The 136,433-nt window shown below is 43.5% G+C and overlaps 5 protein-coding genes and 1 long non-coding RNA gene across 9 annotated transcripts in view; 3 read left to right on the top strand and 3 right to left on the bottom strand.

Moving 5' to 3' along the window:
* Window positions 1-9,603, top strand: part of tyw1 (tRNA-yW synthesizing protein 1 homolog) — a 21,670-nt gene extending 12,067 nt beyond the window's left edge. Inside the window, exons 11-13 of the mRNA XM_079353162.1 lie at window positions 459-568; window positions 1,223-1,391; window positions 8,235-9,603. Coding sequence (XP_079209288.1) covers window positions 459-568; window positions 1,223-1,391; window positions 8,235-8,456 — 501 coding nt within the window. The 3' untranslated portion in view covers window positions 8,457-9,603. The remainder of the gene's footprint in view (window positions 1-458; window positions 569-1,222; window positions 1,392-8,234) is intronic.
* Window positions 9,604-22,480: 12,877 nt separating this feature from the next.
* Window positions 22,481-73,554, top strand: caln1 (calneuron 1). 2 transcript variants are annotated; one of them, XM_079353666.1, is made up of 6 exons: window positions 22,481-22,954; window positions 31,547-31,668; window positions 39,669-39,812; window positions 44,473-44,585; window positions 63,889-64,045; window positions 70,412-73,554. In XM_079353666.1, exons 2-6 carry the CDS (start codon window positions 31,554-31,556, stop codon window positions 70,537-70,539), a joined length of 657 nt encoding a protein of 218 aa, XP_079209792.1. In that variant the 5' UTR covers window positions 22,481-22,954; window positions 31,547-31,553; the 3' UTR covers window positions 70,540-73,554. The 2 variants fall into 2 exon arrangements, with proteins under 2 accessions (XP_079209792.1, XP_079209791.1); XM_079353665.1 differs by lacking the exon at window positions 22,481-22,954 and adding an exon at window positions 23,988-24,569.
* A 1,949-nt stretch (window positions 73,555-75,503) lies between these two features.
* On the bottom strand, window positions 75,504-89,274 carry galnt17 (polypeptide N-acetylgalactosaminyltransferase 17). Its single transcript, XM_079354149.1, has 12 exons — window positions 88,686-89,274; window positions 87,736-88,103; window positions 86,639-86,822; window positions 84,442-84,608; window positions 82,150-82,324; window positions 81,022-81,219; window positions 79,953-80,070; window positions 79,406-79,591; window positions 78,783-78,920; window positions 78,535-78,630; window positions 77,101-77,262; window positions 75,504-76,751 (listed from the first exon to the last, which is right to left on the bottom strand). Exons 2-12 carry the CDS (start codon window positions 87,974-87,976, stop codon window positions 76,617-76,619), a joined length of 1,800 nt encoding a protein of 599 aa, XP_079210275.1. The 5' UTR covers window positions 87,977-88,103; window positions 88,686-89,274; the 3' UTR covers window positions 75,504-76,616.
* A 5,600-nt stretch (window positions 89,275-94,874) lies between these two features.
* On the bottom strand, window positions 94,875-96,580 carry LOC306830852. The gene is made up of 3 exons (XR_013780024.1): window positions 96,550-96,580; window positions 95,595-95,756; window positions 94,875-95,081 (listed from the first exon to the last, which is right to left on the bottom strand). It is a non-coding gene; the product is annotated as an uncharacterized lncRNA (long non-coding RNA).
* Window positions 96,581-98,231: 1,651 nt separating this feature from the next.
* Window positions 98,232-103,141, bottom strand: rhbdd1 (rhomboid domain containing 1). Of its 2 annotated transcripts, none has more exons than XM_079354471.1 (8): window positions 103,099-103,141; window positions 101,259-101,572; window positions 100,859-101,138; window positions 100,348-100,480; window positions 99,986-100,074; window positions 99,592-99,657; window positions 98,800-98,946; window positions 98,232-98,704 (listed from the first exon to the last, which is right to left on the bottom strand). In XM_079354471.1, exons 2-8 carry the CDS (start codon window positions 101,409-101,411, stop codon window positions 98,598-98,600), a joined length of 975 nt encoding a protein of 324 aa, XP_079210597.1. In that variant the 5' UTR covers window positions 101,412-101,572; window positions 103,099-103,141; the 3' UTR covers window positions 98,232-98,597. The 2 variants fall into 2 exon arrangements, with proteins under 2 accessions (XP_079210597.1, XP_079210596.1); XM_079354470.1 differs by lacking the exon at window positions 103,099-103,141 and adding an exon at window positions 101,953-102,285.
* Window positions 103,142-103,595: 454 nt separating this feature from the next.
* Window positions 103,596-127,176, top strand: eml2 (EMAP like 2). 2 transcript variants are annotated; one of them, XM_079354173.1, is made up of 22 exons: window positions 103,596-103,882; window positions 113,333-113,563; window positions 113,676-113,793; window positions 114,267-114,368; window positions 120,850-120,878; window positions 121,109-121,238; window positions 121,447-121,596; window positions 121,896-121,965; window positions 122,163-122,273; window positions 122,367-122,462; window positions 122,545-122,679; window positions 122,782-122,881; window positions 123,000-123,154; window positions 123,319-123,444; window positions 123,538-123,669; window positions 123,778-123,845; window positions 124,050-124,138; window positions 124,231-124,328; window positions 124,601-124,688; window positions 124,773-124,868; window positions 124,984-125,114; window positions 125,571-127,176. In XM_079354173.1, exons 1-22 carry the CDS (start codon window positions 103,759-103,761, stop codon window positions 125,694-125,696), a joined length of 2,505 nt encoding a protein of 834 aa, XP_079210299.1. In that variant the 5' UTR covers window positions 103,596-103,758; the 3' UTR covers window positions 125,697-127,176. The 2 variants fall into 2 exon arrangements, with proteins under 2 accessions (XP_079210299.1, XP_079210300.1); XM_079354174.1 differs by lacking the exons at window positions 103,596-103,882; window positions 113,333-113,563; window positions 113,676-113,793; window positions 114,267-114,368 and adding an exon at window positions 116,260-116,603.
* The last annotated feature ends 9,257 nt before the right edge of the window (window positions 127,177-136,433 follow it).

Raw genomic sequence — 136,433 nt, 5'->3', positions numbered from 1 at the left:
TGTTGTTTCTTGTGGAGTTTGGCAGCTGGGGAAGAGGAGTGTGTGCTGTGTTTGTTTGATGGGGAAAACACTCTGCCTCAGGCGGCTGATTGTTTGGCTCCTGTGAAACGCCAAAGTTTGATATTTTATCTGCTCTCTGCACGCACCTCAACGTTCAAAGTCTGGAGTTTTGTTTTAGCCTGAGTACTTCTTAGGAATCCAAAGGAACTGAAATCATGAATAAAAATGGGATTCAAAATGTGGAACTGCCTGGTGCCTGTTTTTATCCGTCTGGTAGACAACAATGACTTTTATATATTCAAGTACATCAGATAAATCTGCTTTAGATGTGGAGCTAATGGCGCCAAATTCAAGGGACTTGAGTTTTGACCACGCCCTCTCTGGAAGGGCTCGGAAGCACCTGAAACCTCGCGGATCCGAATCCTCTTGAATCGATGTGAAAGCTCTGCCACAAACAGACTTTACTGGAGGGTAGTGGTGTGGAGCTGCGAACGCGATGGGGGACCAGAGAGGCGTTCCTTTCATCGCTGTTCTTCCTCCTCTCTGCGCTCCTCCGTCCTCAGCTCCTGTGACCTCAGCACAGATTTGCCACTATTGATCAAAACACACTCCGCTTCCCAGCCGGCGCTTCTGATTGATTTTCTTGGGCCAAGGCCCGAGTGTGTTTCCCCTCCTCTGCTTCGTTTTCTCTGTGGCAGCTGCGTGGGAAATCAGCAGGCCTATAAAGTCTATATAGATTGTTTTGTCAATAATACACTCCTGACTACATGCGCTCATTTTTTTTACAACAAATTTGTCATCCATCGGTTGCTGAAGCCATTTTAGAAATGTTGTCAACACCCCCTCATAAAGCTCAAATCAGAAAGAAAGACCCCTCATTGTTCTGAGAAGGGAAAGAAAGAGGATAGATGGATTTGTGAGGCAGTCTGGGATTTATATCAACAACCTATTTGTCAGGAAAACTATCGTCTGACGTCCCAGCTCTGCATTCCCGTAAATCAAAACAGCAGGACACGCTGTCACTCGACAGCTCTGAAGATTTCACCCAGTTTGGATTGATGCTCTGTGAAAAGCACACAGCCTGGGATCATCTGTGACCACGGCTGGATTTTACTACTGGGATGTTTTTATTATTTGTATGTTTATAGGATTTTTGCTCTTTCATACGATGTGTTTTTTTTTCCCTCCCTCGTTCCTGACCGTGTGTCTTCTCTCCGTGCAGGGATGTGACGTACTGCGGAGACAGCTCTGCCAGCACTCTGACCATGGCTAACGTCCCCTGGCATCAGGAAGTGGTCGCCTTCGTCCAGCAGCTGACGGACATGTTGCCTCAGTATGAGATTGCCTGCGAACACGAGCACTCCAACTGTTTGCTCATCGCACACACAAAGGTAAGAAGAAATGAGACGGTCAATCACGGCTCCACCCGGGACGTGACAGAAAAGTCCAACTTGAACATTCATCGTGTCCTGACAGCAGAAGGCCTTCTTGGCAGCCAGTGTGAGCTTATTAAATTAGCATTAATCTTCGGTGCCTCACATTAAACAGCAACGCAAAAAGTAGAAGACTGAATAATGAAGAATTAATCAACCACTTCCTGCCAACTTTGATTCTTAATTATTCCGTTTTTTTTAAATGAAGTAGTGTAAGAGACACCGATGAATCACTCTGCAGCACAGAATCAAACTGCACTGTACTCCACATTTTATTGTTGTTTATCTTTACGTTCATGTGGAGCAACAATGTCCTGTGTCAGCCCGAAGGCTTCTGCTGTGTTTGCATGTAAGAAATCTAATCATCGAATCAGTGGACCCAGAAAGAGGACGCTGCATTAGCATTCACGCATAATCATGAATAATGAGTACCTGCTGATCCTCAGTGCGTCTCTGATTCTGTACAAGGTCTTTAAGACACACACACACACACACACACACACACACACACACACACACCCTTTATCCACATTTCTTTTCAAAGTAGCTTCCCACACAGCCCAGAAACAAAGTCCAAGTTGCTGGTCCTGAAGCTGGTCTTGATCTTGATCTTTAATCTTGTTTCATTATTTATTAACAGCGGTCTCCTTGTCTGCCTTTTATTCAAAGCAGGAAACCATCAGAGTGGTTTCTTCTGTTTCTCCCACAAAGGATCCGTCGGCCAAGCGTCCCTCAATAAGTAATGAATGAAGATTAATTACTGTGTTGCCTCTATCTGACCAAGTTAAAGTTAAGAATGGCAGCTTGGCACCCACACCGCTCCTTCACACACACACACACACACACACACACACACACACACACACACACACACACACACACACACACACACACACACACACACACACACACACACACACACACAGAGTGACTCATAGCTGGGTATGTTTACTATTCAAGATGAAGGACTGTTCAAACAGAATGTGTGCTGCATGTAAAGCTGCAGGTGTCTTGTGATGACAAAAATCAAGATCTGAAATGTTTAAGGTTTATTTTTAGTCAGAGATTGGACAGTGGATTGAGTCAATTTCAAAGCAAGTTAATACATGTAGACACTTACTGTAAACACTTACTGTAAACATGTAAACACTTACTGTAAACATGTAAACACTTACTGTAAACATGTACACATGTAGACACTTACTGTAAACATGTAAACACTTACTGTAAACATGTAAACACTTACTGTAAACATGTACACATGTAGACACTTACTGTAAACATGTAGACACTTACTGTAGATATGTAAACACTTACTGTAAACATGTAGACACTTGCTGTAAACATGTACACATGTAGACACTTACTGTAAACATGTAAACACTTACTGTAAACATGTACACATGTAGACACTTACTGTAAACATGTAGACACTTACTGTAAACATGTACACATGTAGACACTTACTGTAAACATGTAAACACTTACTGTAGATATGTAAACACTTACTGTAAACATGTAGACACTTGCTGTAAACATGTAAACACTTACTGTAAACATGTAAACACTTACTGTAAACATGTAGACACTTACTGTAAACACTTACTGTAAACATGTAGACACTTACTGTAAACATGTAAACACTTACTGTAAACACTTACTGTAAACATGTAGACACTTACTGTAAACATGTAAACACTTACTGTAAACACTTACTGTAAACATGTAGACACTTACTGTAAACATGTAAACACTTACTGTAAACATGTAAACACTTACTGTAAACATGTAGACACTTACTGTAAACATGTAGACACTTACTGTAAACATGTAAACACTTACTGTAAACATGTAGACACTTACTGTAAACATGTAAACACTTACTGTAAACACGTAGACACTTACTGTAAACATGTTAACACTTACTGTAAACATGTAAACACTTACTGTAAACATGTAGACACTTGCTGTAAACATGTAAACACTTACTGTAAACATGTAAACACTTACTGTAAACATGTAGACACTTACTGTAAACACTTACTGTAAACACTTACTGTAAACATGTAGACACTTACTGTAAACATGTAAACACTTACTGTAAACACTTACTGTAAACATGTAGACACTTACTGTAAACATGTAGACACTTACTGTAAACATGTAAACACTTACTGTAAACATGTAGACACTTACTGTAAACACGTAGACACTTACTGTAAACATGTTAACACTTACTGTAAACATGTAAACACTTACTGTAAACATGTAGACACTTACTGTAAACATGTAAACACTTACTGTAAACATGTAGACACTTACTGTAAACATGTAAACACTGTAAACATGTAGACACTTACTGTAAACATGTAAACACTGTAAACATGTAGACACTTACTGTAAACATGTAGACACTTACTGTAAACATGTAAACACTTACTGTAAACATGTAGACACTTACTGTAAACATGTAAACACTTACTGTAAACATGTAGACACTTACTGTAAACATGTAAACACTTACTGTAAACACTTACTGTAAACATGTAAACACTTACTGTAAACACTTACTGTAAACATGCAGACACTTACTGTAAACATGTAGACACTTACTGTAAACATGTAAACACTTACTAAACATGTTAGCATGCTAACCTGAATGTGAACCTCACAGAGCTGCTGGCTCTTCAGGCTTCTTATTCTGAAAAGGTTTCTGTGATATTTTTTAGTCTGAATATAAATGTAAGTCTGTCTCTGGTCTCTGAAGACAGACATAAATATTGTCGCCTCTGTCGGAGCGTTCTCAGTGAAGATGCCTGAAACAAAAAGGTGCTAAAAGCAAGCTGTTCTCTTCATGCCTTCCTTTTTCTCTCCCACCAGGACTCGATCAATATTTTACTGCATTGATTTCCTCCGTCCTCCGTCCTCTGTCCTTCCCTCCATCTCTGGCTCCTTGTCCTCTTCCGCCTCTTTTAATGTCTGACATTTTCTCCATCTCTATGCAGAACTTAAGTCGCTGCCCATTTGTGCAACAGATTTAACCAGCTTTATTAATTTTCACCTCCTCATCTCCGACTGTCAGAACTTCTTAAACAGTCACTTCACCTCTGTGCTGCTGTATCAGCGCTTGATGCTCCGAGGCAGCGTCTATCTGCCTGTTCGCTGATAACGCTGACTGAGCCACCGTGTGGAACCACATTTTACACACAGTGCATCTGATGAGGCTTCAGGAGAAAACAAAGGAAAGGCCTGTCAGTTTGGAAGACGCACACTGTCTATGTGATTATGCATTTGTGCACAGCGTGTGTTGTTTTATCTGTAAATATCTTTAGTAACGTCTCAGTGGAGCTGCTTTTTGAATCTGTTGCTTTGGTCTGAATGTAGTCGTGTTGTCATTTTGCGCTGAGTGTGACAAAGGTGTCTGAAACTGGAAGAAAACCTCAAGAGATTTGAACACGGGAGAGAAATCTGCATAATCTGCCAAAATAGAAAAAAAAGGTGACCTCAGCTTTTTGTTCATCCTGAATGTCTTACTCTTGATTTTGTGCACTCATCAATAATCGAGCAGCGTTTGGGAAGCGGAGGCTTTTTTCGGTTCCCCCTGTGAGCGGAGAGTGTGATGTTTTTCTGCTTAAGTGTCCTCTGCGTTCTGAACGTCTCCGTGCAGCGCGGCAGGAAGAAGGCTCCAGAATGTGACGTCGTCCACGTCTAAATGTGAAGTTACATAACGGCAGAGTTTGAAAGCATCAGGCTCATTGTGTGCGTGCCTCTCAGATGTTCTGCTTCCACTTGGATGAGAACTCTGTTTGATGTGTTTAAAAGACATCAGAGCTGTGTGTGTGTGTGTGTGTGTGTGTGTGTGTGTGTGTTTGTGTAGCAGCGGGTAGCGATAGATGCTCCCTGCTTTGACATATCATCATCATTAGCTCCTTTTCCAGCCCTGGGATCTTCCCATTGATGGACATGTCTCTCTTCTTCTGCATCTCTGTTGCACCTTGTTCTTCGGTCTCTGCCAGCTTCCTCTCGTTCTCACTTCCTGTCTCTCTTTTTTTTTCACTCTTATTCTCCATTTCATCCAGATCAGCCTTTTCTTGTAGAGCAGATGAACTCCTGAGAGATGTGTTGATTTACAAATGAGTGCTCTCATTAAACTCACTTTTTGTGTTTCAAGTCAAAGGGATGTCTTCTGTTGTTCTAAGAGATTCCTCCTCAGACGGGGCTGCTGTACGTGGTAGACCGAGAGCTTCCAGATATCATGTTGAACAAATCTTCACCCAACGAGCTGCCAGACGACCTGTGGTTAGGATCTGCTCTTCAGCTGCACAACAAACAAACAAACAAACAAACAATAAATCATATCAACAAGTGAAAGGTGACACACAGGGCAGCCTGAAGAGGAAAGTGTCAGCAGCTTTCATTTTTCATGATGGGTTTCAAACCTGGGACTTCTGAGGCTGAGAAGCTTCTCTCCTGTCCGTCATGTGGGAGAGACTGAAGCTGTCGTCTCCTCCTCTCAGCTCCAGGACGTACAGTGAGAGAGGAAGCCTTTCACGCCTGGTCGTCTTTCTGCTCAGCGTGGCACAAATACTTTCCTTTAGAGACGAGTTGTCTTTAAGTATTATTGGGTTGTGATGTTTAGTCTGAATGTATTTTAAATGGAGATAGCGTGCACAGGCTGGTGAGGCGTTATTAACTACAAACAGGCGATATAGTTTATAAAATGCCACCTGTCGACTCGGGTTCGAGCTTCTTTTTAAACTTGTTCTTCTCACTCGTGCACTTTTCTGATGTGGAGAGTGTAGTGGATACACAGATATGAGATATGATGGTCTTTAGCGCTCTTTGAATGTGAGACTGCACATGACATCCCTCCTGTGGCGCTCAGGGACGAAGCTGTCCTCCGTGATCTACAGCGAAGACGCGCTTCCAAAAAAACAACAGGCCGTCTCGTCCTCGCTGCAGACGGCTCCGCTCGGCTTCGTTGCTTGGAGACTGAAATTGTTTGCAGAGATGCTGGCCGAGCAAATGTCTTCCCTTCTCATTACCAGAAACATTAACTCCCAATAGGCGCTGCTTTCATATCCCCCCCCCCTCCTCCTCCTCCTCCTCCTCCTTTCTCAGGCCTCATTAGCAATGCAGCGGGCAGCTCTCCTCTAATGGCTGAGGCAGGCACAAAGCATTTAAAGGCTCAAGTGCTTAATGCTGCTGCTCCCTCACTGGGACGTCACATCCAGCAGCAGAGTCTTTAACTTGGCAAATAAATGTTAGTCCATCTCAGCCCATTTTGAGTTGCTGTTCTTTTCTGACTAAGTCTGTGAAGTAGTTTTAACTCTCTGGCCTCCCTTTGTGGGGCCAACAGATGTAGACGCAGTCTGCTTCAGTTTTGTGAGTTTAAGAAAAGTCGGCCTGAGTGGACACATGGGGGTTCTGGTCAAAGTGGTCCTTAACCTCAAACAGCTTTTAAATACGAAATGCTGAGAGCGAAAGCTCCACTGTGGTCCCCACTGATGATGTAGCACAATTTTACATCCAGTAAAAGCTTATCAAAAAACCTCCATGCAAAAGCCAGACATGAGTCCAAGTCATCAGGGAGCGTTTGAAAGATCAAACTTTGCTGCCACAAACAGCTCGAACCTGCATGTGTCCACTCTGCTTCGTCCTGTTCTTTCAGACAACACGGGAGACAGCTGGAAGTGCACTGTTGCATGCTGGGAAAGCAAAAGGTCACAGTCCTCACCTCCTGAGCTGGATGGGGGGGGGAAAAGGAACAGGATTAGAGATGCTGTTCTCCCTCTCTCCAAGGGTTCGATTTCCTCTCTCACGCGGAAACACAAACTCCCCCTCCAGCTCCTCGCTCCCCTTCTGTCCATTTCTACCCCTCTTTTTTTTTTTCTTCTCTCTTTTGTAAGATGGATGGTGAATAGCATGAAGGAGTCAGAGGCAGTGATTGATAAAAGAAGAAATGTAAGGAGAAAGGAGTGGGGTAGAGCATCCACAAGACGAGGCAGACGTGGAGCAAAAGGCTCCATGATCAGTGTGAGTGTGATGCCTCGGCGCGTGTCGTCTTAAATCATCGTCATCACAGGTTCAAGATTACACCAGATCCCTCATGTGACATTAAGGATGAGCCGACACAGGCTGCTCCTGCAGTGGGCTGTGACTGGTTTGTGTGCTGCAGCGGTTCCAGTCTTTATGAGGAAGGTCTCGTGTAGGATTCACTTCAGTCTGATTCATAACCACCTGAACTCTCCTCACAGGGACCTTTAATGACTTTACACAAAGGAGTGTTGCTGAGACTGGATTTGCTTATCCGGGTTACAAATGAAGCTTGAAAAGCCGTGCAGGTGTTCCCCCCCGCTCTCTGTTGTAGTTGATGTATTTGGTATTCTGTAAAAAGTAGGAGCTTATTTGTAAGATGCTCTGAACATTGTTCCGAGTCGTCCCAACAGGTCGGAGCTGGAGACGTTATGGATGAGAATAAATTAGAAAGTGTTTTTGGCTGACTCGGATGTTCAGCAGTGTTTAATCAGGCATGCAGTGGAGCGGTGCCGAGACGTGGGCTGGTTATAGATCCTGGATTCTCACGGTACAGCTGGTCCTGGTTGTGGAACAGGTTGCTTTTGGAGGCGACTCAGCTTCCTGGCTCTACACACCAGGATGATGCTTAATTCGATGTCTCAAAGTAAACGCCTTTCAGAGGCCGGAGGGTTTCTCACATCTGAACCCATGAAGGCGTTGTGACGTCTGCTGTCTCACACTCCCCTCTGTGACTCCTCCCCCTTTCCTTGTGTGTGCTCTCAGTTCAAGGTGGACGGCGAGTGGTGGACATGGATCGACTACGAGCGCTTCCAGGAGCTGGTCCGGGTCCACGAGGAGAGCGAAGGCCAGGAGAGCTTCTCGGCGTTGGACTACATCGCTAAGACTCCCAGCTGGGCTCTTTTTGGAGCCCGTGAGCAAGGTTTCGACCCGGCAGACACACGCTTCCAACGACGCAACAAAACCAAAGACATCTCCGGCTGCTGATAGACGAGAGAGAGAGAGAAGAGGAGGGAGGATGAACTGAGTGATCTCTTTAGCAGAAACACATGTAAGGGAATTAGAGTGTAGTTTTCTTTATTATCGCCATGATTTTCAAATCTACTGTCCACGTCCTCATCTGAACTCTGTCCCGCTCTTTTTTTTAATTTCTCTCCAAAATCAGATCTTACTTTTTGTTGGCTTGACCCCAGAGATCGTCCAAATCACTTCCTTCACTTTAATATTCAAAACATTCCCCCTAACATTGACTTCATGTTTTTTACTTCCTAATCCACACGCACATAGATCATAAATACTGTTCTTCCCTTTCTTCTTTTTTTTTTCGAAGGGGGTTATTATTGAAAATGTCTTTCTGATCTTTCTGCCGCCTGTCAGCTCTTGTGGAGATTCACACTGAAGCTGTCTGACCTGGCTGTGATGTCATGTTTATAATCCGTGCCCAGGTCATGGTCAGTATGTAAGAAGTCTTGAAGAATAGACACCGCTGCTCTTCCTCCCTCGTCTTCAGACAGACGGTGTATTTACACATGGACAGAGATCGGAGCAGGGAGAGAAGGGCGTCAAGGCTGCGTCTCCACCAGGGAGGATCAAGCTTTTTGTTTTGTTTATTTTTCAATCCAAAGTCCGTCTGTAAAATAGCAGTGACTTGTTTGAGTGAGCTGACGCTGAAGGCGTCGTCTCTGAGTCTCTGGGGAAAGAAAAAGCAGCAGCAGTAGTAAACAACCTAAAGCATTGCAGCTTAACTGTAACGGAAAAAAAAAAGTGCAATCTCCAATCTCAGACCGTATCAAGTCTCTGACCACTTTAATTCCCCTCACCGCTCTGCACAAACTGCTGATGTCCATCACTGAGAGGCTGCACCTGAATGCACCGGACTGAGCACGAAGAAGAGAAACAGCACAGGTGGTGATTTCCCCCGTTGTTTTAGATCAGTCGAGCCCGAGTGAGCCTCCTTAAGCATCACGGCATGAAGCCTAAGTTACTGATCTTTTTTATTACGTTGTGATCCATTTTAAGTTCTTTTTATTTGAATGTAAATTCAGGTGATTGTTTAAGTCCTTTTTGATTGGTTCTGTGAGGTCTAAATGGATGTTTAAATGCAGCAGAATAATAAATGTATTTGGGATATTCAGCTTTGGCTTTTGTGCATTTTATTTGTAGCACACACACACACACACACACACACACACACACACACACACACACACTAACTGAAGCATTACAGCTTTTTGTTTTACTGTTACACACTATTGTTTTTTTTACTCCTAACAAAGTGGGGAGCTGACATTTTAAGACTACAATAATTGTGGTGAAAGCTTCCCAGGATGCACTTAGAGGGCAACAGAAGAGCTGAAGTTGGCTCCCACTTTTCCCTTCTCCATGTCTTCACAAATGAACAGTGAAGCCGTTCTGAAAAGGTTCACTTCCATATGTAACAAGATGCACGGCTTAATAAAGGGAACCATGCGGTGAAACAAAGAAACCCCCCTAACTCTGTATGGGACTTCATACAGGTCTGTCTGCTCTTTTATTTCTCTCTCCATGTGTTGTTTTGATTGTCTGACTTTGCAGTGATCATTTAGTTTGTTCATCCTCCAGCTCTCGTCTGTCTTCACCAAAGAGACGAGTCGTTCATAATGGAGAGTGAGGGACAAAATGACTCTGTGAATGTCGTTGAAGAGAGCGAGCGCACATGCTTTGTCTGAGGGCTGAGCGAGGATCAGATAGAGGAAGACATCTGAATGTTGTTTTCATTCTGCTCAAACAAGTCCGTATGACACACACACACACACACACACACACACACACACACACACACACACACACACACACACACACACACACACACACACAATGCTTCAGGCTGTTTTTATAGATATGTTTAAAATGACCTCATCGCAGGAGCTGGATCCCAAACCCTCTTTCTAGGCACTCAGCTAAGCATATGTGAAGCTGACACACACACACACACACACACACACACACACACACACACACACACACACACACACACACACACACACACACACACACACACACACACACACACACACACACACACGGACTTGGCTGTGCCCAAACATCAACAGATGGACACTTAAATGGCCTCGGTTTATCCATAAAGCTTTGTACTGTTGTTCCTGGGCTTGGTGAGGTGCATTGTAAAAAGCCATTTGTAAGCAGGCAGACAATACAAAGGAGAATTATTTTGGCAAGGAGTGGAAGTTTTTATTTGGAAGTGTTTTTCAGTGAAGTCTGGAGTCCAATGTCCATCTCTGGAGACCAACAAATGAAAGCAAAATAAACCCCCTCGTTTTTCATTCTGACAAGATATTCATTAAAAGTTTGCCAACAAAGTAAAGCTTCTTCTTCTTCTCTCAGGTTGATGTTTGCAGAGTGCAGGTCAGCCTGCTGAACTGTTGTTTAAAACAGCCACGCTCACTAACAGTCACCAGTCCCTGGAGACTCGGGTGAAGAATAGCCGCTTCCTCCTTCAGTCCCAGAGGTTCTCATCCATTCTGACAGGGCCGGCTGTGTGTTCAAACTCGGAGTCAGCCTGTCATGTCCAGACTGTAAACAGTTAGTGTGCAGGTCCATGTTTCATGCTGCTTGTCATCATCCACTCAGCACTCCAACTCACAGATAGTATCTGCAGCAGTGAAGACTTAAAATATAACAAGAACGTTCACAACAGCCTTCTTCAGGCTCCTCAACACTCAAGTGTGGGCAGTTGTTTTGGCGCCCCCTGTGGACAAAGCTCTACCTTTATCTCTTACACGGTTTTTTTTTTCATTTTTTTTATCCAAAACTTCTTTGAAAAGTCAAATTAAAGTAAAAAATGAACAAGAAGCTGTTTAACCTGACACCTACCCTGCTGCAGAAAGTTTTCATTTGTTGAATGATAACAACACTACAGTCATCATTCACTTAGTATTGAATCCACAGCTTTAAAAACCAGCTGTGGAAAGTAAGGAATTACTTTACTCACATTAACTAGAATTGAGTTGTTTGGTCTTCTTTTTACTTTATTGAGTGGATTATAAAACCAGTAATTAAACTTTGACTTTAGCATGTTTGGGGGGAACGATTGATTAAAAAGGGGATTCAAGCTTTCTTTTAACTACGTCAACTAAACTGAACTCTGTCAACTAAATCCGCAGCCATGCAGGGTGGGACACGTGTTATCATCCCTGCTGACGTTGCTTCTGCATAGTTATTGACATCAAAAGCATTTAGAGTTCACTTGTGAGGGGCCAGAATATGAACAGTCTTAGTTGGCAGGTCTTCAAAGGACTCAGACATACAGCTTAGGACTGTCAATCAAAACCTTACCTGTCTTGTCAATGCAATTGTTTAAAACAAAACTTAATGACCCTTTACTGCTATACAAATGAGACTCTGACTTATTCATGCTTCAGTGTCTTGAAGATGAGAAACAACAGAAGACAGTTTCCAGGGTCTTCATGTAAATGAATGTTGAATAGCCATTATATGTTTTCACGGCAGCTAGTTTCTCAAGAGGTTTGTTCGCTGTTGATAATGTGCTAAAATGACTGAAAGTGATAATGTATCTTGCAGATGGCGGGTAGATGTGTCGTCTGAGTGGGAACCTGTGAGAGATGGGGGTGAAAAAGTCTAAACGCCTCAGTGAAGAGAGTTCAGACTGTTCTGCATCAGTCATTGTCCCGTCTTCCCCTCAGCCTCTGTGTGTGTGTGTGTGTGTGTGTGTGTGTGTGTGTGTGTGTGTGTGTGTGTGTGTGTGTGTGTGTGTGTGTGTGTGTGTGTGTGTGTGTGTGTGTGTGTGTGTGTGTGTGTGTGTGTGTGTGTGTGTGTGTGTGTGTGTGTGTGTGTGTGTGTGTGTGTGTGTGTGTGTGTGTGTGTGTGTGTGTGTGTGTGTGTGTGTGCGTGCACTGTTTCTAACTGTATTTGTGTGTGTCCTGTTAGGGACAGATGTTGAGAACATCTGGACTCAAATGAGCCGTCCATTCCTCAGCTCATCCTGTGTAACTCAGCAGCCCAACAGTGTTCTGTGATGTCTCCATAACCTGCTGCTGCTGCTGCACATGATAAGCCATATCTTTATAGGGTGTGCACATGACTGGCTGCTATTTATCACTGAAATCAAATTGAACATCTACAGTACGGTCCATGAGATGTGATTGTGACAAATGCACTACGATACTGTCTGTATAGTAGATATAGTATATCTGCTTCAGGGGACTTTCTGTCAGAGAACATATTCACATGTTCAGCCTACTGTAGCATATGTGAGTGTGTTTGTGTTCATGTCCGTCCATGCAGTTTGATCTGCACTGAACTCTGGTGAATTCATCTCCGCACACGTGTTCAGAACGCTGCATGAGTATTTTTATCTGTCGGCTAAAAGGCCTAAAAAGAGGGACTTATGGAGTCCATGTGCTGGCCGCTCCCCTGTGCATTCATCTCTGTTTCTGTACGTTCAGATCCCTGTGTGCTGCTTTGTCTCTATCTGTCTCTGCATGGATGCATTCAGACGTGCAGGCCGAGCTGGTCGGCTCTCTGACAAACATACAGATTTGAGCCGAGTGAGCCAAATGTTGAGCTGTCTTGTGCAAAAGAGGAAAAGCTTTGAAACCCCAAAACAAACCAGAGAACATCATTCTTCTTTGTTTACCGCTACATACGTTGATTCAAATCCCAATAATATATAAACATTTAAATAAACTGATGTATTAAACGCATCATTGAGTGGCAGAATTTCTCATTCCGACAATGTGTCGGTGATGATCTGAGTTTTTGTGATTCCTGGACGACGTCTCTCCTCACACGTTGTTTAAAGTGGAGCTCAGCTTTGATACGAACCAGAAATGTGAATGTTCTCACAACAGGAAAAAACCCACCTGACCTCCTGGGCTGTTCTAGTTCACCTTCAATTTGACTCACTCATTGTTTCGCTTGAGTTCATTACTGAAAACACATCCGCCTCTAAGCTGACATTTGCCCTTCAAGTGTTTGTCTGCGGCGTCATTTTCTTCCTGTGTGAGAGACAGGTGCTGTGGGGAGCGACCTTGATTAGCTCACATGCTAATCCCCTCTTTAAACAAAGTGACTTAATTAACCAAATGACCGTCTAACGAAGGCATCGCCTTGCATACTGATGCTTTATTTTTGAAGGAGGATTTGCATGCTAATGGCGTAATGAATTTTCGCCTGACAACTGACTGCTGGTAAATCGCGGAGCGATGCAATGAATCATAGAAAATCTGTCCCAATAATGAGTGTTAAAATGCGTTTGGTGCAAAGCGATTAGAGGAGATATGTGCTAATTGCCTGCTGTGTGTCCTGCAGGATTCTGTCCTCAGGCTCGGCTGAGACATCATCTGTTTCACAACTTAAACAATGAAGGACAAAAGCAATTACAAAATCTTTAAGGTTAAAGTTTTAAACGACCAGTTCTGTCGGGATGATCACCTTCTCCATGTCGTTTTGAACATGACCTTAAAGCAGTTTATCCATTTGACTGCAGAAAAACCATCCTGACAATAACAACCTGTGACCATGTTACATTTCCTCAGTGAGTTCATTGTCACCTTTTTTTTGACATGATGTCAAAAAATGAATAAAACTTGACGACAATTCAGTTTTATTCATCTGAGGCTTAAAAGATGGCCGTCCTTATCAGTGCTCCATCCAATCAAAATGAACACATCTCTTTGCTGATCTTGCCCTTTATGTTCATAGGTCATGTTTTTGACTAAGAAGGTTGTTTGTGTGTTTTTTTTTTGTCATCTGCTCCCCTGAAAATGTTAAGTACATTTCAGGAGGACTGCTCCTGACATCCTTCCTGTCTGACAGCATGAGACTTCAGGAGGGGGGCGGGACTTCAGGAGGGGGGCGGGACTTCAGGAGGGGGGCGGGTTCCTCCTGAGGGAACAGCTAACATGAATAAAAATGAAGCGGACGAAGCAACAGGGTCCTCTCTACGACACTACAAGTCAAATATGTGCCTTCCTATCACTGCTGTGTGTAGTTTAATAGAATCACAATATTCACAAATGAGTGTAAAAACGTACTGAGCAGAAAATAATGCAGCTGTTTCATTACATGCACGGAGATCGTAGCGGTCTTGTGGCCCCCCCTCAGCTGCTCATTATCATTTGCAATCTAGAAATAATTACTCTATAGTCTTGTTGCCATTTGTAGGTCATAAAGAGGGATCAGTATTCATTTTCATATCCTATAAAGGTCCTTAAAGGAAGCGTACATCGGATTTACCAGGATCTTTATTGGTATATAAACTATGAAACTGAAAATGAAAAAGAAATATAAACCTTGAGGATGACACCGAGAAACCAACAAGAAAAAAAAAAACAGATGAAAAACTTCTCAGCGCTCGTCACCTCTTAAATCTAAAGAAGTCACACACACACAGAGAGAGTGTGTGTGTGTGTGTGTGTGTGTGTGTGTGTGTGTGTGTCGTACATCATTGCTGTGTATCAGGTGAAGCATACTTTGATGAAACCTTTGGTCTGCTCTGTGCTTGTTGAGCCCTCAGAGTGTGAGTGATGAATGAACTCCAGACAGCAGGTTAGCAGGCGAGGAGCCCGCTCGCTCTGTGAGCTGAATCACACTGAGCTGATTATTGTCCTCCACACAGACGCACCACGAGACAGACCTGTGACACCTGAACGAGTCCTTTTATTGACTCTGAAACTGAAAGCTGTTGATGCCACTTGTCTTTTGAAAAGGTTTGGCGTTCTCTGCACTTCACCTCTTGTGTAAAGTGCAACTCGAGTGTGTGCAGAGTGTATGCATGCACATGCTGCAGGAAACGGTTTGTTCTGTACATTTTATTCACACATCAGAGAATAATCAGGTCCTATTTTGATCTCCACTCAACAGGAAGCATGACAGGGGGCGTTTGGCGTGAAAAACCCTCCGAGTGTTTTTATATTACAACTGGTTCCCTGAGTCCTCACATTTTCATCAAGACCCCACCTTTTCATATTTTGTATCAAACACTAACTTTAAGCACAATGCCCGATGGAGTTACTGACGTCTGAAACTATCTGGAAGACGAGATGGAACACTTCTCTGCTTTTTTTTTTCTCTGGAAATGTTTCAGAGCTAAATATAGAAAAGTACGAGTACATGTTGGACCTTCTATCAGCACGAACACAAACACACACATATTCCAAACATGTAAGCTTGTTTAGAGAAACATGCGTCACATAACAGCAGCTGCCTTCATGGGATGAATTCAGATGATTATGTTTCCTGCTGCAGTCTCTGATAAAAGCACAATTCTTATAGTTTTCTGTCTGTCTGGTTCACTTTGAAGTGCGTCAAGCCCATGTTATGAATTCAGGAAAATCTTCCTCTTGTTTTCCCAGTGACATCGTCCAGCTCCTCGTGAGGATCCCATCGAGGTCACATATATGTAGACTAATTCAGTAAGTTCTGTGTCTTTGGTCTCCTTACACTTAAATGATTCCCCAAATACATCGAGCTTCGTTTTTACAAGAGGCAGACATTTGAGCCAAAGTTTAATTACCCGCAACATTTACTTCAGTCGCTGCCTGCTGTTTGGCTCCCACTCTGCTATACGTGATTGAACATATAGATTTCAGGCAGGATGCCAAGAGAAAAATATGAGCTGAATCACACACGACTGATAAATTACACAAAATAACAAAACAAGGACATATTCCCTGTCTAATTAACTCTGCGCTGATTAAGATCCATACATTTCATGACAATTTATTCTAATTTGATAAATGTATCTTGATGTCATAAAGGAGGAAATGAGCATCAGGTCTCTTTTATTAGAATTACAACCTTTTCTGAAGTGCATGCTGCACTGTGCTTGTTTGTGCACATTAAAGATGTGGATGGAAAACTGATAAGAGCTGCTGCACATGGGGATCACTTGTGCTCTTGCTCACCTTTTCCTGAACTCGCTGAGAGGCTGCAGAGCTGTATGTGCATCACTGTAAAGATCAACATCAGCCCTCAGGGTTACATTCAGGTTTAAAGTATCTTCACAGCTCCTGCTCAGGACCAAAACAAGCCTAGCTTTTAAAAGAACAAAGACAGAAACAAATATGGATGAACTGAAACGTTGTGTGTGTTATAAAAAGGGAAAGAAATGGCATACTGTAAAACATCTCGATTTAAAGGATGAGTTCCTTTTAGCAGCTTGGTGTTGCCAGATGTTTGGACATGTAAAGGCATGAATGCATGTAGTGTGGAAATAGTCTGTGGATCAAAAAATAAGGAGAAAAAGCAGCAAGACACACAAGATGAACGACAACGCGTGTCAAAGGGAAACAAAATATTTCTATGTGAACAGGACATGAAGCCGGTGGTCATGATGCTTTAGATCAGATCTGTTTTTATATCCTAATACATTCATTTCCTTCTGTAGTAAGTGTACACATTCACAGTGGTTACCATCTTCACAGTGTGCACGAGTTTTGTTTGAAAATGATTAAAAGCTCAGCTCGTAAACTTAATAAAAGCTCGAGCTCCTAAAAGAAGTGCAATGCCAACTTTTATAAAAGACAGAAGCTGTACACGTTTTACTTTGACCTGTAAGTTTTAGGCTATTTCACAGAGTCGACAAAACAGTTGAATGTGCATGATAAGCAAACTTCACTTCCATTCAAATCCACAGCCAGAAATCATTTGGAATCTGCAGAAATCCCAGTGACAGCAAAATGACTGTTTAATTCAGTCGAGTTAGAGCGAAGTGATAGCAAAATGAATCTGACACGACTAATCCTCTTTGCACGCTGCTATCAGCATCCTCTTCCTTTGGGATCGTCATCGCTCTGTTCTGAATGTGTGGCGCTGTTGCCGTTGCAGGATTTTGTTGTTGTTGTTTTTCCGTTGGCCTGGCAACAACGCGTCCTTTAACTGCTCTCATGTGTGAAACAGGAGTGACGCTGTTGGTTTAAGAGACGTCGGGGTTTGATGATCCGTGTCATTGTGAAGCTCCCCTCTCTGCACATGTACAGTGTGTGAAACACATGAGCGGTCACAGAGCACTGATGCTGCACATTTAGCTGCAGCTGGAGAAACTGTGCGTACTCTGTGCACGTCTGTGGGCCTGTCAGGAATACCACTGAGCAGAAATAGGTGCAGCATGATTGTGTGATTGGGATTCACCAGGTGTGGGAAAAAAGTTAAAGCAAACGTCAATCAAAAAGGCTCCTGATGGTGCCATCCCATTATCCTCAGAAATATTTCAGCCCGGGTGGGGATTGTTGCAGCATACAGATTCAGTCCCAGGTGGATGGAAGAAAAACATCACTTCTGTGAGCAGTGCAAGTCAACCTAAAGAAAGTAATCACACAAAATGTAAAGCAGAGCTCCTTTGTGAAGTGACTGATGGTCAGAGATAAAAATCCCATTCTGTTTTCTGCTCTTTGTGCATCTCAGTGTGTTTCTCACTCAGTGAGCCCTGGAACTCAGCCCGAGAGGATCGGTTTTGATTTTGTGTACATGCAAAATGCTTTGAGTTTTATTATCTGAAATGTAATGAACTAGGTGAATAAATCGGCTGTGAGTTGAATCTAAGCGAGTAAGGGTGTGTGTGTGTGTGTGTGTGTGTGTGTGTGTGTGAGAGTGTGTGTTTGGAAGAAAATGAATCTCCCAGTAAAGGTAAAAAAAAAAAAAGAAAGGGGCATGAAAATGATGAAGCTGTCTTTGCATTTCTGGATCTCCTGTACTGTGTCTTTGTGGTTATGTGGAAGAATCAGACTGTGAACACAAGAGGTGCTGCATCAGTCAAAGCTAAATATTTAGTTGGGCAGGTTTAGGAGAACTTTCTTTTCATTGCCTCGGGCCACTGAGCCAGCAGGAGCAGCTGCACTGATGTTTGACTGCCTGAGGAAACCTTGTCATTCCTGAAGGTGCTGCAGAGCTGAAAACATCATATCTATCAACTTCTGCAGTTTCTGCAGTTCATTTGAAACATTCAATTGAAGCTCATCTTCATCTCAAACCTGTGGAGTTTTCCTCCCATGTCTTCACTTTCATGTTATCTTCCTGATGTGTGCATAACAGGAACTGAATCATCACGCTTTAATGGAAATGTCAAGTGCTTCCTTTGGTGACCTTTGTGCATAATCCTTCATCGACTTACAATGTAACACACACACACACACACACACACACACACACACACACACACACACACACACTAACGTTTAAGTAGCTATGAAGGTCGGACTTTAAGACATTCAACAAATTAATTTTAGAGCTAAAGATAGAGTGCAAACAGTGTGTGTACTTTCCTAACAAGAATGAGGAGAAAACATTCCAGCAGTCAAACCCAGGTTGAAAGAGATGCAGTTAATGTAAAACACAAGTTACATAACGTTAACGTGTTTGCTTTGGGTGCTTTTTAGTCTGGTCTCACTGATATGCTAAAAGCCAGAACTCTCTTCTGAATGCATGCATTACGTAACAAACAATGTGAACGCTAACACGCGTCATTTTCTCCTCTTCCAGTCATCTTGTAATCCTGGTTTATTTGTCCTCCATGACTCTCTGCAGCAGGAAGATTGTTTGCACATTCCCGGATGATCTGCTCTGACTTAACGGCTTTGAAATGAATCAGCAGTCGTTCTCCTGGGTAAGGGTGTCGGTTGAATGCCTGCAGAATTTGTGTCATTCTTTGAATCTAATTTCCCCGTATCACAGACGAATTTCTCCCAAAGGAGACAAATAAAGAAACTGGATGTGTTCTGACTCTTGTTCTGACTTGAGTACATAAAAATGTGTCTGTCCTCTGGTTTATATTTAGATCTTTGTGTTGTGTGTCGAGCGTGTGAGAAACTGACGGCGAGCACTCTGAAGTGTTAAGAGTGGTGTGACTGTCGCTGGTCATGTGTGTTCGGTGCTTTCACCAGTGCATGCTGGGAAAGGTGCATGACCTCGGCCGGGGTTGAGCTGCTGATGGGTTGAATAATATAACTGTCCCTAAAGCTGAATCTATTAACAGACTGGATTGTACTTATGCAGCATAATCACGGCCGTGGTTCTATTCTGACAGATACACCGAGACGTTGTGCAGGCTGAGGAATAGACAACTTTATTAGTCGTTGCAGAGCCCTTATATACTGTTCAACAGATGTCACAAATTCCTTCCCACTTTAGATACTTCTGTACATGGTATGAAGAAACACATGACCTTTACTCTTCACATGTCAGACCTATATTTGAGGAACAGTTCATCCTCTCTTCCCATATGGTCATAGCTTCTCCAAATAGATCATAGGTCTGCTAACAGCAAAGTCACCTCTACAAAGTGTATCCAAACTGAACGTATTCACAGAAATTCGTACTATCAGCTGCTTTATGAAATATTCAGACTGTTGATCGAAAACCAGATTTTTCTTCATCATGTTCTCAGATTCTCTTTTTTTCTTTGAGAAATCTTACATGATGTTGTCGACACACGTGGTCACTCGAGAATTTATAAGCATGCGAAGTGAGAAATGTCCCAGTGTGACAGCTTTGACTCTACTCGTGTGTGTGTGTGTGTTTGTATCACAGTAGTGTTAAAAGCAGATCCCTCTATTTGTCCCTGACATGGATGATTTTCAGCAGCCAGAAGCTCTGAGCTCCTCAGCAGCTGTCGGCAGGATCAGTGAGGACTTCAGCAAATCCACGACAGACGCATTGACTCATTAGAGTCTCTTTTGAAAAACTTCGATGGAGCCACAGCAGGAACACAGAACCTGTGACTCATTCCACCAAGAACACACAACCACACACACACACAGAGACACACATTGAGTCAAACATGCAGTCACACTTACATGTACACACACACAAACACACAAACACACACACACAAACACACAGCATGGTGATGAGCGTTCAAAGGCTGAACTTGGGAAGAAACTGAGCACAGATTGGATATGTGATACATAGTGTGAACTGCATGTGTGTGTGTGTGTGTGTGTGTGTGTGTAGAATTCTGTTTGAGAAGGAATAATCCGAGGCACAAATTAAACCCAAACTTCACAAAAGTGCAAAGACTGCAATTACTTTGAAGTTCTTTCTCTGAATCGCTGCAGTAAAGATCTTCTAGATTCACTTGTTTACTTATTGCGAGGTTCGTCCTCGGTGCTGTCTCCTTAACAGCCTCATGGACTGTACATTTTTTATTACCTTATTCTAATGGTGTTGCTGCAACAGCGGCAATTATGAGCACTAACTCTCTCTCTCTCTGTCTCTTGCGTATATTTTAGTGCATTTAAGCTTCAAACTGTGTACTTAGAGTCATACGCTGTGTCTATGAAAAGATGTGCTATATGCTAACATGAGGGTAACGAGGCCAAGTCAACAAGTACGCTTACAGATTAAAGTGACTGGAGTCACAATCAGAGGAATCAGAGGATTTTTTCCTCTTGACTTGCGCAAAATATGATGTTAAAGTTGGAACTAACTAACATGAAATCATGAATATTTCCTTTTTTCTGTGTGTTGTGTCACCCAGACTTTGTGGGGTGGAAACTGTTCAGGCTGTGGATGCTGTTTGGTGTAAGACATCACATGATCTATACAGTTTAAGAATAGAGAAACTCATAGCAGTGGATTCATGAGACGAGCCCTTCTGTCGATGGCTGTAAGGTATTATTGGAGCTGATTCTTCTAGAACATCTTACAGATACTGCACATCACAAAGTGGAGCAGAATCTGGTCTGGAATCAGCTGTCATGTCGTTTGAATTCTTTTATTATTTTGTGTTTGTCAGTAGTGTTCGTATATTTGTATTGTGTTTGTTGAAAATGAGAAAAAACCCCAATAAATATATTGTTTAAAAAAGACCTTAACTCTGTCCTGCTGTTGCTAAAATAAACCTCCTTGAACCATTAGCACACATGCTGAGCCCTGTTTACAAACTGCTTTCACTGCACAGGCAGTCTGAGACTGAACAATGACTGAAAGGTCTTAACTACATACGAGATGTCTGACTCACTCAGTCTCACCGTGCAAGGTCCTTCTGACCTCTAAAGTGTGAAAAATAATTGTGACTACCATGATGGAAAAAAGGTGGGTGGCATTTTTTGGCAGAGCCTTTTTCATCCTCTGGCAGACCCTGAATCTAGATTGCATCAGTTAAAGTCTCAATACTGTACCCTATTAGACACAGGCATTTTTTTTATTATAACACAGGAAGGAGAATATAGAGAGCGAGAGAGTGCAGACAGTGCTCTGCTGTCAGGAGAAATCCATCTCTGGCATTTCACTGAAAATCCGTCACAGATCCTTCTTCACGGCCTTTTTTTTTTGAAAAACATCGTCATTACTTTCTATTTCTTCTATTTCTACACGCCGAGTTTATGCAGTCATGCTTGTGTGTGGATGCATTGACTTGTAATAATGGTGTAAAAGTGGATTGTATTTGGTGAAAAGTTAACTTTATGTTGCTATAATCAAAACATTTTATCAAAACAGCTCTGCCAAACTTTGAGTCTAAGAAAAATTTCCCCAAGCGGTCAATTAGGTGTATTTAATTCAGCAAATAAACTGTTAAAAAAAAAAAAAAGTTTGCACACAAAAAGGAGTCTTTGGAACTATTTCTTTTTATGTTAATGTCAATCGTTACTCTCTGAATGTTTCGTGGAACCGAAATGTTAGAAAATGAAGAACAAATCAAATCTGACAAAAACCATACACCACAAAGGAAGTGAAACAATCCTTTTTAAAGTCATAATAGCAGCCTATTAATTGTATTTTTCTTTGTGGCGGGAATAGAGGCATTATTTCTGAAAGTTGTTGCCGGAAAATACATCCACGCTTTGTCTTGTTTGACACATGTTCACTTTGAAAACGTAAATAGCTGGAGGAGAAGTGGACTGATTGACTCGTGTAAGTGTTTTTTCGGTAAAAATAAGTTTTCACATTTGAAGTAGATTCTCCAATTGAACAAGACCAAATTAACCCATTAAGTCAATCAGGAGGTAAATCAGCCAATCGCTGCCTCGCTGCTCTGTTGCGTATCGATTTGGGTTGGAGCGTCTACTTTGGACACGGGCTTGCTCTCATCAATCTTCCCAGCGCTCGGCACCTGTGTGTGGATCTTCAGTCCAGGGGATTTTTGAATCAACCGGACCTGCACAGAGAAAAAGCGTTTTTGCATCTTCGTGTATTGAAAAGAAAAGGTGCAATGAGAGATGAAGATGTAAAAACATTGATGAGAGTTTTCGAATAAGTGGCAACTGGAACGTGCGCTGCTGCTGCTGCTGCTGCCTGACTTCAGAAGCGAAAACTGGTGTAACATGACATGGGTTTTACGATGGGAGGAGATGACTGCGCTGCATCCACCTAATAAAGGAATAATTCATTGATAAGACGTCAGACAAAGCGGATCGATCAGAGAGGGCTGATTGAGGAGTCTACCTCAAGTCTCTAAACTGGATCCTACTGCGGGCATCGATTACCGGATTTGACTGATCACCCTCAGACACTTTACACCCTTAAAGGTGAGTTGGCTAAATTAGACAATAAATTATCTCCGGATGGTAATGAATAGGCTCGAGCTTATTATTAAAGCTCATTGATGTGTTTTCCCTGTCCACATTGAATCCCACAAGTCCTCCACCCAGGCCAACACCTGTTGTTAGGATGTCCATTCTGGAGGCTGTGTTCATATCAGCTGCACGGTTCATGCTGTTATTCTAGTCGGGCAATGATGCGGAGAACGCGAGAGGAAAATGCATAGAGGACATTTCATTTAGAGTGACGAGAATCACCAAAAGACTGCAGCAAAACATTCGACGGATCTGTGTTTCATAAAGTTTTGAATAAATCATTGAGCGTTGACCTGCTTACGTGGATCTTCATTCCCGTATATCTTTAACAACAACAAACCGCTCCCCAGAGAGAAACCCAAAGTTGTCTTTATCTCAAACAACAACAATCGTTCACGAGAGATGTCTTATTATAAGGACAGAAATGCCTGTTTGTGATTATTGAGCTGATGCATGGATGGATGTGTGTCACACTGATGACGAGCAGCTCACAGGACGTGTTTCACTCGATGTGCTGTATACTGTATCCGTGAAGAAGCTCAGCGAATTCACACTATAGACCCCCCGTCGGGACCCCTGCCGCCCCCCCACCCACACACCACTCCCTCCAGCATCGTCCAGATGCGCAGCGTCCCACGCGCGCCCTTGATCCACACGGTGGCGCACGCTGTTGCGCACGGCTCGCGCTGCGTGTGATGTGTGTTCACAGCATCCACCTGCAAAGCGCACTGTGAGCCTAATCCAGTGGGATGTAAAAAAAAAAAAAAAAAAACTGTCTGCACACTTGTATTCTTCTTGCACACACAGTCAAACATACAGCAACAGTCTGCTTGTGTTCCCTCACATCATCTGCCTATCGAGCTTTCATTTTCCTTCCTGTTTGTCATTCCTTATTTGTCCATCTGTCTACCTCCCACCTCTCTCTCTCTTTCTGTCTCAGAGTCTCTGGCTGTCTCTCTTCATTGTGCCCCTGTTTCCCTCCCTCCCTCTCCATCTCCTCTCCCTGTGTATTTTGTGAGCACAGCCGCAGGCAGGCAGGGCTGAGTCTGTCATTGGGACTCACTAATGAGCCCTCCACTCCGTCTCCTCGTGTGGAGGAATGTTTGGGGCTGGAGAGTAAGTGAGAGAGCAAAAAGAGGAGAGAGGGAGTCACAGAAAGGGAGGGAGTGAGGAGCCAAGGAGTGGAGCATGAGAGGAGCTGTTGTACCTGCTGCTCTCACTGCTCAAATATTAACTACGGGGTTTGTGGGAGCTGATGCCGCTGCTCTGGGACAAGCCCAAACTGTGGAGGCAGCCGGGCTCAGTGGTCTGTGGACAGGCAGTCTGCCGCTGCTGCTGGAGGCACCGCTGCATCTAAGACTGTGATGGAGGAGGAGGTCACAGAGCCTGATCCTCGGATGGTGGAGCCCACTGGCATCCAGCCGCCGGGGATGCACTTTGAGGTAAATGGAGATTTGCCCGGGAACCCTTGCCTGAGGGACGGGACGGAGGAGGTGATGGAGAGTCCGACGAGGGAGCCTGATGTGCTGCAGTATCCTGCCGAGTACAGCCAGAGCTCCCAGTACGGGTAAGAATCAGTATAGGAGAGGATGAGAGAAACAGTCTGTTGCTGCAGGAAGGTGTCACTTCAGTGGGACTCTCCTGTCCGTCTGACTCCTGTTTTGGGCGGATGGTTTGATGGATTGCATTTCCAGCTGGTTGGCAGCATTTTCAAGCCTCCACTGCAAAGTCCACCGAGGGGCTTTAGCCATTTAGAGCTCGATCAGGGTTCAGCCATGATTTATTGATTCACAGCAATATTCTTCACTTTATTATTTCTAATGCAGAGACAGATCTTCACACACCTTCGTTTGTTGTCAGGATTGTGTAACTTAGTTTTTTTTTTTTACTCACCTGAAGAACAGAGACGTAGTACAAATGAGTAATCCATCTTTAGCCTGAACTGCTCAGTTTTTAAACAGCTGTTCTTTAGCATGTTTGCTGCTGCATTGTCCAGTTTTGTCCAGAGCTCGATGTTTACTCAGATCCACGAGCGGACTCACGAGTCATCCTGGCACCAAGCTGCCTCCTACGTAGAAACACCGGTGAGAGTGTCAATAAAAAAAAACGTGCTTGACCAGAACAGCCTAACTTGATATAAAGTGAACAGATTCAGCTACTATCACTTTAATATTAGATCCTGAAGAGAAACAGATGTTTGTTTACATGTGCTGGATCCAGGATTTGACCGCTTGATGTCTGTCTTTCCTGTGTGCCGGGTTTTTATTTGGATTTAATGCTGGTGTACTGTGCTGGTCAGAAGTCTGTCTCATAGAGATTTGAATCTTCATGGACTTCCTGGTTTAATAAACGTTTGCCTAGAAATAAAACTTTTACAGAGATGGAAAATAGTCAATCATGTCTAAACCGGCTATTGTTCCCCTCTGTGGATGGAAACCATTTACCATTCTGCTCACGTGGTCACACCTCAAACTGTGTTGTCTTATCAGACGTTCTTCCTTTGCTGTCACGTCTCTTTTAAAGAGGCGATCAAATCAGATTGTTAAAGCAGCGGAGAGCGGAGCAGAAAGCACGGACCCGCACTTTGTGATAGAGTGTGGATTTACCCTCAAAGCAAAGCTCACCTTTCTTTTCACTTTTACAGTTCATCAGTTTTCCTTTTGAAGGGAAGGAATTGCAATTTGTCTGTGTAATGGAAATATTGACTTTGATGCCCTGCGAGAGGATGACACACTGCCGATAACTTCCTTGATTCAGACAAAGACGGCTGTCTTGCTCAACGGATTTGTCCTAAACTTACTCATAAAGATGCCACTGTGCTCATCATTAAACATTGGATTTTTGTGTCTGGAGGGTCTGCTGCCAGTACACAGTGTTCTGCATGTGTCCGCCTCACTGTTTGTCCGTTGTGGTTGTTGGCTGCTGTGCTGCAGGGTGTGATGTGGGAAAAACTGCCATCTGGCCTCCTTGTCATGCAGAAAGCTTTGAATAATTCTGATCTCTTTTCATCAGGTTGCTCTCTCTCGCTCTCCAGAGTCTCAGGTCTGCTTTGCTGTTCCAGTGTGTCTTTGTCCTTAACCACACCTCAGGTGTGACGCTCATCACTGGTGGCTGAACACAACAGGCATGCACAGAGAAAGCCGTCCCTGCAGCTCAGCAGCTTCGTGCTTCTTCTATGAGTCCTGTCGTCAGTGTCTTCTCCTTTAAGCGTCAGTACAAGAGCTGCTTTACCTGCACAGCTTTAGTGGAGCTGGTTTTATTGATGTCTCTGCTGTAATTGAGTTCAGTTCTGTCATGACCCAGTCTTAACAACACGGCGCTCACGTTCGGTCTGCTGTCATTATTGTAGGTGACTAGAAAGACACTTTAAAAGGACAACATGATGAGAAGGTGTTTTATTATCTCAGGGTTCCATTTTCTTACACAAATGTTCACTTGTGAAGGTGGTTCATGCATTTTCTCTTTTCTGTCAGATTTGTCCACATAATAAGAAATTAGTTTGTCATTAAATCCCGCCTTTAATTATTGTCATTGAAACAACAAATAGAGATGATTCTCTGCAGAAGTTACAATGTTTTTTTCATCAGGTGCATTCAAGTCTGATAAGTGTGCATACTGTATAAATACTGCAGGGTGTGTCTCGCACCATGTACGGCGGCTTAAGTCCTCATCGGTTCATTTTTGATCTCGGCTCCTTGGCTGCACGTCAGCCCCCAATTTCTCCCCCCAAACATTTCCAGCTCAACATTTCCTGTTCAGCTGTCTTATTCAATAAAGGCAAAAATGTCTTTTGATTTAAAAAAAAAGAAAAAAAGAGTAGAGACTACATTCCTGCACCACTGGCGACAGGTTTGACGTCTGATCCTGACGTCCTCCGCTCTCTCTCCCCACACTTCCTGTCACTATAAAGCTGTTGTGTCAGGTAAAGACATACACGCCCCCTCCAAAAGAAAGACGCTGTTCGATAGGATGGTGAAATGGAGAGCCTTTAATTAGTCCACCGGTTACTTTTCTGTGCAACTCAATGTGTTATATTTATAACAATAAGATCCAGATTTAAAGTAAAGGTAAGTTTTATGATATGAGGAGACGCCCGTCACTCTGTAGAGTTGTATACAGTTTGAGTGTCTCTGTGATTAAATGCCACAGGTCCAATCACAGCGAGTACAGCCATCAACAACAGTCCTTCCTGTCAGCGCCTCGTGTCCTTGAGCCAGACACACTGGACCCCCCCCCGGCTTCTCGCTCACCCAACGCTCCTTTTTTTTATAACAGCATTAGCTAATGGCCCAAACGTCGTGTGGCGTTTGAGACGAGAGCAGGTTAGTTCTTTTAGCGTCACGATCATGAGTTTGGATTTCACAAATGTTGTTTTCGTCAGATTTAACACAACAGCTCGACTGAACCGAATTACCCTCCAAATTTCACAGAACATCAAATCTTTGCAGACTATTTAGAGGAAATGCTCGAACAGCGAGTGAAAAGTAATAAAAGTAAAGTGGCGTTTGGACCATTGGTCAGAAAACACTTCAGATCACTTGTGTTAAGATATTTAACAGAATTTGTGGATCAAAAATCGAATTAAAAGTGAAGCGGCTCTTTTGTTGCAGCTGTGTTTAACAGTATAAAAGCATGTTTGTATCCTCAAATAGTTTGAGAATCCCATCAAAGCGGCTCGCTCACTCCGAGGTACAATCCAGTGATTTTATCTCAAAGTCATTTCTGAAGCTCATTTTTATCAGCCGGTCGATCTAACTATTAAATCCCAGAATCCTCGGCTCTCTTTCTCTTGAGCTGATGTATCACATTCTCGGGGAATTGAGAACAGATTTGCCGGGGTCTTTTTTTGAGTCTGTGGTGATTACTTCCTGATAAAAGTGATTACTATATGTTGCTCCGCTCCTGAAGGGCAAATTAGCTCGTTCTGCTGGGACCTTGATCAATTTAATCAAGTGTAATGAAGCAGAAGGCTGTGAACAGCTCTGCTCAACGCCGTCTTCTAAAGGAGCTGAGATCAAGTGGTTTTCAGCAAATTATTATCTCCTGGCTCAAATGTATTCATACTCTTAATGCACTTCAGATTAATACTGAGGTCTACAGTTAAAATGTTGTAAAGTCCCCGTCTTTGTTTACCAGTCATGTCTTATCTTCTGGTTGCAGGAAATGTTATCGGCATTGCTCTCGGATACCGACGGTGTGTTTTTAAGGCAGCAAATCATCAGATACACGTTTGGGGAAAGTGCACTTCTTCTCTCTGCAGAATCATCGCTGCTGCCTGAGGCCACTCAGGAGAGACTTAAATCCCACTTTATGAATGCACATAAACATAAATCTGAGTTAAATCAACAAAACACTGAAATACTTCACGAGAAGGATGAGGTTGTTGGAGTGTGGGAAGCTGCAGGAGTGTCGTAAAAGAGTGATAGGTGCCGGGATGCCTGGATGTAATCACACACACGCACACACACGCACGCACACACACAAACAGATGATGACGATCATCCAGTACAAGTGTGACTTCAGGGCTTTAGGCAAACAAACCATCTTTTTAACATCGTGCATTATTGTCTGAACAGCAGTGAACACATATAAATGTAAATGTTTTATCTGTTTGGGAGGCAGAAACAGAACATTTGGTAAAACGTCAGACAGACTGGTGGAAAGAATGCTGATAAAGTCTGTTGATTTCTTAACGTCCCCTCAGACTTTAATTAGACGCAGCAGCTGATAATGGACCCTGAGATTGTTTTCTCAACTTCTCAGATGATTAAAAAAAATCCTGCTCATTACTTTTCTGTCCATTGAAAGACTAATTATCAATTCATTGCATTCCTTTCGGCAGCGTTCTGAATGTTTGAGTTTACGCTCGCTGATCAGCGTCGGAGATCTCGGTGTTGTCGACTTTGGTTGCTAATCTGTAACTGCAGGTGTGTTTGTGGACCTCGCTCTGTTTGTCTGCATCAAAACATCCACATAATGAATTTTTTATTTTTTTTTGCAATTGTTTTTAAAGTTTCAGCATTTCTTGTTATGCGTCTTGTCTTTGTTTTCTTTGACCATGGCCAACATTAACGTAGCACACAGTGAGCAGAACGCCACACCGAAGACCCTCTCCAGTGAGATGACCAACGCTCACTAAAGGGGGTCGTGATGCGCCGATCAAGATGCCGTCTGTAATTTATTGATCCTCCTTGTAAAATTCCCCTGAAATATCAAATGTTTCCCTTCTTTAAAAAGCCACAGCCCTTAGACGTTTAACTTATTGTGTGAACCGCTTCATGAGGAGGATACTGACTTTTATAGTTTTAAATAAACTTTAAAAACGTGCATGTTGAAGTGTCTGTAACGTCCGCTCGCCTGACCTGAGTCCAGCCTTTCTTACTCGCTCTGCTCCATCTTTGACTTGTCTCTCCATCACTCGACTCGGTGTAGGTTAGTGCGCCGAGTCGAGTGATAGGAATACAAAGTCAAAGTGTCAGAGACGTGAGAGCACTTCCAATGGAAGCCACAGTTTCCCCTCCACGTTCAGAGTATGCAAAACCTCCGTATCACACACACTGCCTGACCTTTGCCACCGTGAAGCAAAAGGGCAAACCTCTGCATAACACAACCCCCCCCCCCCCCCCAGACGAAAGAGTAATTTAACGTTTGTTCTGAAGCCCGCTCTGGAAAAATGACAAAAATCAAAATGCAGCCTCAAACATTTGATCTATATTTTGTCACAGTGGCTAAAAACAGTAAACGGAGAGTTCCACACCTGCAGCAAACAACTGACTTCAATTTAGCCTCTAATGATAATATAGCAAGAAAAGGAGGAGAGGGATGATTTTAATATTCATAATGACAGCAGAGAGATGACTGAATAATTGATGAATTAGGAAATGAAAATCCCCACATTAGGTGCGATGAAAGCGAGTCATATAGGGGAAAAAGCCGTGGGCACAGTTGCAGTCGTCCTGATGCGTGCTTATTAACCTGACAAACAAGAAAGATGCAGGGGCCAGTTTTTCAATTTGGGAGGTAATGGATGGCTGGCTGCTCCAAACACTGAGATGGGAGCCACTTGTGGGTTCTGGACGTCTGGATAAAATACCTCCGAAGAAGGAATAGTCTCCCATTAAAAGAGCTTCTCGGGGTCCTTTTTAAAATTCATGAGTTTATACACGTCACGTTTATCGGCTTTATTCTTTATTCATGATTTCATGATGAACGCACGATGAATTAGTAATCAGCCTTTCTGAATCAGTTTAATGGTGTTTGTTTATTGTTAATTACTGACGTTACTGGAAGTCAAACTCCCCTCTGGGTTTGTTGTTTACAGCTCTGTGTTAACACATCATCATCAGCAGCACACTCAGACTTATGAAAGGACACTAAAGACACAAAAGGACACTAATGATCTTGGGTCTGATGTCAGGAGGGCGTTTTGTCTCGGTCTGAGAGACGTGAAAAATGTATTTTAAACCTGTGAGTCTGTGTAACTTTCATTTTTTTTTATAACAGAACAAAAAACATCACAAGAAACACTTTTTCTTTGTAAGATTTCAGTAGGTGTAAAAACACGATACAGAACCTGCTGGCTTCACGTTTGACTCTAAATTGTGTTTTCTGACAATAAACCAGTTGGATCATTGTTAAATAAAGTTTTTTTTTCCACTTTTGCAAAAGAAAAGCGATTTGCGATGCTGGAGATGTGCTCCACTCTGGAGGACAGAGACCTCTAAATGACAAATCATTAGGAACATGAATTAAACATTCGTCACATCTTGACGTAATCAATGAGAGTCTGCCTCTTTGTGAGGGGATGATCCACGCTTTTATTATTTAACAGGCGATTGTGACGATTTCTTGATCGAAAGTTGAGCTGACTAAAGATCAGAAACGCACACTGATAAGCCAGAGGACTCAAAGCGGTTAAGTGTTTGAACTCAGATTCTGTGTCAGTCGCCTCACGGTGCTCGTTGAGACCAAATCCAATTAGAGAGGAAGGAAGTAGTCGCCCAAATCTCTCTGCTCTATGTGCTCTTATTTTCCTCCTGTGCCCTTGGGCTTCGATTTATTGAATAATTAATTGCCTGACTCACATTGGCACATACAGTACACACACACACACACACACACACACACACTACAGTTACCTCTCGTTGTATGAGACTCCCTCACTGTGTGACTTTCCATTTAGCCAATGAGTTCTGCTTCGTTAATGCCTCTCGTTTGTTCCGCGGCACTTTGACTGTAATTTGTTTCAGCTTCATCACGAGTGAAAATGGACCGGCCGGCTCTCTCCACCTCAACTGAGAGCACTTTACTTTTACTCGACGACATTTGATTTGTTTGTTTTTTTTACAGCTCTATTCTCGGATGTTAGCTGAATTACTGCCAGTCTGATTGAACTTCCCTCCTCGTGAACATCTATAAAAACACATTTGATGTGTTGAGCTTTCTTTTTGTTTTGAGAATGAATGCATAAAAAGAGAGCGCTTCTTTGGCTCCGCCCTCTTTTTTTCCACTGCTGTCTAAACATGTCCGTCTGTGTCCTCTCAGGGAGAAGATGCCGTTCCACCATGTGACGGCAGGCCTGCTCTACAAGGGGAACTACCTGAGCCGCTCGCTGTCTGACAGTGACAGCGATGTGCTGGCCAGCATCTCCGTGGAGGAGCTCGATGGTAAGACTTCACTGTGAACTGTCTGACAGATGTTTGGCCTCATGCTTAAAGTCTCCTTAAAGGGATTTAGCTTCACTGCAGCGCTGAATAATCATCGTCAACTATGTAAGCACAAATGAAGATGATCAGGTTTTTCTACAAGCGTCCACTTTAGTTGTCACCACATCCTGTATTACACACCTGATGAGTTTGTTTGCAGATTTAAGTCGAAGTCATAATGTGAACATGGTTTGTCTTCTGTGGAAAAAAAAAAAATGCTGTGTTTGGTGTTTACCGCAGGAAGACATGCAGCTGTTACCTTTATGCACTTGATCCACGACAGCCATGTTTTCAACACGCGTGCATCTCCTTTGTTTACTTTGCAGCACGGAGCATCGAGGTTCATAAAACATCTTGAAGCTCTGACAAGTGATCGTTCTCTGTGTGCGTTTGCTGGTCTGCATTGACCACTCAAACACTAAATTCTTTGCACATCTGTATTTGTAAAGCAACACTTTCTCTCCTCATAGTCATGTCGTTTTATTCATTTGAAGTTACAGTGCTCGTGCTGCATTGTGTCTGAGGGAGCTGCTCTCCTTACTGTGCATCTTTTTAATGGTAGACTGACGGTGTGTGAGGAGGAAGCGTCAGGTTGTAGCTGCTTGGATTAATGACTCTCTGATCTGTGAAGCAGGATGTGTCCGCCTGTGTGCAGTAACTTTTTAGACATGTGTTGTATGTCTTTAATTTCTTAACCTCATTGAGGCTTTTCTGGTTACATAAACGTTAAAGTTGGAAAGTGGAGCTGCGTACAAATGGTTCAAACTCGCTGCAGCTCGGTTTCGTTCCGCTTCATGCCAGCTTTAAGAGGATGCAGAGCCAAAACACTGAAGCAGTTCTTTAAAGTTAAAGAACATCTGGCTGCAATGGAAACAAAACATAGGATTTAGCAATTTCGAATATGTCTGTCTATTGCATGAAATAAAGTGTAAACAAACATATTGCGCCAGCTTGAAGCTCATCCAGTGTGGCGACTTTTGGGCGGATCAGCCGGTCACACTGTGGGAGCCGCTGCGTTAAAACGACTATTTTGGGAAACAAGCCTGTACACACTGCGGATCCCCAAACACATATGGAGCTCTGATTTCAGCAGCACTAAAAGAACAGATCCACACATGATGCACAGCGCCAATATAATGAGGGAAGGTACTGATCAATGCAATCCTGTCTGTTTTATAGTAAGCTTTGAAGGACAATATGATGCAGCAATGCACCGTAATGCATCATTCATCGCATAGCTTATCTCACCGGGAGCATTCACGTCCGCTGGCTGCTCGCTGTGGCTTCTTGTGCCTGCTGTAACTGAGGCTGTGTTCATGAACCCTTTGTTTTGCAGTCTGTCTGAGAGTAATCACCCGGGCCTGTACAACACAAACCTGATCAATTGCAGTCTGCCCGACTCAGCAGAGGCAGCCTCACAGGCAGCAAACAAACAGGACTCCTCCACACCTCCAAAATATCAATCCAGAGATGCAACATTAAGCGGGCGGCCGGGCAAATTGCACAGCAAGCTAATATCTAGAAAGTCTGCCGGGGTGGAGTTTTATTATGCATGGAGCCTCTGCAGCAAATGAATAAATCCCTCCTTCCTGTTGATTGCGAGGTCATTTAGTTGGGTGAATAAGAAACAAGTTGTTTGTGTAGGTTCATCCCGAGGTGAAGTAAACACTGGAAAACTGGAGCCTATCAGCATCGTCGTTACGGTTTCCTTCAGTGGCGTTGGTAACACACTAACATGTTGACATGTATTTAATGGTCCAGTTTAGAACAGAGGCGCTATGAGTGTTGTTGTCACAGCGTGCTCGAGGGTTCTGGCGTTCTGAAATTTAGATGAGACGAATAATTTTGACATGATAACAGTAAAAACGTTTTCAGCTTCGAGAGGCATTTAAATCATAAAAAAATCCCCTTTTTTTTCAGTGTCAAAAAACCTCAAATTATACTAATTTTCTGTTACAGCCGCAGATTTCTGTGTTCAGTTTTTGATGGTGAATTCAACTGAATGATAAATGATGGAGAATTAAATGTAAGAATCTTGCTTAGTGTTTGCACACATATAGATAGTCTTATATGTGTGCAAACTGCATGCATAGCTACTCTGAAACCTGATGAAGTCTGAACCAACACACAACGGGAAACAACGTCGTGTCACATGGTCAGTTCAGTCAGGCCACTGAGCCGCGCTCTCCTACCAGAGTTTGGGTCGGCTGATCTCGCCCGAGCCTCATCAGCTGATCTGCTGAAAGCTTCCTATTGGTCAAATAGTTCTTACGCTGCCTTCTTTGAACTGCTCCAGCCTGCCAATGCTTCTCTGCACGACGCATTTGAAAACACATTTGCATCCCTGCTCGTCCTTTTACTGCCTCGATCAACGTCTTGTCATTTCGTTCGTTGGATTCTCTGCTTATCTCCCTGCCTTATAGCTTTCCTTTTTTGGACGTGAAGGGCAGGAATGTGAGCTGGTCCAAAATATCACCAAAATATCAATAATCATGCCAAAGTATCCATTTTGACTGAACACGCAGCCTCACCTGTCTCTCGTCTTTTTCAAACATCATTTAAAGTCTCCAGACGTCTCCATTTCCTATACGCAGCTTCCTACACATTTTCATTCAACGCTTCTGCTTCACATCATTTAAAGAAGCAATTTACTGTGTTTGTCCCGGTCATTCAGAAGCTAGCAGCACCTGGAGCATCTCTCACACAGCTGGAAGTGTACAATCACTCATCTGGAGAGCTACTGTATGCATTTATTTATTTTAAAACAAATGTCTCCTCTTTAACGAGACGCTGCTCCGCAGAGATTTAGAAAGAGTCCATCAAGTGACTGTAAATATAAAGCCTTAACATTGGACACCAACACAAGTCAGGGATTCAGCGGTGGCGAGCTGTTTCACACTCGGCGGTCATTCTCAGCAGGCTGTTATTCTCCAGCGACTTCAGGAGCAAAACTGACCCTGATTTTCCTTTTTGTGGAGGCTGAAATTATAGTCAAGGTAATAAGATTGACGGCTGAGTACACTAAAGACAAAAACACCTGACCTGTATGTCGTTGTGCTGACCGGAGCCGTGAATAGGTAATTACAGGGACAAACAAAGGAGAGTAAAGTTTACATGAAACAGGATTTTTAAATGTCACCTGAAGGCTTTGTTGATATTTAATCATTTGAATTCAGAAGATGTCCCACAGCTTGTCAGTCAATGTGTGGATATTTTATTTTATTTATTTAAAGGTTTATTTGAATAGGGACAGATATGAACACGGTAGATGTTGACCCCGTCAGAGGTCTCCACCAGGAGTCCTGCTGTCAATCAACTCAAGACTTTGAAGGCGTTTTTTAAATAAGGATTTAGATTTACATCCAGAAGCTAGTTTTCTTTCTTTTGACTCATCAATTATTACTCATCCAAAAATACACACAAGCACAACAGGTCACGACTTTAATGTCACATCTGTCATCGATGCTTTTTGCCTTTTTTTTACTCCCTCTATTGTTTTGCTCCAGCTGTGCACTCACTTACATTTGCTGCACGACGTGAGAGCATCCTTTATGCCCTCTGAGAGCAATTTGTACATTTCTTGCACTTCAGTTGTTAATTTCAGAGCACACAATTTGTGTCCCAATTCATTACCATATTTTATGCAAATTGACTTACAGCCCGGTGCAGCCAAGGTGTGCAAAACGAGAGAGCAGCAGACTCACCGGCTCCTGGATGAATGTGAGCACAAACTAAACGTTTTTTACTGAAGTCTAACGGGACTTTTTTTTAATCTACCACAACAACTAAGCCTCCACCTATGAATCACTTTTGAGAAAGAGAATCACACGCTGCCATGTTGTTCCTGAGAGAGGCTGAACTGCAGGCCAAGAGCTGCTTCATGCCAGATATCTTTGGTTACCATGTTGCACTCAGGGACACAAAGTTTGTTTGAGTTTTATGCAAATTAAATGTTAAATACATTTTCTATGACCTCGGGCTTCCTTCAGTAGACTCACAGAATGTAAATGAATTAAACATCCAGAACAGAAGGGTATGAATGCATATTTAGGAGCTGTGCTGGACTTTTCTCCACCATGTTTATGAACTTTAATGAAGATGCTCAACATGAATGAATGAAAGTTCTTTCCAGACCATGGACTGACTGCACAGCACGCTCGGATGGCTATTCACTGGATAGTGTTTGTTCCAGTCTAGCACAAGCAGCTGCACGCAGCAGTCAGAGGAATATTTGACATCATGGAGGAGCATTGACTCCACTGCATCACATCTGTATCCAAATTGGTAGTTTAGAGGATGTTCTGGTAGATTAAAAAAAGAAGTGAAAAAAGAATGGTCCTGGAGGCGAGCTTTCCCGCTTCGACTAAAATAGGCTTTTTTATTAAAGGTTTAGTGAAAGGGCAGCAGAAGAAATCCTCCGAGTCGGCACTCAGGCTCTTCTTTCACCAAACAAGCTGAGCTGAAGCAGACGTCAGTAGGCCTGTGGGGAGGTTTGTGCCTGCTCAGCCCACCAGCAGAGATCTCCTTTTAGCAGAGAGGGAGGAGGAGGAGGAGGAGGAGGGAGGCTGATGGGTGGCTGCATTAAAAAAACTTCTTTCTAACTCCATGGGTGAATAAAAAGCAGTTCCTTTCCTGGCAGGTTTGAGCCTCCATTCTCACCACTGTCGTCTCCAAAGTTAGCAGGTGTCTGAGAAACTTTGCTTTACTACCAGAGTGGTACAGCATGGTGCACGGAAAACCAGATGTCCTGAATGTGCAGCTCACTGCCCTTAGAGCTCACGTACAGTAAACAGAAAAGATTTGTTCGATGCTGTCCGAGGTGCTGATTTTGTCGCCCCGCTTTAAAACCCCCTGGGACCTTAAACACATGAAGTTGAATTAGTTCCAGGATCTTTTTGAGCTGAGCTCAAAGACAAGTTAAAGTGTTTACGAATTAATCAACAGATAGATAATTTGAAACTGTTTTGAGAACCAGTTATTGTTTTTTCAGGTTTCAGTTGCTCTCGTTAAGAATTTTTTTCCTGGGACGTCTTTGTAAAAATGTACGTTTTGTGATCTGCTTTAACTTGGTCATTACGTTTTGTCTGAACTTGCCAGAGGCCGGAGAGGTGCAGAAGACTGCGTTGTTGCTCTTTGCACAGAGCTTCATGCTCGGACTACTGATGATGTACAATCAGCCATACATTGTGTCTCAAGGTCAAGTCGACTTTGAGCTAAGTGAGCACAGAGGTGACTTCCTGCAGAGAATCACTAAGCTGTCATCTCCCCCTGCTCGTCTTCCTCTTACTGCTGATTTAACTTAGAGAATGTGTCAACAGATTGGGGTAAAGAACAAAGTGAGATTGCAGAGATTCCCACCTGTCTTGATTAATGTGGATGAAACAGACTTATTGAGTGTAAAAAGCCCTGTCTCCATGTTGTGTTTCAAAAAGCTCCAGACACAATCAAGTATTCCACACGGGCCTGAGTCACTGTCACATTAATTCATGACACGCTTATGTTTATACAGAGAAAATTATTTCTCTACCTTTTGATGTTTGCAGCAGTCGTGTGTGTGTGTGTGTGTGTGTGTGTGTGTGTGTGTGTGTGTGTGTGTGTGTGTGTGTGCACATCCAGGAAAATATCCTCATAACAATGCAAAGCTAAAAGAAAAGCAGTTTAGCTGTGTGACAAACAATGATGGTGCTTGATGAGCTCAGGAGCAGCTGTTCGGAGAAGCAGTAACATGTTGTTTTGATTCAGGTCAGAGACGGCGTCCTCTTGTTTCTACTGTAGATGCTCAGCACAGTCAAAACACATTGATGAAGCAATTTATAATTTACGCTCCATCTACCTTTTGTTGTTCCAAATCATTTGCCGGGAGACTGCTTCACCGTGCAGGCGATAATTACATGATTGATGAGCTAATTTCTTAATGTCTGGTTTTTGGTTTCAGTGAGTAAACTGAAAATGCAGTTTGAGTATTCGTTCACTGGAAAATATTGAATTGAGATGGTCAATAGCAATAACATCCCACTCAGTTCAAATGGATTATTTTTCCTTTTGCACCAAAACTCTTTGATATCATCTCATCTAACTTTGTGCTGCAACGATTTTATCTATTTATGAAAGCACAAAAACAAACTATTGTGGCTGTCTAAGATTTAAAAATTGCATACAACATCTACACATACACACACCTGCAGAAAATGCAGTTTTCTACTTCTACAATATGTTTCCTAAAACACTTTTTTTTAATGCTTTCCAGAGAGGAAAGGGTTAAACCATCTATTCCACTTTCCAGTCTCAAATTATTCAGCGCTCAACAGTGTGCTCATGCAGTCATGGTGTTCTTTAAGGAGGTGACGTTCCAGCTCTATTTAAAGGCACCAGATGCCTGTCAGTCTCTCTCTCCTGTTCCTGCCGTACACCGTCTCCTGTCTGCAGCCACATTTATGAAACATGCCTTCACTGACGCACAGTGGAGCCTGCCGCCTGATTCCTTCCACTGACGACTAGATTGCATGTCGAGCAGCCAGCGAACGAGCTGCTGACTCAACCGGGCACAAGTCGAGTGTTTTTGTCTGTGCTGTGAGCCTGCGTCACCTGCCTGCACATCTGTGCACGGGTGTCCTCGTGCACAGGCAGACGGAGCCGCTCGTAGGAACACAACTCCCTCGTCTTAAAATAACCTCAGCATTGTTCTGCTGTCTCCTGCTGAGTATATTTGAGTCATGTTTTTTCTGAGTCTGCACATAAACACGCTGTCACTGTGTGTTCGTGTTTGAGATCTTTTTTCCTGAAGTCTGACTCTGTGTGAGAATGAACGTGACAGGAAATGTGAAAAAGATAATTGACAGTTTTCTGTTCTTCAATGCTGGAGCATGGATCACCAGCACCACAGAGACAAATACAATATTTTATGTTGCCATGGGGACCAAACCGAAACGAAATGTAAAACTCGCTCGAGAACACGATACATAGATAAAGAGTCAGAGTTGTGAAGAAGCTCCATATAACAGGTTTGTTTTGAAGAATTAGCATTTTATGCAAGTTTGTAACACTTGCAGAATTTCTCTGAAAAAAAAAAAAAAAAGACAACTTTGAAGAATCACATAACAGGAGAGCTCAGACATTGTATGTTAAAATATTCTTCCTACACACGTCTGAAAGTAAAAAGTAACGTGTGTGTGAGACCTGCTCCCTCTGCCTTGCAAATAAACAAATCTGTTTTAAAAGATGTCTCATCCCACACTGAAACCTCCAGCTGAACCTTACGATGATGAATTAAGCTGCCGTTAAATTGACTCTGTGATGACTAAACCGGTGTTCAGACATGATGCACCTGTTAGCAGAGCTGGAGGGGGGTTGTGCACGTTACGCACAGCAGCATTACAGATATTCTGCGAACACTCTAGAGATTCAAGGACGTTGTCGTCTGAAGGTCAAAGTTTTCATTCTGGCTCCGAGGCAACCCCACATGCTCCTTAAATGATACTCGGATGATTAAGAAAATGGAATATAGTTATTCAACTGTCACATCAAATATTAAAGAAAAGACAAAGAGAATAAAGGGAAATGTGTTAAAGCTGCATTTGTGGGGAAAAAAAGAAGACAGCAGCTGTGACAGTAGGTGAGGAAAATGAATCAATGGGTGGGTTTGATCTTGTTATCTTGAGGCAGTGGTGCAAGACCAATTGGCTAACGGGCAGGCTGAAGCTGGGTCACACAGGGAGGGAGAGGGAGAGAAAGGTGTTAAAACGATGAAGAGCAAGGGGGGACAAGTTAGATCATAGCTGTGAGCGGCGGATTGCTGCTAGCACTAAAGGAATGCCAAAACATGTGCAAGAAAGTGTGCAGGAATAAGACTAACTAATACGGTTCAAATAATCATGCATGAGTGTTTCTGTTTTCTGCAACAAGCAGGAGGAGTACGTGTTGTCAGCAGAGGCTCAGTGTGTTTTCCTTTTTGTCTTTGGCAGAGATCCGGGAGGCCTTTAAGGTCCTGGATCGGGACGGGAACGGGTTCATTTCCAAACAGGAGCTGGGTATGGCCATGCGCTCGCTGGGTTACATGCCCAGTGAGGTGGAGCTGGCCATCATCATGCAGAGACTGGACATGGATGGTGGGTTACATGTACACACACACACACACACACACACACACACACACACACTGATTTAACAGGTGTAAACATTTACTGTGTGAGACAGAATGTCTTCTTGGCCTCTCGTGTTGCATCATGACAACACAACAAAGGTCTCATCGACACGTGACTTTGCAAACCTCTGCATACGTTGACACTTTTCTTCTGTGCTGTCTTGGCTTCGTCAATGCACAGATTACACATCCCACTATGTCAGTCATAAAACATTCATTCCCGCAGGCCTCAGAGTGCACTTCAAACCGAAACACCTTTTGACACATGAGAACCAAAGTGAAACTGATGCTGGGAGCGAACGACATAAGTTATTAAAGATGTTAGATTGAAAAAAAAAAGACGTGCTATTTTAGACTCACCGACATTTTAACAACGGTTATCAAAGAAGGTCAATGCATTGCTGCACTAGTTGAGTCTTTTGGGACACGCATCACATTCACATAACGGCTGTAGAACAATCATCACCATCGGTGACCTTTTGTCCTTGAAGAAAAAAAAAAAAAGCATCCCCTCCTTTTGCATCTTGCAGGCAGCGTTTGTGCAGAGCCAGGTTTGAGGCGAAGCCGGCTGAATTAACTGTGATTGACATTTTATAAAAGGAAGACGCTTAAAATTGCATAAGGCAGGGATTGAAAAATGCAATATGCAAATGTCACATCACTGGGAAAATATTCAAATTCTTCATGCTGCTATCTCAGCCTTTGATAAGTGCTTTCAGTTCCACTGTGCGGAGAGAAACACTGTAAATGTTCAAGGCTGAATATTAAACTTTAAGAAGTTAGACTGCCTTTATTCCTTTTCTGACTCATCGGCTCCACCGTCTCAGGAGACCGTCGCTGCTGTGTGCCTCCGGGCCGGATCTTGTTGCATCGTCTGCTGCCACTTGAAGACGCAGGCGAGGCTGATGAAGGTCACTGCAGCGTTAGTCGTAGGAAGTCTGCAAAGTGTCAGGCTGTTTACTTATTTATCCCCTCGCTTCTTATTGTTGTTTCTGCCTCGGCATATTGGATCGACATTTGTTGGTGTTGTTGTTTGGAAAAGCTCTTTCCCCATGAAGTGACCCGGGTCAACTTGTTTGTATCGATTGATGTCATAAGCGAAATGCTGTGGATTTACTCCATTTAGGCATTATTCAATTTGAGGACTGGCTCGGATTCAACTCTGCTGAATTAGAGTTTGGCACATTAACAAACCGGAGAGCCGTGTCTTTGTGTTTGTTAACGCGCCAAAATCCAATTCAATAAAAACAACTCTGTCAGATCCAGACTTCTGTATCTCTCAAAGGCTGTCGGGTGCAAAGATTTGTCATTTCACTTAAAAGGGAATAAAAAGAGACAAAAGTACATGAAGGTAACTTAAAGAGCCCGACTGTGCTGATTTCCAGCTCTGGCAGCTTTAAAAAGGTTTATGGTGTGAACTCGTCTCTCTTCTTTGCTCACAGAAACATGACTGTAAAAACACACAGCTCCTACTCATTAAAAGAAAATGTGTTTGAGAACATTGTGAGATCAGGTCTTCCTGATGTTCTGTTAAATCCACAGATAGATAGACGTGTCAAACATCCTGCCTGTTGTCTGTTTTTGTTTTTTTTTACAGTAGGCTACAGATTGTGAAATGATCTGATGTGCATGCACGCTGATGCAGTCACGCTGCACACAGGAGAGGACGAGCAGGTGAATAAGAATGGATGCTAATGATTGTATCTCGGCCAAGTGGGCAGCTGTGAGGAGAAAATCCTCTGTCACACGCATCGATTGGCGTCCAGCAGCCAGTCCACCTGATACCCAGAAGATACTGACAGGTTATCTGCTCTGCTCATCTCTGCCAATCCTTGAGATTGTTATTGAGCTGTGCATGTCCTTCACCGGGGAGCTGTGACTACACTTCTTTGTTCCAGATCACAGCACTGCACCAGCCTTGGTTTTTAACGGTGGACGTCCTCCTTCTCTTGGTGCTTACGTCCTTGATGTCGTATTTTCAACACACGACAACTTTATCTTTACCCTTCTATCTTTGCATGTCTCATACTTCCAGAGATAAACATTCAGTTGTTGTCCTCTTCTGACTTCTTCGTAAAGGCAGCAGGATTTTTTTTCCATCCTTCTTAAATAATTCATCATTTCAAGCTGAGACCGTGACGGGAAGAGACCGGTCAAAAAAACGGTCAGGTGGCTCGGACTCTGACAGACACAGAAAGTGACTCAGTGATTTTATGCATCGAGTCGATCTGTCAAAAAACTGCAGAGACATCAAGCGCTGACATGCAGTCATGATGAGCGAAAACAGCCAAATGCAGCTCGATGAGGAAGGTTGTTTCTGTTTGAGACTTCAGTCTGGGTCACCATGCATAACAAAACATTTAGTTGGTCAGTTTGCAGAGTAGATACGACATGAGATTTAGCTGGCATGTTTTCAGACTAATCAGCAAACCAGTTGAGTTCTTTCAGCCTGCATCATTGATTTCTGTTTTTATTTGTACTCCTCTTCTCTGGGAACTTCAAGGAAACACAAAGCAATGACCTGATTTAAACACCAAGTAGCTGCGGATAGAAACCACCAAACAGTCTGTGAATTTAAAATACAGTTCGTAAAGGAAGTTTTTTTAAGGCTTATAAAATGATTGGATGACGAAGTTCACCTGTTTCTAGTGAAGTGTTTTGACCTTTCGAGGAAATCACTGCCCACACATCCAGCAGACAAAAGAGCACACAGCTGCAGTTTTCTGTTTCGGGTCACCTGAAGTTCATTATTTCAGCTTTTTTTAAATCTCTGGTTTTGTCTTCACAAAATTATCTGATGTTTAAAAAAAATTCTTTAAATTTAAAATAAAAATAAATAAAAAAAGTTGGTGTTGCACATTTGGACATAAAACAGGGACTCTAGGCTGGCATGGATCTTTATAATCAGCTCTCAGCTGAGCATGGCTGCATGTTCGTGCAGCCCTCGTTTTACTGAACAACACATGTGCCTTATAGTTCACTCTACATGATTCAATAAATGTCAGGTTACCATATAATTCTCTCTCCCACAGACTGTAATCTGCACACTTGCTCGGTTAATATAAAAGCAGGCTATAGTTCATAGCAGGTGCTGTGCTTCAAGGATGATGAAGTAACTTCAACATATCTTACAGAACCTGACTGATCAGAGCCGATCAGATTACTGAACGCTCAACCATTTTATCTTTTACTCTTTTATTTGATGTATCATCCTTGTGTTTCGTATTCAGTCTAACCAGCAGATCTTCGGGAGAGGATCAGTCTAACATCAGCGTCTCCTTCAGCTCTTATCTATGCTTTAACTCCGTACGTAATCTGTTGCTTGTACTTCAGTTTGTACGAGTTTGTTTCTCGTGTGTACGGGCTGATTCACACCAGTCGCCTCATGAGGGATTAATAAAGTTGTTTGAAATTGAATGTTAGCAGGAAAACGTTGCTCCTAACAGCTGCCTGCTGCGGGAATCAGTGTCAAAGTGACCATCAGGGCTGAAAAAAAAATCTCATGCACACACATGCACTTGTTGAAGCTTTAAATACTCACACTGTGACACCTGCTGTTTCACCTTGAGCCCTTTAGACCACCTTTATCCCGCCCTGTCAACCAGCCATCCAGCTGTCCGGGCATCCTCTGATCTCAGTGCTCCTCCATCTGGCTCATAGCAATGCATCTGCTCTGCTGAATATGCAAGAGCTGTCAGTGACATTAAGCATTACAGTGGCAGCATGCCCCTGAGTCTCCACAGTGGCAACAGGAGAGGGGCTGCAGGATGGGGCAGATTGTGAAGTCCTGCATCACTAAAATCACACTTCTTTTTTTTTTCTCATCTCTTTTCTATAATTGTCTCAGCTGATGCCGAACAGTCGGAGCTGTCGTTGTCGATTTGATTCACCCAAAGTTAGTCCATAAAAGCAGACACACTCTGCAGGGGGAGACAAAGAAACCTCACAGGGATTGTGAAAACTTTCATCTCCAAAAGAGAGATTCCCCGTGAAGCCTTGATCTGCTGCTTCGAACGTGTTGTTGTCTGCAGAGTTTTGATGATTTGTTTTGGCAGCAGCTCCAACGACTCGCAGGCTCCCCGGATCAGCAGAGTTGGAATAAAAACAGCAGGAAGTCCATGTTGTGAGCGATTCAGGAAACTTTGATCTGCTTCACATCCAGTATTGTAGAGCTTGTTTTAACTATCTGTTGTCTCAGTTGCAAATTGAACAGTTTGATTTGAGCGTGCTGTTATCACTCACAGGGTTTAAGTTCCTGCACAAACTGCAGAGACAAAAACATGCACTAGCATTTTTTTTGGCCCCTCCTCTTCGCCTCAGCTCTCCTTTAATGCAGTTACACACAATAAGCTGCGGGCTGTTTGTGCTCAGAGGCACATCGGCTGTCGTTCATTCACCCTCCCTCTCCTCTCACGGGGAACCAGCAGCGTGTGTTCATCTTGTCAGAATCATTTCCCATCTTACTGGGTGGTGTCAAGGCTACAAAGTGAGAGCTGGACTGACGCTCAAATCCAACACAAACAAGGCGACAGGACGGAGGCGACCTGTCCTGTATCGGACTGTCAGCTGGATCTGATGTGTTAATTACAGGCTGTCTCTAATCCCACTTTTTAAACTGCTTTCAGGTGATGGACAGGTGGATTTCAACGAGTTCATGACGATCCTCGGACCCAAGCTGCTGTCGTCTGAAACCAGAGAAGGATTCCTGGGCAGCACAATCGATACCATCTTCTGGCAGGTAAAACTCGTCTGTTAACTTTGCTCAGATCGGGAAATCAAAAAAACCAGAAACTGTATTTCTCGTTTAGATTTATCAACAAAAAAGATAAGAACCACTTCATCAACTTCTATTCTTTATCGCAGACATCAGTCGTGTCTGGCTGGTTACCATGATGCATTGTATTAGAGAAGCAGTGTTAATGCTCCGCCGTCAGTGTGTACCTCATTTCACCTTTTCAATTTCCAACTCTAATTACGAAGCAAACATGAAGAAGCAGCAGGCGCTGTTCGCCAGAAAACAGGAATTAATAAATGACAGCCAATGAAACACTGTCTTCATAATGTTCCAGCTTAAATCTACTTTCATGAATGAAACATGAGCTGCTTTTGTATCAACATGTTTTTTTTGGTCTCATATAAGTCGTCCACTTCGTCCTCTATCTGTGCGCAATGGAAATAAAACAATGTTCTCTGCTTGTCATCTGTTGCTGAGCACTTCAGTGATGTTGTTGAAGCTGGAGTTGAGACTCGAGTAGGTATTCAAAGAAGGATAAAGAGTGACACTTTTATCTTGTCTAATGTCTCTGTGCTCTTTGAGGTCCAGTGCAAAGAAACGTCTAACATGCAGGATCGAGTCTCAACGTGACTGATGAGGGTAATACGCGACTCTGACGGGTGTGTCTTTGGACAGCCTTGAAGGACCAGGAGAGACTCCATGGAAAAGATGCACGTGAGAGTATGTCAGCGTGGCGGGGAAACACGGGTGACTTTGTGACCGGAGAGTGATGGATGTGCAGACAGCAGGAAGAGTGAGAGAGCACGGGTGGGAATGATGACAAATGGAGCAGGTGGGAGGAAAAGAACAGGACATTTTGGCGCTGATAGTAACACTTGGCGAGCCCGTCCTCTTTGATATAATCATGGTGTGACCCGGGCTCTTTCTCTGGGCCGGGAGCTTGTGGTTTTCACCGTGAGGACACAAGTCTTTGGAGGTATAAGAGTCTGGGCGAATGTCCTGCCAGCCCCATTTGGCTGCTTCAGTGACCTTGGCGTGTTCTCGGAGGCTCTTAGCTGGGAGAGTTTCTTTTTATACCTGTCCAAGTCAGATTGGTGGTTGTGGGCTGAGGTTTGCTACGTTTACACCTACCTTCCCCATGTTTCTTTTCTGATAAATTCAAACCTCGACGCTCGGATATCTGAACACCTCATCTGATGTGTGCAGCATCTTCAGAGGAGAGAAACGTAGCAGAACTTGATTTATCATGATTACTTCTCCTCATGCCTCGGGAGGAGTAGCTACTTGAAGGATTTCTGTTTTTGTTAATTGTGAAATGCATGACTCAGCATCTGTGTGTTGTCTTTAATTTGTCACTTGAACTGTTAAAATATTTACTTTAATCTGTTTTTAGCCTGCTGGAATACACGTCGCGTTTGTGTTTCCCCGCTCGTATGAAAAAGAAGCTCAACAATCTTCTTCACAGAGACGAGGTTGATAAAATGTGACGTGTGCGTGTTGCAGAACTGAACATGCAATCAAGCTTTTGTCACACAAGAAGGATGGAAATTCTCTCTGCCGTGCACACACATAACTGTACACGAGGAAAAAAATAACGCTATCTGCTAAAAAGCCCACCAAGCGCTCAGCAAACACTGAATAAAGCATCAGCCTGGACACCTCATGCTGATGCCTCATTATGTCTCCTATTCTGGACACAGCTTCGATGCTTTTATCTTCCCTTTGTGATATACAGAAGAACATAGATTTTCTTTTTGTTTTAACCATTAAAAGACATGAAATTCAGTCTGAGATTTACATATATACAAATTCTGTTTCTGATGTGTTAGCTTATATGAAGCAAAAACAGAGGGGGGCTCGAGAGGATGTCATGTCGAGCTCTTTGTCTGTCGAATAGGATGATCAGTAGTGTTAAAAGACTTCTTAAAAACCTTCTTGGATATTTTGTGAGCTTCATTCATACAGAACATAAATTAAGCTCATCTAATTTTAATCATCCGTCTTCAACAATGAAATCCCAATAAACTTTTTCAAAAGTGACTCAGCAGAACATCGTTGTTTCATTGGGATTCAAAGCAGGCGAAAATTGTTGTTTTAAATCACTTTTTAGAAGCCCTAACAGAAAAAGCCAAGAAGACACAGAGGACTCGTAAAATACTTTTCAGCTATTTAATCGAGTAAAATCCTCCTCAGCTTTACTCTGATCACCCGTCTGCAGAGAGTTTGAATATTCAGCTTTCTCTATAAAACGTAAAATCATGACGAGCATGCGACACCATGCGACGCTGGAAACATTCAGCTGGAAGCTTTTTGTGTTACCTGATTAAAATCCACACATTTCAAAGTGTTTCGCTGATTACATTTTCTTCCATCTGGCATTTTGTGCGATTTCTTACAATCAAGGAATTTAATTTCCCCCCGCCGTGGTTGTCAAGAATTGTCTGAATCAGGATCCAGACTCCCAACACGCTGCAGCTCACTCGCATGATCCTCGTTTTGTGTCTTTCGTCGACCGTGCATGAGAGCGTTTTTGAGTTTGCATTTGCGGCTCAGAGTTTCTCGTTCGTCTAACGTCAGGCTCAAAGTGTCACATCCTCACCAACTGGAGTGATGGGAGATGATTCACTCGCTGTCACTTCAATCACCTTCCTACTCACTCCTATCTGCCTCTGAAAGCTTTGTCAGTGCGTCTAATTATCCGGACCGACCATTTAATCTCACTAATGCAAACATTTTATTTTCCTCTGTGTTGCTATTAGCGGCATCGTTAGCACCGAGACGGCTTCATAAATATTAAACACGTGTGAATAACTTTTGTGATAATCATCTCAGGAGGGATAAATATTACAAATATTTGTTGTAAATAGGTATTATATGTGCAGCGTTAGTGGAGATGGGTGGAGATGAAGGCTCGTCGGAGTTTTTAATGACAGGTCGAAGCCTCTTTGGTTGTACTAATTAAACCCCGAGCAGGATTATGACTCACCCCTCAGATGGTGATTCATGCGAGCTGACCCGAGTGCAGCGAGGTGCACAGAAGCTCTGAATGACACCAGAGGAAACACAGATTAAAGGAGCGCTTAAACGCCTTTTGCTTTTCAGAAGTCATCATTCATAACTCGTCAAACACGGCGCCATTTTTGGTCCGCTCGAGATTCATCACACGGATTCACAGCGTGGAGAACAGACTGAGCTGCTGCTGCTGCTTGTGTCATTATCCCAGATACACACTCTCTCTCTCTTTTTTCTTACTCACACTTTCATGATTATTTCCTGTTTATTTTTGTTCTCGCTAAAAGTTGAAATTAAATGGGATTGTGTCCAACACAAAACCAACTTCAGGAGTTTCTCTGAAACAAATTGTTCCAAAATCAATACTGTGATTTCATCCAATAAAACTCACTGCAGTGTATTTTTTTCTTTTTCCAACCAATCGACCCAGTGAAGTGGATTAAATTATGATTACCAAATTAGTTCATCTACATGTTTTAATCTTGACCAGTTCAGTTATGGACATTAATATGATCTTACATTGTTCAGTGTGATGGATGTTGTTTCTTTCAGATTCACAGCGATATTTACCGTTTGATTTCGTCTCTGTCAGCGACCTTGTGCTAAATCGAAGTTAACAAACCTTTGAGTTAAGCTCGTGATGAGGAGGGGGCTGCAGAGTTTGCGACACATAAACCGACACTGACTGGCACCACTTGAGTCGATGAGCAGAATCTCGGCTGCTCCCTCTGGAGCTAAAAATGGCTTTTAACAAAAGGCTTCCTTTAAACAGATGCAGGTTCTCCTCAAGACCTGAACACAGACTTTGATGTGTAAAATCACTGAAGCTCCCTGACGAATTCAAACTGAATCTGAGCACCTAAATTATCCACTGTTCCTGATAAACTCTTTTGATTTGCTGAATAGAGCCTTTTTTCTGTCAGGCCGCTTTTATGTTTTCCTTACAAGTTGTAAAGATCTAAGAAAATCAAAGCTGGCTCCTCGTCCTCTCTCAGTCTGAAGAAGACTTAAAGGGGCACGGGGTGACTCCATGTGTGTTATGTCTGCTTTCTCTTTTATGCTGCTCCTCTCTCATATCTCTCCCCCTCCTCACTTTGTCTCTGGAAACATAAAAAACACAGAAGCAGCAGCTTGTCTCTGCAGGCTCATGGTTTGAATGGTCTGCTGTGAAACTCTACAGGATTTGAGCTCAGCGTGCAAATTGTAGCCGTAAGTCGTCTAAGACAAATGCAACGTGATGAAATATATTACATTGTACTTTTGTTTTTTTGTCTGAGGTTGTTGGTTGTTTGTGATCAGAGATCTTCACGATGAATCTTAATTCACATTTCTGTCGGTGTGGCAGCAGACGACTGATGAATCTCTCTCGTTTGTTTCAGAGAAATGTTGTTTATCTCGTTCTCTCACAATAACAATGCTGTTTGTTGTTTTTTCTTCCTGTGATCAAGAGTCCAGTACAAGTTATGTCACTATCACAGGACACCAGCCGTGTTAGGTGAACGAGGTGAACGAGGTGAGATCTCAGGGAAACAATGAGTCAAATCAACATGAATAGATGTTTGTCTGCTCCGGGCTTCCGTACTTTGAGTTCATTGTTTCAGCAGTTTTTATTTTTTAAGACTCTCCTCACATCGACCATTCAAGTGTCGTCCTTGTTTGTTTGAAGTGTTTGTCTCATTATGGATTTACATTATTATATAAAGCTGAGTGTGTCTCTGTCTTCGTTTTGAGACAAAGAAAAAAAAAAAAGGATTTAGTGCTGGTGTTTAATTCAGTCGTAAGCCTTCAGTATGAGTCAGCTCTCTCTCTCTCTCTCTCTCTCTCTCTGTATTAAATTGACCTCGCAGCGGGGTAAAGAATAATGTCTTATACTTCCTCTCTCATATTCAAACCTCTGCTCATCACTTATTCATGAAGTTTGGAGTTTACCAAATGTTGACAAACGCTGAAATATTCAACACGGCCCAAACCAGACGTTTCTTTATTCAACCCTCAAAATCAAAAGCATGTTTAGAGTTTGTGATACATATTGGAGTTTTAAGTTCGGGATGACGTGGTGGAACACTCGTCTTGTTTGCTCTTTTACGAGCGTTTGAAAAATGGATTTCAAATGTGCATTGTTCTGCAGAGTCTCTCTCTCTCTCTCTCTCTCTCTCTCTCTCTCTCTCTCTCTCTCTCTCTCTGCTGAGTCTTGTTTATTATTGACTGGAGGTTTTAAGACTTTGAAATGATCGACGCTCGTAAAAGAAGATGGAGCACCATGGGGAGCGCGTTGGAATAAAGTTAGTTATCACCTCGAGGACTGTCGTCTGCTTGTTGTAATAAAAATCGTAGGAGATCGATGTTGCTGCACGGTTTCCGGGTGTGTCGACGTCGTGTTTGTGGGATCTGTAACATGAGAACCAAGGGGCCTCTGTATAATAATAAACAGAAGAATCCATCACTTTTATCTGAACTGATAGGATCCTGACTGAAACACGACCCAAAGGAGATTTTAACAACCTGCTTTGTTAAGCTGCTTTTAACTTTGGTTTTCCTGTCTCAGAATCACAAGAACCTGATGGGTTTTTTTTCCGTCCCTCCTATATTCAGTCATTTTGGTGCATATTTAAATAGCCCATAAGTTAGTACTTTATACCTGCCCATTTTCATTCACCTTGCCGTGTGACTGTACGCGAGCAGACAGGAACCACCGTGTGATATGAGATGTTTGTTTGAGCGAAGAGGAGGGGGGGGGCGAAACAACCTGCGGAGAGCCGAATGTTTACCAGCAAATATCCCCGAGGCGACCAAAACAAAAACATATTGTATCGTACTCCACCGAGTTATAACAATATTCCAACTCTACTTAAATAAAAATCGATACTCTCCCGTCTCTGCGGCCCAGCCTCGGCTGTTTTCTTATCTCTCATATTTCTCTAATAAAGAGCACTAAATGCATTTAAATCTGTTGTGAAATCAATGTCTCCTCAGCCGGAGGATGAACAACATTTAAGGAGCGAGCTGCAGCTGTTTCAGAGTTTGTTCCTTTTGTTACCTTGTAGTAACAGTAAGTACAGGGATCCATGTTTTTAAGATGTCTGTGACGTTAGATTGTGTTTATCGATCACTCTGCTCTGAGACGTGTCAGATTGACCACAGGATCACAGATGGCTGCTTTTATCAACAAGCTTTTAGAAAAACATGGCGTCAGCTGATAACCCCCTCAGCTCAGCAGGAGCCTTCAGCGTTGTGAAGCCAGTTTCACCTCCTCTCTCACCCAGAACCAACGATTCGAAGGTGTCTTCAGCTCAGACAATGAGAAGAACGTTTCCCCCAAACCGTCTAATAATTCTCTTTTTTGTGTTTGTCCCTGAAGTGTGACTGCGAAGGAGTGAGCTTGTTGTTGTGTTTACCTTGCACTCGTGTGTCCTGCAGGTAAACCGCAGCCAGGAGAAACGACTGATTACAGGTCACGTAACTTTCTGACACAACAGCATGAGTGAGTTTATTTTAGAGCAGCACTGTAATCAGCTCTCGTACTGAACGCCCACGCTGACTGAGATGTGTTATTGCAGCCCTCAGGAGGAATATTTATGGAAAAATAAATTCCTTCATGCAACAACCGAGTGGAATTGTTCATGTCTGATTTTCTTGATGCATCTGCAGGTATTTATTTAACACTTTAGTTTTGGCACAGAGTAACGTTCCCGTGAAGGGAAGTTATTGCTCGGATTAAACTTTTGTTTTGAGGAGGAGACTGTACATCATGATCGTATAACTTACCCATCAAACATCGACATGCCGACTGATTAAACAAGAACTGTAACCAACATTTAATACACTTTCATTATCGTTGTTGTAAATGCAAAGAGTCTAAATGAAGGATTTAGCATTAATACACTGAATGTTAAAGTTTATCTTCACTCAGATTCTGACCTGCTCTAAAATCTTTGTACGTTTCTTAAGGTTTCTGGATTCACAGAGTCGTTAAAATAATTCGCACAGAAATGTCAAGAAATGTCAGGAAACACTTCTTTTTTTTTTTTTTATTTTAAGCTAATGAGGAGAACTGGGAGATTCGTGTGATGTGGAGCTTAGAGTGGAGGTTAGATTTCAGGGAAAAAGGGACACAAGAAGGAGCGAGGATTTAATGAACAGATATCACGACGACTTCTCCAAACAAACACGACGGGTGACACGTCTGTGTTTGTTTAATACGTCGTCGTGTCAGAATAAAAGATTCCTTTTTAAAATCGTTTGTTTGCTATAAGAGGGAAGCCTGTTTTAAGGACATCACACACGTCAGATGTGTTTTTTAATGTGGTTTAAAGCTTTGTATCATCACTCCTGACAGTCAGACACATGGCTGTTTGACTTCTTTGGGTTTTTTTTATTCATTGTAGGTCTTCGCCCTAAATCAGGTCCATTCATCTTCCCCTCGTCTGTCCTTTGTGCAGGGCACAGTGTGGCATCCGTAATGAGTTTCAAACAAGTGTTCAGTGATGAATAATACATGCTCACTTTGTGGAGAGAGGTGAGTTCATATTTGAGTCGGCCAGTCTAATGTTAGCCTGACACTCCGGAGGTAATTTAAATAAATCTGTAATGATGTGTGCTGGGGATCTTTAGGACAAACAGATCAAGGATCTGATGAGTCCCGGTGATATCGACACCTGAAGCTTTAGATTATCGAAGGTGTCCAAGCTGTGTTTGCTAACGGAGCCGTTCTCGGTCAGCTGACTCGTCAGGAGGGATGATGGGAGATGGAGGGGTTTCCTCACTGAGTGCTTTTCATCAGGATAAAAGTCTCTTGAGTTTATTTCCCTCATATATATTTCTTACAGATATATTTAAAATATTTATATCTGATTGGAATAAAGACATTTCTACTGTTCATCTTTTATCCCTTCGTGTATCACAGCCTTTCGTCTTCAAACTGAAGATTTGTGTTTTACAGTCACGCATGCGAGGGTTTGGTAACAAGGCTGAAAAAAAAAACACACATTACAGAAGCGCTCTACGCTTCTTCAGCATTTTGTATTTCAGCCTCAATGATTTGATTATTTGCTTTGTTTGTTTCGACCTCACAAAGATTTTGTGATTTCTTTTTCTTGTCCAAAAAAAAAAAAACGATTGTTATGCTTTAGATTAAAGTGTTTGTTTTAAACTTCCCCCGTCATACTCGTCTTACAATGTTTGGATATTTTTCCCGTAACCATTTGGCAGCACACGGTAGATAATCCTTTATTGATCCCTGAAGGGAGGAGTTGCAGCTACACGAACACAAGAAGCGAGTAGATCAGAACAGATACAGAATAAAAATGATGAGATGCTAGTTTTAAATAACAGAGTGAAGTGATCAATACAGGATCATTAAAACGATCTGTGACATGTTCTGATTCAAAGTCTAACTTTGTTATTGATATAAGGTGAATTAAATACTATTTACATAAAATCTGCCTTCAGAGGGCTCTCAATCAAAACAATAACTAAAGATGGCGTTAGCTGGTGGGGAATCATGGGAGTTCTCTCTGCTACTCTCGGCTTACACTGTTTAAAAATAAAAAACTTGAAGGATGAGTTTAAAACGTTGATTCAGAACTGTAATTGTCTCATTTTTTGTTGTAATTTATAAAAGGTATGTCAATGTGTGGACGTGGTCTGATTATAATGATTTGGCTTTATTGAATCCAAATGTCCTTGAACACATTCAGACTTCAGAGTCTCTCTCTCTCTCTCTCTCTCTCTCGCTCGCTCTCTCTCTCTCTCTCTCTCGCTCGCTCTCTCTCTCTCTCTCTCTCTCTCTCTCTCTCTCTCGCTCCATGGCTGAGTGAAAGCTTTCAGTGACTTTATGTTTGTCACTCAATGACGCCTGTGATTTGAACTGCCACAATAATCATCTTTTTACAACCTCATTGGTCACACAGATGATGGAATAATTCAAATCTCCCCCCAAAAAAAACTGAAACTGCAGAAATATCCTTTTATGGAACTGCTGACGAGTGTAGTAGTGATGCTCGGAGCGGGTTGCGTGAGGAGGGTCGTACGTTTCTGACAAGCGGGTGCTCGGTGTCTGATGGATTTGAGGCGTCCGTTCGGGAGGAAAACACACTGTACTCGCACTCACATGCCTGCTGGAAGAAAAATCTTATTCCCTTTGCCAAGCCTGGTCTTGAATAGCAATGAGGGTGGCACAGAGATGTGGCACCAGGCAAACTTAATAAACACCCACACACATGCACACGTCCTCCCTTCACTGCCATCACGTAGTCTGATATACTTTGAGTATCGGCCCTGTAATGTCCTCAGATTCTAGCGCGGAGGACGGGCGGTGAATTATGGAGGATGATCAAAGTGAAATGAATCCATTTGTCTCCATCCTGAGCGACCTTAAAGTGCGATCACGCCAGTTTTTCCCCCCTCTGAGGTCTTCACTCTTTATGATGACCTCCGCGTGAGTTTACTGTCCAGACCAGACAGCATCATCTCTGGGTTTTAATCTCTTCATTGTCATTTGAAGTCAGTGAGGGGTTTGAGATTTTTAAAAAAAACATCAAGTGCTTCCTTTAGATTTTGTTTCACTTCTAGCTTCAGAGGAATTTGCATCATCGTGAGCATATCTGGCAGCAGTTTGCTTCTGTGTGTTTTCTTTCTTTCTTTCTTTCTTTTTCTGTGTGGAGCTGAGGCAGTTTTGCTTTGTACTTGGATTAAAGATTTATCTGTTCAGATTTGGGGCAGACTTGCTCATTTCCGTTGAACTTTTCACCACACTCGTGTTGACTGCTTGAACGGTCACGAGAGGCTCAAACCTGAGAAAGCTGCCGCGGTTGTGTTTGAGCGACTTTGAGATCGCTGCTTGGTTAGAAACGCGTGGTGCGGTTCTTTCTGTTCGTTTTAGCACGCTGACTTGTTCAGAAGTTCAATGGAGCTCTGCATGGGTGTTTTTAAAAAAAAAAAAAAAAAACGTTTTAAAAATCATTGAGAAGAAAGTGTCCCTCCGGTGCTCTTCAGTGCGGTGAAGCTGTTAAAGAGGTCGGAGGCACTCGGAGGGGTTTTATGCATAAAAAGCCTTTCATTCATCACAGATTCAAATGTTGCATTCATGTGCTGCTGGGCTCCAAGAGTCCCAGTTTGGAAGTCATTCTTCCGACTTCAGCGTGCACGTGATTTCAGTTTGGAAAGTCGTCAAATATTTGAGCAAAACGTTAATGTGCAATCTGTGAATGAATACGAACGTTTGTTAACATTTACACAACATGTTTTGCCCCCTATTTGATGCCGATCATGTCAGAAGGTCGGGCAACATTATTCTTTTCCAAGTTTCCAAGTTGTTGCTACGACGTCGGCTGGTGTTCATGTGCATCTTTACAACTGGGAAACTCGTTTTTTGCCGATGTGTCCGACACAACATGAATGAAACAACAAGTTTCAGGCCTTTATCAGAGCAGGTGCAAAAAGGCCACCAAGCTACTTCCTTTGAAGATTTATAGCCAGTCACATGAGGAAGTGAATTGGTTACACATTTAAAAAAAAAAAAGTGAATCATCTAAATGTATATATGACACCAAGGCGGATGGAAATGACAGTAAATATATAACTGGCTAAATGACAGTAAATGACTCCTTCAGCATCTCTGAAAACCAAAAGTAAGACACGTGGAGGAGACGGGGAGGTGGATGAAACATCAGCATGAACTAAAGGCAGAGAAAAACTCATATTTCGCAGAACGATGATAGGCTTAAAAATGAGAAAAAGAACGACCACCAAATAGCTGATTACTCGATGACAGCGGGAACATAAGTGAGCGTGCAGAAAGAGGTGCGGTACAATGACCTGATGGTGAAGACAGTCTTATAGTCTTCCTGATTGAACTCATGCCAGAGCTTCATTTCAAACATCGTCATGACGATGAGGGTTGGAAAGCATAACAAACAACGCTGCATATATTCATTTTAAACCTATTTTATTGACTAATTGTCTAATTGTTCTGCCTGTGACGGATTACATGAGCCACTGGATACTTGAATTTCCCCAAAGGGATGAATAACTATGTATGAAGTGCAAGTTAAAAGGCTGATAGTCCTCAACATGTTGTTTATGATAATGAACTTATTATAAACAATAATAATGAACTTATTATAAACAATAATAATGAACTTATTATAAACAAGCGTCTCCTGTCAGCTCTAAAGAAACGTGGACCAGAGGAGAAATAAAGAGCTGACCTGTTTCCTCTTCTTCTGCCTCTCAGTCATCGTATGTGTGATTTATCAGACATTAAATACAATAGATGTTCGGACCCCCGCTCATTGTGCCCCATGTCACTTATTTATATCTATGTCAGTTTGAACGACCTCCATGATTCACTGCATCACAGCTGTGTCTCAGTCAAACCTCACACACACACACACAGCTGGATCACTCAGTGCCCAGATCTTTAATGATGAATCTGTCAATCAAAGTAAGGACCCTTGACTTCATTATAGTGACACGCTGGGTTTCCAGTCGGGGAGCTTCTTCATTTATATCTACTAAGTAATCAGAGAGCAGACTCCTCGTCAGATGAATGGAGATCATCTGTCAGCTAAATGCATCTGAAAAGACACGCCGGTTTCTTTCAGTTGATCGTCTCCCGTGTGTGTGTGTGTGTGTGTGTGTGTGTGTGTGGGTGCTTCTCTTAAGTTTCATTGGCTCTGCAGAAATGAGTGCTGTGTGTGGATGTTTTGGCCTTCTGCTCATAATGCATCATTAAACATTTACTTTCTTTTTAAATTTCCTGAGTTGTTTTCCCCCCCTATAAGCTGAGCTCTGTTTTTACTGCATGGATTAACACTTCCCCCTGGATTTGACCTCCAGGTGATACAGTCCTCCAATCATACTAATGTGGCGTTTCACTGAAGATCATGTTGATTTCAGATATGTGTGAAAACAAAGCCCTGTTCTTCCCCCTGAGCCTCATGATAGATTTTTGTTTTGTTTTGTTTGTTTTTCGCTCCTAAATTCAAAGAAAGCACGAAGAAGGCGAAAGAAACACATTCTGTCTTCCTCCGTTGTCAGACGAAGAGTTTTAGAAGAGTGTAAATCGTGTTCTGCAAACCAAATGGACGCGGTGCACGGACTTTGGATTTGGCTTTGATTAGAAGTTGGTCAAATTAATAAACATGCAAGTATATGCAAATATGGCAAACAGTTGCTACCAGACTTCGCTTTGTAGCCCAAAGAGAAAAGGTTTCTGCTCCCCTCTGGACTTAATTAAACAACATTTTGAATAATTCCACATTTTAAATGAGCCTCAGTGAAAATTTAAACTTTAAATTGTGCCCAGAATTAATTTAGTTTCCCTCTGTCCCACCTCGACGGCCCCTCATCTCGTTACCCTTTCCCCTCCTCTCCCGCCTTCTGTCTCTTCTGTTCCTCGTCTTTCTCCAGTTAAGGCAATGATTTACACCAGGCAGGACAAATAGATCCACTGCTCTCTGCTAATGAGGTCATGTGACCCTCAGGATGCTCCTCAGGCCTGCTTCACTTCAGGACACCCTGGCCTTCATTTCTACCTGATGAACTATCGACAGCTTCCTTTCTTTCTTTCTTTTTCACTCTCTGCCTCCGAGTTCGACTGTCTGCTGTCCTTTTGATTTGCTTGCCGGCTCTGGCGTTTTGTCATTGTGCTCTCAGTAAATGAAAAGTGAATATCATATAATATGATTGAAGCTCCTGCAGGCGCGGAGTTTTGCCCTCTGTGCTGAGAGAAGATTTCCCTGGAGGTTGCACAGTTGTTAAATGTGATCTAAGTGTTTATCTGGGACGCGACGATGAGAGCGTTCTTTCGTCCGCTCGTGTCCGAAGAAGCCACGACATGTTTGATGTGTTGCTGCTGTCATACGTGCATGAAGGCAACATGGGGTTAAAACCTGACTGCGGGGTCTGCCTGTTTCGCCCTCCCGTCAAGTGTGAAGAGTTGCTCCCGAAGAATCATGTCCATTTCCGTCAGTGTCCCACGAGGCCGATGTTTCTGTCACTCCCACTCTGACGCGCTCCAGTTATGAGCCTCCATTCATTTCTCTGCCTGTTGTGACTCTCGCGGCGCGTGTTAAATTTCCCCCTTTTCTCAATTAATCTTGTGCCCTCTGACGGCCGGGTCATGTTGCAATAATGGAGACATATATTTCTCCTGATGCTTCAGGGCCTTAAAGTAGGACTGAGATCAATAAAGATGCTGAGTATTAATTTAAACAAGGGAAAGAAAGTGACGAGAGGTCGTGATTAATACTCGATGTGGAGTCTGACCTGTGCCTCATGAGTGTCGTGATGCTTTCATTGATTCCTTGTTCACGTACAGATTCAGGTTATTGCAGGTGAATCAATGAATCTTTTTAAAGTCTGCTTCAAAGGGGTGTGGACTGTACTGTACTGGACTTCTTGGGGTCCAGTCTCAAGTGGACCCTCGAAGAACTGCGTTTTTTTGTTTTTTTTTCCTTCTGCATTGGCGTCATTTTTCATCATCTCAGGCTGCCTCTTGTTGTATCAAACTGGGTCACGGAAACTTGGAGGGAAGAGCGGGGGGAAATTAAATAACTTTAAATAATGCCATGTTTTATGATGATAAAATAACACCCATCCCTCCAGCCAATCAGAATTAAGCAGCTGCTGCGAGATAAACTGAAGAAAGACTGAAGGATTATTAAAAAGATCAAAGAAAAGAGTTTACTGTTTCTGTTGATTATTGAGAGAAAGGATTTTTTGTTGTTACAAAAATGATGATAAATGTATATATTTAATTATTATTAACATTATTAATAACATATTAAGTAGTTGTGTGATTATTGTTTAGGGGGTCTCGGGTAAGGTGGTCCTTGGTTTAAACTAGTTGTTTATTTGCATTTTAATTTCATCTGTGATTTTGATCTCTTTCATTTCTTGGTGTTTAAAGACATCCAGTGTCGGCTGTTTTATTTCCTGAAGCACAGATTGTTCATCACCGGCGGTACGAGTAGCCCCCCCCCCTCCCCCCCCCCCGTTAAACCTTTGATTTGTTTCTTCACTTTGATTTGCTGCAGAGGATGCTTCTGGAAATAAGTTTTCTGATCACACAAAGATTACAGGATCAAAATGTTCTTTCTGTCTCGACTGATCCAAGAGATAAAAACACTTCCATCTGTTGAAACAGTTTTGTTTGTCTCTCTCTCTCTCTCTCACCCTGAAATCATTCATCAGGCTTTATCTGACCTGACCTGTCCCATGTTGACTCTCATTGGACAGCCTTCACTCAACCTGAAACAGATTGCTCTCACGCTCTTGCGTTGTGTCACGAGCTTGAATATAATTAGTGTTTCTGAGGCGTTGAATCAAACTTTTAGAGTGCCAGCTGCAGGCCGAATAAAACCCTCAGATAAATGAATCTGAGTTGGAGCACATGTCCATAGTTCAGACTGAGACTTGTTGTCATGGGAACACATTGTAGCTGATTCAGATAGTGTAGAGTAAATAATGCAGGAGGGTGTATAAACTGCTTGGTAAATAATAAATGTGTCTGCTGCGATAAATATTACCAGCTGTAGGCAGGTTTGAAAGAGGGCGGTTTTTAAAGTGATACCTCGGCGAAGGATTGTTCGCCGAGGATTCAGATGATGATGAGTCGCTTATTTTAGGACTTCACGAAGACCAGCAGCTGATTGGGTCAGTGCTCACCGCTGTCAAATCTTCATCTTGTTAACTTCCATCATTCCTGTCAGTGATGAGGAGATAACCTCCTCATTAGCTTCATGGACCAGTTTGCCATTCGTGGATTGAATCCCCCCCCCCACACACACACACACACACACACACACACACACACACACACACACACACACACACACACACACACACACACACACACACACTCCTGATTCAGACTGGACGGCGGTGCAAGCGAAGTCTGCACAAATCCAAATTCAGTTGACAGCTGCAGCTTCCAAAAATGCAAGAGGATGCAATTTTGTTCAGCGGGAACAGAAGTGTCGTCCTCTCCTCTTCCTTTTCTTTAACTGCAGTTTTGCACTATTTCTGAAAATGTCATAAAAGGTAAAGGTTGTGATCACATTTGAAACTCGGGTAAAAACTCCCTCACATCCTCACACGACATATCTCTCCAGGTTTTATTTTCACTGTAGCTGTACAGGTTTGTGTTGATTAATTACAACCCTTTTATTTAGTATGTCGAAATCGTACCGCGGAGCTCGTTGGATTCAAACACATCTACAGTGATCCATCTGTGTTGCTGTCAAGCCTCCTGTGATTTAGTTCACACTGACGGAGAAATACGTGTCATCAGATCCAGGCAGGTCACCTCCTTCGCTGCTTTTCAAAACCAATCTAAGAAACGTAGTAATTGAGGAGAGGGCGTATTTCAAAGAGAGTTTGAGGGACTTGTTGAAAAGAGCTTGTTGGTTTTGTTCAGTCCACCGTCTTAATAGAACGAGCTTGTCCCCTGCTGCAACACATTTCAAATGCACTAATATGTCTGTCATTATAAAAACAAAATACTTGCCAGTCCGTCGCGCAGAAATGTAGATTAGCAAATGCATATAATTGGATTCTACGTTGTGCAGAGCATTATCCGCCGCTGAATAATTTGGCTGTACTGCAAATGGCTGAACTCAGCAGATGGATGGATGCTGGCTCTTGGCACCTTCTCACCGCCTGTGTGTGCGAGCAGCTGAGCATGCTTCATTTACGATTGCACAACGCTCTCTTTAAGGATGGCTCCTCTTCCTAATCTTCAATCCCAAATCCACTTTTCAGTGTGAAAGACGATGCACGCAGTCAATGGAGCGAAATCACAGACGGCCAATGTTAAATCCAAGGGCAGTGTTCGTGCAAGGAGGAGAAAATCACCCGACACGCGCCCCCCTTTTTCAGATTAATCTTGGTCACTGTTTGTGTTTTGATGGTTTTATTGAATGTGATGACATCAAGTCACGATATGTTTTAAAGTAAAAATTATATTTCTGTCATCTCCTCTCATTGAATTAATCTCAATCACACCCAAACATAATGTTTCATACAGTAAACCGTGGACATTTAAAATACATGTGCAGATGGTAAACAGTCCATCTGTCGATGCATCTGTCTTCTTGTTGCACTGATGCGTGTTATTTTAAAAAGCTCTGTTCGACTTTTGTTCTGTTAAACCCAAAATTGAATCAAACAACGAGCGGTAGCAAACGCGTCCCAGTCTCGATATATTCAGAGAAAAGAGTGAGCCAATCGTCACCTCTGCCAGCGCTCACTGAACGAATCTCTGCAGATGGATCTCACAGACCCACCCAAAACGTGTTTTCCCTTCTGATCAGAATATGAATCTAAATCGTCTCACTCTTCATGGCAGAGCGAGACGCCATGAGACAGTCTGTCATTCAAAGGAAGAACTGATTCTGAAAGTTTGTTTAGATATTCGATTAACTCTGCGTCTCATAGTCAAGTCTTTGTATCTTGTTGATGTGGATTAGTGATGAAGTCACTCTTGATTCGTTCTGGCTAAAATCCCTCTTGTCTGGTTTCTGCTTCATTTCCGCTCTTTGGAGTTCAGACCTCAGCAGCTTTTAACAGTGTGTGACATTTCCAACTTTTTCCAAAGTCTCCACTCTCGCGCCCCAAGCATGTGATTACACTTCAGACTGAACCTGTGTGAAGGTGGTGTGACTGCGGTCTGTGCTCGGGGTCAGGTTTGAAACTGCAGCTTTATTTCCTGTGAGAGTCGCTTCAGATCTGCAGGCGTCCATCTTGTCCAGTCCCCTTTTTTTCCCACCACATTCTTCTGCAAAGGTCACTCCAGGACTGAATGTGAATATCAGTCTGAGCAGTCAGTGGGACCTGGGAAGACACAATCAAATTGATTTTTTTCTTATCTGACACCGTTTTGCTCGGTGAATAAATCTTTCCTCTGGCTCGTCCATTTTCTCCCCGTCAAATGAAGCTCCGGCACTCTGCTCATGTCCGCCAGGAACGGCGTCGTTAGAAGCAGGAAGGTGGTGCGAAGGTCGAGTAAATACAATTAGGAGGCCGACAGAAGAGTTAGCTGTTACTTCAAGTGGCAGATGCTGCAGGGAGGCTTGAGGTGGATCCGACTGTTTAGGATCTGTCAGAGTTTCATTCTGTTCCCCAAAGGGACCCGAGACGGAAATAAAAAACAGCTCTGTCGTCTGGAGGACTGCGCTACTGTCTCTCTTTCTGTTGCTTAAAACCGGTGACACGAAGTGGATTTTGAGGACATGATGCACGGTGACGATGTGCTGCGGCTCGTTAGCATCACAGCACATAAAAAGTGCTGCTTCTGCTTAATCTGTGTTTATACTGTGTGCCTGTCAATCAAAATGAAAAATAGTTCATGGATTCTTTGGATGTTTTTGGGGATGATGTTATCAGTGGAGTCAGCAAAGCAAGGCTTTTTAATATCAAGGTCCGTTAATTATTTGTAGCAGCTGTTCGTTACCTCTCTCACACAGTGCTGCATGTTTATCTCTTCAAACATTTACTGACGACACAGGCTTTAAGGCCCTGACACACTAGGGGGGGGGGGAGTCGTCGAGCAATCGTTCCTGCCTCTCGGCGCTCGTCTGCCTTTTTTCCCATCCAACTAGCGTGGTTGATAATAGAGGAATCACTCTGATTGGCTGTGCAGATTCATGAAGCCTGTTGAGCCTACCGCTGTAGTATCCATGCTTCTCCTTGTATGTCACCTCCGCCTCTTCTTTTCTTTTTCCACTAAAGTGCCATGTTCAACTTTTTGTCAGACGTTTTTCTCAATTAGAAATACTTCTAATACGGTTACTGACGGAAGGTGTGATTTATGTTCGAGTGTGATGCAGGGCGAGACAGAAGGTCCAGAGAAAGTTTTTCTGTCTCTCCTCGATGATGTGCACCGTTCTTCTTCTGCAGTATAGATGAGTAGTCGTGTTTGATTTGCACATCGTGATCAAACATGTGGTCAAAGCTGGGTTTTTGACTGACCTCACAGACTCTGCTGCAAAGTTTCTATAAAACTTTGTTCGATGGCGGTTACTTCACTGGACACAGGATTGCTTGGCTGTGTCATCACGACCTGACGAGTGTCCTGAAAATTGGTTTCAGGTTCTGAGAGAGATTTAAGTTTCAGTTTAAAGGGTCAGCAGCATGTAGCTGGGACTGTACATTTTACAATTCACCATCTTTAAGGTCACCCTCAATGTTGTGTGTGTATACAGTATATGTGTCCTGTATTCATGCCCACAATGGGGAATCCAATCAATAGGAAGAAAAGGTACAAATCAGTCCTGGGTTGCATGGATCACCCATCTTATTATTGTTCGATCTTCACTGCCACTCAGACGCTTCGATCACGGAGGTCCGCAGACAAACGAAAGCATCGTACATAAGTGGTCCTTGTTTTTCTTTTCAAAGCCCATTAGACCGTTTCTGAGTCACAAAACTGTGTTATCGCTGAAGCTCTTTATTTCTCCTAAAGGTTTTTAGAGCAGCAGGACTCTCTTCTTTCCTAACTCTGTCATTTGACTGTGTCATTGTAATAAAGTCATTCCCAGTCTGGTCTGCCTCCCCTTCACTCATCCCCTGCCATGGATACCTTTTTACCTCTGCTTGTCTAAATTGTATTGCCGTCGTGTACAGAGGAAATGAAACCCCTTCTTTCATTAGCGCTCTGAAGTGTGAGATAAAGATAAAGTGCCGTTTTCAAACAAGCTCCTCACCGAGTCGATCTTAAAGCCGTTAGACTCTCTGAACTTGTGAAACAGAAACTTTGCACTTTGTCTTTTTGTCTCAGTGAGACCTTCAAACCTCGCTTTAACAAGTCAGGCTGTGTGCGCCTTGTTATGTGTGTGATCGCCTTCTTTTGGATGAGTTGTGCAAGTTGTGTGTAAGGGAACAATAAATCAACACCTTCACGCTGTAACTCCGGCTCTTTCCATTTAATCAACTTTGTGCAACACTGTGATTAAAGTGAATGCATTAAGGTGACATCTGTAAGAGGAAGTGGGACGTGCTTTGTAAAGATTTACAGGAACATGCACGTCATGATTTATACATGTGAGCTTATTCCTGTGTTCTTGTAATGCACATTATTTATTGTATCTTTTTTAGCACTAAAACGTTGTGCTGCACAGCTTTAGGTGATGAATTTGTTGCTGGCACACTTGTTCCAAAAATGTGTACGACTTGTGTGCAATTAGTAAACACAAGTCTGCCCTTGTTAGCTGAAAGGCTTTGCTGCCAAACATGCTGCAGATTATTTACATGAGCCTGAAACAGGTGCTTCCTTATTCCTCTGCTCCTGCAGTTCGACATGCAGAGGATCGAGCTGGAGGAGCTCAAACACATCCTCTTCTACGCCTTCCGTGATCACCTCACCATGAAGGACATCGAGAACATCATCATCAACGAGGAAGAGAGCCTGAAAGAAAACTCTGGGAACTGTCAGACAGAGTTCGAAGGAGGTGAGTAAGAGTCCTCGAGCGAACATGCACAAACATGCACGTGTGTGTGTGTGTGTGTGTGTGTGTGTGTGTGTGTGTGTGTGTGTGTGATCAAAATGCACTATGTTGTTTTTGTGAGTCGTGAGAGACAAAGAAATCCATGCTGTCAGGAGGAATTTAAACTTCCCTCGTCAAGCTCTGCAGGCATGCGAGTCACAGCACACCTGCTGGTTTATTGATTGAGGGGTCGGTGAGGACTGGAGTCAGCTGGTAGCGAGTTCAGAAGTGATGCAGATGAAATATTCAAGACCTCCCTCTGAAAAACTATCATCCAAGATTTATGGAGAGCAGCAAAGGGTAATCTGGGGCATTTTCACTCTCCTCCTCCTCCTCAAGTGAACAATGAGATTGTTAGATGTGTTTTTATGTGCCTGGCTTATATCCAGACTCAGCGTGGACTTGTCATGAATCTTTTGTGATTTTATAAACCAGAAAGAAACCGGTAGAGACTTCATAGAGACTTGATGTCACGAACATTTATATTGGGGATATTTTAGTGTTAAATGATTATGAACACACCTCGCCTCACACGGGGCACCATAATATGTAGGGGATATTTTAGTGTTAAATGATTATTAACACACCTCGTAAGATTTACATATTTAAAGTTTCTCAGAGTTTCATAGCAGCTTGCAATGTTAAGCTTTTTTTGTGCACATGGACTGATGAACGTTTCTAGAAATGTTGTGGTTGGTCGTACATGTCCCTCACAATCCCATTGGGAAAGGAAGGGAGGGGTCTCAGGAGGAAAAATAAGGGCGTAAATAAATGATGACGAATGCCGTAAGAAGCGACGCTCTAAGATGTTTTTCCTTTAGATCAAGGCCATGTGGAGTTAAACTCTCATTATCAGCAGGAGAGCGGAGAGGACAGGAAACATAATGAAGCAGTTTCAACACGTGTGCAGAGATTGCACCGGTTGCGTGCACAGTTTTTGAGTGTGCACCGATGTGCAGATCAGTTTACAGTGAGCTTCACTTGTTGGGTTCTCATCTCAGTTGCTCACCTCGACTTCACAAACAGTGTCACTGAGGCGCTGACATGTAAAAGTTCCTGTTTATTTCGTTCACACATGCAGCTTCGCCTGAACACTTGAGGGACTTTTTCAGGAGTTTTGTGCAGGTGTGGAAGCACTGTGAGGCATTGGTTCTCAACCTAGGGTTCCTGGGGATGGGGGGGTCTTGCCTGAGGTACCTGTAGATTTGCACAGAATAACTGAAATGATTATAAAGCTGTGTAAAAACACTTTTAATTCAGGTAATAAACCACTTTAAATGTATGTTATTGTTTGACAGAAATGTATCTTTTTTTTTTCTTTTTTTTTGGGGGGGGGGGCATTCAGGTAAGGAGGGGCTCCCAGGAAATGGTTGGGAACTACTGGTCTAAGGTACCCTGCCTGAAGAGGTCTGGATTCTGGTAGTGGTAGCTGAGGATGCAGGATGTGAAGAGGAGAGCTCAGTGCAGACGCTGGTGAACTGACAGCTGACAGCTGCAGGGAGGAGAACAGAAAAAAATCCGTTTGGTTGAACTGAATATGGCACACTCCCGTGATCAGCTGATTAAATGAGAGGGAGAGAGAAAGTGAGTAAATGAGGCGTAAAGATAATCTTCCTGCCTGAACTCATGCTGAACTTTAGCTGAATTTAAATCAAACATTTACAGTTTGAGTAAAGGGAACTTTCCGAGTGCTCAGTATGCAGATCAGATGGGTCTTTTATTACCAACATTATGTGAAGGGCACCGTGATAACAAGCATCTGTTTCGGAGCAGACGCTTGTTCTTGTTAAACATCCGTTTTCCATTGAAATACACACTTTTTATTGAGTGGATTTACCTCTCAGCCTCCTCTTTACATGTCGAGACACGTCCGTCTTTTCCCCCTCACACACATGTTCGTGTTTTGTGCCTTCTCGGTGAAAAGGTGTGTTTGCTATGCAGAGTCACAACAGATTGATGATTATATAGATTAGTCTGGAGGGAGACAAAGGCGTGAGTGTAAACAGTCGTCATTCCTGCGAGTCAGCCGGCTGATTGATCGGTGATCTGTCCCTGTTGTCCTCGGCGTCTCACACCGACGTCAGCTCGGCAAGCCAAACAGTTCAGCGAATGATTGGACGACTTTTCAAACTTACTATTTGGAGTACCGTAAATTCCGGACTATAAGCCGCTACTTTTTTCTCACACTTCGAGCACTGCGGCTTCTACTCCGGTGCGGCTAATGCATGGATTTTTTATGGGGGACAATGAGCTTCTGCCGCAAAAACATTTGACTTCGTCACGTCGGATCTTAATATCAGTCATTTTGCGCTTCATGCACGCACCCTCATGATGGAAAACACACGGAGAAATACATATGCTGCAGCTTTCAAGTTAAAGGCGATCGACCTGGCTGTCAAAGAAGCTAACAGAGCTGCTGCACGTTAAGATGACACTGACAGCGACAACAGAGACTGAGGAAGTGAGTAATGAAGTCATTCTGAGGCAGTGAATGGATGGACTTTTTCTTGTGAAATATACTACGGTCATCTTTTTCATCAGCCGTGTTACAGACACCGTCGGCTAGGCTTCGTATTGTAACGGTTCATGTTGTAAAGTCAGTAGTTGATAATGTGTTCATAATTCCGATTATGTGGAGAGTCAGTGAATGCACCAGCGAGAACGTGTTGAGTGGCTGTATGAGAGAACGCTGGGGGAGAGAGTTGGATTGTTACGGCAAGTTATGTGTTGCTCTCTGCTGTAAACGGCGTGGTCACGGCCGACAGTGATCGGGTTATTAAAAGTTATTATTTGAACGCTCTCGTCGTCCTTTAACGTCCGGACGGACGCTACAGTATTTGCGGATGTTACCGGTAGCCTACGTCTGTGTAAATAGCTCTTGTTATAGCGTGGACACCTGCGGCTTATAATCAAGTGCGGCTTATATATGTACAAATACATTTATTTACTTATTTTTAGCCGGTGCGGCTTATATCCAGGTGCGCTCAATAGTACGGAATTTACGGTATTAATCTTGAACATTCATCGCCACCACAGTCCAGAGGAGAAAATGACCCCACAGCTCAGTCGATTGATGTAGATCAAATAGACTATAAAGTGTAATATGCACCAATGCATGCTTACCTGCAATTATTCGTCTCTTCCTTCATGGTCTTGTTTTATTCTTCTGTGGTCTAAAATTCTCTCTCTTGACGTCTCTCTTTATCAAACCTGCTCGTTAATGGAGCCTGACCTTGAGTGGATGTGCTCAGCCAGTCCTGCTGTCACTGAGGACGGCACAGCTGCTTTAAACTGGTGTGAGGTGATGCCAGCATGACGTCCCTGCTGGCTTTATGATGAACGCCTGACCGCCGCAGCATCGCCAAAATCTGTTGGCCTGAAGGTCCCCGAGTACGAGCCGCCACAGCGGGACAGCAAAATGTGCTCAGTCATGGTGAAATCAATACTTAGTGTCACAGTGAGAGTACAATTCATCACGCTCCTCTGGTACTTATTTCTTATTTCTCTCTCTGATATATGAGGCAGCATTAAGAGGCGCCTGATTTCCCTCTCGCACTCTGGGATCAAAACTGTTTGGAGCTGAAAAACAATAGAGTAAAAAACGAGTCTCAGCAGAGCGCTCTGATACACGCCGGAGTCACGGCTGTCCAGAGTGACACGAGGGCCAGACGCAAAGTGTGAATATCAACTCTGATGTGTGGATGTCACAGCGGCTGTGCAGATGTAGCGTTTTAAGATTCTCTGCATCGTTTTAGTTTAGAAATTCATCACTTTGTATAAACAAGAATTCACAGACGCTCTTCTTCTTCATGAAACTACGTCATTCCTTTGGTGACTAAACACCTCAGAGTCAAAGCTCTTTGCTGAGATTACGATAAGTCAAGCTGAGCTTCATCAGGATGTATTTTTATCAAACACCTTCACGATAATGTTCAATTACTCGACCTGTAAGTCGACTCATTTGAACGCTGAAGTGAAGCGTAAATCAGTGTGGACCGGCGCACACTTCATTACCTTCATGACCACAGTGGAGCTCTGCAGAAAGTCCCGTGTGGATGTTTGGCTCGGTGTTTTATGAGGCTCAGGCGACTGGACCAAGAACTGATGTCTGCACCACAACCCTCCGCCCAGCTTCACCCTCCAGCCAGCTGCTTCACACATGGACTTTCCATTGACACCTTCTTTAATTCATCCATACTTATATGCACGTATCATCCCTGGGGCACGACAGCAATGAAAATAAATACGACCCAGATATGATCCAGTTTCTAACTGAGCCTCAAACGTTTTGTAATTCAACGATGATTTCACATTTCAACAGAGTGGTGCCCTGTGTTTGCCAAATCTTTAAAGAGAATTGTACGTTGTGCACTTCACTGGGAGGTACAGAGGAGTCTCTTCTTCGCTCTATGATATTATTGAAACACTTTGAAGCGATCTGAAAAACCTCAGATTGTCTGTTTTTGAAGTTTCTCAGTCCGTCAGGTCGGAAGAGGCCTTTTGGATGAAGTGCTACAACCAAGTCCATGTGCCTTTTAGATTCAGCTGTGAACTGTGACACAACCAGCACAGTTTGACCTTTGATAATCCCTTTTTTTTTTCGTGGTTCGACTCGGCTGAAATCATCAAAAACAGATCAAACGTTTCAGTCGAAGAATACTCCGGTGTTGTGTTTCAGAAATGTTGGAAAGCGCCAAACTCAAAGAGTGACCTGGAAATCATCACTTTTAACCCCCAGTTAGCAGAATGTTTTTTTATTTTTTTTAATTTCCGTGCCAGATTGTGAGTGTGATCAAGTCGTTGCTGGTTCAATCAAAGTTTGAAAAAGCAAACTTAAGTTCTTTTCAGATACGTATAGAAGCACGAACGAGGTGAAGAAAGTTCAGCGTTGACTTACGTAAACTCAGTATTTGGCTAAAAGCTCATTCTTAGATAATCCACTTGGCTGAAACTCGCATCACATCATGTTTAATATGATGTAGCCCAGCTAAACGTCTGGAATAGCAGTTTTCAACTAATAACACCGACTCACAGCTGAAGCCAAGAAAGAGTTTAAATTTCTGCCCTACTTTCCGCTGTTCGTACTTTTTTTTTTTTTTTTTTTTTTTAACAAGCAGTCAAGAGGCGTTTTTGATGACTTCGGTGCTTCTCGTGTTGAGAGTTAAAAATAGAGCAGGAGTGAGCGAGTGAGAGCTGTGCGGCTGTGGGTCATTGGCCCGGCTCCCCTAATTACCGCGGCTGTGTGAAATCATCTCAGCGGCTCGCGGTCCGCCTCCCCACCGCAGGGAGGAAACGCCGCTGAGTTACCTGTGAACCGCCGGAGGTTGATTGAACCAGAAAATTAACTCATAGAGAAAAGCCGGACTGCCGCTGCATGATTATGTGTGTCAGCTCCTATTTCTGCGTAACCCCCTTTCTCTTCAACATGCTGTCTTTCCCTCACTTTCCCACGTCTTAAACCCTTGAAAGGCGTATTAGGGAAAGAAAGGAAGGTCTGTGTGAGGGTGGATTGTGCTGTCAGGTGTGTAAGTGCTGTGCAGGAAGCATGAAGCTAATACTCCTCACTGCTTCAACACTGTTTATAGACATAGACACCTTCCTGATTTAAAGTCTGAACTCACCGACGTACGAGACGGACAAGCCATTAAAAACCTTCACTATTCAATTCTACTGCACCCCGAACTGCCCCCTTAAAAAGACTGAAACAATGAGTGAAGCCTTCTGTGAAACAGCTTCATAAAACCACACATTAAAATGTTTTATGACGGCCGGATTCATCGCAGGAAAGTTGCATGAAAATGAAGTCTAAACTTGAGCTTAATGTTCCTCTGTAATTGAACCACTGAGTCACAATGCATTGATTTAAGCATATTATATACTGTTATATTACAGGGTATACAGTTGTTTTATTTCTGCAGGTGGGTACTCACTGGTTAAGGATTCATTCTTGACTTTCACAGCCATGAGTGAAGGCGTAATGTGTCCCGTCTGTATAAAGTCCATACAATAAGTTAATTAGTCTCTATGAGAGTAAATATCTAAACTACTATACACACACATGTATACACACTAAGACTTCAGGTCTGGTTTTCAAAGGCTTGTCCTCAGTTTGTTTTGTTATGGCCGATTTTCAATCATCGGATTTAAATGTCGATTTAAAAAAACAAAACTTTTCTACTCTTGTTTTCATTCTGCAACCAATAATCTCAGTGAATAATTGTAGGATGTTGTTGTCTGTTCAGCTTCTTCTTTCTGTGTGCAGAAAGATACAAAGAGCGTCTTTTAAACTGGCTCTGTACTGATCTTCGTCTTCCTGTTTTTGTCTTTCAGTTCACCCTTCAAAGAAGAACCGACAGACGTGTGTGAGGAAGAGCCTCATCTGCGCCTTTGCCATGGCATTTATCATCAGCGTCATGCTCATCGCAGCCAATCAGATGCTGAGGAACGGCATGGAGTAGCTGCTCCGACTGTGAGCGGGGAGCCAGCCAGCCTGCATGTGCATGCCAGTGGGTGAGGTCATATCCCTGCTGATAGGACTACAAGGAATTACACTCCAAATAATCAGAGACCTAATCCATTTTTGAAATTGTTTTCTTTTTTTTTTAACGAGTGGCACCTCTCCACCTGACGTCCAATGAAACCGTGAAGCCAGCACGAGGAGTCATGCTGTATTCCTCCCCCTTTATTCTGACAGGGACACTTAAGGGCTGACATTACACAGAATAATTTGTCCTGTCTGTTTCCCTGATGCAATAAAACAAAGTTTTATGAAACACTTAGTTCAGTGTAGGAGATCAGAGCTGCTCGTGGGATGTGATGCGTTTGTCTGCAGATTTGTCACCCGCCATAAGTCTGACGAGCTACCAGAGCCTCAGTCATGGGAGGCAATGAGAGGAAGGGAACAATCCCCCCCTTGTTGTAGTTCTTGGAAGGACAATGCTCCGCCGAGCTCGGCAGAAGGATGAGTACGTGTCGGGCCACAGCTCCTGGAGCTCTCATGGTGCTACGATATTTGAGCTCCCCAATTAGATGTCTGTGGGCTGCTATGAGGTGCCGGTATGAGTTCGTCAGCCTTACAACGCAAGCAGACAAGTGAGGGGAATATTAGAAGGTAACTGAGTGATATTCATAAAGGAAGCCTGGAGAATCTTCTTCTTCTTCTGGGCACTGCTGGGTGAACGCTGTTCAAAGTGCAGAGAGAGAGTTTCTGTGTCATGTGGAAAAAAATTCACCCTTTCAATGCTCGCTCGCTCGCTCGCTCCTATTATCTATAATCACTGACACTTCACATATCAAGGATATTTTACATCCAAAATCGAAGAAAAAGAAAATACCACTCAAACTCAGCATCAGTGAAAAATACTGAATATGTGATGCTGAGTCTAAGTTTCCAGGTTTTAACACTTTTTTGTCCTTTAAAACGCAACATATCAAGATTTTAACTTACAACGTTGTGCTCCATACATTTGAATCTCTCCAGCTTCATGTCTGTTATTCATAAAATTCAAGTTGCTTTTTGGGGCTTAACGTATTGACTTTCATATAAAGGGGCGTGTCCAGAGGGAGGACCAGGAGTAATATGGGACCCTCCCTTTAAATCTGTCCGTGGGTTGGCCAAACACATTTCCTGTTAGATTTCATCCTGAGCCCTTGACCCTGGTTTATTTGACTGTTTTTACTTTTCAATTCAAATGTTATTAATGTAGAAGAAATATGCACTTATGCATCCACAGTGCGTCAGTAATATCCCTGCAGAGGTTCCACTCGTACCTCTTATTGGTTGACGGTAAAAGAGTTCTTCAAATATCCACAGAACATGTGACTCACATTAAATATCTTTGAAGCAGAAATGCCCACATCAAAGTGTCGGCCATGACACTACACGTGACTACATGTTTACACTGTTCATGTTGTGTGGGCTGACACAAGTTATTTTGTAACCACTGATAAAGAAATGACATTTGAATAATTTGGATGATGTGCTCTTTTGAAAGGCGGGGGTTTGAGCGCTGACACATCTGAACATCTTCGGTTCTGAACTCCTGCACTGACTCTCATCTAAACGTGTAACCCCAGCCAGGGGCCAGACACGCTCGTACGTATATCATGTGCATGCGATCAAGTCAGTGTCTGCTGTAAATAATGTAACCCAAGTCTGAGTACGTGTTTCACATGTGTGTGTTGGGGGGTGTACAGTAATCCTCTCTGTATGTGCATGAGTGTCGGTGCTCTCTGCTCACTCGGGTGCAGAGGTGCAGGGAGGGAGTTCAGCAGCTTTAGAGGCGGCTGCTTCATCACAAACAGCAGCAGGCGGTGAAGACCCTTTCTGCGTCCTCTGAACCCCCCCTGCCAAAGCCATAAACTCTGCAGAGGTGAACCACCCGACGCCGTATTAAAGCGTTTCTCTGTCCTCACGTTAAAACGGGATCAAAGCAGCGTTTCTGGGCAGAAATGTGATTTGGTCTGTTTTGTCAATGCTTTGCACTGCGCCTGTTGTCCTGTCCAATAAAATGACACGGAGGGCTGAAGGAATGTGCAAGAGCGCCCTCTGGAGGTGAACATCAGATCATGCCGTTCTCCATGTTGTTTGTGTTTTTCTCTCACTCTGTATGCACTGCTGAACGCGCAGTGAAATGTCCAATAAATGTTGATAATTAATGTTTAACATCTGATTATTTTTTATGTATAAATTAGAGGTTGACTTCGCTCTACCGTCTGCAGGTAGAGCAGCACTTGTATGTTAACACATATTTAAACACAGTGTATTTATAGGAATAGATTTCTTGCCTGTGGCAGAAAAAGTCTGAACCTGTAAAAGGTTTTAAACGCAGAAGATTTACTTTACAACACCATGTAGGTCACACTGGGTTTGTCTTATTCTGTAAAAGTCAAACTGATTAAAATTTGATTGTTTTATTTTTTAAACCTTCTTGCTGTATCAAAGACAATTCACCACCAAACTGCGAGGTAGTCACTGCTGCCATGTAAAGTGCTCGACTGGAAACCTGTTTTTATTTTATTTTTTTTATCTGCTCCCTCGAGGAGAACTTTCTCCCTCACTTTTTATTTCACTTTGTGTTTTGGGGGGATTTTTGAGTGTTTACGTTACAGTTGCTATGGTTACAGTTTTCCTGCAATCAAACTGTCGCAGCCTGCCTCTGCAGAAGGGTTGCATGTCTACACTGCACTGGGTTTTTGGAGGGGAAGTGCACAGTGTTTCAGTAGCATGGTGACCCATGGTGGAACCCACCTGTTTTTGTTATGTCACTTTGTACATAGGTAAGAAGATATCATATCTACTAGACAAGCACACACGATACATGCATGTGCAATATTCAATCATGTAGATTAGAGACAGATTTTAAGTTGTGATATTTATTAGAGGTGTGATTATTATGAAATTGTAAATAAGAAAACTTGTACAACGGTGAAAGGATTAAGCTTTGAGGCAATAAAACTGTGTTTTTAAATGATGCTTTTTGTTTGACTGGATTTATGCTCATAAACACACGTATACCTTCTTGAGCAGCACACACCAACACCGGGAGCTGTCATGTTTCACTTGCAGAAAACCTTATTGAAACTACACTGAGCTCTGATTATAGATTTCTCGAGTAAACCTTTTCATTATAATGTAAGTGACAAAGAACCAGACAATTATTGACAAATTACTACTCAGTGAGGAAAGCAACACAAGATCTGCACACCAAGAAGCTCTCGTTTGAAGGATTTATTAAGTGACACTTCGAGCAAACGAAAGAGACGTTTCAGCGTCACGAAATCAACTCTTCAAACGAGAGCTGCAGGTCTTGTTGTGCTTTCCTTACCTTTCGTGTTTTTCGGATCTAGCGCGCACTGAGGGATGTGATTTTACACTGCTCCTCAGTTTCAACCTTAAAAAATGATGTAGTAGCTTTAAAGGGTTTATAAATCTTTGCAACTTGTGACAGCTTTTCTGTCATGTGAGCAGAAGAAGAGGCAGCTTGTCAGTAAAGACGAACATGGAGCCACATTGATGTGCTATGATTCATTTTATAAATAATTGATATTTCACATCAAAGCCATGTGAAAGGTGGTTTGAACGTTACTTATAGTATTAACATAAAGAGAGACGGACTATTCATATGACGCAGCACAGTACGTCTCAACAGTTCACTGTGATTGTTGAGACTTTTAAAGAAACGTGCTGACTGTGTTGTTGTACAGGATTGCATTTATTGTGTCTAATTCACACAATAAAGTGAGTTACCATTATCCGCCTGTTACCACCCCAGTAAGACCACAAGAGGGGAGTGTTGAGCCCGAGAGCGTGAGGCTGCAGAGAAACAAGAACACCCTGAAAATGCCTAAATCTAAATCAGACATTTATTTTTTAACTAAAATCACACAAAAAAAACCTTGCTAAAACTCTTCTAGAAAACACGAATATGCTGCTGATCAATCAGTCACAACAGTCAGTCATAGCATATCCAGCTTGATAGTTTTCTGTTACTCTTCAAAATCACATAAAAGATTAGTAAATGATTCTAATTATTGAAAATGATCAGGTGTTTTATGTTCTCGGGCTTTAGCTTTAGAATCAGTCATTCAGAAAGTCCGTGTTTATTTACATTCACTAATGCCAGGTATTAAGCCGGATTTAACAACAGATTTTAATCCTGTTTCATGCCATGAGCAGATGTGCAACGTGTCATTAAACAGCATTCAGTGATGTGTTAGCATGCAGGCTCTGTCCTAGAGAGCATCACCACCCTGCTCCAGCTCTTTGCTAGAAGCAGGCCCTTGTGCTCCCAGCGGACTCCTCCTGTTTCATTTACATCTTAAGCGTTTAGCTGATGCCTCATCCAGAGTAGTTTAGAGAGAGGAAGCAGCAGCAGCACGAGCTCAAGGACACCTTTCTCAGGACACTCTGCAGGATTGAATCCATAACTTTCCATATATATCACCGCCACCTCTTTGACGTGGGGTCACGCGGCTGCCTCGCGGGATGCTGTGTGATATTTTAAAGCAACACTTTTATGCGATTAAACTATTCATATAGGCCGAGCTGCTGTTCACAGATACACCAGATGCCATATTGCTGGCGCTGAGGGTGAAATCTGTTTAGAAGTGGTATATTTTTGGAGATGATACATGGGGCTAATCTCACAGTACAAGAAATCAGTTTGATGAAGGCCATGCAAATGGACGGAGCAGCTGAAGATCCGGGAATCAGTATTGTGGCGCCCACTTTGCAAAGTCAAGAGTTACTTTCATCAACAAACAATACTATGATATAGAGTGGTATTAACAAATTGTATTTTTTCAGAATGACAATATAGGTTCTGCAAACTGATAATTTGACAATTTAAAGTGCATTCAGAAAACTAAATAAACTGCTACTTTGTCCTTAAAAAAACATTCAAACAACAGGAAACAGGAAACCAGTTGTTTATTGGAAGACAATCTTGGACGCAAAAATCCAACTGATAATATTGAATTGAAAACTTGACATCATATACATCTCATCACATGAAGTATACGGACCTTGAAGGCCTCCAGCATTCCCACAATCCATACTCTTGTGCATGTTTCACCTTCCTGACTCAGAGTTTGTCTTTCTGTCTCACTGTGTAAGAAAGTGTTTCAGACACTTTCAGAGTTTTGGCACTCAGCATTGAAACAGACCGGCTCAGCTCAACTTTGCCCCCATGTGTGCGTACAGTACTTACAATCATGCTACAAGATGTACAGCTTCCAGTGTTAGCAAACACTGTGAAACAAAAAGAAATAGCATTTAAAGAGACACATGTTTCCACCACATATTAAAATCATGATGAAGTCCGGTAGCCCTCGACGGAGTGATATCTGAGATGATTTACAGTAACAGACAGGGTTCAATTCACCTTTCAAAACAGGTATGATTCATTCTTGATGCCTTTTCTTCAAGTTAAACATATTTACAGGCTGTTTGCTTCTGTAGGACAAATTTAAAAACATTTTGGGGCGTAAAATATTTCACTTCATTAAATCTGTCATGAGTCGACAGTCCTTCACTTTTCTGAAATCTTAAACTAAAATGATGAAGCTGGATGAAAACTACAGATGTTTTCTGATAAGTGCAAATACTGAAAATGTAATTCTATGTATTTCATTATTTTAATCGGCATAAGAGAATTAATGATGAAGCACAAAGTCAGACTGAAACAAACCTTCATCTCCCAGACTTAACGAACTTCCAACCTTCAACATAAAAACATGGCAGGGGATTGGCACACACAGGAATCATGTCAACATGATTCAGCTCATATATTCTGAGAAACAGTCCTTCTGTTTAAACTTGAATCATTTTGATTTCCCCGTCTGTAAAAAATCAGCCATTTCACACAGAACTTGTGCCGCTGAGATGTCCACAGATCATGACGTCTTTTGAGATACCTCCATCGCTTCTTGTGGCTTCTGCCTCTCACGCCGCTCCTCAGCCGAGCTGATGTCAGGAGCTGCACTGTAAACTGGCCTCTGGTATCATTGGTACCCTGTGAAATTGGCCAATCAGCTATTGCTTCATGGTGTTCTTGATGGCCCACCGCTGCCCAGAGCAAGGCTGCAAGACCAGCAGGTGGCCGAAGTAAACGTTAGCCGGCACCACCTCCAGACAGCGTCCTGTGGCTCGATTTATGATGGATTCATTCTGCGGGATGTGACATGAAAGTAGCACCAGGGTGAATTGTGTTTATAGTGTTTTCATCTTATGTGGTGCGATTTTTTTTGTTTTAATTTGTAGAAATTGAAAAGAAAAAGGGTGTCAATGCAAAATGACCTTGAGCTGGTCATGTTGCTTGTGTGTGAGGGGCGTGTCCAGGGGGTCAGCCAAGCGTCCCCCCCAAAATCCTAAACTAACTATTTGACTGTTTTTGTTTTTAACTAAGAGTATTTAAAATGGTATTTAATTTTGTTTGATCACAGCCTCTACTGTTACTAATCACAAATGAACACTTGTTTAATTGATTGAAATCCCTACTGATTGGTCCTTTTCTCACCTGATTAAAATGCCACGTCTTCTGCTTCACGTTGGTCACTTTGTCACAGTTCAGAAGCTGAGGGTAGCTGCTCATCTGATCGTCGACCACACAGCGCGTGTCATCCCCCGTGCTGCCCAGAGGGCCCAAGAACAGCTGGCCATCTTTGGTGTAGCGTCCCAACTGAAGGAAAAACACAAATACAACACAAGTATAACAGTCTGAGGAAGAACACAAACCCATTTATAGAAATTCACCAAAAGTTGATCCAAATGGTTTTCAAAAATATTGTACCTTAAAGCAATGACAAATAAAAAACACATCTCCTCCCCCGCCCCTCCCTCAGTGTTTCGACCGAGTGCAGTCATTGGTGGGATTGATCTCCGTTCTGATTTGCAGATTGTTTAATAATCAGATTGTTTCTGCTGTTTCTGTTTCTTCTTCAGTTGTTCTCTTACAACAACACTTTGTCTTTGAGTGGGAGGGCTGTTTTTCTCCACTGGGGGGACAAGCTAACGGTTGGACAGGGAGCGGTTCATGAAACATGTTTGAGCCTCTGAGCGACACACAAACACGCTGTCTCAGTCAAACCCAGACAGCGTCTGACTTCACTCTTTTCAGTAAAGTCATTACTTCAGATTTAAGTTGGTTATTTATGTGTTTATGAAGGAAACTGATGATAAACAGCATACAAAGAAAGTAAAACTACAAAACTAGCTTGTACTGACTCCCGTTCACTCACCTCTGTGTGTGTTAGCTTTTCCTTCACTTCCCTATATCATTAGTCTGCTTTAGTCTGACACTCTGTTTTTTTTTAATAAATAACATAAGACAATTCAGTAATTTCTAAAACGTAGTAAATTTAATACAATTGGAACACCTTATAATGTCCGCACAGATATAACAAGTATTTCGCTGTGATCAGGCATTTACAGGTTTCCAAAGGCAGATGTGATCTTACATGTGTGCACTTAAATTATGAATACAAACATGAGCTGCACACCGTGTTCAGACAGAATGACAGCTCTGAATAATTCCTCGGTGTGAAAGTCCAGTGTGAGGAGATGTTGCCTGCATTGGTCCCATGAGGAGTGTGTTGATGTAAAGGTTCTGTTGCTGCACTAACGACCCAGAACTCAGGTTATTTTTAGCTCTGCTGGCTTATGACTACTTGAGCCAAGCCCTGTGCTCCCTGCAGCGCATGTTTACCCCTGTGAGATAAGAGGAGACCCCCTGCAGGCTGAAGGGTGAGGAACTGACACTGGCTGACTCAGGACCTCAGCAGAAAAAAAAGTGCATCCCAGAAACATTTCGAGCCCGACAGCAGAAGTCTCAGCTAAGAGGATTACAGCTGAGCCTGTGTGGGAAACAGCTGTAAATCAGAGTGACACTAATGAGCAGTGTGTGTTTTAGAGAGAGCCACGAGAAATGCATTTCCTTCAGCATCTGTTGTACCTGAGGACCCCATCCATGGCAGGGGTGCAGGGTGGCTGTGTGGTTCTCCTTCACACCTTGATCCATACACAGGTGGCTTATTTTAGAGTTTCGGATCTAAAAGGAAAAAGCAACCCTGATAAGTTTAATCGGTTTTAAACGGGCACAATAGAGTATTTAGGTAAGAAATCTTCCTTCACAATGTTTTGTAACAAGATGTGTAAGATTTATCTTCTGAATGACCCACCCCACTCGAGATGCTGACTCACCTCTCCATAGAACAACGTGTTGTTGTACTTTCTCATCTCTGGGTAAACGTTGTCGAGGTACCACTCGAAGCTTTTACACTGCAGAGTCTTCCTCAGTGCAACCCTCTGAGAGACGTCTCCGTAATCAATACCGTGATTCTGCATGAGCAAAAGGAGGTCATGATGAGAACTCATAGTTGTACCTGCATACTGCATGTGCAACCTCCGGAAAAATGTAAGTACAAGTCGGAACGATTGCCTCTGCTTGTTTAGCAGAGTTAGCATCGTATTTCCAGCATTCACAACTTTTCCGGTATCGCCGGTATTTTTTGAAATTTTGCAGAAGGAAGGACACGACCAGCCCGTTTAATCATGTGCTGCTCAATATTGATCAGCTCTAACTCCAATATAATACGCTTGGTTTCAGTCGCCATGATTTCCTATGTATAAACAAGAAGGGAACAGGGCAGAAACAAAAACTGGCGATATAACAAGTATAGAAATCGGACCACACAACGCACAAGCATGCAGTGCTCACAGCCCTGTAGGTCACCACGCTTTAGAGAATAGAAATGAGATAGATCAGCCCTTTAGAAACATTCTTACTGCAGGACTTGTTGCCATAGTAACAGCCCTCCTCTCACCTCCATGGGGATGTTCCAGGCCAGGTAGACATTGGATTTGTACTGGTCCATCCAGACCTCGGCCACACGCAGAGCATTACGCCGTGTGTGAAACGCGATGTTGCTGTGGTAGGGTTTCTTCATCCGAGCGATGTGAGCCACCCTGGAACAGGGCAGGACCTCCATACTGCCCCCGCACAGCCACACCTGCAGGGAGAAGGCACAGCAGAGCTTTACAATTCAACTTACAAAAATGTGTCCCGGTCTATTTTGCTTTTTTTTAATACGAATCACAAAAAGCAAACTCTGTTGTCTTTGTTCCTGCATAGAGTCATGATCTAAACGGAGGTTTAAAAGTCCCAAACTTCAACATAATCAGCACAATATCCATGCGGAGAACCAACAGTCTTTATAAGCTCTATATGACCTATTTTATCTCCACTGCCCTGCTGTGAGCTGTACAGGGCCGGTCCTCTAGGACTCCTAATGGGGCCTCATTTATCAGCAGTGCCATGCTACTGTGGCCACTGCTCCACTTTCTGCAACTGAAACTGGGTGACACACAAACCCTGATGCCCAGTTCGATGTTCTCCCCTCCGTAGACGTCCATGCCTGAGTCCAAAAGGCCAAGTTCGCCGAAGTAGTCACGGTTGGCAACAAAAGAGCAGCCGATCATGGCTGGAGTCCTGCAGTGAGGAAAACACGAAAATTTAAAAAATCATTTGTATGTGTAGTGGCTTAAAGAGAACATTTCCCTGTGGTCTAAATTAAACATCTGTGTTTCTGAGCTTTGGTCCAAATATAACATGAATCAAGCAGCAGAGGAGGTTTGTGACCCTGTAGAAACCAGCTCTCTCAGAACGCTCCGTTTTGGTGTGTGTGTCTCTTTAAATGTAATGACCCCGCCCCCTTGAGTTTTCCCAGCAGACGTCACTCCTCTGTAGCAAGAATAAAAAATGGCGGACTTGAGCAAAAGTCTTTCTCTAGGCTGGCGGTGGCGTCAATTGGGGGGTGGAGATACCAGGAGAGGGGAGGGGATTTTTTTTCTCCACAGAATCCCACTGTGACATCACAGGGAGAGCAAATTAAAAACAGAGCATTTTTCACTGTGTTGTAAGACTTATGCAGACCACAAACAAAGAACTGGATGGATTTATTTCACATTTTGGGGATCAATAGACGCTCAGGTTACCCAAATATAGCTTCAAAAACACTGTACAAGACATATTATGAATTTTTCACAATATGTCCCCTTTAAGAACAGTCGATCGGTGAGTCTGTCTGTTTAGCATGTATGGTTTGTAAAGTCGTATCTACAACATCTCTAGATAAACGATCAGTGATACTTTATATAATATTTACTATTCTCAATCCTTTATCAGCACTAACTTTGGAGTCTAAAAAGAGGACATTTGGATTTTAAAAAACAAACACACATACACCGACATACAGACACAGACAAACTGCTGAAGATGACACAGATAAGTCTGTGTGCTTGCATGCGCCAATGCAGACATCACTCTACTGATTCTATAATTACACTTTTGAGCCCCTCTGCTGTATTTAGGTTATCACCATTCTGTTGTTTGTGAACAGCTTCAACAAAGTTCCCGTTCATAGGACTGGAGTTTTCTTGCCTGATGGGAGCTGATACGTCGCCCTCGTCCCACCACTGTTTCGGCGGGTTGATGTACATGCACCACAGCTCCCAGTTGTATCCATGGCCTGAGTTCTCGTAGCGCTCCACCTCGAACGTGTCATGTTTGATGTTGTCGATGGAGGGCAGAATGATCCTCTTGTGGTCTTCTTTTATTCGGGCCAGAACCGGTTCGGCCCTGAGAGGAGCGTAAACACAGAAACACACATGACAGACCCCAAGCTAACTCCCAATCAGCAGAAAACGGCTCCTTTGATTTCGGCTCTCTCGCCCACTTCTGTCAGATAAGTCCCTCAAGTTGTTCCCACTTTGTTTCTCATTCTGTTTGATTGAGCTCAGTGCAGCTCCGGGGGGGGGGGGGGGGCTGTGTGTCTGTTTACACCGAGTGAGCTGTGGTGTGTTCACTCTCTGGAAAAGCAACACTAGACCTAAAAAACTGTCAGTGAACTATGACTAAGTCTCAGTAAAATCAGTCTTATCTTTCAAATTAATCCTTCAAACGTTCCAAGATTCAAGATGGCGTCTGCCAAGTTCCCCAAGTATCGTTTCTATTATTGCATCTTGTTTTAGCACATAGGACAAGGAACCTTTGTGATGTCCATTTTTTAAGGTGGTTATATTTCTTGTTTATTTCTCCAGCTTTATGTACAGTGGTCTCTTGTAATCCTGATTCTACCGGCTTTACTCATCTTCTCCTCTCCTTATCTCTGAACTTCTCAGGTGTGAAATAGCTTTGTGTGTGTTCGGTTGTGCAGCCTGTGCGGTCCTTCATCCTCTCAGTGATTCTGTAAAGCACTGATGTTACTGTCCTCTTGTGTGGTTAGTGTGCCCCCCCCCATCCCCCCCCTCCTACTTATACATCAGCATGTCAGTCACGCTCTTTACTTAATTTTAAGTAGAATTTATCTCACACACTTGGTGCAAAATGTACAGAAAAGCAGTTCAGCGTGTGACGAGGAGGTGACGTCTTGTGCCAATTTTTTTCCGCCCTCGCACACATTTATTACACTATTTGTTTTAATGCACAGCAGGGACAAACGGTGAGCATCGTTCCTGCCAAAAAACAAAGATCATAACTTTCCTCCACCCACATGCCAGACTTCCTCACCAGGACGGAGTGAACTCCACATGGGCGTCAAAAAACCCCGTCACTTCTGCAGTCGCGGCCTTCCAGCCTTCGATCCGGGCTCGGATGAGTCCCTCTCTCTTCTGGTTTCTGACGATCTTCACCAGGCCAGGGTAGCGCTTGTTCACGTATTCCTCCAGCGGTCCCTTCAGCTGCTCTGTAGTCCATGAAACAAAAATCACACGCCAAACAAAGCAACAGAGCGTGTCAGCATCATGCTTCCTTTTGTTGTGTCTCTTGTGCTAGTTAAAAACATTAAATCCAACTTTAATCATTTCCACTATTTATTGGTGGATGTCACACAGTCTCAAACATGATTACTCTGCTATATAGCCCAGGCCTGGCAGACACATCCAGATCAGTATCTCTACCCTATGAGATCACAGACTTTATTTTTATTGGAGTTAAAGACACAGATCCGGTTGATGACATCATTCTGCTCTCTCTGCTCTGGTGCTGTTTTAAGCTTCAAAAACAAAGTGTGCAGCTTACTGAGAGTCATCCACCGCTCCACCTGTGATCTCTCCATCGTCTCAGTTCGTCCGCCTCTTCCCCCCTCAGGACTCAAACACACAACCCTTCTACCTCTGCATCACAAAACGCACGCTTCAAAAATTCTCTTTAAAAACACATTTCTCACGATCCAGCCCTGTCGTTCTGACCGTCTCCCTTTTTTTTCTTTTTTTTTCTTCAAACAGCCTCTTGATCGCACACTCATTGCTCATTCTGTGTCTTCTTTCTCCCCATGTCTCACACATAACTTGGATGTGCACAGAGCGAGGCCACAGATCCTGACTCGTGCAGGCAGTATGAGACCAGATTCTTTGTTTGCATGCCTGGAATCCTGCGTCGCTGCCATGACGTCGCCTCTGTGATGGATTTTTGGCTTTTCCCCAATAAAACCATACATACGCGACAAACCCCTTTTTTCCCTTCAGCAGAGACAACTGAGATTTGGTTTGAGTGAAAAAACACAAAAAAAACCAAAGCGCTGATCGACAGACTAATGCTTTGTTGGTTTTGATCTTTTCATGAGATTTGCTGGAAATGAAAGAAATAGAATAATGTCAGCCTTATCCCCTAAATCCTCCACTATCTCACATCTCTCCCCCCATTTGTCTGTGTTTCCGTTCAGTCTGATTGCACTCTCTCTCTCTCTCTCTCTCTCTCTCTCTCGTTCTGCCACTTTCTCTCTGCTAGCGTGGTAAGCTCTCGCTCCGCTTCTCTTTTCATTCTCGCTCCATCTTTCCATTACTTTGCCTATTTCAAACTCCTTTGGCTCACTTGATTCTCTTTCTTTCTTCTAGTTTCATCCCCTCTATTATAATATCTCTCCCTTCCTAACACCCCGTCCTGTATCTTCAGATGCCTTTTCTATCCTTTTCCCTCTGCCAGGTTTTATCCCCTTCTCCTCCCATGGATTTCTCCCCCTCTCTCTCTCTTTGTCGCTTCATCCTACAAAGTCCAGCTCAGTAAATGAGACAGGAGCATCTCTCCCTGAAACAGCCACCTCAGTCTGCTCACACTCACAGAAAATGAGATGCTTATCACATTGTCAGGTGAACAAAGGAAGGTTTCAAGTTGAAACCAGTAAGTCATATTAACAGGTCAGAGAGAAACATGCTTTTAGCTTCATATTGACCGTACAGACATGAGAGAGGTATCATATGATTGTAACTCTCACTTTCAAGAATCCCTTTTTGTCCCTTTGTGAGTTCTTTTCTGATAACTGAATTTTTCACATTATTCTGAAAGAGCAACTTTGTGGAAAATATGAAACAAGATTAAAAAAAACAAAAAAAAACACTTTGTGATCTTTTATCTCGATGAACTCGCGCTGAAATCAGGAAGGTTTGTGGGGAAATGTTCACTTCAAAGTCATGTGATTTTCAAAGTTCTGAGCAGCTTTGGGCTTGTCTGCATGCTTGCATAATTATATTTTATTTAGGGAAGCAACAAATTACCAATTTGTGTATTGTATTAGTAAAAAGACAAAATAAAACAAATCTTTGAACACCTTGGAATCATTTCTGTATGATGCACGATGCCATAATTTAAAGAAAACAAGGGGATGAGTTCTCAAATGTTTTGACTATTTGACAGCATGAAGTCAAAACTTATTTTTAGAAACATGCTGACCAATTATCCGAGTTTCTCTTCGTTGCCTCTCTTGACATTGCGTGTGCATTAGTACACACGCAATGAATTGGATACAGCAGATTCAAATCAAACTGATTTGAGTTAAGGGAAGAGGATTCCTTCATCTCCACTCACCGTCATCGCTGCAGTCGTCCACCAGGATGATTTCCTTGAGCAGGTGAGCCGGCGTGTGATTGACAGCTGAGTGGACTGAGCGCAGGATCACGGACAGAGCCTCGTTCACAAAGATGAAGATGAGAGAGATCTGTGGCAGGTCTCTGGAGTAGTTCACCTTTCTGCATCTGCACAGGGACGCGGTAACACAGAGCACCATCTGTTAAATCAACTTTTCCAGACAAGAGCTCTGCACGCTTCGTCAAAATGCCTCCTCGGAGCGGCTGCTGACATCTCGTTCGATGAGGCTGAAAGGCAAAACCTGCAGCTTCCTGTTCAACCAAGCAAACTGTGAGTGTGCTGCAGGAGCGAGCAAGCGAGCTAGTTTTAAAAAGCTGAGTTTTGATCAGGGATTTAAAAGTGGAAGGGTCATTGCAGTGTTGAATATGTTTATGGAGGAGTGAATTCCAGAGGGCCGGTTGTTTTATTCAGAGAAACTTTTTTTCAAGCATAAAGGGGCTTTGAGTTGTACCGGCGGCTCCCTGAATGAAACCAAGCAGCAGTCTGAGGGAATCGTTAAACTCAATGGGTCTGCAGAGAGAAAACCTCAGCAGAAAAACAAGCACTCTGATGTAGAGGATGCACTGTACGTACATTATGTATAAGGCAGGAAGTGCCAATGCAATTATGGGAAAGAAGAAGGGGAGCAGCAGGAGGCAGGGATGGTGCAAATGAGTGTAACCAGCAACAGCAGCGGAGAGCAGCATGAATGATGAGAGTGTGAAGCTGACACTTTACAAGGACAGCTTGATTCACTCATCTGAATGTGACTGTAAGAATCAGCTGCTAGTTTTCCTTTAGGCACTTCTGAAATGTGCTTATTAGTAAGAATCTGCCGATACGGAAAAAATCTGTTGTGCTCGTGTATTCGTTGACTCTCAGACTTAATAAGTTACATGTTGTAGAAGTGAGGTTTGGACATATACACGTAATATCCATGAAGCAGATTCATAGTTAATCCTTAAAGCTACCATATTCCTGAATTCTAATACTCCCGGCTGACTCTTCCCACCACTGCCTGTGGCTCTGCAGTTTAGTTTTTTTTTGGCGGCAGTAGCTCAGTCTTGGCGGCAGTAGCTCAGTCTGTAGGGACTTGGGTTGGGAACCGGAGGGTCGCCGGTTCAAGTCCCGGCACGGACCAAGTCCGGAAACTGGTCTGGTAACTGGAGAGGTGCCAGTCCATTTCCTGAGCACTGCCGAGGTGCCCCTGAGCAAGGCACCGAACCCCAAAACTGCTCTGGAGCGCTCGCTGTGGGCAGCCCCCTCACTCTGAGACCTCTCCATTAATGCATGTCACTAGAACCCTGTTTGTGCATGAGTGTGTATCTCGGCCTATGTGTGTGTTAGACAGAGTGTAAAAAAACTGAATTTCCCCTCGCGGGATTAATAAAGTGTAAATTAATAAAGTGTAAATTAAAGGGACCTTCAGCCAAACATACTGTAGAGGGCTCCTCCGACTCCAGCTTATGCACTGCTGCTAAGCCTGAAGATATCACACCCTAACACGCTTCACACACCACTTTGATCCTTCCAACATAAAACACCCCACACACACACACACACACACACACACACACACACAGAGAGAGCTGGAAGCAGCAACTGACAGGCGACTTCCTCATCGTCACTGACTTTTTGCACCCAAAGGATGTGGAGTCAGACGTAGACGATGCACGCTCAAGTTATTTATTGCAAAATCAAAAAGTGGAAAAACTCTAAAATATGTTTTAAATTGAGCTTCTTTTTTTTTGTTGTGTTGAAAAATTCCTGCTTTTGTGAATATGTCTTTCTAATGAGTTCCTAAACTATAATATTAGAGTGTCAGGTAATCATGCTGTGTGGCACACCTGCGAGCATGTTACTGGATCTGAGCCGAAACAGCTGTTTCCTATCAGGTGAAGTCTCACTGTGCCCCATGTGAAGTATTCAGCAGGAGCATGTTTCCACTTTGTCTGGACATTGAACAGACCGAGATCTCCCAAAACCACCAACAATATCGTTTTTCAAACACGGTCTCAGCAACAAACAGAAAACAGTTCATTCGTCTCGATCGTATTAGCCGGAGGCATCTGGTCTCAAAACCCAAAAGTTATACGAGTAGAGGAAGAGCACGACTTGACGCTGAACGTTTAAGTCTTTGCACCTGACATGTACTCACTTGCTGGGCCGGTGGTCTGGGATGATGCGATCCAGAGAGATCCTGTCGCTGAGGTAGGCGTTGTAGCCGTACTTCTCCCTCAAGTATTTGGCGTCGCTCTCCTCCGCTGGAGACAGCGTGGCAGGGAGGCCACCTTTACCTCGACCACCAAAGCCCTCGATCAGGCCCAGAGATTTGGACAGACCTGGAGAGGAGGACAGCATGTCAGGATTGTTACAGGAAGTCCTGCTGAATCACTGAAACTCACTCCATGGCTCACAGCTGATAGTGAGTACATTCTGTGTAGTGGGCGGCTGTCAAAACAGCTGAACTCACTTTATAATAAGTGCTGACTCAGATTCTGAAAGAGGACTTCACTACATTTGTCTATTTACTAGTAGTGTGGTGTAAAACAGGCCAAGAGGGAAGCTTCCTGCTCTCACTTAGGGTCAGTAGTTCTTGTGCACATTTCGAGGCTGCAGGGTTTTTTTTTTTCCTGTTTCCAATTAAAGATAAAATAAGCATCCTCAGAGTGTGATTGGGTTTCAATGGTGGGTTGCACAGTGACTAAACCTCTGATTAAATTGGCTATCCTTCAGTGTGATAAGCTGTGTGCGGGAGTCTGTGTCTGCAAACATCCTGCTCCAGTGTGCTGAAAGTAGAAAGATTGCTATCTGGGTCTGCAAACGTCTTTTTCCATCGGTCTGGAAAAGCCCCTGCTATGTTTCTGACCCTGAGCCTTTTGGAGATTAAACAAGCACAACACTAGAGCGTAAAAGATGTGTTCTTTAAAAACAGTCTCATTTGTTGTTGTTTTTTCTAATTTAAAAAACAAACAAACATTGTGATCCTTTAAAATATTATTTTTCCCACAAACGTCCTTCTCATGTAGCTGCAGGCTTTTATACTTTTATGAAACACTTTGGGACATCGTCATTTGAATTGATTTACATTCAGCTACATCAAACATGGCTGTTTCAAATAATGAGACAGGTGAGAGGCCGAGGACTTGTCTTCATCTGTGTTGTGAGGTTAAGAAATGAAAATACACTTGTTCAGAACTCCACTTCCTGGTTCATTATAGGTTATAACAGTTTGAATGTTACACTGCTCTTTACCGTTTAGCTGCCTGTACACCACATCCTCCAGCGAGCTGAGCCTCTTCAGCAGCACCTCGTGGCTGATGTTGGGCCCCTGAGCCGTCCCATTGCCCCGGGGCCTCTGCCCGTCAGCAGGAACCTCTGGACCGCTGGCTTGGATATTGCGTGTATTGCACCTGGCCCAGAACATCATGAACCCAGCAACCACGATCACGTTCAGCACCAATAAGACCCTCCATCTTCTGAACACAAAAGCCATTAAAAGTTGCCGGTGTCCAGGCTCCTGGTGCGGCTGGGGGGGAACTGAAGGGAGGACGGGGTAGACCTCGGGAGAAGCAGTACTGGTCACGGAGTCAGGGCTCCCTCTGACTGCGATGTGTGGAAACCTGGAGGGATGTTTTGGAAACTGGGTTAAATCTTACTGAGAAACAGCAGAGCGACTGAAACGTTGCACCTTTGAGCCATTGCACAGATTCCAGGTCATAAATCTGCACTCCTACAACTTGTCAACTTTGTTTTACTGAGGTTGCCACACCTTTCTGAGCAAATGTGGGCACCTGGCCATCGGTTTTTGTGTCACCACAGCCTGAAACCAGGTTGGAGGATCATCCCCTGAAGGTGTTAAACAAGGACACGAACACCTCTGATGTGAGTGTGTCATTTAGATTGTTTCCACATGATTACCATGCAAAAAGGAAACAGAGAGAAGCACTTCTGCCTCAGAACAGAACTGCGATTTATCCAGGTCTCAACGTAGGAGGATTCAATTTTAATCAAGACTAAAACATAATAATTAATTATTTTTTGTAACTTGGTCCACTATGGACATGTACAATCCCATAACTAACACCAGGCCTTGAAAACAGTTTTACACATTTTAAATCTGTGCTGTTAACCGTCTGCTCTGATTTCTACCCTGTGGCAGCAGACAGGCATACAAAATCGTAAGAAATAATCGATCCTCTTACTGATCACATCCTTTGCTTTGCAGCTCATATTGGGACTTCCATAGCCATTTCAGTCTGTTTCACATCCAATTAAAAACTCCTCACAGGAGCTTTACACGGTGAAGGGATTATCGAGTCTTCTCTTCTTCCTCCCCTGCGTCCAACACTGAGGAAGAATACGAAGGAAAAAAAACGTGCAGATGCTCAGTGGAAATCCCCCCCAAAAACATAGAATTAACCTTCGTGCTGTGCGAAAGCCTTATCCCACATCTTCCTCCAGCCTTTAGCAAGTTGAATTGTCACATTTGGGATGAGCAGACTGCACGGATTGAGAGCAGATGTCTGTGTTGAGAGAGATGCTGCATCCTCCGACGAAGGGAAGGATGCTCCAGGATCGCGGCGGCAGCAGCAAGAACAAGCAATGCGTCCTGGTCTCCTCACATTTTCCCCTCGTTCAGTCAGCACCTACCAACGTTTTCCTGTTATTCTGCACGCCCTTCTTGTTTGTTGGCGTGTTATTTCCTCTTATTCTCCTAATAACCCATACAACCTTTATGAAGGGCGCAGGGATAAAAACGTGGAGCGGCTCGCGCGACGCTTTGCCTTGCAGCAGGTCTGGGGGGGGGGGGGGGGGGGGGGGGGGGGGATTTTGGATGAGGAGGTGGGCGGGGTGTCGATACACAATTACTCGACAATTAAAGAGGCAAATGTTTCATTGGTTTCTAACATTCTTACAGTAGCTACGTGTATTATGTTGTCCCTTAACAAACAGCAAATACACAGGTTTATAATCTTAGTCATATGATCTTATTGTATGTTTTGGGTGCTTCTAAGCTTATCTGCAAAAACACAAAGATGTCAGATGACGGAGAAGATCATGGGCAGAAACCTGAACGCTCATTAAACGTGATGTTTTGCTCAGTTTTGTTGTGGAAAACCTTCATTTGATCTAAAGGAATGTTTTGATTGCAGCTTCAAAATCATGTTGACTTGTCTGTGAGTGGGCTTCTTCTGCATCCACATTACAGCATCAATGATGAGACTTCAGGAAACTATAGGAAGAAGTCAGTTACAAAATATAGAATTCAAAGAAACTAATAATAATAAAATATATTATAAAAATGATTATTAAAATAATAAATTCTTGCATGAAAGGAATTAATGGTGTTCCTCCTGAAAAGGCAAGGGACCAAGAACAGACCCCTGTGGTACTTCACCTCTGTCTTTTTTTTTAGATTTAGGAAGTAGAAATAAAATCCTGCTGGTTGCAAAGAAGTATTGTGGAACTGATGTGATGAAACACTTTACAGTACTTCATTTCACACCATAAAATGTGTGAGTTTCAGCAGAAATGGGTCACCCAGATAGCTGGGATGAATCTAGGAGCAAAGTAAGTCTGCAGCTTACTGAGAGACATGCCAACTATGATCTGAAGGCAACCCGAGAGGAAAGAGACAGTCTATACAGAGTGTAAGAGAGAGAGAGAGAGATCTTAACTAGAGCTCGGCTAGGTGTTAGAGAACAATGAAGAAACAGAAAGAAACATCAATTGTGAAAAAGAGAGAGAGAGAGAGAGAGAGAGAGAGAGAGAGAGCATCACAAGGAGGCAGAGATACAGAGAGGAGAGAGTTTTAGAAAAGGCGGGACGAGAGTGCAGACACTGGGGAGGAATCAAAATTCAAAGGGAGAAAAAAAAAATCCTAAAGCAGTAGAGAGGAGACACGCTGAGATGCAATAAGAACAAGAGAGAGGAATGTGAGAGGGAGAGACTGCATGACAAGAAGCACAGAAAACAACCAGGTAAGAAAGACAAGCAAGTGGCCGAGAGTTTTAGTTTGAACTGGGACAGACCCCAACAAACACAAGGCTTTACATTCACTGTATGTCCTGAGCCATCTCTGGAGTCTGCAGAGCTCATCCAAGCAAAACAAGCAAATCCATACACAGCAGGATATGCACCGCAGGCTGAGGTTGGAAAGAAGTGAAGAATGGTTATGACTTTGTTGTTTACGATAAAGAAAGGTCTGATGGATATCTATCAAGACGTCGTATCAAACACAAAAACCTTCACTGCCCCGTCATTAAAAATAAACACATAATAAACATACTCCTCTCTAGCTTCTTGGTGTTTTTGTGTTCAGTGCTGATTAAAGCTCTAATCGACATGTTGACATCGGGTGGGTGCACAGGGCCTTTGACAGTGAAGCAGGAAGTTCCATTAGATTCGAGGGGAAGAAGAAGGAGAGTGGAGAACAAAGTCAGCGAGATAATTAGAAGTGGGAGGGTGAGGGTGGGTGGGGAGTGATGTGGGGAGGGGGGGGGGGGATTTCATGAGATTATCCTATAAATAGTGTGGCACTTCTTTAGTCATCAGCAGCAGTGTGTAGTCCTGGCACACAAGTGACACAACTTTGTGTAAAATTAGCTGTGGGCTAATACCGCTGCACAAGTTAATACCATTCTCCATGAGACTTTAGGAGTTTCAGAGCAGGATTTGAGGAAGTTAATCACGGCTCTGTGGAGAGCAAAGAGAAAATGTGATCTGAACTCCGGCTCAGTCTTTGACCAAATGCTTGTTTTATTCAGGCCGCGGTACTTTCATCAGTCTGAAGGGAGTCTATTGTGATCTTAGCTGCAGCTTTGACCGATGCAAAGACAAATCGACCTTCACATATAGGATTGCGTGGAGCATTTTTTTCTTTCTAGAGGATCAGAGTGGGTATATCAGCTCAGTCCGTGTGTTCGTTTAAAACTTGGTTAATCACGACCTGGTGTGGCCTGAATAGAGATCCATGGTGGGTTTGGATGCCAAGTGCTCAGGGTCACCTTTAATGAAATATAGTTTAACACCTCTTGACCTTCTAAGCTTACAGTTCTGATTTTTTTTTTTACATTTTTTCAAAAAAAATTAGTTTTTCAAAAACCCCAGAACACAAAAATCCCAACAACGCAGGACAAAACACACAAAGACAGAAACACTCGCGACAAGACAAAAACACAGCAAAGCAAAACAAAAACAAAACACAAGGGAAAAAACAACAACAACAACAAAAAAGCTTACAGTTCTGATTTTTAAACGAACAGAAAGAGCATGTGTTTGCTTTTTTACTACACATCAAGTATGCAAGAAAAAAAAGTCATTATCCCTGCTTGAGCATAAATATGGATACTTAATAATAACAGGCATTTAAAGGACATGTCTTTATTCTTAAACCTTGGACCCCTCCACAGCTTATCAAGCAAACGGCTTTTTGTTGGTTTGACGAGACAGCCGATTAGCCAACGACGGCTCGAGAGCGACAGCTGAAATGCCAGTGAGCGTGCAAAGAGGGATGAATGAGGGACACAATCATGAAGGCAATTATACTGTGTGAGGCGTTCAGGTGACGCGAGCTACAGAAGACTGGAGAAAAAACATCATTCAGCCTGAAAACATGAAGAATCAGAATCAGCTTTATTGGCCTGGCATGCTCACACACACACACACACACACACACACACACACACACACATGCACACACACATAAGGAATTAGATGTCTGCTCTCAACAATAAAAACACAAAATAAACAAAGACTAAATAAGACTTAAAAAAACACCATAAAAAAAAGGTTCATATATTTGGTGCTTTGTGAGCACTTTCTGCAGGTCGAACTTTTTCACCGACAAAGTCACGGACAAAGATCTGATTTCAGATAGAATAGATATTCACAGGTCATGTGATTGAATTTCTTCAGTCCGTCATGAACATCTGCTTCAGTTTGGGTTCGAAGCGTCACTGAGCCTCCCATGCTCACCTGACCCAGGTGACCAGAGTCCCAACAGGTGAGCTCTGATGAGTACACAGATGAGATACTTGACCAACAACAACAGATAGAAAAAAACAAATGCCACATAAAGTCCTTCATGTTCAGCAGTGCTGCACACACACACACACACACACACACACACACACACACACACACACACACACTGTCTGCTGTGCAGTGTGTGTCATCCCTGTCCCCGGCCTGTCAGACCCGCTGTCAGTCTTCACACACCGCTATTCATGTTCTGCCAGGGTCCTGTGCTCCACTCAGCTCCCACGCTCCCCCTGGCAGTATGCTAAAGCAAACCATGCAAACTGTCACATCCATCTGATGTCAGAGCAGCTCTGCAGCCACCTACTGTCACTTTGAGTCTGGATAATTAACACACAACCTTCCTCCTCCTGCTGGACGTGCAGGGGCAGGCGCGGGGACGAGCACGTGCAGTGTGATCGCATCGAGTGCAGCTTGGTTTCAGACCCGTGTGGAGAAATGGCTCGCTGGCATTCCTTCCTCTAATTTAAGATGCCCTACTTCCTTCCCATGATGCCTCAGGGCTTTAAGGGAATCAGAACCAGTAATGTACTCATTCAAAATTGCTTTTTAAAAAAAAAATTTGTCAGCTCCACAGTCTAGATGTTTTAAAGCCTGGAGTCTGTTTTAAAGGTTAACTGAGACAGACATTACATTAATAGGGAAAACTATTATAATGTTGTACTTCAGAAGAAAGAGGAAGTTCACAATTGGTCGGTAAGTTGCCCCATGATTTATCTTTTTTTTTTTTTTTTAGCTCAATGGCCTAGAAGGTGAAGGATGAAGATTCAAATTACTGTTGATATTCAATGTGTTAAAAACAAACAATATAAAAGAAATCTGATTGGATTTGTTAAAAATATCTCTCCATTAATGCATGTTCATACTAGTTCCTTTTTGTGCATGTGTGTTTTTATAGACATGGCGTGCAGTTTTTAGTAAAAAAGTAAACTAAAGCGGGCTCACAGGATTATCCCAAATGTTAATTATACATATTAATAGTGACTGTAAGAAGAGTTCTGGAAATACAAGACATAAATAACCCCTAATCACACACACAAAAAATCTGTAAACATATTTCTTCCATGGCTTTATAGTTGACCTGTGTCATGAAGTGTTTAAAATAAAAGAATTGGGAATATAGTCCACGCACGCACGCAGTCAGAGCTGCACATTTGAACAGAGCCATGAGGATACCTGCCAGGTGGGCAACAAAAGAAGAGAACGATTAACCTGTGACACACTGCCATCTGGTGGACACTTTGATTAATACCATCTGACTGTGCGGAGTGACAGGTCAAGTGTTGGAGGGAAGTTCCCAGAGTTAAAAGTCGATGGAATCAAGGGGAATTGGTACTCTGAAAAATCAATCGCAGTATTATCGAGAGCGTCAGCAGGCCTCATCCTGACCGTGGAAGCGTTTTGGCTTCCCCAAGACAGATAATGAAAGCGATAACAGACGAGACAAAAGCTGCGAGCAACAAGACAGAGAACTACACAAATAGCACAACCAACATGATGTAGCTTCTTCATCAACAGCAGCACAATGAGAAGATTCAATCACCTCCAGATTATCTCAAAAATAAATCGTGAATCGAGTTGTGAGTTTAGCGAAAAGTCACATCCTTGTTGTGTTCATAAACTGCAAAACAAAATCACTTCTGCACTTCACAGAAGAGAAGCAAGACAGAGAAAGGAAACTGAGCAAGTCCGCACAAACAGAACTAAAAAAACAAGATTTATCTTTTAATTTGCTCAGAATATTGAAATCCTAGGCCACTAGAACATATATCAATCTACACCACTACATACCCTGCTGTATTCTCTCCCACCAGAGCGGCATGGAGACACATCTGTCACACGTGTTTCTGTCTGCTGTTTTAGTATCCTGTGAACTGCTGAGCAAACGCCTGTACACGTAGCACTCCTGCACTCTGTTTGTTCTGTATAAGGACCATTTCTTTGCACGCAGCGTTAAATTATGATGATCATTTAATTATGTGTTGATTCTTCCAATCATTAAGGATAACAAGAAAAAAAAAGGGGGGGGGGGGTCTGTCTGCAAGGTTCCTTCAGTGTGCTCTTGTGTATCCTTCAGAGATCCCTCCTCACTCCTCTGGGCTTTGGGAACATCCTCAATGCAAACACTGAACATGTTATTCTTTCACTCACCTTTACTGACATAACGTGACACAGGACGAAGAGCTCGCCAAACCTCCATCCTTAAAACTAAACCTATGTTCGAGAACTGACACATTCTGTGAAGGGATGATGGCAGCAACAACATTTGGATTTTGTTTCCTTTTAGAAAAATCAGCCTTTTCTCACAAAACGTGCCTTTATTATTATGATGTAACTGATCAGGATCTCTCTCTCTTCCTGTTTGGTCAGACTCATAGGTCATCACTCAGCCAGATCTCTTATAATGACAGATTGTGATCATGTATTGTTTCACGGTGTGTTTGATGGTCCACACCTGCCCAGAGCAGGCCTGCAGGACCAGCTGGGCTCGATGGCTAGCATTACCCAGGCCACACCTCCAGACAGCGTCTCGTGGCTTGATTTATGAAGGGTCCATTCTGCAGAACAGAAGCAGAGACACGGGTCTGGTTTGATGCTGTTCTGGGTTCAATGAGTAAGAAACAACCGCCTGCTCCTTCTGCACTCTTCACCACTTTGTGATGCACGGGGTCTTCATTTTTTTTCTGCTGCATATACAGCTGAGCAGCTTTGAATCTGCAGCTTTTTATACAGAACTAAAAGACTGATGGAATTTTAAAAAATGATAAAAAAAATAAATAAATCCAAACATAATTGGTAGATTTGCTACCCGTTTCTTTGAAAGTGTGCTCAATCATTTGCAGCCATTTTAACACAAGTTTGACGATTCGGCTTTGAAAGCAAGTAGCTCGTGAAGCACTGCATGGTGTGAAGTTAATGTAGGAGGAAACATCCGCGGCTTACAGCCATTATAACTTCCATCTGTGAGCTCTTCTCCATTGTAGACGTCAGAGTTGGATTCTTTATCGTCTTTAACTAGAAACTTTGAAATTCTGCTTCAATCAAAAAAAATGTTTCTTCCTTCTTCTCACCTGATTGAAACTCCACGTCTTCATCTTCACGTCGGTCACTTTGTCACAGTTCAAAAGCTGAGGGTAGCTGCTCATCTGATCATCGACCACACAGCGCGTGTCATCCCCCGTGCTGCCCAGAGGGCCCAAGAACAGCTGGCCATCTTTGGTGTAACGTCCCAACTGAAGGAAAACCCAAAGAAAGCAAACACACTCAAGCAAAAGATGTGAAAACTAGGAATCATTTAAAGCTGCTTGTGATGCATTTCAACACCTCTGCTTGTTAGTTTGTCTCCCTCACTGTTTTCTTACCTTGTTTGATCAGCTCTCTGCTCTGATCTTCTGAAAACTTCAACATTTAGATTTCTACGTTCTATGAAAGTTTCGAGTTCGACCACTTCTGTGATGATTTTCATGCAGGAACTTCATGAAAGGACGCGTTTTTCTTTTCCCCTTATTTTTGTTGTGAAGCAGCAGAGGCATATTAAGGATCATGCAACTTCAAACACTTCAAGTCAGGTCCTCAGAGATCCTAGAAATACATCCAAATATTTTAATCCCAGATCCTGTAACATCTGCATCCATGCATATACTTGCAAGGAGCACACACGTGATCAATTGTTGGATTTTGAGCACAGCCCTTCTACCCAGGACTAAAGTTATTTTTCAGTTTGGCTACTCATATGCATTAAAGTACTTGAGCCAAGCACATGTTTACCCCTGTGAGATAAGAGGAGACCCCCTGCAGGCTGAAGGGTGAGGAACTGACTCAGGACCTCAGCAGAAAAAAAGTGCATCCCAGAAACATTTGGAGGCCGACAGCAGAAGTCTCAGCTAAGAGGATTACAGCTGAGCCTGTGTGGGAAAAAGCTGTAAATCAGAGTGACACTAATGAGCAGTGTGTGTTTTAGAGAGAGCCGCAAAGACAACCGCCAGAAATGCATGTCCAATGCATGTCCTTCAGCATCTGTTGTACCTTAGGACCCCATCCATGGCAGGGGTGCAGGGTGGCAGCCGATCATGGCTGGACTCCTGCAGTGAAGAGGGAAGCACAATCATAAAAAAAACAAAAACAAAAAAAACAATAGCAGTCAAGGAAAAGGGAATCTTTATTATCCCCAAAGGCCAAACAGACTCCATAAAACATTTTTATAAAACAGGATCAATATCAAAATGTCACATTGGTGACGTATTCTTGCCTGATTGGAGCAGATTCATCCCCTGCTTCGTACCACTGTTTGGGCGGGCTGATGTACATGCACCACAGCTCCCAGTTGTATCCATGGCCTGAGTTCCCGTAGGGCTCCACCTCGAACGTGTCCCAGTTGATGTTGTCGATGGAGGGCAGAATAATCCTCTTGTGGTCCTCCTTTATTCGGGCCAGAACCGGCTCAGCCCTGACAGGAGTGTAAACAGATCTCTGCTCTCTATGGTCAGGTGTGAAGTCTCTGAGCTGGAAGAAGAACACGAAACCTACGAAAAGCTGTCAGCATGACACTGCAAAAAAGACTAAATCAGTTTCGTTCTTCATGAGAATCTTTCAATTGTGCGTCTGAAAAAAGCTTCTGGGTAATGTCCTATCGTTCGCTTGTTTTATTTCTTGTTTATTTCTCCAGCTTTATGTACAGTGGTCTCTTGTAATCCTGATTCTACCGGCTTTACTCATCTTCTCCTCTCCTTATCTCTGAACTTCTCAGGTGTGAAATAGCTTTGTGTGTGTTCGTTTGTGCGGCCTGTGCGGTCCTTCATCCTCTCCTGCAGTGATTCTGTAAAGCACTGATGTTACTGTCCTCTGGTGTGGTTAGGGCCCAGAAATACATGAAGACTAGCTGTCAAAGTCTTGTTAACTTGAGAATGCCGGGCAACCCTGGATGGTCCAGGTGGATGATCACCGTGTCCCAACAAGGCTGTGATGTCAGCAAGGAGGTGGTGGAGCCATGTTTTGGGCCTGAATCATGGGGAGAGAGCTGGTAGGCCCCTTTCGGGTCCCTGAAGGTATGAAGATGACCTCTGCAAAGTATGTATGAGTTTCTGACTGACAGCTTTCTTCTATGGTAAAAAAACAAGAACCATACCTTCCGTAGCAAATTCATCTTCATGCATGACGATGCAAAGAATACCTCTGTGTCATTGGCTGCTATGGTCACAAAAGGAGAGAAACTCATGGTGTGGACCTCATCCTCCCCTGACCTCAACCCCACTGAGAACCTTTGAAGACGTGATCTCTCTTTTTCTGGTTTCCTTTTTCGTGCATTTATTAAAGAGGGGTCGGGACACACTCGCACCTGCCTGCACGCAAACTCATTCAATGCATGGGTAACATTGTCTATTTTAATTTCCAGCGTCAAAACGTACCACACAGAGGTCGGCAGGCTGAGACAGTTTGGAGGTTATTAGACTTTAGCATGTAGCCGCCCTCAGACCATGTGTAAGGGGGCCGGAGAGAGAAAATGCAACGCTGTCCTTTTTTTTCTGTCCAATACCAACAACTTCAGAGATTTCAAATTGGAGAAATGGGAACCTGGAACGCTGATTTCACAGCTTTTGCTTCATCTCGACCCCGGATCAAAACATGTGATACAATAAGAAGACCAGATCAGACGTCGCTGAGAAAAGCTCAGCCGGTCGCAGTTCTCAAATCAGACAGAGACAGTCGCATGTTGTTGGAAAACATTTTATATAATTACATTTTTACAAAGTTACGGTCACTCTTTGAATATGTGCTGAGTTCCTGTTTCGAAACTTCAGTTTAGCTTCTCCCTTTTTCTTTTTTTGTTTGCTTTTAAAATTCTGCAAACTGGAGAACTTCACTGCTGTGCTCGACGCAGCTCATGAACCTGTTTGAACACACATGCAGCTTTTCAGGACAGACGTGAACTCTTTGGTAACACACAGTCAGTGTCACACCGTGTGGTTTGACCGTCTCATTCAGGGCGCTCTACTCTTCAGCATGTGGAAGAGCAGCTTCAGGTCAGTCTTCTGTTCTGTCACGTACAACCTCCTTCCTATTGGCTGCTGAGCAGATCAGCTGTCAAACCTCCTCAGTCTGCGCATCCTGATATCCTCGGCGCTGGCCTCCTGTGGGAGCCGGAAGCCGTAAGGAGGAGGAGCTCCTCTCTGGTTGGTTTGTCCTGAAACAAAACAAACAAAAAAAAACAAACGCTCAGATGTAAAACTGAAGTTGAATTTGTAAAAGTCTGAGGAGTTCAGACGTCTTCTCCCTCACCTCTGTCGTTCAGACTGTTTCTGATGGCTGCTTCTAGCTGCTCCTCCTCCGTCAGCCCCCCTGTGTAAGATGACGGAGGAGGTGATGCATCATTGGGAGCATAGCCGTGGTATCCTGCGTATCCTCCTGCAGCAGGGCTTCTGTAGCCTGTAAGGACGGGCCGGCAGTCACTGAAGGGCTCACATACACATTCATTTAAATTCATGCTGTTTGTCTGCACCTTGATCTGTTCTACAGAAGTGTACACACAAGAACTGTACACTTATCTTTCACCACGAGGCAGATACACACAATTTATCTCTCGATATCCTGTTTGATCGGCAAACATTTTATTTACAGATTAAACAAAACATTTGCTGCTGTACACTTTTGTGAAGGAAACACACGGGCAACTTATGTTGGGTTTTATGTAGTAAAATGTAGTTATTAAATTTTCATTAGTAATTGTCCCTACTTAATTATTTTCAATCATCGCTATAATTAAACTTGCTGAATTTCTTGCTGCTCCATTTAAATTAGAGCAATGAGCAGCGAGTGACTGATTGGCAAAATCTATATTTTAGGAAGTTAAGAATCTGTTTGACATCTCAGAAAATAAGAATCTGCATTTGTACATAAATATTGTTTTTCCCTCCTGCCAGAAGGGGACTCGAACCTTGAACCTCCGAGCCATGAAGCGTGTAAGGTGACGATATCGTATCGTGATTCCCACCCCGAGTGCTCACGCCCAAGCTGAAAGTCGTGTAACGCAGCTCAACGCTTCGTGGAGCACACTGTGTACGTTTGTGTTACCTGAAGAGCCTGAAGAGCTGAAGCTCGCAGCGGGCTGGGGGTTGTATCCGTTTGATGTCACCAACGCTGGATTCATGAAAGTACGCAAACAAGCTTGTTTCAGTACAAAGAAACAACATTTGAAGTCTTATTTCAAATCTAAACTGACAGCTTTGCACATGGGCGGCTGTGGCTCAGTGGTACAGTCGGTCGTCTCTCAGGCGGTTCGAGCTCCAGACACTGAAGCGCATATAGCTGACTCAGGGAAATATCATGAATCACATCTCCGTCACGCAGAAATAAGATTTTTAAGGCTTCAGAAATGATCAGCCTGTGTCATTTAGTATTTGAAAACATACAATCTGAATGACGACAACACACACACACACACACACACACGTACATGAAGCCAGACCTGCACATGTCTTCATGATGGCCTTCAGTGGTCCAGCAGTGTAAAGCAGACCCACCAGGATACCTGCCAGGTGACCAACGAATGAAGTCCTGGAGAAGAACAGAACTTGTTATCTTTAATTTGTGAAACACTGCCGCCTGGTGGACACTTTGAGTCATCTCACTGTTAGTGATAAGAGCACAAGAATCAGACCAGAGCTCAACATGTTAGAGGGGTCTGATAGAAAGGTTTCTGTCAGGGTAGTAATCTTCAGTGTTTCTCACAAATCAGCTTTCTCTCTGCTCTTTATAATCCACTCACGCTATCGGGAAACGACTCGGTTGAACTCATTCAGGAAGTGTTGGCAGTGCGAAGAAACTCACCCGGGTGAAGTTACGTGGATGAGCACGAGCTCCGCCCAGCTGGCGTATCGATTGGACACAGGGAGCCCCATCACGTACGTCACTCCTCCGGGGTGGTAATGGTTACTGAGCACCTTCAGAGCGAACAGCACGCCTACAAACACAATGAACCATCCGTTAAAAAAATCTACATCAATGTCGTGTCGCTTTAAGAAAGAAAAAAAAAAATGTAAAAATGGACCAAGTGAAGACGACACAACAAGGCTGCTTGGAGAAACAGAAGTGATGGATGACAGTAAAATGAAACACCATCATGAAAGAACACTTTTTAAGATGTTAACATTTAGTCAGAATTAAACATCTGCTTTTCACACTTTTATCTTTATCAGGCAGTCGACAGACCACAGAGTTGGGGGTCCACGTGGAGCTATGTTACAAAAAAAGATAAATATTTGTTGTCATGTTTGCTTTATTTTTGTGTTGACTTTGTCTTCTTCAAGAATCAAACAGTCCTAGAGGAGTTTGCCTGTACCTGAGAAGCCAACAGCACAGGTCATGCTGTACGACTGATCCTGGGTCAGCTCCGTCAGCCCCGCCTCCAGCACCAGGTAGACCAATCCTGTGAGCAGAGAGAAGACTGACAGCAGGTAGAGGAACCAGGCTCCACCCAGACGTCTTTCCAGGCGGATCCCTTTATACAGGAAGGACACCATGTTGAAGTACAGGTGCCAATCATCGACGTGGTGGAGCGGGGACAGCAGGAGGCGCCGCCAGTCACTGAACCAGTACGCCTGCTGGACACTCACACAGGCCTAGGAGTGGACAGGTTGTTGTTTTTATATTAGTAATTCAAATATTCACTTATTGACTTATTTAGAGTTGTCTTAATAACAACCTCTGCCTCTGTTGTCAGTGCTGCATGGATGCGTTACCTTCATCAGAGGAGCTGCAGGGAACAGATAGAGGTACGCATTGAGTCCCAGAACAGCCAGGGTGACTGGAGGTATGTTGTCCAAGCCCACCTGGAAGAGCTGGGAGGCCAGGAGTAGCAGGCCCAGATGGGATCCCCTCTGGCGGTTCCGCATACTCAACACAACTTTGAGGGAGAAAAATCTAATCTGACAAGGAGTCCGCAAAGACGATGAAAGACTCAGTGTCCTACACTCTGACAGCAAGGAGGAGATTGGATGATCGGCTGAAGAGTCAGCAGGATCTGGATTCAGCAGGTAGACTGATCATCAAATCACTGAAACAAAAGAAGACAACAGGGGGTCATGATTTCATGTCATCAGGTGTCAGGTGACATCAACACATGTAGATTTGTAATAACAATGATCAGGAAACTTTTATTGAAGCCTTTAATTAGAAACCCTGAAACATCATGTGACCAAAACGTTCAGGTAGTTATTTTCATCTGTAGATGCACAAATATAAGGAAAAATGTTTCTGTTTATTAAATAGCTTCTTTAATGATTTCTAACCTAATTAAACAGACGATCATTAAACTAACATCTCCTAAAAAAAACAACAACAAACAACGTCACCTAAACCAGTCCACAGACGAGCAGTAACTTGCAAAACAAGGGAAGTCCATCTGTAGACATAAGTATGCATCTTTAAACTTACTGTGAGTTCAGTCTGTATTCAGGAAGTTTACAGCTGTCTGAGATACTTCCGCTAATGCTAACATGAATTGGTTGCTTTGATCTCGTCAGTAAAAATACATGCAAAGTAATTCGCTACATTTAAAGTACACGTCTGCACAGTTTATTTCTTCGTATTTCATCATTTCTAGTAGTTACGAGAGTAACTAACTGCCCGCGGAACACAGCGTCACAGCGTAAATTATAGTATTTCCGCTTCCGGCTATCTTTTTTTTTTAAAGTTGTTCTTCATTTAACCAATGTTAGTCCTAAAACTATATTTTTCCGACATTACACTGTCTGCAACTGTTGTGTTTTTTACCAAGTGTACTATTATATACCGCCTAGCGGTGAGTAGGCGGTCACGTGACCACAACAAAGTACGTAGCTGAAGCGTGCGCGTCACAGATCTACATACAGCGCGCGCACTGTGGAAAACATAAATAAATGATGATGGATGGATGGATAGATGGATAGATAGACAGACAGACAGACAGACAGACAGACAGACAGACAGACAGACAGACAGACAGACAGACAGACAGACAGACAGACAGACAGGCAGGCAGATAGATAGATAGATAGTTTTTTTTGGTCTTGTTCTTTTTTTGGTCTTATAGCTAATAACAAAATAACCACAAGAGGGCCGTAAAGTCCCTGTTTTTAAATAGAGGCAGCAAAATGATAATAGGATCATAACCAAATATTTCAGTATTAACATGGTGCATTTGTTTCTCTATTTGACAAGCTTATTATTAATAATATATTATTATTTTAGTCGGCTGCTTTAAGACTGACACCCAGTCCGCTTTGGGGAATTTTACTTTTATCCCCTGCTCTTAGGAATATCAAATGGACTGTATCTGTTCTGGTCCATTAACTCTACAATTTCTGGAATAAAGTAGGAACCCATATCAAATAAGCATTTTTTTTACGGATAGGCCTTTATAATATCGTAGGAGTGAAACCTCATCCTTCATTGTTAAATATGCAGGACCACGACATGACACCAGGATCGCCTTTCTCATTGACAAGCTTAAGCCTCAGCCTGATTAAAGACTTCTATTTACAACCAACTCAACCATTACGTGCTTTACTCTTCATTAAAACCACACTTTACTTCACCCACCGCCATAAACCATCACCGACTGGAGCTGGGGGAAGAGGCTGTTGCTATAGTAACAGCGAGGATCCTGTCGCCAAGTCAACCAGAATCAGATAGGTTAATACCGGAACAGGGATTGTTCTGACTTCCAAAATAAGATCATACAGGCCTTAAATTGTAACACGAGAGGATGCAAAAAATAAAATAAAATAAAATACAAAAAACAAACTACTGATCTATTATAGAGGCCAATTATATCTTGAAAAGACTTTGATTTTTATTGAATGGGAAATGTGTAATACCAAAACTGTTTTAATGTCACACATTGTCGACCAGGTAGTGTACAAAATAAAGAAAACTCATCTTTTTTGTTAGATAAAGGAACTTAATCTAACAAAATTTCATTCAAATGAAGTCTATCAAATCTCTTGTAGAATTGTTAAAATGTCTGGAAAAGTCGTGCCTGTCGATATTACCTTTATTTTGAAAGCGGAAGTTGAAATTCCTCCAGTATGTTAACTTGACGCCGGCAGTGGGCCGGAGCGGGAGAGTGAAAAGCAGGGGGAGCTGGGAGCAGGTAAAGGTGTTTGTTTGTCTTGTCTTGTGAATGTGGCGGAGAGACGGGACGCTGCGACGGCGTGAAGAAGAAGAAGAGGGCTGAAAGGAAGACGAAGAAGGAGGCGGATGAGAAGAGGACGAGCTGGGAGGAAAGAAGGAGAGAGGAAAGAGGGAATGATGTCTGAGCGGATCGCTTCGTGTGGGAGCCTGTATGACAGCACCAACCTGCTGCTACAGTACTGCAACAACGGTGAGCAGCTCGTCGTCCACCTCAGCTGACAATCAAAACAAGCTCAGAGGGTTTATTATGAGGAGGATCACCTCACATGCAAAGATGTTGATCAACATCTATTTCATGGAAACATGATTAGATGCATTATAAATAAATGTCGTTAGATTTAAAGGTTAATTTCATTATCTCAGAGATTCTTTGTTTTATTTTGCTATTTTTGGCCGGTTTTATTTTAATGTTGATGCTTTGAGCCTTTCCTGCATATTTTCATGAAAATGTGGACATATGGTTCTCTGACTCTAAACACCACAGTGTGTTGGAATTGCCAGCCTGCTATTGGCTGGGATACCTGATAAGAAAAACAATCAGGCGAGGCGATGCGAGGAACAGAATGTTTTTTTTTTTTTCATTATGTTTTTTTATGTAGTATTTTCTTTTAATGCACTGACATTATGTGTAAGAAATAAGGCGTCACAGTCCAGCCAGATGTTCTGCTGCTGCTGCAGTGTTTTTGGTGTTGCTGTGCAGCATTACAGCGTGCGTGTGGCGTCTACCTTTTGAGATGAAGTTTGCAGGTGTCACTGAGTCAGAGTCGTGAACCTCTATGCCTGGAGTTCCTCCAAACACTCAGCAGCCGTCATCGTGAAAGAGAATCTGTTTCATTATCATATCATTGCTTTGATATTGCATCTTGGATTTTAATGCACAATGTCGCCTCTCTGCAGCCTTGTATCTCCTTATCTGCCACATCCTGCTTTACAAATAAGATGCAAATATATCCGCTCCTGCAGATGGGATCATATCTGTGGTGACAATGGAGGATTGTGGCCGATTAGTCAAATGAGTCTCTGCCAGCCGAGCAGGAAGGTGTCGCTTCCTCCAGCTGTTAGACACTTCATCTCAATCAGTCTCTTGAACGTTCGCTGCTGATGTTGTTAGTCAGGAGTAAACTGTGCGAGGAGCGGCGCTCTGTCCCCCGCAGTCCACTGAACTAAACAGACGGCCATATTGAGCAGCAGGTGCAGAGACAGTGAGGGGTCATGGGAGTCTGGCCGGAGCTGTGCATGTGCTGTGTGTGTTTTCCAACATGTAACATGAGCCACTTGAATCCATTTTGGTGAGTGCTGTGGTCCAAAACCTCCAGCTGGATCCTTCAGATATTCATGTTTGAGATCAACTGTAAGAAAAGCACGAGGTCACCTCACTGAGCTTCACGCTGGATCGACAGATATATAAAAACACAGACTGAAATGAAGCAGGAGCTGCAGGTGGTAGAGCAGCTCGTAGTGACAGACGCTCGTCCAGTGAGGGATCGGCTGCCTCACCTGGGAGTCATTTCTTATTGTTCGCTGAACAACGTGCAGTCTCTGATAATCCAGGCACATTTATCAAGTGTTTATTGGATTTTTTTTTTTTTGGCCGCTCTTTCCCTGTAGATGTGACATTTTCCTTGTTTTTCCGATTTGACATTGAAAGGACACGTGTAGATTAAGAGTGGGTTGAGAAGAAGTCCTTCCTCACATGTTCAGATTTTTCAGGTTGCGTGATTTTGAAATGAAAAGCTGTCTTTTGTGTGGCGGATTCGTCCTCTTATCATTCACACTGTGACCCGTTTCTTTGTGATTAAAGATAAGAAATCACCCAGTGTTGGGCGCCTCGGACTTCAAATCAGGTGTTAAGATCTGCTCTCTGCTCGTATTGTTTCTGAGCTCACGTGATAAAACATGAAGCCGTTCACCGTGCCGTGATGCTGCTGCACCAAACGGGCCCGAGTGGACAGAAGACGGTGACACGGATCAGAGTGTCGATCAGCTTCGTCTGACTCCTTCAGTTTTTAGTCGTGTCCGTCAGTCGGCTTTCTGTCTTTCTTTTCTTTAAGGCCGTCTCGTCCTCTGCCATCTGCGCTCCGTCTGTAACCAGAGACCCTCGACAGAGCCGGCATCAGACCTGCTCTCCACGGACACCTGGTCACGCCTCCAGCCAAAAGCACTCCGTCTGCTTTGTGCCTTTTTATAGAGGTGCCAGTTTGATCAGATGTCTGTGTAAGGTGAGGTCAGGTCAGGCTTCTTTCACTTGACTTAATCTGAATGATCCAGCCAGCGTGGACTTTGAGGAGCAGGAAACAAGACTGAGGATTTGTTCTCCACTCCTTCCCAACGAGCATCAAAAGAACAGCTCTGCCCCTGAAATCAGATTTAGTTTGGTTCTAACATCAACATCAACACAGAGACTCGTGAGGAGTGATTTGAAAATGAGAACGAAAAGCTTCCATTGAAGGAAATTAAAAGTACAACTAAAATACTCCACCGATCAGAAATGTGCAGCCCTGAAAGGCCCCTGGAGGAGGGACCTGCTGGACTTCATTAAGTCCCTGCTCCTCAGGATGACATCACCCTCAGCTCCTGCAAAACAGCTTAAATAAATGCTCTAATCTCCTAATTGACTTCAATCTGCTCCATGCTGCCCCCCCATGGCCTGGCTGGGTTACTGCCACCAACACTACAGTGAAGCTCAGTAAACCCCCCCCCCCTCATGTGGTCAGTCTCACTCTGGTTTCCTCTTTCACTCTCAGATTTAATATGATCAGCAGCAGGGTGAGGAGGAGGAGGAGGAGGACTCTGCTGTGAAGAGGAAGATCTCTCCTTATGGAGCACGCTTCACTTTTAAAGTCCTCATTTATCTTTGTGAAATGTCAGTGAAGACGTATCTCAGTGTACGCTGAAAAACAAACACTGACTCTCTGCATGATGAGGCAACTTTTCCGGTATCTTCCACACAGTGGTTGTGGTTGTATAAATGTGTTGTGAGTGCCTGCAGTGTTACACAGACCTCTCTGTGGGGAGAACGTCCCTGAGCTTCCGGCTGACTGAGAAGAAACGTTCAGTGAGACTCTCTCCATTCGTTAAGAATCAAAAGTCAACCAGCTGAGCTTTATGGACAGCCCTGTCTCTCAGTGTCCGCTCAACTCAGACACTTGACGCTTATTGGGGAAAATTTGCCATCAGCTGAAGTTTGAGCAAGCGGCAAAAATGAAGCGGATGTTAAAAACCTGCAGTTCCTCGAGTGTCCACGTGAGACGGGCAAACAGAAAGTGTAATCCACACAGCCGAATTGAATCCTCTGTTTTTACAGTACAGCAGACGTTAACATGTTCACAGCCTGGAGGAGGGAATGTTTGACTCATTATTTATAGTATTTATAAGACTCAGACGTGAAGTGGTCCATGTTGATTTAGTCCGTGAGTTTGACTAAACACATTTTTAAAACAGAAGCAAATTCTGTGTGAAAAGCTGCATTTTGTTTGGGACTGTTTGAAACAGCGCTGTATACAGACAGGTATGAGGAAATCCACAACACGCAGAGTACACGCGTGTTTGACCACAGAGACGTCTGAGGATCGGTTTGATGGACGGCTTCAGTCTGAAGAGACAAAGACCAGATTGTCTTTTTGTTTTGGCATTTTCACCTGACAGAACCTTCGACATTGTTGTCATGTGTGTTTCTTATCGAAGTAAGGACACGTGACCTGTGTCACCTTGGTGTGTGTGTGTGTGTCTCTTTGTGTGTGTGTGTGTGCGTGTCTCTGTGTGTGTGTGTGTGTGTGTGTGTGCGTGTCTCTGTGTGTGTGTGTGTGTGTGTGTGTCATTGATCCTGGAGTCTGGCTCTGCAGCATCTCTTCCTGGTGGTGCCTGGCTGTGCAGATGCTAATGTTGGTGCAGAGTGTGTGTGTGTGTGTGTGTGTGTTTGGACCTGTGCCATGCTCCACCCCTCCTGCCTCCATCCTCCCAGCCTAACGAGACAGAAAGAGGAGGGAGGAGGAGGATTGATAAAAGGGGGAGGGGAGGATTCAAGGAAGGAGGAGGGGTCCAGGAAGCAATGAGGAGAGAGGAGGAAACAGAGGATGGGAGAAGAGAGAGAGAGTGTGTGTGTGAGTGTGTGTGAGAGAGAGAGAGGAGGCAGTCTGAACGTTGTGTGGAGTACGAGTGTGAGCGAGTGGACGACCCGCCTGAGTGTTCCTCTGTGGACTGACTCACGGGTTGATTGACAGGAGGAGGAACCGGGCTCTTGAGGTGGCAGGATGGCAGGTAGGCGAGACGAGCTTCACCATGAATAATTCATCATCTTATTGGCCTGCGCCGACCTCCCATCATCCATCTCTCCATCTTCCCTCCTCCTCCTGGATTTCATCCTCTGTCTCCGCTCTTCCCTTCACTCCTCAGTTGCTTCTTCCTCCTCTTCATCCATTCATCCTGCTGTCTCTGTGTTTTTATTGTTCCCTCACAGCAGTCATGTGATCCTCGTCAGATCAGCTGGTTTACTTCACAGGACTGTCGGAGAGAGAAGTTATCTTGATATGAGAAATGTGTGTGTGTGTGTGTGCGCGCCTCGTCTGCTGCATATTCAATATGTGTGACCTCTGCTTTCTATGAGAGCAATGACATCTCACTGAGGGGTAACCACTCTTAGTGTGTGTGTGTGTGTGTGTGTGTTTGTGTGTATGTGTGTGTGTGTGATAATTCAAGGGTGAATTGAAAAGCATTTGGCGGTGTTTGGGAACAGGTGTTCTCCTGACACATGAAGGTGAACCTCTCTCTCTCTCTCTCTCTTTGTTCTTCTTCTCGTCTCTGCTCTCTCAGTGTGTGTGTGTGTGTGTGTGTGTGTGTGTGTGTGTGTGTGTGTGTGTGTGTGTGTGTGTGTGTGTGTGTGTGTGTGTGTGTGTGTGTGTGTGTGTGTGTGTGTGTGTGTGTGTGTGTGTGTGTGTGTGTGTGTGTGTGTGTGTGTGTGTGTGTGTGTGTGTGTGTGTGTGTGTGTGTGTGTGTGTGTGTGTGTAATGACAGCTCATGATGTAATTTTTAATTTCCAAATAGTTTTTTATCACCTGTCGGAGACTAAGTGCCTCTAACTGACCTCCAGCTTACGATGACCTGAGGCAAACTTTGACCCTTTGTCCCTCACGTCTTCCCGTCCAGCTCTGACTGAATCGTTCCTCTCGTCAGCTTCATTCTGACAGAACTGAAGATTGAACAGAAGCTGCATGGGTCTGATGCTCTGCACAGTCAACTCATGAAACCTGAATCAAAACAGATTTGACGGGTGTTGTGATTGGATGCAGGACAGGGCCCTCTGTGACTCTCCGTACAAAGAAGAGCCAATCAAACGAGAGCTTAGTCATCCCAAGGATTCCCTCCTCTGTGAGCGGAGACTCGAAGTCAGAAACATCCCAACATCACTCGGACACGCTGAAGTGTGTGTGAGTGTGTGAGTGTGTGTGTGTGTGTGTGTGTGTGTGTGTGTGTGTGTGTGTGTGTGTGTGTGTGTGTGTGTGTGTGTGTGTGTGTGTGTGTGTGTGTGTGTGTGTGTGTGTGTGTGTGTGTGTGTGTGTGTGTGTGTGTGTGTGTGTGTGTGTGTGTGTGTGTGTGCATCATGGATTCGTATCATTTGAAATCAAACATGGTCTTTGTTGTGTCGCTGCTGCAGACGTTTAAGCTGCATGTCCACAAATACAAACAGAGTCTGAAGGTATCGTTACACTCAGAGAAATGATCGTTGTAAATTAAGTGGTAAAAAAAAAGATGCATTTATTTTGGATTCATGATAATAAGGATTCACACTTCACTTCTCAAAGTGTGTAGAAATAATCACTTTTCTTACCTCATGTTTTTATATATAGTGCAGCTGAACTAAAAGTTCAATGATTAATTATGATGGTAAGATTTGAATGTTAACTGGCCACATTACAGAAAGACAAACAAACTGCAGACGGCAGAATAATGTGAACTAATACCACAGTGTGAGATAATAAAAAGGTTTGTTATCTCTGAGTTCACAGCAGCTTAGATAAACAGGATTATTCCTGTTTTTAGTGAATCATTAATCACCTCTCTCTCTCTCTGTCTCGCTCTCTCTCTCTCTCTCTCTCTCTCTCTCTCGCTCTCTCTCTCTCTCTCTCTCTCTCTCTCTCTCTCTCTCTCTCTCTCTCTCCCTCTCCCTCTCTCTCTCTCTCTCTCTCTCTCTCTCTCCCTCTCTCTCTCTCTCTCTCTCTCTTCATCTCCTCCCACCTACAGTTCTGTCTCTCCCACTTCACTCAACGTTGATCTGTTTCTTTCTCTCGCTCAGTTAATTTAAAGCCTGCAGTATAAACAGGATGTATTCATTCCCATATCTAACTGTAACTGTAATGAAACAGGCTTGACTTAATATCTTTGATCAGGTTTTCATTTGAAGAGTTATTGACTCTGAAACATCAAACTTTCATAAAGACAGTTAAAAGTCTGACCGATGTTTCAGAGTCAGACTTTCACATGTTTCACAACCGTGCGGTAGAGTCGCCATCTGTCAACCTGAAGGTCGAGGGTTGATTCCCAGCTCCTGCAGCTACTTGTTTGATGTGTCCTTGGGCAAGACACTTAACCCTGAGTTTCTCCCAGCGTTGTATACAGCCTCAGTGTGTGTGTGTGTGTGTGTGTGTGTGTGTCCATGGACCATTTATGTGTAGACTTTTGAAGGCTCGTTCAAACAGGAAGAGGACTGTACCTGTACTTCATCATTTGTTTGTGAATCTGCTTCTCTGTTTATGAGCACAGAACCAGCTGATCAGTTCTATGTGGACAAGCCGTCTCAGTCCGATCACTCATCAGACGGGTGGAGACATTAAGAAGAGAGCTGCTGTCCGTCACTTCGTTCATGTAAATCTCCTCTGAGCTCTGATCTCTCTATGGAAATCTGCTGCTCCTTTTCCTGCTGCCTCCTTCCTGTCTCATTTGCCTGCAAGATGTGATACAGTAACAGTTCTCCGTGGTCCCCGGCTCAGTTTACAGCGCCGCACTGAAGCATGCTGGGAGAGCAGTGTGCGCTCATGCTGAAGCGGCGTGACCCTTTCGACGTCCGTTATTAAAAAGTTCAAAAAGACGAGATGAATCAGGAAGAGGAGAGTGAGGTCCACGGTGTTCAGAGTCGACAGAGCGAATATTAATTTATGGTTAATATTAATATTAATTAAGGGTCATTATTAATTTGATTTAAGGGAATTAACACAGATTAGACAGAGTGTTTGAGCTGTGATTCTAAAGCTTGTTTTTACGTGTAAACCTTCATTCATGATGAATGATTGCCTTCACCTCGCTCTTTTTAAAACAGTGTCTGGATGAGAACACTTGACTTGAGATTAAAAACATTCGTTAGTCCGAGTCCTGTGAGATATATAAGGTGTTTTGAATTAAAGAGAAATATCTGAAGAATATTGTCAGACACTAAACATTTGACTTCTTTGGGATTTAAAAAAAAAAAAAAAAAAAAAAAGATTGTTTTGGGGGCTTTTACGCCTTTCTTCAAAAAGACTGAGAATAGATGATCATGGAGAGTGTCGAGCATCTTGCACCAAATGTTTTTGACCTTTAAATATGAAACCTGCCTGTAGAGGGCTAAGCCGACACTTTAAGCCACTGAGGCGTTGCACCTGGGTTACTAATTGACTCGCTTTTGTTGCCTTGTTTCATGAATGAAAGTCCACTTGATTCATTGTTGTTGATCATGCCATTGATTTATTTTCATCCATTTAGTCCATTTCCTTGTTTCACAGATCAAACATCACCACAGGTCACCGTGCTTTCCCTGAGCGTTAGCGCTCAAAAACTGTTTTGCCCTTCCGGGTGGAACACTGACCAGTAACAAAGGAAATTGTTACTGGTATAGATATATACAGATATATATATAGATTTAGAAATTGTGACACACCCCGTTAGTTGACAGAACACACACACACACACCCTGCACATTGTAATAATAATCTGCTCTACACTGTCTGAGGACTTTCCCACTTTATATTGTGAAACATCTTCACTTTGTATTGAACTTGTATTATGAGTGAGGACATTGACAGCAGCACAAACAACAAGATGAAAGCATCATGTTGATGGAAGTTTATGAGTCAAAGTAAAAAGAAGGAGATCGATCAGCTGGCTCTGATTGAACATCAAAGTTTAACTCTTTTTTTTTTCTTATTTTGAGTGAAATCAGATCTGAGCACAGAGTTTAGAGATGATCAAGCAGGAAGAATCTGAGATGTTCTTTGAAAAGACAAACATGTTTTTGACTGGAATAATCCGCTCCGGGCTCTTTGCCTTCTCTGACGTAGCTCGCTTCGGTTAAAGTCGTGGTGCTGGGTGGGAGGATGATTAGTCTGGAAAGAATTCAAAATGAGGACGGAGAGATACGAGGGGGGCAGCGAAATGAAAAGCTACAGATTCAGGAAGTCACGGGTTGAAATGATCCACTGGAAGAGGAGAAGGGTGGCGTTGTTGTTGTTGTTGTTTTGCAAGATCTCCAGGAATTAATCAGGAAAAAAAATTGGAGCGCAAAATATCAGTTAGCACATGACGGGGAATCTGTGAGCACGACACGAAGTAAGCAAACAGCCTGATAGCTGCTGTTGTTTTCCCTTCAGGCTGTGACACACTCGAGCAGAGTCTGAATTATTCAATCCAGTCCAGCTTCCTGAGAAACTCAAAACCATGGAGTGACAGAGCAGCTGCAGCCAGTCGACGGTGTCAGTGACACACAGCTCCAGCAGCTGTTTGTGTTTACGTCCAAATAAGACAGAGCACAGATGTGACAGCTCTCAGCTCCTCGTGGATCCTGTTTCCTTGTTTCTCTCCTGTCTCAGCTGACTCTCTCTCACCATCTGCTGTACACACACGGCCTCACAATCCCTCCTCACACACACACACACACACACACACACACACACACTGTCCAGCTTTCAAAGTCGTCGGCACCAAAAATCAAAACAAGCCTCTGTGATCAACCAAATCCATTTCTGTTTCGAGGTAACGTCAAACTACTGGGTCCAAACTGAGACAAACTTCATGTGTTTGACAATCACCTTTTACAGTGACCTTAATGGCTGTTCTGTCACATAGCGCCACCTCCTGGTGAGACGCAGTAAGCCTCGTTTGAAGTTGTGTCCAAAACAAATGAGGACTTCTAAAGACGCGGGTCAGCGATCTCCAACAGGAAGCTCGAGGACAGGTTGACCAAGTGTGTGAAAAATACAATCAATAAATCCCACGACAGTAAACGCACCTTTTCTCACTCTGTATTTATTTGGCCCGTTAAAAAAACAAAAAACAAGTGTAAAGTCGAAATGTTTTGATGTGAATTGAAGATTAAGCGGTGTGATGCAGAAAGCTTGATGTAGACTGTGTAGCGTTTTGTTGAAGTCACGGAGGCTGACGCACTCTGCGTGTGCACACGGCACCATCACGCGTGTGGAGGTGCACGGATCTGTTCAGAGCCCGAGTGATGTCACAACGTTAAGCTCTGAATACTGTTCATCAGTGCTGTTTTGACTGGCAGAGGATGTTGATACACATAAGTCTTATGTATGATATAACCAGATCTATAACATATAAGCAGTCCACAGTGTGAGTATAAAGTCCTGTTCACTAAAATCTCTCCTGTCCCGTCCAGATGACACGGTGTCGGCCAGCAGCAACATGGACATGGAGGACCGGGTCTCACACCTGGAGCAGAGGCTGCAGCTGCAGGAGGACGAGATCCAGCTGCTGAAGGCCGCCCTGGCCGACGCCCTGCGCAGGCTGGGATACTGTGAGGAGCAGAGTGTGGGCGTGCAAACAGCAGGCGCTCACGCTCCGGGGAGGAGGTCTCTGGCTTCCACAGCTTCAGCTCCTCCCACCAAAGGTGAGCGAGGAAAGTGCAGGAAGAGGTGCAAGGGTTAAAAATCAATGAACTTGATACAAGACAGTAGAGAGTACGGGAACACACACGTTAATGATGCTGCGTTACCTTTCAGTGCGTCAGCTCCTGCAGGCTCTTCCCTCCAGACCTCTGAGTAACGGCTACGTGCAACAGAAACGCCTCCTCTCCTCCCCGTCCTCTCCGAAGAAGGAGGTGCTGCAGTCCATCAAGAGGTACACAAACTGTTCTTTACGCTTCATCTCAGGGAGGAAGCTGCCGGCCTTAAAGGAGCCCGCGGGTTACATTTTTTATAAACATGTAGAAACAAAAGGGTGTGAAAGTACACACACACACACACACACACACACACACACACACACACACACACACACACACACACGTCTGTTTTTTTTTTTTTTTCTGTTTTTAAAAACGCAAAACAGAGAGCTGAAATCTGAAGACTTGAATCTGATATTATACAACAGACGCTCGGCATCATCTGACACTTTGGTTTGAATGTGAAGAAAGTTTCCCCTGTCGTCTTACAGCTTCTCACAGCTGGTTTCATTCATTTAGACGTCATCTGACCAGTGAAATAAAAGAAGAGCTGCTGGTTTATTTCTAGCAGTGTCCTTGGGGAGTCGAGTTGGAGAAGTTAATTAGGTTTATATATCAGAAAACACACTGTCCCCCCTCCTTCTCCCAGGAAGAGCATGTCCACAGAGCGCCTCACGCTGGTGAGGAGAGAGATGGGAGCAGAGAGTCGGAGTCGAACCACCTCCTCCAGCAGCTCCTCCGGAGGAAAAAGGTAACCGCTGTTTCCACCCGTCTTCTATAAATGATTGATACACACCAGGCTAATTGTATCACAGATTTATTTATATATCAGACCATTAGCTTTAATTGGAGTTTCATTATGTTACACTAGCAGTTCTCTGTCACCAGCAGAGGGCGCGACATGGATTCAAACGAGCGTCATCACTCTGCAGAGAGGTGATGCTCGTTACTTTTTTCCATCTCGACGTCTTTTTGTAAATCTTTTCATCAAGTGTTCGATAACTACATCGACCTCTACACACTGAGCATCGATCTAAGAACGCTATGTGCCGATATGTCGATGTGAGATGTTGTTGTGGGGCAGAAAAGAAGAGCTTCTGCTTCTCCTCCCATCAGCGTCCGTGTGGATGCTTTTCAAGTCTCTAAAGTTTGAATCTCACTCGCAAAGTATTTTTCCTTCTAACTCATCAGAGAGAGATTCTGCACGTCATCGCAACCATCGCAGCGTCAGCACTTCCTGTTTGCCCGCAGACGTCTACATGAATTATGTTTTACAGTTGATGCCTCAGCTGTGTGTCAGACAGACAGAGACGTTGATCACATGTCGTCAGTAAACAAAGCCTGAGGAACTTCACTGAAGTCTTCTGTGTTTTATCCTCCTCTCTTCTGAACAGTTTGACCTCCTCCCTCTCCTCTTCCTTTACTTTTACCTTACCTTTCATTTCCTCTTTCTTAGCCTGGTTTCTCCTTTTCTCTTGTTTACTTGTTTCTACTTTTCTCTCCTCAAGATGTCTTTAGTTTACTTCTTCTTTCTTTTCCTAAAATGTCTTTGTTCCCTATCTTCTCCTTTCCTTTTCATTCCTTTCCTTTCCTTTCCTTTCCTTTCCTTTTCATTCCTTTCCTTTCATTCCTTTCCTTTCCTTTCCTTTCCTTTCCTTTCTTTCCTTTCATTCCTTTCCTTTCCTTTCCTTTCCTTTCCTTTCCTTTCCTTTCATTCCTTTCCTTTCCTTTCCTTTCCTTTCCTTTTCATTCTTCTCCTTTCCTTTCCTTTCCTTTCCTTTCCTTTTCATTCTTCTCCTTTCCTTTCCTTTCCTTTCATTCCTTTCCTTTCCTTTCCTTTCCTTTCCTTTCATTCCTTTCCTTTCCTTTCCTTTCCTTTCCTTTCCTTTCCTTTCCTTTCCTTTTCATTCTTCTCCTTTCCTTTCCTTTCCTTTCATTCCTTTCCTTTCCTTTCCTTTCCTTTCCTTTCATTCCTTTCCTTTCCTTTCCTTTCCTTTCCTTTCCTTTCCTTTCCTTTTCATTCTTCTCCTTTCCTTTCATTCCTTTCCTTTCATTCCTTTCCTTTCCTTTCCTTTCATTCCTTTCCTTTCCTTTCCTTTCCTTTTCATTCTTCTCCTTTCCTTTCCTTTCCTTTCATTCCTTTCCTTTCCTTTCCTTTCCTTTCATTCCTTTCCTTTCCTTTCCTTTCCTTTCCTTTCCTTTCCTTTCCTTTCCTTTCCTTTCCTTTCCTTTCCTTTCCTTTCCTTTCATTCCTTTCCTTTCCTTTCCTTTCCTTTTCATTCTTCTCCTTTCCTTTCATTCCTTTCCTTTCATTCCTTTCCTTTCATTCCTTTCCTTTCCTTTCCTTTCCTTTTCATTCCTTTCCTTTCCTTTCCTTTCCTTTCCTTTCCTTTCATTCCTTTCCTTTCCTTTCCTTTCCTTTCATTCCTTTCCTTTCCTTTCCTTTCCTTTCCTTTCCTTTCATTCCTTTCCTTTCCTTTCCTTTCCTTTTCATTCTTCTCCTTTCCTTTCATTCCTTTCCTTTCATTCCTTTCCTTTCATTCCTTTCCTTTCATTCCTTTCCTTTCCTTTCCTTTCCTTTCCTTTCCTTTCATTCCTTTCCTTTCCTTTCCTTTCCTTTTCATTCTTCTCCTTTCCTTTCCTTTCATTCCTTTCCTTTCCTTTCCTTTCCTTCCTCTCTTTCCATTCCTTGGTTTTGCCCTTTAGCTCCTCTCCTCTATCTTTCTGCTGAAGGATCTCCTTTCCACTCATGCGTAGACTAGTTAGAGGGGGGCGTAGTTACAGGCAGGGGGGGGAGTGGTCTTCCCAGTCAGGAAGTGCGTTGTGATTGGATGATGGCCTCCTCAGGCTGGGCTAAAGTTTGCAGAGAGAAGGAGGAAGTCGGTGTGTTGCTGTGGCTGTTAGTCGGGACAGGAACATTCGTGCCTGCTCGCCTCAGTGAACTGTTCCTCTAACGGAAACCTGCAGACATGAAGAGGTCGTCCAGGTAAACAGCAGCTTTATTTATCACACCTTCAGTGATTAACAGAGACAGCAGGACTCTTTAGACAGAGGACTTTTTAAAGCTTTTATAAGAGAAAAACTTCTTCATAAAAAAAGAATGAAGTGTGTCTTCATAGCTTGTTGTAGTCTTTGGGCTTCATCTGTTTGAGCTGCTTTTGAATGAGGATGTTAAACTTCTGTGTCACACCCAGCTTGTGCTTCATTTCTTCTTCTCTCATATTTAAAACTAGTTTATAGCTTGCACTATGAACTCAGTGTGGTTTGCTTTGTCAAATGTTTCCAGGCTTCACCATCTTCTCCACCCTCACCAGCTGTGAGGAATTATTTCAGTCTGGAAAAAAAAAGCTAACATAGTTTGAGTGTGGCTGCAGGCAGCCTGAGGAAGTGGTGCTGTTTTATGAAACCGTTGTCACGCACGCTGTTTCCCCGTCGATAACGAGCCGCTGCATAGTAACAGGAATACACAAGAGGCGACACACAGTTGTTGTGTTGCTGTGGGTCAAAAGAAAACACAAACATGTGATTTTGATCAGAGTAAGTCAGAACGAGTCGCCTTTTTAAATCTGCTGCATCTTCTGAAGTCTCTCATGAAGTCATCTAAACTGTCTTCATGAATCATCCGTGTGGCTCTTTTCTCTCCAGGCTTAATGAGGATTTTGCATGTGGTGAAACTTGCGCACGCACACACACACACCCACACACACATTTGAGACACGAGTCACTCTGTGCTCAGCAGATCCGTCCGTCTTGTTCTCTCGATTGTGATCTCCTCTGACAGCAGACTGAAGCGCAGCTCTGCTCCCTTTAAATAGTTTTCTAAAGGGATTCTAATTAATCCATTAACTGCTTCAACATGCACAGAGCTTCTTCTAAAGACGTCCGGCAGCACGACCGGCCGCAGACAAGAGGCTGCAGCAGTGACGTGTTTCTGCTCAGTGTGCAGAAACACTGATAAAATTGATCCTGCTTTACATGCCTCAGACATGATCAATATCAGCACAAACATCTGGACCAGTGCTGCCTCTTCGTCTCGTGTGAAGAGGATGAGTTTTGTCCCTCTGGTCTGAACTTGTCCTTTCATGTTCACTCTTTGCTTTCACCTCTGTGTCATGTGACAGGAAGGATGAAAAATACTCAAAGATGATTTCTTCTTTGTTCATGATTGTTGCCCGAACACGGCCGGTGTGAAACCTGCACAAAAAAAAAAAAAAAAAAGAGCCCCTCCCCTTCTCTCTCGTGTTGACTCTGCTGCCGCACTAACCTCATTTCGATCCAGTAATGTGGACAGAAGTTCAGTAATATGTTAGTGAAGATGATCAGATGCTTTTGTGTCCATTAACTGAACCGCTGCAGTACTTCAGCCATAATGGAGACCAGGAAATGGACACACACACACACACACACACACACACACCATAATTCCCAACGCGCCCACATCTCCTCTCTCCTTTCCTCTCCTCTCCTCTCCTTTCCTTTCCTCTCCTCTTCATCCACACCCTAACATTCAGTGAAGTTCTGGACTCATATGCTGCACAGTTTGATGATAAAATATAACTATTTTTATTATTGATTGTGTTTCAAAGCAAGTCAAACTTTTTAAACCAGCAAGAATTAAAAAGACGTTAAAAATATATTTTTTAGAAGAAAAGGTGCAAAAACCATGAAATGATGAAGTTTTATCAAATCAAAGAATGCCAATTATGATTCATAAATCAGCTTGCTCCGGTCCTTGAACCTTTATGATAAAGTTTGTTCACACTGACGGACCTGTAGGACTGTTATTCTTTCAGAGATCCGGGCCCAGCGGCTGAGCGCCAGGCCGGACGGCGAGGGATTAGCAAACACAACTTTGTTTTTGAATGTGAACTGTGAACAGAATGAATCTGATTCGTCGTTATCGAACCCTGCTGAGCTGCAGGAAAGGGTCACGTTCAAATCTGTGTGTGTGTGTGTGTGTGTGTGTGTGTGTTGTTCTCATCAGCTGCCTGGCTCTCTCTGTACCTACTACCACGGCTTAAGCAAACGTCTGCAGAGCCTGTCCAGACCTCACAGACAGCGCTCACTTCTTCTTTGTCTGGCTATCTAAAAAGGTCTGAAACTTTCAGGGGAGCTTTCAGACTCCAAATCAACGTCACACTTCTCGATGAAACCAGAAAACTTCAACTTGATGCTTTGAAACCGTGAAGAGTCTCTGCTGCTCATTAGTCCTCCTTTTTTTGTTTTTACTACAAGCAGCCAGACATTGTGAGCGCTCCGTTCAGAGCTGCATGTTAATGAGCGCTGTGTTTGTGGGACTGCAGCCACGCGGGCTGGAGACGCACAGCTATGCGCCCTGTGAGGCTGCCAGTCTCAGTAATTACTCGGCCTGAAACAATCTTGTTTGCTTATTGGCTAGAAGCGGGGCCGCGCCTCATCTCCCCTGGCAGACACACACACACACACACACACACACACACACACACACACACACACACACACACACACACACACACACAGTTGAGGAGACAAACAGGCCTTTATGTGGCTGTTTTAAAGAGCCAACACTCAGCCTGGTCGCCTCGAGCTGCACTGACGCACAACAGACACAGTCAGCCCCTCAGATCTGAGTCTTTGTGTTGTGTTCAAACACACACATCAACAATACATCTTTTCCTTTTAACCTCTTGATTCTTTGTAGCGGTGAACCTGCTGAATCTTCTCTCAGGTAAACTCCCTGTTAAACAAATGTCAGGGAGACAGAAAGACACGCACGGTACCTCCGGGAGTTTAATGAACAAACGTGTTTGCGTTCAGCGTCTGTCAGTGACTGTGTCGTGTGTCGTGTGAAAAAAAAAAAGTGCTGAACACGAACACCTTCCTAATCAAATAAAACACACAACCCGTTCACTGAAACATCTCTCTGCATGTGATGACACCTGACTGTGCGTTTTCTTTATTCACAAACTTGGTGGCTTGAGTTTGAATCCTCATCAGATCCTTCAGTACATCAACCAGCTGCAACATTTAACCTCTTCAGTGTTTCACTAATGTAGTCACACGCCTGTGGAAAACTCTTATTTAACGAAGCTGACGTGTTGAATTCACGCTAACTTTCCTGCTACATCAGTCATAAATCTAAATGCCAGTTTTACACCGGACCATCCGTCTGCTGTTTCCTGCCGCTGAGCAAACCGTTATCCCACCTTGTCTTATCAAACCTCTGTTGCCATGGTGACATCCACCTGACAGCTGAGGCAGCGTCTCAACAGCTTGACGATCTGATTGGTTGACAGCATTCCCTGACGGGTTAGGCTGAGTGGTCAGCAGGATGGTGAAAGGCTCAGCGGGCGGTCCTGATTGGTTGACAGACAGGCTGAATCAGGAGCAGCTGACGAGGCAGTTGCAGGTTTGATTGACAGCTCTGATAATGGCCGACTGTCTGGTTGTCATCTCGGATTTTAAATGTGAAGAGGTGAACAGTGCTGAGCTCCGATCCTCCTCGTGTGGACACACAGAGTGAACACGTCTCTGTTTACTCTTTAAAAGACACCTGTCCTCTTTCTCCTTCTTTAAGACCGTCATGTTTGAGCTCTTGTTTCCACACTCGCTCTGTGTATTTAACGTTATCTTAATCTAACAATCTCACTCAGCACACAGTGCACTTTCATTTGCTGCTAAGAGGACGATGCAGTGTGTGAAGAGGTGTGTTTCACATGTTTGCACATTCGAAGAAGAAATAAAGTCCTTTAAACGTTGTTTTAAGGTTCATGGGACTGAAGGAGGTTTTTACCAGCCTGTCATGTCTGCAGACTTTGACGATGTGTTTAACTGCACATTGAAACGTTGCACACAGCGCCTCACTGGAACATGCTGCATGTTTGTTTTCTTGTTCCGTGAGTTAAACATTTTGATGATTGAAAAGCTTAATTTCATACATTTGGTGAATGCAAAAAAAAAAAATCCAGCTATGTAAGATTCACATAGACAGACTATAATACTCCTGGGACCTGAACCCTGAGTCCACCATCTTACTCAGAGGCTGCAGGAGGAAGAGAGCGGTCTGGACTCATGATGGGGTTTCTGCTGACGGAGCTCAAACATTGTTATTGTGCAGTTAATGTGACGCTGAGTGATGAGGGTGCAGCCTGTAAAGCCAGGAATAAATAATTCAGAATGCTATAGGAAGGCCTGGTGTCATGGAACAACCCTCGCCGCAGACATCTCAATACTTTTCTGTCTTTCTGTTGCAGCAAATCCAAAGAATGCACCCTCAATGCAGGTAAGGAAAGTTTTCCTTTTTACCGTCCTCTTGCTTTCCAGCCCATGTCCTTCCCTCTGAATCCCCTCTATGTCACAAAGAGCACCATCTTTCAACTGGCTCAAAAGTCAGCACAGATCCTGAATCTCACTTTTGTTTCTCTTCATACAGTGCTGGTATGTTTTTAAAGAGTCACCTTCTCTCTCTCTCTCTCTCTCTCTCTCTCTCTCTGTCTCTCACACTCTCTGCAGAGGACGGCTACGTGAGGATGTTCCTCCGAGGTCGGCCTGTCACCATGCACATCCCGGACCAGCAGAGGGAAAGCTACAGCCTGGACCAGAAGGTGGCGCTCCCTGACCGCAAGCTCAAACTGCAGTGGGTGTATCCTTCAGACCGAGGAAGTTCTGGATTAATAATAGCTTCTTTACAATTTAGAAATGAAAGGAAGAATGAATGAGGGATATAAAAATCATTACCTTTAATTTTTAAGACAAACCTAAAGACAGGAATATGAAACTGTTGTTTTTACTCGGGCACCGTGCTCGGCGCAGATTCACTCAGTTTGTTCCCTGAATGAAGTGATGATCAGTTACGGATACCGTGGACGCGACTGCCGCTCCAACCTCTACCTGCTGCCCACGGGGGAGATCGTCTACTTCAACGCCTCGGTGGTGGTGCTTTACAACACGGAGGAGCAGCAGCAGCGACACTACCTCGGACACAACGACGACGTCAAATGGTGAGAAGAAGTGAACGGTGTCCCGTGTGAGGACGGATTTTTCAACGTTTTAGTTTTGGGCTTCTTGTGCCTGTTTGAGTGAGAGAGAAATCCCCCCTACAGTGAGAGGAAGCACATTATTAGGCAGTGTATGTTTCAGAAGTCAACGCTTTGATAGTGCTTCGACTTCTTTGACTTCTGTGTTCAATCAACAAAAACAAAGTTCAGCTCACAAACAGACGACGCAACTAGGAGTGTAAAAAAAGTCAAATCACGTATGCACTGATTTTTTTTCTCTTTTTTTTTCGCTCTGTTCACAGCCTGAGCGTGCATCCCGACATGGTTACCATAGCAACTGGGCAAGTGGCTGGAAACTCAAAAGACGGAAAGGTACTTTAATAAACGCACTTTATTTTACTGCTGCACATTTACATCATGAACGTGCACGGACTAAGATTCTGTTAAGATCTGGTTTTCTGTCAACGCGCTTATCGACGAGTTCATCGCACTGTTCAGAATATTTCAATTCTCACATTTGGTTTCACTCTGTTTGCCTTCCTCTTCTTCTTGTTTCTCCGTCTGCTCAGCTGCTGCCTCCTCATGTCCGTGTTTGGGACTCTGTGAGCCTCAACACGCTCCACGTGCTCGGGATGGGAGTGTTCGACAGAGCCGTCACCTGCGTGGCTTTCTCCAAGTCGGTAAGCAGCTCCACTTCCTGTCCAGCGTTCGGTCATTCATCGGATGGTTTACGAGTTTAAAGGCTTACCTGACGTCTTTGCTTTTTGCCTCAGAATGGCGGCACCTTCCTCTGCGCTGTGGACGACGCCAACGATCACATCCTGTCGGTCTGGAACTGGCAGAAGGAAAAACAAGTGGCGGATGTCAAGGTACGCTCGAGCTGTGACCTCCTGACCCCGTTCACATTCACACAGCTGCATCTTTATCTTCACGCTGCTCTCGTCTCTGCAGTGCTCCAACGACTCCGTGCTGGCTGCCGTCTTTCATCCCATGGATGCAAACCTGATCGTCACCTGCGGAAAATCTCACATCAACTTCTGGACCATGGAGGGAGCCACGCTCGCCAAGAGACAGGGCCTGTTTGAGGTACGACCCCTCAGCTTCACTCAGATGATACACTTTGTTTGGATTTACTGCGAACGCGTTTCTCAAATGAGCCGCACAATCCTTCCCTCTCTCTCTCTGTAGAAACATGAGAAACCAAAGTATGTGTTATGTGTGGCGTTTGCTGAGAACGGAGACGCCATCACAGGAGACTCCAGTGGAAACATCTACGTGTGGGCCAAAGGTAGAGTTAAGTCGATGACTCACAATGACGCCGCGCCTCTTGGTTGGATCTTGCAGATGTTCAACCGACAAACATGAGAAAGACTAAAAAGCCTCCCTCCCTTTGTTTTGATTGACAGGTGGTAACCGTATCACTCATCAGGTGTCGGGGGCCCACGAGGGCGGGATCTTCTCTGTTTGTGTGCTGAAGGACGGCACCTTGGTGTCCGGAGGAGGGAAGGACCGCAAGGTGGTGCTGTGGAACCACGACTACAGAAAGCAGGCTGACATGGAGGTGAGAGAGAGAGAAGAGAGTCGGTTCAGATTCTCCTTCAGTTTCTCTGCTGAGATGGAAACAAGGTCTTGATTTTTCGACAGTTTGGGCGTCGTAAAGCGCCGACTCTGACCTACGTGAGATGCTCTTCTTACTTGGAGTCTGTTCTGCGTGTTGTGATTCAGGTGGGCGAGTCGTTCGGACCTGTTCGGGCTCTGGCTGAAGGGAAACCCGGAGAACTCTTTGTAGGAACCACCAAGAACGCCATCATCCGAGCCGCCTTCCCTGACACTTTGACTCCCATCGTGCAGGTAAACGCAGACGCGCTGGTTTCTGTCGACGACCGGCACGCGGTGGTCGTTTGTTTTTGGTTTTTTTGAGCTCTCGGCTCTTCTGTATCGCAGGGTCACACAGACGAGCTGTGGGGTCTGGATGTTCATCCCTCCATGGAGCAGTTTGTCACCTGCGCCCAGGACAAACAGGTTCACCTCTGGGACACCAACTCCCATCAGCCCCTGTGGAGCAAGACCATCGAGGTGATTCAAGCCTCCTGACCTGAGGGTTAGAAGATAAACCACAAAGAGTGCATTTTGTTTGATGATGAATAACATGAACTAATGAACTCCGCTCCCTCCGTGCTCCAGGACCCGGGGAGGTCTGCAGGTTTCCATCCCAGCGGGGCGGTTCTAGCTGTGGGGACCATGACTGGAAGGTCAGTGTTACAAATCAGAAACACACACACGCCATCTGTTGATCAAGATGATAAGTCATGTATAGCGTGTTTTAATGCTTTAGTCAACATCACGTTTAAAAGAAGAAATTAACGACGGATCAATTGTTTTTAAACAGGAAATAATAGGACATGAGTAACTGAGCGGCTGATTAAAGTGTGTGTGTGTGTGTGTGTGTGTTACAGGTGGTTGGTGCTGGACACTGACACCAGGGATCTGGTTTCTATGCACACAGATGGAAATGAGATCATTTCCAATGTGAAGTACTCTCCAGGTAAAACACCTGCTCAGATCGCTCAGACACATCCACGAAGTCTTCAGTTTGAAGTTTTGAAACGTTAACCCTTTGCTCGCTTGTCCCTTCAGACGGTAACTTCCTGGCTGTTGCTTCCCATGACAACTTTGTTTACATCTACGCTGTGACGGAGAACGGTCGGAAATACAGCCGTGTGGGGAAATGCACCGTGAGTGTACACGCTAACACTAACGTTTTTAAACTCAGTACATGATGTTTATTTAAAGCGTTAGCAGCTGTAGTTTGTCCAATCAGGCTGTCACATGGGGCGTTTGAGTCCTAGTGGTTAGTTAACGTGCCACATGTCCAGCGGCTCCTGTCCTTAAAGCGGGACGCCCCGTGTTTGAATCCGAGCCGTCTTCTTTGCAGCTCATCATTTCACTCTCTCTCCTCACATCCTGTGAGATACCTCATTATTACTTCAACTGCTTTTTGGTTCAGGGTCACTCGAGCTTCGTCACCCACCTGGACTGGTCTTCAGACAGCCAGTTCCTCGTCACCAACTCAGGAGACTACGAGATCCTCTTCTGTAGGTCCTCCTCCTCCTCGTCTCCAAGCATTTCACGCTATTGTCTTAAAATATGTTTCATAAACACACCTTGTTTTTTGTCAGGGGAGGCATCCAGTGGTAAACATGTGACCAACATGGACACAGTGCGTAACCAGGAGTGGGCCACTTCCACCTGCACCCTGAGCTTCAACACCTTCGGTTTGTCCATCAAACACAGCTGACATGTCTGTCGTTTAAAAAGCCTCGCAGCCCGTCTAATGTGACACTTTTCTGACTTTCTCTCTGTCCCTTCATCTTGTCGTTTGTCTCTCAGGAGTTTGGCCCGACGGAGCAGACGGCACCGACATCAATGCCGTGTGCAGGTCACATGACGGATCCCTGTTGACCTCTGCTGATGACTTTGGCAAAGTGCACTTGTTCTCCTTCCCCTGCTCTCAACCAAGGGTCAGTTAGTTCACACTGTGTTAGCACGTCGGTGTCTGTGTTTGTAACAACCACTGTGAGACACAATGAAAGTGTTTAGTTCTGCTTACAAACACGTTCAGGCTCTTCTACCTTTATTGTGTAGTTTCACCATTCAAACAATTAAACCGGAGCTGTAAACTTGATTATGCATTCAGACAATCTGGCTGCGATTAAGCACACAAAACTCAGCAGCTGTAAAGCGTTACAAAATGTAGTAAATGTTTAAAAGTCTCGTGAAATGTTTCTCGTTGAACAAACAACCTGCAATTATTTGTGCTTCAGCAAAACTGTCACAGACGCAGAAACAGTTTGTTGCTCACTGTCAGTGTTTCCCATCTGAAGGTGATATTTTGTACAGGAATGGATTTAATCAGAATATTTAGCCCAATAATCAAAGACCTGACGTCTCCCTCTCTGCCCCGCCCACACCTCTAGGCTCCGAGCCACGAGTACGGTGGCCACAGCAGTCACGTGACCAACGTTGCCTTCCTGCACGACAACAGTCACCTGATCTCCACCGGCGGGAAAGACACCAGCATCCTGCAGTGGGTGGTTGCCTAGGCGACAGCTTCCTCCCGGACCTCCCGTCACCTTTTCACTGTTCTCTCCTCCTGCCACCAGGGGGCAGTCACTCCTCTGTGCCTACCTGAAAAAATATTAAAGAAACACACTCACACACAGCTCCGCCGACCCGCAGACCACGTGATCGTAGTAATAAAAATCAAATTATTTAGTGTCCTGCTGTTTGTGATAGAATGTAGAGAAGATGATTTGTTGCGATGCAGGAAGTGAGTCCTAAATGTACCCATAAAAACAAACTACTGTAACACCAGAGCAGCTGCTGGTGACCACACGGTCAACCTGTGGCTTTAGCATTAGTACTAACTGTGCCTGAACTGTATTAACCTTTAACCCCCTTAAAAAAATGGAGGTCCACATATTTGAATGAAAATGTGTTTTTGCAAGCTTTAGTTTACTCATCGTGGATTCTTTACCGTTGATTTGACCATTTGTGGATCGATGTCCCGGAGGTTATTAACAGGCTCGTGTTCATGCTTTAGAGATGAATATTTGCATCTTTAACCTGCAGCATCAAGCAGCTATTGCTTTCCTCTCATTCCCTCGGCATGCTGTGATCACAGCTGCCTCCAGTTTGGCTTGAGGTGGATGGATTCATGTGTAAAATGCATACATCATAATAGAGTTCATACTCGATGCATGGGAGCTAACGGATTCTTAGAAGGGAGGGGGAAATGCACGTTTGAAGCTGACAGGCTTGTTGAACTTTGTTGTAAAGTTTACACATTTTACATCGACCTTTAAAACGTCACGTCCGCTCTGCGTTCAGGTGAGTGTTCCCTCTCTCCTGGCGTGAGAAATCCAAACGTGACGCCTTCAGACCTGTGACTTGACTTCTGCTGGAGTTTAGTGCAAACAGAAAGAAAGCTCTATAAGGTTTGAGTCCGAGCTCCTGTGAGTTACCTTTTCTCCACACGTGTTAGGGAAGCATGATGTTTGTATGTTATACTGAGCTGACCTGACGCACCTGAAGATTGTAGAAAGACTTCATAAAACAGGTGTTGTTATTCCACTTTAAAAACTATGATTATAACCTAACTGCCTTGTCATCGAAGCGACCCTCCTCCCTCCACATGATCTCCAAAGTGATTGCAGAATGTTTGGCAGTATTGTCGCCCCTCCGGCTGCTGTGTTTCTGATGGTACTGCTGTATTACTGTACGCGTGCTTTGAAAGGCACTAGATGGCGCTACATTTCAAGAGAACGAGCATGACTGAGGCTATCCTCCTCCTGTAGACGCTGCTCATGTTGCAAAGGTCCATAGAGTTAATATATGTATGAAGCAGTATATCCAAGTGGCTGTGGTATTTTAATATTGAAGTATAACAATGATGGATGTGATTATATTCTCGTGGCACTTTTAGTGATTTACAGAAGAGTGATGTAGGCTGCTGTGCTGTTGAAGTGAGCTTGAGCTTTGCCTTCTTCTCTTTTGTTAATAAAGTTTTTACCCAACTACTCACATCAGACTCCTTTATTCTTTTTAATGGACGGACGGACGGACGGGGGGGGCTGATGTGTCTGCTCATGTCAGTTTAAATCCTATAAAACATACAAAGGCCCTTCTTATCATGCCTTAGCGTTAAGCTAGTTTAAACCTGGTAAACGGATATTATGCTACCTCAAGTTAATTCTGTGCCAAACTTTAAATAAGGAATAAATTCTGCTCTTCTTAATTATATTGTAACAGAAATATGTTGAGCAGTCAAAGTGGAGCAGGAGAGTTTCTGATGAGAGGAAGGATGAGGTAGTCTCAGGCGTACGACGCTGCAGAGAAGGGAGAGAGTCACTCCTGGTTATCTGGATCTGTTTGTGACAGTTCACTAGGGCTCGCAGCAGGAACCACATGACGCCCCCTCCCATCAGATCTAACTCCAATAAGTCGGTATGAAATCATTGAAAGCCGGAGACGACGTCAATCACACTGCCGTACAGGCGGAAATGCTAAATGGAAGATCTCTCATCGAATCACTGTTGGAAAAAGTCTGAAAATCTAAATTCTTCTTTACGCTTCTTTCAGCTCCATAAATCCTAAAACAAACTTAAGTGTCCATGACAGACGGCAGTCCCTCTGATAGGAGGAAGGTCGTCACACCTGCTTTAATGATTCTTCAGATTTAAAGGTCTCTCGTCCGTCTCTGCAGAAACACATCAGCGGTGAAGGTTTTCTGGCGCTGTTGAGAAATGCATTCTGGGATACGGAGATAATCATGGACTGGGAACGAGGAATGTGAGGTTATGGAAGGTGTGAAAAGGTCATGGATAATTCTTTATCATAAACGATGATGATGATGATGTTGTACGAAGAGCAGTGATCTGTGGCTGAGCTACCACAAGAGGAAGAATCCGGTGTTTAGTGAACACTGACTGAGGTCGGTTCAAGTCGGTGTCATGGTCAGGTCACGTTGTACGTCAACACCGCTCAGGTCAGGAGTCCGAGGCTGCAGACCCCCAAACATGGACATAAACAACAAACAAGAGGGGACCAGGAGGTTAAAGGTCGATCTCCTGAGACAGGAAAACTGAAACAGTCGGCTCAGTTGTGTCTCACATTGTGAGGGCAGCACACGAGTCATGACGCTGCTCGACCAACAAGGCGACTCTGAATGAATCTGTTCAAAGTCAAAGTCAGTTTTTCAACATGTGCCGGACATACAGAAGAATTAAAAAAAAAAAAAAAAGTTTCTCTTTCTGTAAACAAACAGTAGAAAGATTTTACACAAAATATAAAGGATAAAATAAAACATCTGTTGTTGTTGCTGTTTGTATAGTTTCTGCATAATGATGAGCACGGTCTTGTTACCTGCTCTTTTGTTAATGTTAACAGACAAACAGCAAGCTGCTTTTTGTAAAGTGTCTCGAGATAACACCTGTTATGAATTGACGCTATACAAATAAAGATTGATTGATTGATTGATTGATCTCCTTCTATCCTCTCTAACCCAGCACAGTCTCAGCAGATGGCTCTTTAACTCAGTGAGCTCATAATGGGTTAATGCTCTTTGTCCTTTTACAGCTGCTTTTACTTTGAAATGTCTTCAGGTAACATGTTTAATGTATTGCTGCTATACAAATAAAAATTGATTGATTGTAGATATAAACCAAGAAAAGGCCAGGATGAAATATTTCACTTCATATACTCGTTTTCTGCTTTACCTGAACGTCTTGTGCATATTTTAAAATCTTATTTGATTAGGATTGTCCTACACAGGCTTCCATAGGTGAACATTTTTCTATTTCCTTCGGCTTGTTTGGCTTCAAAATGAAACTGAATAGCTATAAATAAACAAGGATTTGTCTCGGTAGCTTCTTTGAGCTTTACTCGAGGAACATAACCATGACAAGGATAAAGCACTTCCCATAGGGTGAGAGGAAGAGCACGAGTCATACGATACTCTAAACTTTAACACAATAAACATCGACCTTCAGGACCAGGGTGACACAGAGGACAGGGAGAGAGAGGAAGCTCTCCGAGGAGACCCAAACACTTCTTCAGCATTTGTCTTAATGCACAGGGTCAAACGTAGAGCAGGGAGTAACGGAGAGTTATATGATCAGGAGCCACTCGCTTGAGACCACCACGTGATTATCCTTCCCTGAAAGCTTCGACCGTACGTTGATGTTGGATTTCGACTGCACGTCTTTTCTCTTCTGTTAAAGGACAGAAAGATCAGGTGAAGGAGTCTCCAGTCCTCCGGGCTCAAGTCAGACCTGTGAAAAAGAAAAAGGCTCACGCGCAAAACTCCTGGAAATTTCTTGGAGTTTTCACGGGGAACTGAACCAGTGAACACAAACTCATTTTTTTAGACTTGACTTTCCTCAGACCTTTTTCTGCCAGCCTGCATATTGTAGAAAAATTCACAAGGAGACGACTGATGCAATATCTATTCACATAACGTAACTGCTTCATATTGTTCTTATTGAAATGTTTGGTAGAAACATAAAAAAAAGGCTCCTGACAGAGAAAGAGTGAAGATGAGGGCCGACTCACACAGCGGGGAAAAAAACAAACTTTAAGCTCTAGTCATTAAGTAGTTGAACGTCACAGTTTATGAATCAACCGCTGACCTCGGGGCCTTTTGTGCTTGAATGTGAAGCAGCATTTTGTCAGACAGTCGGTTTAGTTTACGAGAACAGAAGCAGCTCAGGCCTCCATGTCTCTCTTTGTTTTACTGTTTGTCCTGAAATGTCATCTTTCCTGTAACCTTTGTTTTTTGGGGAGTTAACAACCAGTTGAGCCAAACGCACATTTCTGCACTCTATCATCTCAAGCAAGATTCATTGCAAAACAGAAGTTCATCTATTGTCTCCTTAAATGCCAAAAAAAATCTGGAAGAAACCTCATTAAGGCGGTTTTAAAGCGTTCGTGTCCTCGTGACGCTCGCACGCGCGCCGGCTCGGCAGCCATGGAGAGCACTGGAGCAACACGACAGCTGCTCCCGTCTGTGTTTTGACAGTATCATTCTGTACTGTGGAGGGTGATAATGTTGCGGAGTGGGTGCGATTTAGCAGTAGACGAAAGAACAAGCTGTATTTAATGCCAAACACTGATGAAGGGGACTAAAGCTTGGCACTGCCGTTAAGTGGATTCGATGCAAATGAGACAGGCGTGGGCTGTAATTTATTGGTTTTTCATTGAAAGAAAAGTTTCTGCCGTGGCAGACGACAGGAAGACGCAGCAGGCTGCACATCAGCAGAGATTGATGCTGCCTGTAACGTTTCCCTCTCCTCAGAACAACAGATGATGGATTTGATATAAATCAGCGCAGTGAGGAGGAGTCATCGTTCAAAAGCATTGATCCAGAGGAGAATAACAAAATGAAGAATGTTTATGACAAAAACACCTTTTTTGGCACTCTGATTGGTTGAACCCTGGACAATTTTCATTCGTCTTTAGGTAATCTGAGGGGCGGGGTGAAAGCCGATTAAAGACGGCAGAGTGGCACTTCGAAGGCCAGGAGACGAGTCGTGAGAACAGAAAACAGCTCGACTCGTTCTCAGACATTTAATCAAATAACACAGGATGGAATATTCTGACTGTCTGAGGTCTCAACCACAAAATGTACAACCCTGAGGCTGCACTTGCACTCACACTCTCACACACACTCACATGGCTTTATTATTCTGGGAATAACACAATAAAAGGATTGCATGGTTGAAGTGAATGGGAAGGATTGGTTCTGCTTCTCCCTGCGATGCATACACACACACACGTGGAACGAGGAAACAAAGGTAAAGGTCGGAGGTCACACGGTGGACATCACTTTGGACTTCAGAGAGTTTTTCTTTTTAATCAATGTGACGACAAGGAGACGCTGTGGAGGCCGTAATGCAAACATTTTAGATTTTAGTTAATCGCGGTGAATCAGTTCTGACAGGCCGACTTTAAACATTTACAAAAAACACTATTCTAGGTTTGTCCATTTCTCTCACGGTCTCACAGTCTGCGTACATATAACACCACGTCACACTTTTAAATTACGCGCCATGCATTTCGCCAAATTGCAATTTTGCCAAATTGCAATTTTGCCTGACATGAAAGCGTAATGCCGTGGTATTTGTCCGCAGATTGACGAGACCCGGTTGGAGCCTCACGTTGGGGAAGATGCTGAACCTGCTGGTATAAAATCTGTGTGTCTGCAGAAGGTTGTGTTTGGAATAATTCAAACATGGATTAATATTCCAGACGCGGTTTGATAAGAATATCAGGCACGCTATGATAGAGAGAGTTCACCGAGGATGAAATTAGGACTTGAAAAGGTGCAGTGAGTTGTGCATCCCGTGCATATTAGATGGCTCCTGCTGTGGCTGATAGTGAACCCAACGCGTGACTACCTGCACATCGAGCGACATGCTGAAAATCTCATCTTTACTGTCGCCTTTAAATCAGTTTCTCCTGATTATTTCAGACATGAGAAATGCAGCAGTTACAAAGTGTGATCGGTTCATGGGTGAAGACGCTGAGTTTTATCAGTAGAGAGATAGTAAGTCGTGTCCTTATGTCTCATGACCCAGACCTGCATGTATGTGCGAGGACGCCGTGAGTTACACCCAAACAGAAATCTAACGATTGATCCGAGCTGAGAAAGAGAACATGAGAAGAAAACAAACCTGAATAGAGAGTCAGAGCGAGGGAGAGGAGGCGCTCAGGGAGAAGGTCAGGAATGCGGATCGTGTCTAACAGTCTATTCTCCGTACCTGCAGGGTGTCCGAGCTCCTGCAGACGGCCTGTTGAGCAGCGTGTTGATGTATGGGGCGTTTACTGGACAATGGCGGTTTGTCTGCTGGTCGTCCTGCAGAGCCAAAGAAAAAAAAGAAAAAAAAAAGGACCTACATAAGATTCATTTGTGGGCTGTATTAAGTGTAGTTACAAAAGCAGAAGATTGCATAACCGCTATGTAAGCATCTGTGCAGCTACTCAAAAACAAAACATGCAAAGTTCTGAACTCCTTGTTACACAGAGGGAAATCATAAAGCAAAAGCTCAGGTGCCTTAAAATAACAGATTCAAAAAGCATGAATCATGTCAGCAGTGTGAACGCACACAAGCAAACATACAACCAAATAAAGGTCTCCATAAAAAAGGATTTTAAACTTGAGTTCAGATGTTCTCCACGTTTGGCCCTCGGTGTCTTTGAGTTTTCCGAGCCGGCGGTGAACTGTCAGAGTCAGCCGGTGGAGTTTGAGAGGATTGAGTTACTTTTGAAACGATGTCGGCGTATGAACTGTGGTTCAAAGAGTGCTGCGAGTCTCCCAGCGGAGCAGCTTCACTCTTTCATCTCTGCATGGTGCTGACTCGCTGGGAGTTCAGTGTTCTGCAGACTCCACCTGTCTCAACAGAGCTGGTAGAGGCGCGGGGGCGGAGAGATACATGGTGCAGTAAGCACAGTCTGTTTTATTCACTGCAAAGAGAGACGCCACAACATATTCGACTGGAACAGGCTTCTGGTATGCTTGTTCACAAGTTGCATCTTTTCAGGAAGCGTTTAGAAAAAGCAGAAGAATTTCTTCATTAATCCCAAAGGAGAGCTCGAGTCCATTTTTAACTCTGAGACATGTCTCACACACGGCTGCAATACGAGCAAAAAAAGCATCCTATGGTCATGCACTAATGGAGAGATGTCAGAGTAAGGGGCTGCACATTAAAGAGCATCTGAACAGTGTGTGTGTGTGTGTGTGTGTGTGTGGGGTGGGGTGGGGGGGGGGGATGCCTTGCTCAGGGTCGCCTTGGTTCATGAAGTGGACTGGCACCTCTCCAGCTACAGCAGCCCACTCCCCAGACTTGTTTTGGGCGAGCCACCCTGAAGCTCCTGACCCACCATCACTTCCTGTGGAGACAAGGATCACCGCTCTCGAGAGCTTACGTAAATGATCTTGTGTTTCTTTAAATAATAGAATTGAGATTGTGTGCTCATAAAGTCTATTAGCTTATTTATTGAACTGTGTTTGCTTATTTGTTGTCTTCATTTTGTCTTTTCAGATGAAGGTTAGACGTGACTTCAGCCTTCTCCTCCTCTTCTGTGCGTTTGAGGCATCACTGTGTAATCATGCCTCGGTGGGAAACGCCCACTCAGTCAGGCCGCCATAGGGCCGAGGCTTTCTGAGCATCTTGAAACATTTACAGTGAAGGGAGAAATAGTGCGTAGGAAAAACAGTAGGCTTAAACAGAATTTAAATAAAGGGTGGGCAGTCGGAGTCTCTGCAGTAACAGCGGCTCTGCACTGCTCGTAAAAGCACAGAGTAAATGAGCTGGAAGGTGTCTTAATGGGTTTTAATGGGACTTAATGAGTTCACTGCTGGGAGGTGTTTAACACCAGCACGCCTGCTTTTACTGAAAACCTAAAATCAGCCGCTCAGCCTGTAAACAGTGTTTACAAACAGGAAAAGTCCTGCAGAGAGTTTCTCCCAGCGTGCTGCAGCTCTCACACGTCTCCCTGTTACCCAGAGATCATCACACGGCTCACGTTTCAAGTTCATCGGGGTAAAACGCTCCTGCTTCCTACAGGTGAATTCATCCAAACACATCATTAGAACAATAACAGTCTAATTAAACAGCAGAGAGAGGGGAGGCTGCATCCTCCAGGTTTCTCACAGGGTGCTTCTCCTATCACTTTCTGATTCAGCACAGAAACGACACCATCTCGTCTCCCACCTCCAGACGAGCAGGAAGCCGTCTGTCGCCAGAGGCCTCCATGTGCCGACCAGATCAACCCTTCCTGGAACAGCGGGCACAGATATTCTGCTTCTTCTATCCAGTGAGGAGGAGGAGGAGGAGGAGGAGGAGGAGGAGATGTGCACAGATATACATCTTTTTTATACATTTATATTTCTGAGCAGGGACATAAACATTTAGAGGCCCACTCGTCACCTTCTTGTGACTGCTCAAATGATGCAAAGACACAACATGCAGACGATTCTCAGAACCTATTTATTCATGTTTTATGAGTTTTTATGAATGAGGAAGGACGGGCCTTACGCAGTCAGCTGTCAGTGATAAAGGACCTCCAACACAGACTTCCCTTTCTCTGATTTATTCCCGGTGTGATAAGAACTTGGTGCTATAGTTGGAGTCGGTATTTAGACATGACGTGAAGGAGCAGATTGTTAGCCGCACGTACGTGATGATTTTAGTGTTTAGACATGGCGGCCATTTTCCAGTTAATGTCGTGCTCAGGGTGGGAACTCACAGCCTGGAATATAACAACATGATAACAACATGTAACAGCCTGACAGCCTGACGTCACAGGAACATGGCCGCAGTGGGAATTATAGAATACTTGAGCCTGAATGTAAATTGGTGATGGTGGAGGCGGGGAGTCAGGCACATCAGGTGTTCAGATCACATCACTTTATTTCAAAATAAAAGCCTAAGACTTTTTTTATTTTTTTCTAAATAGTAAATAATTTTAAATATGCAAATAAAAATGTGATCAATCATGATTAGGTATTGAAATTTAGCGATTAATTACAACTTTAAAATCCTAGTAACAACAGATGGACAATACGACCAGGGATGTGATAACTAAATAATAATAATAAACTTTAGACTGTGGATGAGAGTGAACAGCAGCAGCAGCAGCAGTCCCTCTGTTTAAAGCTGGAGGACTGACACTGCTGACCTTTCAGCACAGGTACACTGATCACTTCCTGCTGGAATAAAACAGACACCACAATAAAGGAGGGAAAGTGAAAGAGAGTTTGAAAGAGCCAGTTTATTCTTTTTAATGGGGAGGTTGATCCGTTTGCACTTTTAACTGCTCATGAAATTACTGACCTTAGAGGTAAATGGTAAGAGGCGATATAGTAAAAATTTAACATTTTGTTTTCTCTAATTAAGTAATCATTGGGTACAATGCATGAACCTTTGCTTTGTGGGCGACTTACAAAAACGATCTTGATAGAGAGAGAGAGAGAGAGAGAGAGAGAGAGAGAGAGAGAGAGAGAGAGAGAGAGTCAGTATTACACGTGATAACATGACGCCCTCTCTCTCTCTCTCTCTCTCTCTCTCTCTCTCTCTCTCTCTCTCAGTCTGCCGGTTGTTGTCGCTCTGTCCACACTGTGTGTCTCTCTGCAGGCTGTTCGTGCAGACACGCGCGCGCGCGCAGTATTTCTGAGCGTGTCTCGTGGAGCTTGGATGAATTGAACTTTCCCTCTGGATTGCTTTACTCGCTGCTTTGCTTTGGGACGTAGCAGCAGAAATCCTGGACTCGGAATGTGAGTAACATCGCTTCTCTTTCACTCAGCTGTGTTTTTAACTCTCAGTAAGTCAAACTGTCACCTGCTATAGAAAGCTGTGATTCAGCTCCGTTTGTCAGCGGGATGAATGAGCTCAGGCGGTACACAACATGTATTTATATTCTAATTACAGAACATGTACTTATGTGCCTATACCGTTTGCAAAAACACCACAGAGCAGAGTAATGTGGAGTAACACAGCTGCTTTGACCTTTAATGCACTGAGACATCACAGCAGGTGGATTCTGATGAAGGAAGACTTTAAAAATGAGCAACCGGATGATTTAATCATGATAATTAATCATGATTTAATCGAATCCGATAAAGTAATACGTACCTGTTAATCCACATTTATCTGATCTGTGTATGAATCTCTCAGTCAAGATATTTTCTGTCCTACTTCTTCATTCCTGCCTGGATCATTAGGTCAGTGTGTTCACATCCTCTTCCATGAAACATAACTCTGCAGTGTTTGTGGTTTGTATTAAACATCGAACATTAAAGGAACTTAAAGGTCTAAATGTGAGTGTAAAAAAAAAAAAAAAGAAGAGGGATTTTAAGAACTCTCCTGGGAAAGTGTCTGAACACTGAGCTTTTCCATCACCTGCACTCTGCACACAGCAGGCTGCTTCCTGCTCTCCGTCCACTTGTTGTAAAACAAAGTGAAATTGCATTAGTGACCGGACAGCGTTTCAGTACAGAAGGCGCTTGTGCCTGTGCTAAACAGCCGTGTGGGTTTGAGTGCAGATAATTAATAAATCATGAGACTGGACTAACAAATCATCGGCTTGTGACGCTGAAATATTTCAGTCTGAGAGCGAAGATGACAACAAGACGGTTCAGTTAGACGAGATGATGAGCAGAACCCGTGCAGAGCGTCATATAGATGATATCATGAACAGAGGAAGAGTAAAGCTTCTTCGGTTGAAGCTTTAAATGAGTGACAGTCAGAGCTGCAGCGTCGTGTTTACCGCCCACACACGTC

Source organism: Symphodus melops, assembly GCF_947650265.1.
Source record: "Symphodus melops genome assembly, chromosome: 10".
Taxonomy (NCBI): domain Eukaryota; kingdom Metazoa; phylum Chordata; class Actinopteri; order Labriformes; family Labridae; genus Symphodus; species Symphodus melops.
Note: the sequence above shows the minus strand (reverse complement) of the source record. Positions and strands in the feature narration are given on the sequence as shown.

What these genes read in the sequence shown, in the direction of transcription:
- caln1 (XM_079353665.1), top strand. Translation starts at nt 24,367, where the DNA reads ATGGAGGAGGAGGTCACAGAGCCTGATCCTCGGATGGTGGAGCCCACT. An exon ending in AGCCAGAGCTCCCAGTACGG is followed by an intron (nt 24,570 to 31,546) that starts GTAAGAATCAGT and finishes GTGTCCTCTCAG; the next exon opens with GGAGAAGATGCCGTTCCACC. An exon ending in GCAGAGACTGGACATGGATG is followed by an intron (nt 39,813 to 44,472) that starts GTGGGTTACATG and finishes AACTGCTTTCAG; the next exon opens with GTGATGGACAGGTGGATTTC.
- galnt17 (XM_079354149.1), bottom strand. Translation starts at nt 87,976, where the DNA reads ATGGCTTTTGTGTTCAGAAGATGGAGGGTCTTATTGGTGCTGAACGTG. An exon ending in GGACGACTGCAGCGATGACG is followed by an intron (nt 82,325 to 84,441) that starts GTGAGTGGAGAT and finishes CATGGACTACAG; the next exon opens with AGCAGCTGAAGGGACCGCTG. An exon ending in CCTGGAACATCCCCATGGAG is followed by an intron (nt 78,921 to 79,405) that starts GTGAGAGGAGGG and finishes TTGCTCATGCAG; the next exon opens with AATCACGGTATTGATTACGG.
- rhbdd1 (XM_079354471.1), bottom strand. Translation starts at nt 101,411, where the DNA reads ATGCGGAACCGCCAGAGGGGATCCCATCTGGGCCTGCTACTCCTGGCC. An exon ending in ATCCACGTAACTTCACCCGG is followed by an intron (nt 100,075 to 100,347) that starts GTGAGTTTCTTC and finishes GTTCTTCTCCAG; the next exon opens with GACTTCATTCGTTGGTCACC. An exon ending in AAACAGTCTGAACGACAGAG is followed by an intron (nt 98,705 to 98,799) that starts GTGAGGGAGAAG and finishes GTTTTGTTTCAG; the next exon opens with GACAAACCAACCAGAGAGGA.
- eml2 (XM_079354173.1), top strand. Translation starts at nt 103,759, where the DNA reads ATGAGAAGAGGACGAGCTGGGAGGAAAGAAGGAGAGAGGAAAGAGGGA. An exon ending in AGAATGCACCCTCAATGCAG is followed by an intron (nt 120,879 to 121,108) that starts GTAAGGAAAGTT and finishes CACTCTCTGCAG; the next exon opens with AGGACGGCTACGTGAGGATG. An exon ending in CTTTGACTCCCATCGTGCAG is followed by an intron (nt 123,445 to 123,537) that starts GTAAACGCAGAC and finishes TCTGTATCGCAG; the next exon opens with GGTCACACAGACGAGCTGTG.